Source organism: Macaca fascicularis, chromosome 4 (genome assembly GCF_037993035.2).
Source record: "Macaca fascicularis isolate 582-1 chromosome 4, T2T-MFA8v1.1".
NCBI lineage: Eukaryota > Metazoa > Chordata > Mammalia > Primates > Cercopithecidae > Macaca > Macaca fascicularis.
In genome coordinates, this window is record NC_088378.1 from 20,846,758 (window position 1) to 20,975,168 (window position 128,411).

General features: G+C 36.0%; 1 protein-coding gene across 1 annotated transcript; it reads left to right on the top strand.

The window, feature by feature from the left end:
* The first annotated feature begins 30,305 nt into the window (after positions 1–30,305).
* RFX6 (regulatory factor X6) lies at positions 30,306–86,671 on the top strand. Its single transcript, XM_005551665.5, has 19 exons — positions 30,306–30,534; positions 30,838–30,994; positions 33,746–33,869; positions 35,600–35,661; positions 47,831–47,908; positions 49,032–49,059; positions 65,104–65,211; positions 70,194–70,271; positions 70,386–70,499; positions 72,214–72,263; positions 73,304–73,463; positions 74,672–74,816; positions 76,435–76,544; positions 77,492–77,609; positions 79,049–79,171; positions 79,827–80,033; positions 81,382–81,894; positions 83,124–83,336; positions 85,852–86,671. Exons 1-19 carry the CDS (start codon positions 30,312–30,314, stop codon positions 86,025–86,027), a joined length of 2,787 nt encoding a protein of 928 aa, XP_005551722.3. The 5' UTR covers positions 30,306–30,311; the 3' UTR covers positions 86,028–86,671.
* Positions 86,672–128,411: the final 41,740 nt, after the last annotated feature.

A 128,411-nucleotide genomic window follows, 5' to 3' on the forward strand; every position in this document is an offset into this window, starting at 1 on the left:
TGAGAAATAAAATTTAATGGATGGGTCGAAAGGTAAATGTATGTTTAGCTTTAGTAGAAAGTGCTAATTGGTTTTCAACATAGTTGTATAAATGTTCAGTCTCTCTAGTAATGTATGAGAGCCCCAATTGTTTCTTTTCCTTTTTAGTACTTGGTATCATCATTTTTTTCATTTTAGTCATTTTAGTGGGTGTCTCATAAGTTTAATGTGCATTTTACTGGTGAACAAAGTGTTGAACAACTTTCTAATGCTGATTAGCCATTTGGAAATATTTTTCATGAAGTGCCTTTTCTAAGTGTTTTTACCTTAAAAACAGTTTGTCTCTTTTTCTTACCAACTTAAAGGAGACTTTTGTAATTTTGGATGTAAGTTCTTCATTAGAGACATGTATTAAAAATATTTTCTAGCACTCTGTATCTTGTTTTCTCAGATTCCTCTCCATCGTTATTCCCTAAAACATCAGGGAAAAATAGCATATCTTTAGGTGAGAATGACTTGCCCAAGAGTAAAACTTCACAGATAAGTTAGGAAAACATAGTTCTTTTGTTGCTAAACTGGAAACTTCCATAAATGCTAGCAAAACTTCACAATGAGACTGAAGCTGCATTTGGAGAGGGGTGAGCAAATGCTATAGTTTCGGCACTGAGGATGATATTTGCTAGTTTCACTTAATCCCTAGGCTCCTGAGTTAGAATTGACTCCTAGGACAAAACATACGCTGGCCATCAGTTGGATACCTTAATTCAGGTATGTTTAGCTTTAGTATAAAGTGCTAAACCAGCAATACACATTTTTAAGTTAGTTCCTCCTTGAAAACTTAGAAAATGAATTTTGATATTAGGCAGATAAGCATCAGAACTTGAGTTAGCCAAGGCCGGGCTCAAATTCTGTCTTTATAACTTACTAGTCAAATGAACATAGTCAAGTAACATAACGTGTCAGTTCCCTTATCTGTAAAACATAGTTGATAATGCTGACCTCTTAGAGCTGCTATGAAGATTAAATGAGGCCTAGTATGGAAAGCACCTATTTTAGCACCAGACATCCATCAGCAGTTGTTAATAACTTTATTAATAGTAGGAGAATAAGTAGAATCAGCCTCTCTCTCATACTTGAAGTGTGTGGGTCAGGCACTTCCCCACCATTTATAATCTGTAGTTCACTCTGAAAGCATTGGGTCCAAAGTTTAGATGAGATTTAAAGCCCCCTAAGCAGCTCAGAAGCAAAATGTTGAAGTGTTGACCCTGTGTGGTGAGAGGACCTCTCTCCAAAAGTTCTAGATTTCACATTCTAGGCTGAATCCAATCATTTTTTTCAGTTATTTTGAAACATTAAAAAAGTTATTTATGATATTTGAAAAAATTTTCTATTCAAAAAGAGATTATATAATGGGACAGATGTTTGCTTACAGGCCCACATTTTTTTCTTGTTAGGAACAAGGCTTGTGAAAATCGAGAAAAATATTATTCAACATCCCCACCTACTGGTAACTTGAAATAATATATTCCATTTTCTAGCACTCTGTGCTTCTACATAGCTGCTTGGTGAACCCCTTCACCTTCAGTATTTGCTCAAATGTCACCTTCTCAATGAGGCCTACGCTGATGACCTTCATTAACACTGTTATCCTGGCCTCCCGGCATTCCCACCCCCAAGCACTCTTGATCCCACTTATCCTGTATAATTTTGACTTTATTCCATATTCGTGTCCTTTTAAACTGTTGTATAATTTATTCATTCATAATGTTATCTAATTGTCTTGGCTAAAATATCAGCTCTCCAAAGGCCAGAATTTTTTGTTTTGTTCAATGAATCCCAAGTGCCTGACAGATACTAAGTGCTCAGTAATATTTGTTGAGTATTTGAATAACTGCATTTACCTTGAATTAATAAGGTTGCATTATCACTCCTGAGCAGATATGGGGTCTCGAGAAGTAAGTTTATTTCAGTTTTAGAGAAAAATATGCTCAACCTTAGCTCACCTGAATTCTATAAATGTGAAATTTCTTCTTTGCTGTATTCCTTTGGACCAGACATTCTAATCAAGTCATTGAATCCTGAAAACAAACGAATTTTCTAAACAAAATGCAGTCACCATCATTGTTGTTGTTATTGTCCTTGTCATCAACAACATCATCTTTGTGACTGTTTGTAAACCCAAACTGAAAGGCAAGAATAAACTTCACCAATGCAATTCTTGGAGTGAGACAATAGACAAAGCATTATTTCAGCTTATTTTCATTCATTAATTTTGTAACAGTTTTCCTTTTTGAGGCTGATATAGTTTAAATATTTGTCCCCACCCAAATCTCATGCTTAATTGTAATCCTCAATGCTGGAGGCGAGGTCTGGTGGGAGATGTTTGGATCTTTGGGGTGGATCTCTCATGTCTTGGTGCTGTCTTTGTGATAGTGAGTTCTTGCAAGATCTGGTCATTTAAAAGTGTGTGGCACCTCCCCCTGCTCCACTCTCTCTCCTTGCTTCTGCTTTTGCCGTGTGACATTCCTGCTTCCCCTTTGTCTTCCACCATGATTATAAGCTTCCTGAGGCCTCTTCAGAAGCTGAGCAGATGCCAGTACCATGCTTCCTGTAAAGCCTGCAGAACCTTGAGCCAATGAAACCTCATTTCTGTATAAATTACCCTGTGTCTGGTATTTCTTTATAGCAGTGCAAGAGCAGCCTGACACAGAGCCCAATTAAGTTTCCTTCTTTTTCTAGTCTGCTGAGTGCTTTTACATGAATGGGTGCTGAATTATGTCAAATGCCTTTTCTATGTTTATTGAGGTGCTGATTTTTCTTTATTGTATTAATGTGATACATGATATTGATTAATTTTAGAAAATTGTGGTATTCTTGCTTTCCTGGAATAACCCCCTTTGCATAATGTATTATCCTTTTAATATATTGTTGAGTCCATTTTGTTGAGATTTTTTGCATCTATGCTTATAAGTGATATTCTGTAATTTGCTTTTCTTGTAATGTCTTTGTCAGTTTTTGACAGGTGGGTTATGCTGACTTCATAAAATGAGTTGGAAAGTGATATGGTTTGGCTCTGTGTCCACACCCAAGTCTCATGTCAAATTGTAATCCCCACATGTCATGGAGGAGACCTGATAGGAGGTGATTGGATCTTACAAGAACGAGAGTTCTTACAAGATCTGACGGTTTAAAAGTGTGCAGTAGTTCCCCCCTGCTCTCTCTCTCCTATGCCATTGTAAGATGTGCCTTGCTTCCCCTTTGCCTTTTGCCATGATTGTAAGTTTCCTGAGGCTTAGAAATTTCTCCCAGTCATGCTTCCTGTTAAACCTACAGAACTCTGAGTCAATTAAACCTCTTTTCTTCATAAATTACCTAGACTCAGGTAGTTCTTTATAGCAGTGTGATAATGGACTAATATATAAAATTGGTACTGGAAATGGATCACTGCTATAAAGGCAACTGAAAATGTGGAAGGAGCTCTGGAACTGGGTAATGGGTAGAGCCTGGAATAGTTTGGCGGGCTCAGAAGAATACAGGAAAATGTGGGAAAGTTCAGAAACTTTCTAGAGACTTGTTGAATGGCTTTGACCAAAATGCTGATAGTGATATGGACAAAGAAGTCCAGGATTAGGTGGCCTCAGATAGAGATGAGGAACTTATTGGGAACTGGAGTAAAGGTCACTCTTGCTATGCTTTAGCAAAGAGACTGGTGGCATTTTGCCCCTATACTAGATCTGTGGAATTTTGAACTTGAGAGGGATGATTTAGGGTATCTGACTGTGATGGTTAATATTAAGTGTCAACTTGATTGGATTGAAGGATGCAAAGTATTATTTCTGAATGTGTCTGTGAGGGTGTTGTCAGAGGAGATTAACATTTGGGTTAGTGGACTGGGAGAGGAAGACTCACTCTCAGTGTGGGTGGGCACTATCCAATTGGCTGCCAGCTTGGCTAGAAAAAGCAGGTGGAAGAAGGTGGAATAAGCTGGCTTATTGAGTCTTCCAGTTTTCATCTTTCTCTTGTGCTGGATGTCTCCTGCCTTTGAACATCAGATTCCAGGTTCTTTGGCCTTTGGAGTCTTGGGCTGACACCAGTGGTTTGCCAGGGGCTCTCAGTCTGTGGCTGAAGGCTGCACTGTTGGCTTCCCTACTTTTGAGGCTTTGGGAGTCAGACTGAGCCACTACTGGCTTCCTTGCTCCTCACCTTGCAGACGGCCTATTGTGGGACTTCACTATGTGATCATGTGTGTCAATTCTCCTTAATAAACTCTAGTTCATATATACATACATCCTATTCATTCTCTCCCTCTGGAGAACCCTGACTAATATACTGGTGGAAGAAAATGCTATAAACGGCAAAGCATTCAAGGGTGACCTGGCTGTTTGCAACAGCATACGGTAATATGGGTTTACAAAATGATGGCCTGAAATTGGAACTTATGTTTTAAAGGGAAGCATAAAAGTCTGGAAAATTTGCAGCCTGATCATGTAGTAGAATAGAAAAACTCATTTTCTGGAAATAAATTAAAGCAGCTGGCTGCAGAAATTTGCATAAGTAAAGAAGAACCAAAACTTAATCACCAGGACAGTGGGGAATATGTCTTCAGGACACTTCAGAGATCTTCATGGCACCTCCTCCCCTCACAGACCTGGAGGCCTTAGGAGGAAAAACTGGTTTTGTGGGCCAAGTCCATGACCCTACTGTTCTGTGCAGCCTTGGGACACAGAGCACCATGTCCTAGCTGCTCCAGCTCCAGCTGTGGCTATGAGGGGCCAAGGAACAGCTCAGGCTGTTGCTTCAGAAAGTGCAATCTCCAAGCCTTGGTGACTTTCATATGGTGTTGGGCCTGCAAGTGCAGAAAAAGCAAGAGTTTGGGAGCCTCCACCTAGATTTTAGAAGATGTATGGAAATGCCTGGATGTCCAGGAAGAAGTCTGCTACAGAGGCAGAGCCCTTATGGAGAACCTTTACTAAGGCAATGAGGAGAAGAAATGTGGGGTTGGAGCCCCCACACAGAGTCCCCAATGGGACACTGCCTCCTGTACCTGTGAGAAAAGGGCCACCATCTTCCAGATCCCAGAATGGTAGATCCACCAACAGCTTGCACCATGTGCCTAGAAAAGCTGCAGGCACTCAATGCCAGCCCATGAAAGCAGCTATGAGGGCTGTACCCTGCAGAGCTACAGGGGTGGAGCTGCCCAAGGCATTGGAAGCCCAACCCTTGCATCAACATGCCCTGGATGTGAGACATGCTGTCAAAGCATATTATTTCAGAGCTTTGAGACTTAATGATTGCCCTGCTGGATTTTGGACTTGCATGGAGCCTGTAGCCCCTTTGTTTTGGCCAATTTCTTCCATTTGGAACAGGAACAGGAACATTTAGAGAATTTATCCAATGCCTGTACCCTCATTGTATCTTGGAAGTAACTAACTTGTTTTTGATTTTACAGGCTCATAGGTAGAAGGGACTTCCCTTGTCTCATATGAGACTTTGGACTTGGACTTTTAAGTTAATGCTGGAATGAGTTAAGACTTTGGGAGATTGTTGCAAAGGCATAATTTACTTTGGAACGTGAGAAGGACATGAGATTTGAAAGGGGCCAGGGGCTGAATGATATGGTTCATTCAGCTCTGTGTCCCAACCCAATTCTCATGTCAAATTGTAATCCCCATGTGTTACGAGAGGGACTTAGTGGGAAGTGATTGGATCATGGGGCAGTTTCTTCTATGCTGTTTTTGTGATAGTGGGTGAGATCTCATGAGATATGATGGTTTAAAAGTTTGTGGCAGCTCCCCCCTTGCTCTCTCTTTCCTGCTCCATTGTGGTAAGACATGATTGCTGAAATAAAAAGTTAGCATCATTGTGACAGGAAAAATTCCACACATAACAATACTAACCTTAAATGTAAATGGGCAAAATGCCCCAGTTAAAAGGCACAGAATGGCAAACTGGATAAAGAACCAAGACTCACTAGTATGTTGTCTTCAAGAGATCCATCTCATATGCAAAGACACACATAGGGTCGAAATAAATGGATGGAAGAAAACTTACCAAGCAAATGGAAAACAGCAAAAAACAGGGGTTTCAAGCCTAGTTTCTGACAAAACAGACTTTAAATAAACAAATATCAAAAAAGACAAAGAAGGGCATTACATAATGACAAAGGGTACAATTCAACAAGAAGAGCTAACTATCCTAAATATATATGCACCCAGTACTGGAGCACCCAGATTCATAAAGCAAGTTTGCAGAGACCTTTAAAAAGACTTAGACTCACATGCAAGAATAGCGGGAGACTTTAACACCCCATTGATAATATTAGACAGATCATCAAGACAGAAAACTAACAAAGATATTCAGGACCTGAATTCAGCCCTGGATCAAGTGGACCTGATAGATATCTACAGAATTCTCCATCTCAAAACAACAAAACATAGATTCTTCTCATTGCCATATGGCATTTACTCTAAAACTGACCACATAATCACAAGTGCAACACTCCTCAGCAAATGTGAAAGAACTGAAATCATAACAGTCTCTCAGACAACAGTGCAATCAAATTAGAACTCAAGATTAAGAAGGTTACTAAAAACCATACAACTACATGAAAATTGAACAACCTGCTCCTGAATGACTTGGGTAAATAATAAAATTAAGGCAGAAATCAAGAAATTATTTGAAACTAATGAGAACAAAGATACAACATACCAGAATCTCTGGGATGCACATGAACTAAAAAAAATCTAGAAAAAAAAGGCTAAATTCCTAGACACACACACCCTCCCAAGACTGAACCAGGAAGAAATTGAATCCCTGAATAGATGAATAATGAGTTCTGAAATTGAGGCAGTAATAAATAGCCTATTAAGAAAAAAATGCATAGGACCAAATGGATTCATAGTTGAATTCTACCAGAGGTACAAAGAAAAGCTGGTATAATTTCTACTGAAACAATTATAAAAAACCGACGAGGAGGAATTTCTTCCTAACTCATTCTGAGGCCAGCATCATCCTGATACCAAAACCTAGCAGAGATAAAACAGTAAAATAAAACTTTGGGCCAGTATTGCTGATGGACATTGATGCAAAAATCCTCAATAAAGGATGGGTGTAGTGGCTCACATCTGTAATCCCAGCACTTTCGGAGACCAAAGCATGTGGATTTCTTGAGGTCAGGCGTTCGAGACCAGCTTGGCCAACATAGTGAAACCCCATTTCTACTAAAAATACAAAAATAATTAGCCAGGCATGGTGGGGAGTACCTATTATCCCAGCTACTCAGGAGGCCGAGGCAGAAGAATCACTTGAACCTGGGAGGCAGAGGTTGCAGTGAGCTGAGATCATGCCACTGCACTCCAGCCTGGGTGACAGAGTGAGACTCCATGTCAAAAAAAATCCTCAATAAAATACTAGCAAACCAAATCCAGCAGCACATCAAAAATCTTATCCACCATGATCAAGTAAGCTTTATCCCCTTAGGATGCAAGGTTGGTTCAACATATCAAAATCAATAAATGTGATTCATCCCATAAACAGAACTAAAGACAAAACCGCATGATTATTTCAATAGATGCAGAAAAGTTATTCAATAAAAATCAACATCCCTTATGTTAAAAACTCTCAGTAAGCTAGGTGTTGAAGGAACATACCTCAAAATAATAAGAACCATATATGACAAACCCACAGCCAATAAAAGCTGAAAACTTTCCCCTTGAATACAGGCACAAGACAAGGATTCCCTCTCTCACCACTCCTATTCAACATAGTTTTGGAAGTTCTGGCCAGGGCAATCAGGCAAGAGAACAAAATAAAGGGTATTCAGATAGGAAGAGAGGAAGTCAAACTACGTTTGTTTGCAGATGACATGATCTTATATCTAGAAAACCCCATTGTCTTAGCCCAAAGGCCTCTAAAGCCGATAAACACTTCAGCAAAGTCTCAGGATACAAAATCAATGTGCAAAAATCACTAGCATTCCTATATACAAACAACAGGCGAGCCAAGAGCCAAATTATAAATGAACTCCCATTCACAATTGCTAGAAAGAGAATAAAATAACTAGGAATACAGCTAACAAGAGAAGTGAAGGACCTCTTCAAGGAAAACAACAAACCACTAATCAAGGAAATCAGAGTGGACACAAACAAATGGAAAAACATTCCATGCTCATGGATCAAAAGAATCAATATTGTGAAAATCACCATGCTGCCCAAAGTAATTTGTAGAGTCAATGCTATTCCCATTAAACTACCATTGACATTCTTCACAGGATTAGAAGAAACTATTTTGAATTTCATATGGAACCAAAAAAGAGCCTGAATAACCAAGATAAACCTAAGCCAAAAATAAAAACAAAAACAAAAAAAACCAAAAAACTGGAGGCATCACACTACCCAACTTCAAACTATACTACTAGGCTACAGCAATTAAAACAGCATGGTACTGGTACAAAAACAGACACATAGACCAATAGAACAGAATAGAGAACTTGGAAGAAAGACTGCACACCTACAACCATCTTATTTTCAATACCTGACAAAAAACAAACAATGGGGAAAGGACTCCTTATTTAATAAATGGTGCTGGGAGAACTGGCTAGCCACATACAGAAAATTGAAACTGGACCCTTTCCTTACACACTATGCAAAAATTAACTCGAGATGGATTAAAGACTTAAATGTAAATCCCTAAACTATAAAAACTCTAGAGGAAAATCTAGGTAATACTATTCAGGACACAGTCATGGGCAAAGATTTCATGATGAAAACATCAAAAGCAGTTGCAACAAAAGCCAAAATTGACAAATAGGACCTAATTAAACTAAACAGCTTCTGCACAGCAAAAGAAACTACAATCAGAGTGAACAGACAACCTACAGAATGGGAGAAAGTTTTTACAATCTATCCATCTGACAAAGGTCTAACATCTAGCATCCACAGGTACTTAAACAAATTTACAAGAAAAACACAAACAACCACATTAAAAAGTGGGCAAAGGACATGAACAGACACTTCTCAAAAGAGGACATATGTGGCCATTGAACATATGAAAAAAAGCTCAACACTGCTCATTAGAGAAATGCAAATCAAAATTATAATAAGATATCATCCCACACCAGCTGAATGGCTGTTATTAAAAAGTCAAAAAAACAACAGATGCTAGTGAGGTTGTGGAGAAAAAGGAATACTTTTGCACCATTGGTGAGAATGTAAATTAGTTCACCTATTGTGGAAGAGAGTGTGGTGATTCCTCAAAGACCTAGAGGTAGAAATACCATTTGACCCAGCAATCCCATTACTGGGTATATCCCCAAAGGAATAGAAATTATTCTAACAAAAAGACACATGCATATGTATGTTCATTGCAGCACTATTCACAATAGGAAAGACACGGAATCAACCTAAATGCCCATCAATGATAGACTGGATAAAGGAAATGTAGTACATATATACCATGGAATACTATGCAGACATAAAAAGGAAATGAGATCATGTTCTTTGCAGGGATGCAGATGGAGCTGGAAGTCATTATACCACATGCTCTCACTTATAAGTGGGAGCTGAATGATTAGAACGCATGGACACATGGCAGGAAACAACACACTAGGGCCTGTCAGAGGGTGTGGGGAAGGAGGAGAGCACCAGGAAGAACAACTAATGGATACTGGGCTTAATCCATAGGTGATGGGATGATCTATGCAGCAAACAACCATGGCTCATGTTTACCTATGTAACAAACCTGCGCATTATACACATGTACCCCTGAACTTACCAAAAAAGTTGGAAAAAAAAAAAAAAAAAGACGTACTTGCTTCCCCTTTACTTTCTGCCATGATTGTAAGTTTCCTGAGGTCTCCCAGTCATGTTTCCTGCTAAGCCTGTAGAACTGTGAGTCAGTTAAGCCTTTTCATAAATTACCCAGTCTCAGGTAGTTCTTTATATCAGTATGAGAACAGACTAATATAGAACATATTCCCATGTTCTTTTTCTGAAAATTTGTGTAAGAATGGTATTATTTATTTCTGAAATATTTAATAGAAGTCACTAATGAAACCATTCAGACCTGATGTTTTCTTCGTAGAAAAGTTTTGATTGTGATTTTAATTTTTAAAAATAAAATAAGTCTATTTTTATTTTTGCTTTTTTATCAAATCAGTGTTAATAAGTTATGTTTTGATGAAATTATTCATTTCATCCAGGTTTTTAAATTTATTGGCCAAAAGTTGTTCTAAATTGTCCTTATTCACCCTTTCTTATATCTAGAATCTATAATGACATCCTCCCTTTATAATTGATACTAATAATTTATGTTTTAGCTTACTCATTAAAATAATTCTTGCCTTGCTAGAAGCTTATAAATTTTACTCTTTTCAAAGAACCAACATTTTGACTATTCTTTAATTTTTTATTGAAATGATTTTTTCTCTTCTCTTTATTCTGTTTTTCCTTTCACTTGCTTGGCTTTAATCTGCTATTCTTTTGCTAACTTCTTTTTTTTTTTATTATTGTTATACTTTAAGTTCTGGGGTACAAGTGCAGAACGTGCAGGTTTGTTACATAGGTATACACGTCCCATGGTGATTTGCTGCACCCAACAACCTGTCATCTACATTAGGTATTTCTCCTAATTCTATCCCTCCCTTAGCCCCCAATCCACTGACAGGCCCTGGTGTGTAATGTTCACCTTCCTGTGTCCATGTGTTCACATTGTTCAATTCCCATTTATGAGTGAGAACATGTGGTGGTTTTCTGTTCTAGTGTTTGTGAGAATGATGGTTTCCAGCTCCATCCATGTCCCTGCAAAGGACATGAGCACATCCTTTTCTATGGCTGCATAGTATTCCTGGTTTATATGTGTCACATTTTCTTTATCCAGTCTATCATTGATGGGCATTTTGATTGGTTCCAAGTCTTCGCTATTATGACCAGTGCTGCAATAAGCCACATGTGTACATGTGTCTTTATAGTAGAATAATTTATAATCCTTCGGGTGTATATCCAGTAATGTGATTGTTGGGTCAAATGGTATTTCTAGTTCTAGATCCTTGAGGAATCGCCACACTGTCTTCCACAATGGTTGAACTAATTTACCCTCCCACCAACAGTGTAAAAGCGTTCCTATTTCTCCACATCCTCCCCAGCATCTGTTGTTTCCTGACTTTTTAATGATTGCCATTCTAATTGGTGTGAGATGGTATCTCATTGTGATTTTGACTTGCATTTCTTAATGATCAGTGATGCTGAGCTTTTTTTCATATGTTTGCTGGCTGTGTAAATGTCTTCTTTTGAGAAGTGTCTGTTCACATCCATCACCCACTTTTTGATGGGATTGTTTGTTTTTTCTTATAAATTAGTTTAAATTCTTTGTAGATTCTGGATATTGGCCCTTTGTCAGACAGATAGATTGCAAAAATTTCCTCCCTTTCTATAGGTTGCCTGTTCACTCTGATGATAGTTTCTTTTGCTATGCAGAAGCTCTTTACTTTAATTAGATTCCACTTGTCAATTTTGGCTTTTGTTGCCATTGCTTTTGGTGTTTTAGTCATGAAGTCTTTGCCCATGCCTATATCCTGAATGGTATTGCCTAGGTTTTCTTCTAGGGTTTTTATGGTTTTAGGTCTTACATTTAAGTCTTTAATGCATCTTGAGTTAATTTTTGCTAACTTCTTAAGATGGTAACTTAGATCACTGATTTTAAGCATTTTTTTTTTCTTAACTAGTTTAATTACTTAAAGCTACAAATCTGCTTTCAAGTACTGCTTTAACTGAATACCTCAAATTTGGATCCAAATCAAATTTTAATAGCATATGTTTTTATCATCATTCAGTTCAAAATATTTTTTCTTGCAATTATTTTCCTTTGACCCACATTAGAAGTATATTGTTTAATTATCAAATACATGATAATTTTCATGATAACTTGCTGTTTTCAAATTTAAATTTAATTTCATTGAGAGAACATAATCTGTAGGATTTCAGTCTTTTAAAATATACTGAGATTTGTTTCTTAATAACTCAGCATATTTGATAAATGTTACATATGCACTTGAAAGGAGTGTGTTTGTAGTTGTTGGGTGTAGTGTTTGTAAATATCAGTTAGGTCAAGTTGCCTAATAGTTTTGTTCAGACCACCTATATCTGTAATAACTTTTTGTCTACTTATTCTTCCAACCATAAAGACATGAATGTCAAAATCTCTAACTTTGATGATTGATTTTCTGCTTTTTGCTTTAATTTTCAAAGTTTTTGCTTCATAAAATTTTCTTTTCTTCTTAAAGTTTTCTATTAGATGCATACATATTAAATCTTAAATAATTGACCTTTTTATCAATATGAAATGTCTATCTTTATCTCTCATAATATTGCATCCTAAAGTCGCCTCTGTTTTAATCTAAAGGTCTTCACCGCCTTATGATTTGTGTTTACATGATAAATGTTTTAGTTTTCTTATTTATCCTGAGTTTTATAGCACTTCTTGAATTTGTGGTTTTATATCTTTTATCACTGTTAGAAAGTACTCAAACTTTTTAAGTATTACTTTTGATTTATTTTTTCTCTTTCTTCCTCTTGGACAATAATATTTCTAACTATGTTCCCTAGATCTCTGTGATGGTCAATTTTATATGTCAACTTCACTGGGAGATAGGTCCTTAGATATTTGGTCAAACATTATTTTGGGTGTGTATGAGAGGATGTTTATAGATGAGACTAACATTTGAATTGGTAGACAGAGTAAAGTAGATTGCCCTCCCTAATGTGAGTACCCTTAATCTATTTAGTTGAGGACTTGAGTAAAACAAAGAGGCTTAGCTTTTGAGAATAAGAGGGAACTCTTCCTGTTCGACTTCCTTGAGCTGGAACATTTTTTTTTTTTTTCCTATTTCAGATTCAAACTGAAACAGGGGCTCTTTCTGAGTCTCAAGAATGCTAGCATTTGGTCCGTAACTATACCCTTGGCTTTTCTGGTTCTCAGGCCTTTGGTCTTGGACTGAAATTACAATATAATCTTTCCTGGTTTACCAGCTTGCTGACTGCAGATCTTGAGACTTGTCAGCCTCCACAATTGTGTGAGACTTGTCAGCCTCCATAATTGTGTGGGCCCAGTCCATTTCTTTCTATATTTTTATATATCTCATTTGTACTATCTCTCTGGAGAACACTAAATCAATCTCAGCTTAATTCTTGTGTTTTTGCCTTTTTTTTGGTCTCTCACTGATTCAGAGTGGATATTTTTCTGATTTACCTTCCAGTTTACTAATTCTATCTTCAGCTGTGTCTCTTGTGGTTTACCTTCTAGTTCACTAATTCTATCTTCAGCTGTATTAAATTCTTAATTTCACTGATTGCATTAGTTATTTCTAGAATTTTTACTTATTTCTTTTTTATAGAATAAAAGTTACCAATCTTGTAGTTTACTTATTAAGTATATTAAACATGGTAATTTTAAGTGTCTGATAAGCCTCTTCCTGCATATTCTGTGAATTTGTTTCAGTTGCCTTTGTTCTTGTGGTTTTTAAAATTATACTTTCTTATTTCCTGTGGTATCCAGATTTATTTTGGTGGAATGCCAGTTATTGTATAAGAAAATTTTATTTTAGAAATAATTGAGGCTGAGGGTAATGTTTTCTTCCCCCAGAAGGGATTTAACTTTGTCTTTGGTAGTTGGATAGGAATAAATAGCAGCAATTCAAATAATTCAAATTTATGGCCTGAGAATATCTGAAATTGCCCTTCAGTTTCTTCTGGGGCCAGTCGATTTTCAGTTTACCATTTCTTTAGGGTAAACTAAAGAAATGTTGTGGTTCTACTGTACCACAACAAGCCTCTTGGTCAGGAACTTCTTTCTTCAGTAGGATCTGAACTTTAGTTTTTGTTCACTGAGTTTTGTGATACTGTCAGTACATTATCCAGCTTCTTAGACTGTTAGGCATCTCTTCTTCAACCATTAGACATTCCTGGGGAAGAAGCAGCTCTAAAAGTTGAGCTTTCTTCTCTGGGTTGCTTCTTCCCTTGAATCTTATTCAAATTATCTTCACTATATTGTAAGGTCTCCAATGTATTTAAAGAGATTTTTCTAAAGCTTTAAAAATTTTGTTTTGTCTTGTTTTAGCTTTTCTACTTGTTCTCAGTTGAAAGGTTTATTTGAATTACCTAATTCATCATCCCTGGAATAAGTTCTTCCTATTTGATTTTTTAGTTTTTGGTGTAATTCTGTATTTCCTCACTTTAGTCTGTTGTTATTCCTTTCATGAAGAAAATAGTTGGAAAATTTGATACTAAAGGAAGAATTATAGGACCCTCCCTCCCATTGCCTTACTCCCTGAATTAAGACATTTTCTTGGTATGTACATTCTTATGCAAAAAAAGAAGAAAGAGAACTGTGGCTGTTCTTTGATTTTCCTTCCCCATTTTTCTTATGTTCCTTTCTTCCTTGACAATACATAGTAAACTGAATAATTAATCCCAAGTAAGATAAACAGCTGATTTACCTAGTAAAGTATTAACAAAATACCTAAACTGTAGTCATAAATTAGTTTAACCATAAGGATATGCAAAAGTATTATCAGAACCTTAATATAGTTGATGGGTTATCCTTCTGAAAGTCTTTCAATCTAAAAGCCTGATATCCTGTAGGCCAGATTTATTTTTCTTGCCCTTTCTAAATAAGGAGAATATGCAACAGTTTGTAAAATTAAACCTCTATTAATTATCTCATTAAGGGCTTAGCAGCACCTTTTCTTAAAGCCTACTTTTCTAAAATTAAATTTCCTTACTTTACTGATTTTTTTTTCCATGAGACCTTATAGCCAAGCACTATGGGGGATGCTACACATATTTTCTGTAATTTATTATTCAAATTAGATATTATTTTCATGATCCCCATTTTGTAGAAGAGAAAAATGAGGCTTCGAGAGGTTCAAACATGTGAACAAAGTCACATGCGTACTCAGTGGTAGATTGTGGATTATCATCCAGGTCTACCTGAAAACAAAAACCTTACCCTTAACTTTTATACCATATTGCTTTCACTTCATGGCTTAGAGGAGTGTATACTTCATTTGAGCAGGGCTAAGTAAATTAATTCTGTTGTAATAATAGCAAATACACCTTAGTAGGTACATAGCATTTGGTAAAAACATACTTACTGATAGCTTTACTGACTAATATCATTTATTTTATGATTTTTATTAAGACACTGGACTAATTTTCTTGCTATCAAGAACCTGTCTATCAGAGACTAGTCAGAAAAATGAACCAATGATAGGTAGGTTCAAAGAGGAAATTTAATATAGGGAATGAATTATAAAGATACTGGAAAAGTTAAAAAGCCAAATAGAATGGTAAATTAACTTAGAGATCAGCAACAGCAGGAAGCTGCTATTGTCTCCAGGGGTGGAAGAACCAAGGGGGGAGATAATCTTACAGAGCCTAGAGCCATGCCATTCAGTGGAAACTGGGCCCATGAAGAGAGGGCTGCCTGCCAGGAGCTGAATCCTGGCAGAAAATGTAGAAATGGCAGACACACTCCCTGAGGAAGAAAGGGTGTATACTCTGGCTTCTCTTTTCCCCCCTTGTGTTAGTTTCCCCTTGGTTAATTCTAGACAAGGTTTATCCTGTATTTACATGCCCTTTTTCCTGTTGGTTTTTACATTTTCCATATGAGTATTTTACTCCTGGCTAGTTTCATTATCTTAATCCAAATATCTCCAGTTCCTGAAATTGCCACAGAGCCTAGTTTAAATGTTTAAATTTTACATGCATTTAATGTGTGTAGTTGAATTAATATGTTATTTTTGCTTATATTAGTGAATCTTGTTCAAAGGTTTGAATGAATGGTTTTCATTGGGAGCAATTTGTACCACGATCAGTGATATTTTTGGTTTTCATTATGATTGGGAGGAGAGAGAGATGCTATCAGTATTTAGTGGGTGGGACCAAGATGCTTAACATCCTATAAAGATATTCCACAAATGTATTTTGCATGACTTTTAAATACCCCACTATACATCAGGTAAGTGAAACAGCTGTGTATAATTCTTTAAGCCTAGAAACTATTTTACATACAAACACAAAGACATTTTTGGTATGGTTATAATATATAATAACCTTTTTAGGAATGTGATACAGTTTGGATATTTGTCCCCGCCCAAACCTCATGTGGAATTTAATTCCCAGTGCTGGAGGCGGGGGCCTGATGGGAGATGTTTGGGTCATGAGGGTGGCTCTCTCATAGCTTGGTGCTGTCTTTGTGATAGTAAGTGAGTTCTCATGAGATCTGGCTGTTTAAAAGTGTGTGGCCATTCACTCCCTACTCTCTCTTCCTCCTGTTCTCACCATGTGATGAGCCTGCTCCCCCTTTGCCTTCCACCATAATTGGAAGCTTTCTGAGACCTCCCCAGAAGCAGATGCTGCCATGCTTCCTATACAACCTGCAGAACCATGAGTCAATTAAATCTATTTTCTTATGAATCATTCAGTCTTAGGTATTTCTTCATAGCAGTGCAATAACAGATTAATACAGAATGCAACCACTATTTAAATCAGGAAAGATTATATTTTATTTTGAATGTAACTTTACCAAGATTTGTTTACCATCTCAGAAAATTGTATTACCAATGGCAAGTCTCAAAAAACCCCAAAAAACTTCACCAATATTAATATGCTTGTATAATGTATACATGCCTAAGCATGTATCCATTGAAATACATGTTATTTATTATTAATTTTGTTGCTTATTAGAGTTAGTACATCACATTGCTTAAAAACATACGTATGTCATCTATACATTTCATTTTGGTGTAGTAAAGAGAGTATATGAAATTTATTATAAAAAGGGGTGTGTGGATATGAGTTGATAGGGATGAGAACCACTGGTCCAAGCAAGTAGAAGACAGAGACTTGGCCCTTATATTGGGTGGGAAGTCTAACAAGGTTGGCATTATACTGGATAAGGACAGGAAACTTTAAATCAAGCAAGGTTGGGTTTGGTTTTGGCTCTTTATTTCGTAACCATGGAAAACTGGGCAAGTTACTTAAATTTTTGGAGCATCAGTTTCTTCATCAGTAAAAAGGTCATATCCACATCTACCTCATAGAATCAGTGAGAAAAAAATACTGTAACATATAAAATACTTAACATACTATCTAGCACATAATAAATGTTTCCTATATATTATTAAAACCTAATAGAGTCATTAATTCCTATATTGAATATTGAGCACCAGTTATGAGCAAAGTGTTACATACTATTAATGACATAGAAATTGATAAATGCAAAGCATTTATCCTTTCATTTCTGAAGAACTTATACCTCCATTCTAGCTGTCATAAGATTCAATGTGCTTTTATTCCACCATGTGTTTTTTCCAATTATGCTAAATTAGACTTTTTTCAGTTTGTCTTGGTTATATCCTCTGGGTCTTGAGTTTGGGTTCAAATATATCAGATGCTTAGTTTTTGTTTATTCTATTTGCTTTTCTCTCATTCTCCATATTCTCTTCAGCATTTCTTGTTTTCCTGCTGGAACACAGGACTACACACAGGTAAATATGAGTTTCCAGGTCTCTTTGGATATCATGAAGCCACTGTACTGAAGAGATTGCTTGTTTGGGTGAGACGAGGCAGCCTGCTTCCTCAGCAAGTCTGCATGTGTCCTTTCACTGCAAATGTTAAAGTGTATCCCTGACAGGGAGAGAGAGTTTTACTTCTTCTGGGGTTTTCTACAAAGCTACCCACCCAGGGAGTATGTCATGCCTGCTGCTTACTGAATGAAGCAATGGAGATATCATATCCTTCCATTCCCTGATGGAGTAATCTTGATAAAATATGGGAAGGTCATGAGTTTGAAAAGGATATTTTACAATCATAACTCTAAAACTCAGAATTTTATTATATATGACATGGATTCATATTTCCACAAGCTTTCATGATCAGTAATTACTCTAGCTTAAACCATTTGGATTCATTCACATCAAGGTGGATGAGGAAATTATTGGAATTCTAACATAAGCCTTTTGTTGCAGTACTGACTTACTTTTTATCTTCATAGGCTTGTAATTATCATTACACTGGAACAGGGTCAAAACAGAAATTATCCTTACCATGATCATGACCCTACTAAAATCCTCATTTTTACCTTAATCACTTCCTGCATCAACCATTACAATTTCCTTATTTTGTTATGATTTTCCTGAGTCCTTTTATATCTACTAGTAAGTGAATGTTGAAGGCAGCTGGCAATCCATAGAGTATTTAATGGAAACTCCTCATAGGAGAATTTTCAATTAGTTTAATTTTCCCTATGTGATCAACCAGTAAGTTATATAACCTTGATAATTTATGTATTATTTCTAGAGGGACCAATTGACATATATCTCTCTCATGTGTTCCTTCAAAAGTAACTCATGGTTATAAACAAATAATCAGCCACATATTTTATGTGATTTAAGTAATAAATCAGTAGTGATAATAGATAAGCTTTAAGGATGAAGTGTTTCACCTCATAAAATTGAAGCTTAGTTTTCATTTACTGCAAGTTTGTGAATAGACTTATATGTACTTTGGTTTTACATCTGATTTTATGGTTTCCTATTTATCAGTGATTGAAGTTTCTGGAAATGTGAGTAAATAGAAATTACAAATAGATCAACCCAAAATGTGTAATCAAATGTAATTATTTGCTTCCCATGTTAGTGTAAATGTTATTACAGTTCACTTTTAGCTCTGCGTGCCATTTAATTTTTTTAAAGTTGACATACGGTTTTCAAAGTTATATATTTTCTGATTTGTTTTATAATATTTTGATGCACCCAATTAATACTGAAAGATATATTGCTAAAATAATCATACTTTGAGTTATATATGGAAACCCACATTTTTAGTTCTTCAGAATTTGGGAAAATAATCAAGAAGCCTTTTTATTTGAAATATTAACTACCTGGTGATATGGTTTGGCTGTGTCCTTACCCAAATCTCATCTGGAATTGTAGTTTTCTTAATCCCCACATGTTATGGGAGAGAACAGTGGGAGATAATTGAATCATGGGTAGTTACCCCCATGATGTTCTCATGATAGTGAGTTCTCATGAGATCTTACGGCTTTATAAGGGGCTTTTCCCCCTTTGCTTTACACTTCTCCTTCCTGCTGCCATGTGAAGAAAGATGTGTTTGTTTCGCCTTCCAGCATGATTGTAAGTTTCCTGAGGCTTCTCCAGCTATGCTGAACTGTGAATCAATTAAACCTCTTTTCTTTATAGATTATCCAGTTTTGGGTATGTCTTTATTAGCAGCGTGAAAACGGACTACTACACTTGGTATTTTTAGTGGTTTTGATTTTGTAAAATTTAGTGTCAAAGCCATCTTTTGACTTCTCTAATTGCCATCATCTTTATTTTATTTTTACCTGGAATGCCTGTTTGCTTGTTTTTGTTTCTTTCTCTTTCTTTCCTTTCCCTTTCTCTCTCTCTCTCTCTCTCTCTCTCTCTCTCTCTCTCTCTCTCTCTCTCTCTCTCTCTCTTCCTTTCTTTCTTTGTCAGAGTCTTGCTCTGTCACCCAGGCTGGGGTGCAGTGGCATGATCTCAGCTCACTGCTGCAACCTCCACCTCCGGGGCTCAAGCAATTCTCCTGCCTCAGTCTCCGAGTAGCTGAGATTACAGACGCCCACCACAACACCCGGCTAATTTTTGTATTTTTAATAGAGATAGGTTTTCACCATGTTGCCCAGACTGGTCTTGCACTCCTGAGCTCAAGTGATCTGCCTGCCTAGGCCTCCGAAAGTGCTGGGATTACAGGTGTGAGCCACCTCGCCCAGCCTGCTTGTTTTTTTAAAAAATGTAAACACGATTAGCAAACAATTGTCATCTAAGGATAAATAAAAGTGGATTCTATCTATCACTGTTCTATTTATTTTGCACTTACATTTTTTCTTATTTTATGTGGAGTCATCAAAATTGAAATTTCACTTCACAACATCGTAGATTGTTAACTGAAAAGACAATACAGGTGAATTGCATGTGCTTTCTGATACAAGAATCAAGAAAAAATTCTACATGCAATATCATATTAATTAAATCGTGCTCACTATTTGTCTGTGAAAATGAAAAGAAACTATCTCCTGTTCTTTAAAAGAATCTGGAGAATGACTCAGCAATTTCCTGGTACTAGCCCCTCCACTCTACAAAGTAGAGAAAGTAAAACCCAGGCAATTCTGAAAGCATTTAGTGATAAACACATTCACAGAGTGATGGATGTTGCCTGGTGTAATTTCCCAACAGGTGTCCCCAAGGGGATGGCATTGATCCCCTTAGTCTTTTTCTGGCATAGAAAGTATCTGGTGTACTTACTTGTATTTGTGAACAGACATCTGCTTGTCCCAGTGTGCTGGATATAACATTGTCGTTTTCTACATGTTGTGATCTGAAACACCAGGGAAGTACTGCTGAGACAACAGAGGGATTGTGATTACGGTCTCCTTCTTCAACCTGCTCCTCCTTAGCCAACCCCCCAACTCTCTTCTTTACACTGCCCTTCTGAAGGAACCAATGCTAAATTATAATCTTGCTGAAGTCCAACTTTATCATGCCTCTTAAGATTTTAGACCATGGCTTAGGCTGGGATACATTCTCTTTCCTCACATATTCTAAAGGACAATTTTCCTTGTACAAATGTGAGAAATTTATAAAATATGATACTCTATTGCTAATATTCATTTCACATATTTGATGAACTGCTTCTGAGGTGGGAACATGCATATTTCACAATTATTTCAGGTAATTCTGATGCAAGTGGCTCAGCTTCAAAAAGCACTGCTCTAATCTTTGGGTTGGGTATAGCCAATCATCTCTTCTCTTGACCTAATGTTTACTTACTTATTGTGTTATTCTATTGTTATTTATCCTCTGCAGGCACCCAAAAGTAATGTTATGGAAAGAACAGCATTTACTCAGTTCTTCCATTTGATAAATAGTCCAGCAAAGATGATATATTGGGCTCAAAAGCTTTCAAACAGAGTGAGGAATGAGAAATAAATGCATTGTACACACTGTCTTAGAACCACAGCCTTGAGTTAATAGACATAGTTATCCATTCCACTCAGTGACACAGTACAAAACTAGTAATTTAAACAAAACTAATTTGTTTAGCTTGAGGAAATTACATGAGTTCTGAAAAGAGTTATTGATTTCTATATTGTATTTTTAAAGCAGTGTATTTCATTAAAATTGCTAATGATTAGTAGATACTATTGTGGTATACCAGGAAAGTGATTAAAATCAGCACATGAACATCTAATTTTATAACATGCAAAAAAATTGGAAGGCTAAGAAAAAATAAAAGCTATAATCCTAAATATTAATGGAGGAGAGATTCTAAGTAAAGGAGCCATTTAGAGTGTATTTCACAACTGAGCAATGATGGAGAAGTACATTGAGAAGAAAAACAGGTTTGAAGTCAGCTATTGATTACAAAAAATTCAGGGCAAATTTGTGAAAAATCATGTGTGCTGCCCTAAATTTTAGATAATTTAATTGCTTTTGTGTTGTTCACGACAGTAGATAAAACATGCCTAAAAATTCACTCTATAAGACATTTAATTTTAATTATTTGCCCTGTTATAGGAATATTAGGACTGAAAAGCAGTCTGATTTGGCCCATTCATCTCAAATGAGCACTGATAAGACAATGAGCAGTTAATTTCCTTCATCTTATAGGCTACACATTACGTTTTGAAATTAAATGCTTGATAAAATGTCATACCTTGTCACATAATTTATTTTCTGAAGTAATAGATACTTCAGCCCCAAAACTACTAGGAAAATGTGTGGCAAATAGAATATATTAACTGAAATTTAAAAGTAGAGTTTGCTTAGCCCTCAAACACACTTAATTTATTAAAAGGGTTTAGGGTTCACACTTGGAATATCTTATTCTGTTTACATATGTAGAGTGTGTCTTTTTGTAGACACTTCATTTCAAAGAAGCAGCTGCATAATTTTCTGGATTTGGGGGTAGAAGGAGAGATCTGCTTGCAAAATTACATTCTACCTATGACCAGAAACTTTAGGAAGCTGTTTTAGAGTATAATATGGCACCCAAGTTATTTCTCCCCAAAATAGGACATGTGTATATGTCTGTATGCATGCATCCACTTGTGTGAGTTCTGTAAAAAGTAAACTTGAAAATAAAGTACATATAATTTACATATACACAGACTTACAAAGTAAAAATTATTTTTCATTTGGTATATTTGTGTGTATTAGTGCATTTGATCTTTATATGATCCTTTGAAGTAAGTTTTATTATTCAAAATCTCTCTCACCTTTGAGTTCCTCTGTTCCCCTTTAAAAAAATAAAAAGCACACAAAACGCCCTCAAAAGCAAAAGATGAAAAATCGCTTCACACTTACTCTTCAAACAGCTTCTCTACTAGCTGCTACTTCATCATCTCTAAAGTTCAATTAACTTTTTGCGACATGCAAAGCAAAAGCCAATCTGTTACTGTATCAGTTAGTTTTTGCTTCAAATTTTAGTGGCTTTAAACAATATTTATTAGGACACTATTCTATGGGTCACCAATTTAAGCCAGGTTTGGCCAAGCTGAGCTTCACCAAGGTTCACTCCTGAGGCTGTAGTCAACTGGCAGGTCAGTTAGAAATTGGTTATTTAAAATGGCTTTGTTTACATCACGTACATGTCTGGCAGTGGGGTCTTTCTGGCTAGCAGTATTTAATAGCTAGCCAGACCAACTGGATATCAGCTGAAGTAATGGGCTTAACATGTCTACAGCAAGCTAGCCTGGTCTTAGCCTCCTGGTAATGGTCTCAGAGTATCCAGAATCAGCAACAGAGGTGAAACCTCAATGCATGAGTTCTTTCCAAGCCTCTGCTTGTATGGTTGCTAATAGCTAAGTTCAGAGGCAAGATAGGAGGGTATTACCCAAAAGCATGGATAGAAGATGCATGAATCATTAGGGGCCAATATTATAACAATCTACCACAATCACCCTGTGTATATCCTCAAAATGTTCTTGAATCACTCCTTTCTTTTCTATCTTCACTGTCATAGCCTAATCCAAGTCTTCATTTTATCATTTGGTCTTCCTAACTTTCCTCCCCCACAATCCACTTACTTTTTATGATATTTTTCTTCCTAAACTCCTCAATGATTTGTTATTGTCAGTTATGATAAAGTTGTACACATTTCTTAGCTTGATCAAGCCCTCTCAAGATCTGACCTTAACTCATGGTCTTTCATGTCTCATGATGATCCTCTTCTCCAACTGGACCCAAATACTAACTCCTCCAACCAGCTGTACTTTTTCTTGCCACTGTGCCTCTGTACATTCTATTCCCTTTGTGCAGAATGTATTTTCCCCACAGTTCCACCTGTGAATGCAAACAAATCCTTCAAAGCTGATTAAATGTGACATTTTCTGTGAAGTCTTCTGCCTGCCCTTCATGTACTCTTGTTTCTGTGTTCCTAGAGGACTTTGTACACACCATCATGTTGTACTTAACATGTTGTATTCTAAAATATCAACCTCCTCCATTAGACTGAGCATTGAAAATGAAATAAAATGTCTTATTTATATTTGAATCACCAGGTCATGATATATTATTTTTGGTTGATGAATGTAAGGATGAAGGGTGCCACCAGTTTCCATTCACTTTTGTAACAAATATTTAATAGGTATCCACTATGTGCCAGCTGCTATTTAACACATACATTTAATATTAAATTTGACTTGCAACTTATATTTTTGCCATTTACTATGTGTGCTTATTACAACAGTATGTAAGGAGCAGTTCTTGAATACACATACAGCAATAAATTATTTACTTTTGTACACTGACTAATATAATCTATTTTCTTTCTTCACTATTGCAAACAAACAAGTAGTCTTACATTAATCTAAAAAAGAGCATTAGACTATCTTTTATTGGAAATGGAAAGAAAAGAAAGTTATATAATAACAAAGGTTATTGAAGACACTGGAATTTAAGGCTTAACAAAATAACTTTCAATAAAAAAATAGTAATTTTACATTCATTTAAAGGAGTGAATATTGAAATAGTTTAGATGTATTTTCTCTACACTTTAACAGTAACATTATAATAAACATATATTTTCCAAGCTTTAACATATTTTATGATTAGAATAACTTTTTCTTTCCATGAAAGACCTTCCCATTTGTCACCACGAAATACTGATTCTTTGTTTCTGTCACTCTTCCCATTTCCAACTACATGCCACCTTCCTGACCCTGATCCCTGACCAACAGGAATTCATTTCCTGGATTTCCCCCAAATTAATTTATTTTTTACATTGGTATGCAGTTATGGAAAAATGAATGGTTCTGCCAACACAGAAACTCGACCCATCAACTTGGTCTCCTGAATCATAACCAACTGAACATATTTTATTTATCTTTCTCTCTTTTTAAATTGACTCCCTCAATCCTCTCAGCCTTTTATTGATCCTTCCTTTTCTTCACCTCTCTTCTTCATTTTCCATTTCCCCCATTACTTCTCTATTATTCTACATGCAATAAGGAAAAACATATCGCACAACCAAGATTGCAGGAGGAAGAAATTAAACTTGAGGAAGGAATGTAGACCTAATCTGTTGATGTTTATAGGATAACAGCAAAACTGATAGTTCATATTTTAAGAACAAGCCAGGGAAATTTGTCCAAATTTTATAAATTTCTTCCACAGCAAAGTCTTGGACTAAGTAGTAATTCTTACCTGGCAAGAACATAGCAGATTCTTAATTTTTAAAAATAATCTGGCTGGGTGCAGTGATTCATGACTGTAATCCTAGTACTTTGGGAGGCCGAGGGGGGTGGATCACTTGAGGTTGGGAGGTCAAAACCAGCCTGGCCAAAAGGATGAAACCCCGTCTCTACTAAAAATACTAAATTAGCTGGGTGCAGTGGTGTGTGCCTGTAGTCCCAGCTACTTGGGAGGCTGAAGCAGGAGAATCGCTTGAACCCAGGAAGCAGAGGTTTCAGTGAGCCGAGATGTCACCACTACACTCCAGCTTGGGCAGCAGAGCAAGACTCTGTTGCAAAAAAAAAGTCTGACCTTTCTTATTTTAAAAAAATTACTTTATTGAAACAAAATTCACACAGAAGTCATCATTATAACCATCTTGAAGAGTACAATTCAGTGGCTTTTAGTATAGTCATAATATTGTTCAATCATCATCACTATTCAGAACATTTTTGTCATCCAAAAAAGAAACCTCATACACATTAGGGAGTCACACCTCATTTCCACTACTTCTAACCCCTGGCAAACCCATTAATCTATTCTGTCTCTATGGATTTGCTTATTCTGGACATTACATGTAAATGGATCATACAGTATGTAGCCTTTTATATCTGGCTTATTTCACTTGACATGATGTTTTTAAGGTTCATACATATTGAAGCATGTATCATTGCTTTACTGTTTTGTTTCGTTTTATTTTTTTTGAGACAAGGTCTTGCTCTGTTGCCCAGGCTAGAGTGCAATGGCTGCGATCTCAGCTCAGCCACCTGAGTAGCTGGGATTACAGGCATGCACCACCATGCCCGGCTAATTTTTGTATGTTTCAGTAGAGATGGGGTTTTGACATGTTGCCCAGGCTGGTCTCAAACTCCTGAGCTCAAGCAATCCACCAGCCTCTGATTCACTGTTTTTTAATGACTGCATAATATTCCCTTATATGGATATACCACATTGTGTTTATGTATATAACAGGTGATGAACATTTGGGTTGTGTTAACTTTTTAACTTTTATGCATAATGTTGCTATAAACAGTTTTACACAAGCTTTGTGTATGAGCTTATGTTTCAATTCTCTTGAGTATCTACCTAGGAACAGAGTTACTGGATCACATGTTTAACTTTTTGAGGAACTGTGAAACTATTTTCCACAGTGGTGGTATCATTTTACATTCCTACCAGTAATGTATGAAGGTCCCAATTTCTCCACAACCTCACTATCATTTTAAAAAATTATAGTGGGTGTGAAGTGATATCTTATTGTGGTTCTGATTTGCATTTTCCTAATGAAAATGATATTGAGCATTTTGTGTGCTTATTAGCCATTTATATATCTTATCTGGAGAAATGTCTATTTAAATCTTTTACTTGTCTTTAAATTGGGCTATTGTCTTTTGATTGTTGAGTTGTAAGAGTTATTCATATATTCTGATAGACGATTTTCAAATATTTTTCCACTGTGTGTTGTCTTTTCATTTTCTTGATAGTGTTTTTGATGTTCGCATTTTGGTGGAGTTCAGTTTATCTATGTTTTTTATTGCTTATACTTTTTGTACCACATTCAATAAACCTCTGCCTTATCCCAGGTGAGGAAGACTTACACCAAGGTTTTATTCCAAGAGTTGTACAGTTTTAGCTCTTGTACTTAGGTCTTTGAACCATTTTTATTTTTGCATATAGTGTGAAGTAGGGTTCCAAACTTATTATTTTAGATGTGGTTATCTAACTGAAAAGGCTATATATCCTTTTCCATTGAATGGTGTTAGTACTTCTGCCAAAAAACAGTATTTGTTGCTTCATGTATTTTGGGGCTCTGTTGTTAGGTTCATAACCTCATTTTACTTTTATTTGAAAGAAACAAAATGAAAGTCATTAACAGAAAGCAAAGTACTTGCTGTATTTATAAAATAATTTTGGTGAACAGAAAAACAAATTAGGAGAGACATGAACTTTCACAGAAGAAAATTTCATAGTATATGATTACTCCAGATAATACTATGCCCAGAAATAACCTAGGCAAGGAGAAGGATGTTCCTCAAAATTCTTCTGCAATGAAAGACCAAAAATTTTTTTCATTGCTTATGTGAGCTAAAAAAGATCTAAAGTTTCAGAATAAAAAGATTAGATATGTTTTATTGAAGGCTTACTCTGTTTCAGGCATTGTACTAGGTTCTTATTTATAATGTTTCATTTGATGCTTATATCAACTCTATAATGTGATGTCTTATGTCAGCAGGACCTGAGTCAAGCATTTTTCTACAAAAGCAATTTAAAGAAAGTGTTGCCAGGAGAAACAGGAAAGGGAGTAGGGGTAGCAGGACAGAGGAAGGGAAGAAGCCAAACATGGATGGGATTTTAGGAATGGTCTAGTGGGAGATGGTTTCAGCCCAATCCCATAGAAGAGCTCTGGGTTGTAAGTTGCACCTCAGATTTATCCAACATGAGGTCAAGGTTCCTAACCATCAGTCATTGGCTAAGTGCTCCCCAGGGGCACCTAGGCTGTCTCTGCCTATGGGCAATGGTGGTCTGGTAGCTAAGGGCAGTCCCTCCAAAGAAAAGTCCCAGGAGCTCTCAGGTGTTGGTCTTGGTGCTGGTATTGGAAACCAAAGGAGGCAAAAACAGGGTGAGGAGTGCCCAGAAAATGTGGAAGAAATCCAAGGGCATCTGAGCAGAACACCCACAAAATCTACTATAGATATGTACTATTTTTTCCAATTTTGAGAGAAGGAAATAGGCACAGAAAGGTCAAATGTCCAGAAGCACAAAGAGAATGAGTGCAAACGTACCTGCCTCCAAATTCCTTTTCCTTTCCCCTTTACTCTTGTGCCTCCAGTCATGAAGACACTGTAATTTGAGAACTTCAAAGAATCTTCTCTTTCAGACATCATGTGTGTTTTTTCCCCTTAAAACAGAATAAACTTTTTCAGGTATTTTTTACTTACATTCTGTCAAACTGAAAGCAGAATTTTGTTCATTATTGTATTCACGTGCAGTTTTTCCCCTGGGAGACAGTTGATAGCTTACAAAAATTTTTTAAAGAGTATATAAAACATAAAAATCTTACAAATCACTATTTTAAAAGATCATTCTCCATTTTTATCTATTTTCTTGCCTAGGACTTTATGAGGTGTTTACCACTAATGCTTTTCTAAAACAGTAGTCTCATGAGCTCAGATTTGTTATAATAATTACAAACAGCATATTAGGATATTGACAGCTTTTCCCCATCCTCTGCTTTCACCACATACCATACATTTGAGAAGGATGGCATTGACTCTTCTTTAAACATTTGGTATAGCCGGGCGCGGTGGCTCAAGCCTGTAATCCCAGCACTTTGGGAGGCCGAGACGGGCGGATCACGAGGTCAGGAGATCAAGACCATCCTGGCTAACACGGTGAAATCCCGTCTCTACTAGTCCCAGCTACTCGGGAGGCTGAGGCAGGAGAATGGCGTAAACCCAGGAGGCGGAGCTTGCAGTGAGGCGGAGTTTGCAGTGAGCTGAAATCCGGTCACTGCACTCCAGCCTGGGCGACAGAGCGAGACTCCATCTAAAAAAAAAAAACAAAAAACAAAAAACAACAAAAACAAAAACAAAACAAAACATTTGGTATAAATCACTCATGAAGCTATGTCATCCTGGGCTTTTTTTATGTTGGAAGTTTTTTGATTACTTATTAAATTTATTTACTCGCTATAGGCCTATTTAGACTTCCTATTTTTGAATAGAAGCACAAATAACTTTCACATCATTTTGTTAGGCAAACAGATTTACTTAAAATTAAGGCAAAAAGTTTACTTACTTACTTAAGTGATAATGGTTTTTGTTTCCATTGATCTGTTCAATTGGATAATTGCCAGATTTTCACGTAGTGTCTGTGTGACTTGCACACACACACACACAAACACGTTATCATGTGGTCAGTATTTAAAAAAAAAATTCCAGTAATTTTCCTGAACATTTTTCTTCTTATCATTTCATATAAGTAGACACAGTTAATCACTAGAACTCCCTTTACAGAATGAATCTGAGGGTATCTCTGTAAAGAGGCAATATTCTAAACTTTAGTACTGTACAGTTAAGCCCTCTGGCCTGAGCAGGCTCTGAGGCTTTCAGAGGACTGGGTAGAGAAAACTGGCAAAGTTGTCCTGAGGCAGTGGAGGGGTATATCCTCTTTAGGAGTTTTAGGAGGGTGGAGGGTTGAGTAGCCCCATCCTGGATCTAGCTGCTGGAGGTACCAGGTAAGGTGAAAACCTTTGACAAAGAGTTGCTGCCTTTCCCAACAAGTGGTACTAAAAATGGGGGAGATTCAAATCCACTCATAAGCTTAGCTGCTTTTGCTGTATTACTTAGACTGCATCGCTCCTTCCTATAACTCACCCTTCAGTCACCCACCACCTTGGATCCCATTTTGTTTGTTCTCTGTTAAATTTCAATGTAATGTAATTTAATATTGTCAAAGTCGAAGGTTGATTTCTGTCTCTAGTGCTGCAAGAGAGGACGACAGGCTGTAGGTTGTGATGAAGCAATGTGAGTCAAAGCAGAATCCTTGCTTTTCTCGGAGAGCACTGGGCATATAAAGACTCCGGGCGTATTTGTCAAAAGAACAGAGGGTGGAAGGAAAGGAAGATGATCTGGCAGTCAGGTAACACCAACCCCAAGTCTGCACTGACCGCTCCCACCTAAAGAGAGCACAGATTATAATTTGCCCCCATGAGATTGCCATTTTGGGTTGGAAGATTGTCGCAATTTCATTTTTCACTTAAACAAACTTCTGTTGCCCTACTGCTAGATATGAGATGAGTAATCGTCAGGGACGCGTTTAAATTACAAAATAAAGGTAAACGGGAGAGAAAGAATCTTTCCTCGGGGTTGAGGCCAGATCCTCCAGGGCTGGGAGACCCAGGAGTGCGGGCCACTGTGCGCCCTCAAGCAGAGGGTGCGTGATGAGATGGGATCTGTCCTCAAATGCTGAGAAGAGCCCTCACCAATCCCTCGGAAGGTTTCCGGAATAAAAAGCCCGGCTCCTGCTGTGCAAAGACTGAGCGGTACTCCGGAATACTTTTTCCCTGTTTCGGGGGTGCAGAGTCCAGGCCGCGCGGCCGGGTGCCCCAATAGTGTACCTTGAAAGTAGGGATGGGCCCAGTTACTGCTGGACTTTCCCTGCAGAAGAGAGTGAGCCTTCCCAGGATCTTTCTGCGAGCTCTGAGTGTGAAAACGGTCCTCCGACCAGCCCAGGTTGAGAGAACGGGAGGGAGGGGGAAGCTGTGGGCGTCCAGGGCGTGACCGGCGCAGGTGAAAAAGTGAGTTCGGAGGGAGCATCTGCCCGGACCGCAGACAGGTGGAGAAACGCAGTCCCACCGCGGCCCACCGCGGCCCCCGAGCGGTGTAGGCTGTACCTGTGCGCGGCGTCCCCTCTCCGCTGAGCCAGGGCACTCCTGAGCTTGCGGCCTCCTTCCCCGCCCCTGAGGCCCTCGGTCCCAGCCCCGCCCCGCCCCGCCCCGGGCTGGGGCACCGCTGGGGAACCCGCCGAGCGGCGCGCGCGGAGGTGTCGGGCGGCCAGGAGGATGGCCAAGGTCCCGGAGCTGGAAGACACCTTCCTGCAGGCGCAGCCTGCACCCCAACTGTCCCCGGGGATCCAGGAAGACTGCTGTGTGCAGCTCCTGGGCAAGGGCTTGCTAGTCTATCCGGAAGAAAGAGTGTACCTGGCAGTCGAAGCGCAACCCGGGGACGAGCAGGGCGGCGGGGAGAAAGGCGAAGACCCGGAGCTGCCGGGGGCAGTGAAATCAGGTGAGTGCTCTGCCGCATCCGGAGCTGGGAAGGGGACGAGAACGTATTCTAAGAAGGGCACCCAATAATAATAACGCATCCCAAACATAAGGCAGAGGTAGAATGTTCTGTCCAAATCTTTGTATTTCCTCAGTAAAATGTCAAGTAGAGACTGTCAACTCTAAGAGATTTTGCATAACTCCCCTTTCCTCCCCTCCGCCACCACCCCAGTAGGCTACTGCTTTGAAGTTAAGGTACACTTAGAGGCTACTTAGTTGATTTTATATTCTGTTTTTCTTTATCATCCCTTGAACTGGCAATCAGAAATGCACTTAAACAATGGTAACTTTTCCTCTGAAGAAGAGGATGCCGACAACCACGACAGCAAAACCAAAGCAGCGGATCAATACCTGTCTCAGAAGAAAACCATCACGCAGATTGTGAAGGATAAAAAGAAGCAGACACAGCTCACGCTGCAGTGGTGAGACTCGCCCGCAGGGTACACTGAAGCACCTGTTGACGTTTGAACAGCTAGTGTCTTCAGGATCTTTGTTTTTCACAATTTACTTCTTCCTCAAACTTTTTGGGAAAGTTTAAAAAACCAATTAGAATTTAACCCAGATTTTTTTTTTCACTGAATTTTTAGTATAGAGACTTATACGAGTACTGATGAAGGATTTGTACTACAAATAAAAACCACATTACGTTGTTCCTTATTGACTAAAACCATATTTTCTTCAAATGTAAGCATTAATGAACGTTTTTTATGATTTATTGGCTTAAATGCAATCAGTTCAGTCCTTAGACGTTTGTTATTTGACAGTTTTTGAGTTTATAAAATATGATTCTTAAAAACAACTTAAAACGAGGAAGGATCTTGACACTGCCTTTATTCATAAGAGGACAAATTAAAAATAGTGTATACTCTATAAGATGAAATGTGTTTGAAGTAGAAGACATAGAAAAATCGCTTAAGATATCACTACTAATTTAAATAGATGTTCAACTATTTTTATGGCATCTGTCATATATGATTTATAATAATAAAATATTACAAATTGGTTTTGTGGAAAATATTTTAAAACCAAGAATTTATCAGTAGGATTTCCACATAGAGTGAACATTTTGTAATATCTATCTAAAAGTAAAAACATTATATTAAACTTCCCTACATAGTAGGAAGAAATAGGAGCATACATTTCCTCACAAATTCCATGTAAAAAACAAACTAATAAAAAGGATTACATATTTACTGATTAGTTACATAACCTAATTTTATATGGAGTATGACCTAAGGAGCCTTAGAAAAATACAATATAAAGAACTAGTAAATTTTATTTTTATTATTTAAAGATTAAATTACAATTTACATATAGTAGTTTTTTTGTGATTATATGCTTGAACCCTTTCAAATATTTGAAATATAAGCCAAGTATTCATCTAAAGTTGGAGTTTAACTATTGAAGTTGACGTCGTGTTTACTAGTTATGAATATACTAGAGCAGTTAAGTAATTGAGTTAAATATCAGGGATATTTAGGATACAACTATTTGCAGCAGGATAACTGGGGCAAAAATATTTTGGTTTCAGATATATTATTGAGCTGTTTTGAATGATAACTCTCATTTTTTCCATTTAAATTGAGTGTGTGGAAATATACATGTTTCTTTTATGAATAAATGTATACATAAATATGTATAAGTTAAGATCAAAGAAAAAGTTGTACCCCAGATGAACAACATACTTATGTCTAGGACGATTCAATATTTTGAAGACAAGGACAATGCCTACTACAACAATCTCAAAATAGCAAGATGAAATGTGAACATTGTGTACATGTAATTAAAATATAATTTTTAAATAGGTAAACATTTCTCATAAAAGTTTTCAAAGTTTTGAAATTATCACACATCATTTTTGTTTGAATTTTTCACATTCTGTTCTAAAAATGAATATTATACATTTTTAAAAAGTGAGTTACTCATATTTTGTGAATTTTTTTAAGGTTATAGATTATTTCAGGGCTGTTAAAAACTAGAACTGAAAATCAAAGTGAAAAAGCTGGCTGATTAATTCCAGTTTTCTCTATCAACTAGTATGTCATCTGATTTTATGTACATATATTGATTTCATATTTTGAAACACTAGATCTTAGTTTTTGTTTTTTTTTTTTGTTGTTGTTCTTCATTAAAAAAAATGGGTGACTGATATTTTACCTGTTCAGGGAATCCTTTCTTTAGCCTTTATCTTGTATACATTAGGATATTTTAAATCAAGTCTTTGAAGGGGTTCATCCAATTTTAATCTGCAGACTCTATATTGCATCATTTCTGCATTATAATAAATATTATCTTACTATACATAAAATTGGTATAAGTAAATTTTAGTCAAAATCACCTACTGAACTGTTAGGAAAACTGGGAATGGAATCTAAAAGTTTAATTTGTACATTGCTGTTTAGAAAGTTGTAACACAAATATGTATTTATTACATTTATATAAGTTATGCTTAGTTGCAAATTAAATGGAATTACTCCAAATTTTCAAAGGTTATATAGTTATTTTTATAATATAAAGTTGAAGGTGTATATATTATGTTTGGAGATATCCATAGAGAATTACATTATCTTTTAAGTGTATAAGATGTTTTAGATAATTATAGTACTGATCACAGTAGTAAAAAGTATAGGAATAGAAATATATCAATGTCATTTGAGACTTAAGTAAAATGGTTGATTCTCCTGTGTTTTGCAAGTAAATGCATCATTGTCCTTCCCTAATTATTCAGGGCTCAGAACTAGGTTTTGAATGAAAGTGAGAGAATGTAAGCATTTGCCAGCCTGAAGCTTGGCAGCCCTTTAGTACTAAGAATGTTTTTAAAAATACCCATCATCTTCAATTTCATCATTCATATTTATATGTCACAGAGCAAATATGATGAACCATGAGGTGTATATAGAAGACCTAATATTTGTGATGTGGACCAGGCATGGTTTTATGTTGGCCATGATATTTTAACTGTACTAGCAGATTTTTCACTGGGGTTTTTGTACTTCTAACATTAATCCTTATAATTTGATTTAAAAAAAATCCAGAATAAAAGGAAGTCTACTTATGTCTACTCATTACCTCATTTGTATAGAGTCCATATTCAGAATGGGTAATAAGTCAGTGAGAAATTTGAAGGAAAAAGAAATAAAATATTTGACCTAATTTTTGTTCCTTTTTCTTAGGCTTGAAGAGAATTACATTGTATGTGAAGGAGTTTGCTTACCACGGTGCATTCTTTATGCACACTACTTAGATTTCTGTAGGAAAGAGAAATTAGAGCCAGCCTGTGCGGCCACCTTTGGAAAGGTAAACGACACATATTGGCTATAGTGACTTACAACTAAAGTCATGTCAGGCAGATAGCATGAAAACAAATTCATCTGTGCAAGTTCTCTTAGAGAACATTGAGACATTTGTTTTGCAGGCAGAAACTGTCATAAGGACTCTGTTTGGGATTGCTATATGTTTATAACTTGATTTTGAATATTAGAACCCTAACTATTAGAAGATCTAATATGAATTTAAGTCAAGCTTCGTTTAAGCAGTAGCATTTCCCTTCAAAGAGGGATGCATTAAAGTGTATAGTGGCCTGTGTTAAGAAGCAAAATTAAATGGAAGTGACAAGTCTCTTGCTAATGCAATTAGTGGTTAGTGGTTATCCTTATTTAGCTAGTCCAAATATATGAGTTTTTAAATAGGTTTTAAAATGTATTAAAAGTTCTCCTAATTCTCCATTTCTATATTTACATCCCGAGCCCCAAGATTTTATGATGGGATGGGTTAGAATTCTCTCATTTAAAAATATTTCTTTCTACCCAACCAGTATGGTTAGGATGGGAATCTGTATAACTGACATTACTATGCTTATATATATATATATATATGGGGGGGGGAGAGAGAGAGAGAGAGAGAGAGAGAGAGAGAGAGAGACATCATTTTGAGAATTAATATCAATCTCTTAAGAAAGCCTTGTTCTTTAAGATTCGTGTCATACTGTGTTTGAGAACCTAGGATACCCCAGAAAAACTTTAGGAAGCTTGGGTCTCAAATATTGTCTTTTACAAATTGAAATCCAGATTCTAACCTGTAGAGGGACTCATTGTCCAGAAAATAATGAATACTATGGTTCAGCTTCTCATTTAAAAAAATAATAGTTTATTTTAACCTATCTATTACAGAGCGAGTGTGATATTATACATTGTAATGAGGTAATCTAGGTTCTAGCCTAGACTGGACTAATTTATTGTGAGACCTTCTGAAAAGCGCTTAATCTCTTTAAAATTCTGCTTACTCATTCTATTAAGCGAGGAGTTTGGATAAGACAACTTCTGATATCTGTATTAACATTACCATTTTGTGAGTCCACCTTATGGGAATAATTCATAACTGTTTGGCAGTCATGAAGCACCTTGAAAACCTGGTAAAACTATAGACCCAGACTCCAATAAATTAACACATACATAGTTTGCCATGGAGCTCTCTAAAGTTCATGTATGGATCTTCAAATATTGAGGTCAAAATGGTTTTCTGTAGAAGACTTTTAAACAATTTTTAATCAGATCCTAATTTTAGCAAATTTAGAGAAAGGAACATACAAAACAAAAATTTTATAACATTACAAGGGAGATACAGTAAGGCAGAGAAAGTTTTATATATCCTTTTGGGTTGGGGATAGATTTTAAATTCTGGGTACATCTCTGTATGGAATTATATGAAGAGACCCAAATCTTCTCACTCCATACATAAATAAAGTAATAATTGCTTTGGTAGTACCATCAAGCAAAAGCAGATATTAGTATCATCTGCCTTGGAAATCGAGACAAGGTCAGTAGAGCACTTCAATAAAAAAAGTACCTCCCTGCCTCTGCTGATCTATTGCTTATCAATGTGTGTAAGTTATTACTTTTTCCAGACTAAGTATTCACTCACAGTTCATTCAGAGGTCAACATTTACTTTCCCCAACTAATTGGCTATGAGTGGCTTGCATTAGAACCGTATACTTTCTAAAACCTAAAGTAATCGTTTTTCTTTTTAGACAATTCGCCAGAAGTTTCCCCTCCTAACAACAAGGCGGCTTGGAACAAGAGGCCATTCAAAGTAAGATACTAATGAACATATGTCAGATTCGGCTCTTGTGCATGAAGATTGACATAAATGTAAAATAAGTATTGTCTTTGTCAGTACAAAGAGAACCAGGTATTCTCCTGATGAAACAGAATTTTATCAACTGTGAGAACTAAAAAAAAAAAAAGTAGATTTTAGAATAATGTTTAAAAGGCAAATTTTACATATGAAAATCATAATATATTATTATTTCGGCTGAAATAATTTAAATGAGTCATTTTCATAATTTTTTAAATTTCATTTCTAATTTTATTTTATTTTATTTTTTCCAAATATGAAATAAAATTTTATTTTTATTTATGTATTTATTTATTTGTTATTATTATTATACTTTAAGTTCTAGGGTACATGTGCATAACGTGCAGGTTTGTTACATATGTATACTTGTGCCATGTTGGTGTGCTGCACCCATCAATTCGTCAGCACCCATCAACTCGTCATTTACATCAGGTATAACTCCCAATGCAATCCCTCCCCCCTCCCCCCTCCCCCCTCCCCATGATAGGCCCCGGTGTGTGATGTTCCCCTTCCCGAGTCCAAGTGATCTCATTGTTCAGTTCCCACCTATGAGTGAGAACATGCGGTGTTTGGTTTTCTGTTCTTGCGATAGTTTGCTGAGAATGATGGTTTCCAGCTGCATCCATGTCCCTACAAAGGAGAAGTACCATATGACCCAGCCATCCCATTACTGGGTATATACCCAAAGGATTATAAATCATGCTGCTATAAAGACACATTTTCATAATCTTGAAGTCATTACTGAAGGCACCAGTGTCACGAAGGAGGAATGTATGAGACTAACTATAGTGAACCAAGCAGATTCCACAAGGCTCCCAAACAGCAAGGCCCAAACCAGGGGTTAAAGAGCTTCGAGTAGGAAGGAAGTGCCTTAGCATGCTTTAGGTTCTTCCTCTAGTTTTCTTTCCCAGAAAATAATTTCTTGATATCTCCTTCTTTTCTCTTCAAGACAAATGACATGCACAAATGACCTGTTTGGTCATCTCTTAATGTAAATATAAACATAAAATAAGCTGTCACACATGATCTTTAAATTTTCCTCTGTGTTGTGGCAGTCTCTGGAGAACCCCCAGGTACAGTTTCTTATTCAACAGCTATTTTCTCTGTGTGCTGTGTTTTCAGTTTCTCCTTTCCTTCTGCCTATAAGCATGTCCAGATCTCCTTTATGCTGAGAAAGAAAAAAGTTCCAACCTTCATGATTGCTCTAGTATTTCCCCCTTTGAATTGTTGCTTCCCTTACCACTGATCACATCCCTCTGACCTAGTCCGTTTCTCTACCTGGGCAAAAATCCAATGGCTGGTTTTTACTGTTACCCATCTTCCTTGGCTCCTGCCTAGCATTTGAACCAACTGATAATGCCCTCTTAAAATAAATAAATACAGAAAACTACTTCTATAGCTTCTCTGTCATAATATTATCCAGGCCCTCTTCTGTCTTCTACTGCTCTTTTTCTAGCTTGTCCACTGCCTCCTTCTGCCCTGACATCACATCCAACACTGACAAATGAAAGTATAATGTGGCCACATATTCAATTCAAAAAATTCTGGAAGCCACATTTAAAAAGTAAAAAGGAAAAAGCAAAGTTAATTTTAATGTTTTATGTAATCCAATTTATTCAAAACATTATTATCTCACTATGGAATCAATATAAAAATCATTAATCGGATATTTTACATTCTTCCTTCCGTACTACGTTTTTGAAATCTAGTGTATATTTTACACTTACATCACATCTCACTTTAGACTAGCCACATTTCCTGTGCTTACACCCACATATGGCCAGTGGCTTTATTGCTTTATTGGATAGCTCAGCTTTAGACACTTGCCAAAAAATAGGTCCTACTTTTTGAATTCTTTTGAATATGCCTCTCCTCATTGCTACTTTCATAGCCTGGCCTTGGCTCTGTCTTTCTTGTCCATTCATGCAATTTTTCCAAACTGACCTTTTAAAGTTTAGATTCAATCATATCTCTTCTATGTTCAAAACCTCTGCTGGCTCATAATTTGTATTGTTCATGACAAACTTTCCTCAACTTGACATTCAAGGTCCATCAGGATCTAGTCCAAGTTCATTTTACTATGTCACCTATTTCTCACTTTCTAGCATGTAGCCTATGTACTCACCAAACAATCATCCCAGTAACCTTTGATTCACTCCAGCTGTCAGTCTTTTGTTTAAGTTTATGCTGTCTTCCCCTGGAGAATGTCTTTTCCCCTATATGTGTGTTGAAATTTTACCCATTTGAAAGAATGTCTCTTGAACTTCTTCCTTTAGATCTTTTCTTAGTCCATTGATTTATTGTAGGCTCCTTCTCTGCACCCTATGGCAGTTTGTTGGTACCTATCTTAATGTGAAATTAACTTATCTCCTCCTCTAAACAGATAATACATATTTTGAGGACAGAAACTTTGTCTCATTCACTTTTATATTCTTTCTGTTGGCCAATACATGACAGATTACCAATTAACACTTATTTAACTGATTGCAATTAATGTTAACATTATTGTGGCCTGGAAAGAGGAAATAAAATGCCCGATTCAAAAAGGCAAAATTGAGTCCCTTCCTTCTAACCAAGTCAACTTTATTTCAAAGTTTGATCAGTTTAACTGACTGGTGTCTACTGAATTTGATTCCTACTGAATTGTGTAGGTTGGGGAAAGATCAGATAGTGTTTAAAGTAAATAAGTAGGGGGAAAGAGGCAAAGCAATGAAGAGAAACCCTCTTGACAGGATCTACAAGAGGGTGGGCTGGCAGGCTGCAGGGAAAGTCAATTAATCCTAGAAGGAGCCTTTAGGATTAGGGATGAATCATTAACCCTGTCCTTTGTGTTACAGTGGGGCTCTAGTACTTAGGTTGATGTAACAACATGGGGTGACTTTGGGCAATTTATTCGAATCCAAGAGCCATAGGTGTGCCCAACAGCAAGACATTAACAATTTGAATTTTTTTTCTGCTGGGCTGATATGCCATTTGATTTTTGTGACATGACTTTTTTGATATCTTTATATCATAGAGAAAAATTAATTTTCCATATTTAAACTACATATGGTAAAAAATATAGCAAAATGTAGTTTGTGTATCTTGTAAATAGTAATTTTTTTGATATAATTATTCTTAGCTAGGTATGTTTCTGCCTTTATTTCCAAGAAATATGCTGAGCTTTTATCTTGGAAGATAGAATATCAAAAGGCAGTATAGCCTAATGGTTAGGGACATAGGCTTTAAAGTTGAACAACTTTAAACATGAAGCTGATGCTTCCATGTATAGCTGTGTGAAACCAGCTTTCCAGCTGGTGATTTATTGTAGGATTATTCAGCTTTTCACCAGTAAAGTGGATATGCAATATCTTATCGGATTGTTGTGAGAGTTAAATGAGATAAAGTATAGGAATGAACATAGGAGTGAATATACTTTGAACCCCACTATCCTTAATAATAAAAAATTAATGACTCAATATAAAACAATCTGCAATACAATTAAAAGTTATTATTTATTGAGTACTACACACACACACAGATACATGCACTCATCTCTAATCCTTGCAATAATGATAGAAGGTAGGAATTCCTGTATTACAAATAAGGAAATTGCATTTCAAAAGTTACTGGCTTGCCCAAGGCCACACAGATAATACACAATAACAGTGTTGGCATTTGAATCAAAGTTTACCTGATTCTAAAGTTTATGTTTTATCTACCAGTAAAAGTTGGGAAACCTACTACTTTTTTTCCAATATCAATCGTATCAACAAATAATTGTTTAATTGAATGTTTGATTTCTGACATATAAGTTTTATTAAGTTTTTTTTTTAACAGATCTAACAGTTCTTAAACTTTATTAATACATTAGATTCTTCTTCAGAGAACAAACACTTAACCACGCCACAATCGTAAGGCATTTAATTTAGAGGTGTTTGTGTTTTATCTAACAGCAAATTTGTAGCACAAACACAATTTTATTTTCTGCCTTTTAATGTTAGTTCTAAACATTTCTCTGTTACATATTATCTTTGGAAACATTTCTAATGGCTGTTTATTATTTCATAAACTTACATTTTATAAAAAATATTTTTATGTCTATGGAAACACAAACAATTGAATGAAAGACAGAAATATAAAGTAAGTATACCTTAGAGAATCAGGGAATCATAATTTCTCCAAATTTTACTAGTAATTTTGCAAAATGTATTTTATTGTTATTGTAGTGTTTAATACAGTACTTTTAGCATAGTATTACTAAACATTTATTGAATTATTTAAAAAATATAAATAAATGTGATATTTATTTTAACTTCCTTGGATTGCATACTAACATATACAAACATTGTGAAACTGTTCTGATGATGATGACTTAAAAAATGAGTTTTCAATTTGTGCCAAATTATTATAGGATAGCTAGAGTATGTCCAGTCATCTCACTGGGGACTATCAGACAGAATTTATTTTAGATTATGATTGACTCAAAAGGTTCTCCTGTACTCTGGGCATGAGATAGCACCTCCTTTTCAAAAATTGTTCTTAGATGTCTTTGAGGTTCATGAAGCAATGTCACTCTCCAAATTTTACTGGTCCCTATGTAAAACCCAAAGTTTGGAAAACACTAATCTATGTGACAAAGAGACGATTAGTAGGGCCTAAAAATCATGCATGAAGGTGGTGTCTATTTTCAAGTTCTATTTTCCTAAGTTTTGAAATAACTGGCTATTAATTACAGTAATGTCTTCACAACTCTCACATTTGTGCATGTGCTACTTCTTTCCCTCACTAAAAATGAAAGATGAAAAAGTTTGACTGTATAAAATGAGCCCAAAATTTATTCAATTGAATGGAAGAGATAAAATATTTAAAACAGGTATACTAAAACAAAAAAATAGGCCAGATGTGGTGGCTCACTCCCGTAATCTCAGCACTTTGGGAGCCGAGGCAGGAGGATCATGAAGTCAAGAGATTGATACCAGCCTGGCCAACATGGTGAAACCCTGTCTCTACTAAAAATATAAAAATTAGCTGGGTGTGGTGGTGCGCACCTGTAGTCCCAGCTACTCAGGAAGCTGAGGCAGGAGAATCGCTTGAACCTGAGAGGCGGAGGTTGCAGTGAGCTGAGGTCACACCACTGCACTCCAGCCTGGAGATAGAGAAAGACTCCATGTCAAAACAAAACAAAACAAAAATAAAAAAATAATAAAACAAAAAAATCTAAACACACAGGATCACTATGTAGGCCCAGATTTCATCCACTATCAAAATTAGGAACAATTAAAAATGGAAGAATTTGTTTTCAGTGGCAAGTTCAATGTTCCACATGGGAGGCCGCTGCTCTGATGGTTATGGAAAAAAAATCTCTGAAGATGAACATGAGGGCTCAGGAAGCCTCACTCTAGGGCACCTAACAAGAGTGCTTTAGGGACAAAGCCAGTCAATTTGCAGGCAGATTAGCAGCTCAGCTCTCTATCCAGTTCCTTCACACTTACCATCCCCTGCCAGCCAAGAAAACCAGCAACCCCAACAGTGGACACTCTACATTCCCAATACCAAGATAAAAACTGACTTTACTTTCATGTTTCTTCTTTTCTTCCTTTTAATTTTGCTACCAATCCCAAAAATACATACCTGGTTTTATTATCTGTAATATTTTTAAATTCAGGTTTTAAATAAATAAAAATGAAACAAAGTTCTGTAAGTATAATAAGGAAGAATAATTCATGCATCTTTTATGGTTATGAATGCATTGAGAATAATCAGTCTATTCCTACTGACATTAATGTACAAAGTGTGATACTAAAGAGTTTTTGAGATGCAAAGAATTGTAAAATAGGGTGCCTGCTGGCAAAGAACTTTCACTATTCATCTTAATTGTTTAATAAGCATTTTACTGAGGGTCCCGTTACTAACTAGGCCCTCGGATACAATGATAAGGAAAAACCTTGTATCCTACCCTTGCTCAGAATGGCTTGGCTAAGTAAGGGACAACATAATGGAGCCCACAAATAGATTTTACGCACATGGTAGACTGTTTGATTTTAAGTTACATTTTAATTTTTTGTAGACTTTGATCAGCCAAATCTTGGTTTTCAGACATGATAGACAAAAGCTATTATCTTATTTATTAGTAGTGATTTAGTGGGTTAATAAAACTGATATGGCAGCTGCTCTTATCGTAGCAAGTTATTGCAAGTCCCTGAACAGCTTAATCCCATCATTTCCTTATCAGTTATCATTTGTGTAGTGTAAACTAACATCAGGGCTACTAGCTCAGTGGGAACATATGTTTCAGGAATTCTATATAAAGACTGAAATGGAAAAGAAGAAATATAGATGCAGGTACAAATTGCTCAGCAAATGAAGAAAAGTATTAGGCACGAGGTAAATATTTTAGTAGTAAAAAAGAACAGCAATAATTTCATTTGTCATATTAAAAGTCTGTTATATTTTAATAACATGTTCATATTAAAATGTGGCTACAAGGATTAATTATTCTTCTTTATTCATAAATTTTAAATCAGATCTGTCATTTGACATAAGATTGAGGAAAGTTGTTAATAAATGAACACACTTTTCTTAGATAATCATAGAAGCTGCTTTTGTGACATATTTTCTTGGAAAAATTAGCTAATCATCTCCAGGATTTTTTGAGCATTTATCATATATTTTCTTTAATAGAAATGGATAATAATCATATAGGGAGAAGGAACTGTGAAATGTTTGGGAATCTTTATTCAGAGTAACCTACAGGATAAGCATTAGGTAGTGTTACATAAATTTAAACAACTATTTCTTCCACAGTGAGACAAACCTCACTTTTTGTTTAACATACACCAGCATATCTTCTTGTTATATTACAGTATGCATGGTAAATACTCCCTAGCAAGATTTATTTTAGGGTCGTCTATTAACCACAAAATAATGCTATAAAATATTGCAAGTGAGATGAAAAATTTATGTACACTTTGCATGAACTGTCTCACCCCAGTTTTATGAGGTTTATCTTTAGTGACTAGGAAGACAGAAAGCTGCTCATTTATTATCTCTTCTCTGTTCTCAGAGACACTAAATCACTCGGATGACAACATGTTCCTAGTTAGACTAAAAGGAAGATTAAAGGGAAAAGGTTATTTTGTTGGCTCCAGAAGAAACAGGGTATGAAATGCGCTAAAGCATTACAGTGGTCATTGCAAAATACTGAGATTTGTATTGCTAGCAACAGTCTTTCCACCAAAGTACACCAATTTCATGCCCTTTATATATATTGTTTAGGTATGCAACTTTTGTTCAATCTCAGTGTTTTACTGATGACCTGGAAATGCAGTGTCAGAAGGTGGTTATTGAAAACACTCAACTTTAAGAAAATTTGTTTTATTGGTTTCTAAATTCCTAGAGGAACAGATTGATTTAACCAGTAAATGTGTGAGGATTTTTCTTCATAGTAATTTTTAATGAAGAATACAGTGAAGGGAAAGATAAAATTCTCATCCTCTAAATCTTAGAGTTTAGTATGGGAGGTAAGCCATGTATCATTAGAGATATGCCAATGATACAAGGACAAAGTTGTATAGGGTAAATGACCAAGAGAGGAGTTCAGGGAGTTCAGGAGTTTCCCCTGAGATATCAAGCAAAGCTTCATGTGTTATAAATATGCCTTAAAGTATGATTAAGAAACAAGGACCTGATGGAAGAAGGGCTGTCCCAACGGAGAGTTAAAAAAACCAAAGGCAACACCATGGCTATGTGGCAAGCTATTTATGAAAAGCCAGTCATCCTGATAGTAATGGTCAAGTTTATAATAGTACTTGTGATAGGGTTAAAGGAGTTAGTAGACTTCCTTACATCATGTTAGATAAGAGATTCTTTAATTTCTACCAAATTTTAAATTGTGGTGATATGTTTAAGTATACGATATTGTATGAATTCTCTTAATGGGCAAAATTTTAGGATTTTGTGACACATTGTTATTTTTAATTTTTCAAGTTATTCATTCATTTATCTAACAAATATTTATTAATTTCCTATTGCAGGGAGCTTACATTCTGGGAGTTTACATATGGAATGTCAAATATGAAACATCCAGATCAGTGGTGTGGGTCTTAATAATTCATGTTAGTTATCTATGCTTACATTACTCCTGCCAAACAGGAAAAAAGAGTGTGTGTGTGTGAAGGCAGACATATTTGAACTACATTTCACTAGAACTTTCTAACTGTAAATAAAATTGCAATACAAAAGAGAGCTATCTTTTGCATCTTGAGTGTGGAGGCAATATGGTTTGTGGAATCATGGGTTTAAATTTTGCCTTCAAACCTGTAACATTTTTAAACAAATCACATAATTTTTGAACATCTGTTTTGGATTGGGGATATTGCTCTACTTGCAGGCTGCTGTGAAAATTTGAGATCATGTATACATACAATTCTTTGCATGTAATAGATGTTCAAAAATGGTAACTATTTCTATCATGACTCATTATCACCTGCTTCAATGGTAGCAAATATTAATTTGGTATTACAATTCTCTCTTTGCATTATTTGTTCCCTCACAAGACTGTCAACTCCTCCAGAGACTCTCTTCCACCTCTCTTTGAATCCTCAGCACATAGCACACAGTAAGCACTGAATACATGTAGGAAAAAAAAGAGTGTACTCTTTCACTGGTTCTCTATCTCCTGTCATGTATATAAGATTGTATTGATAGAATATGCTCAGCTACATCAACATATCTAAAATCTAGGGTATTGCTAATAGGAAAAGGACATGCCATTTCTCTCTTGTAGAGCCGAATGTAGCTGACCAAGTCATTTTCTTCAGGTGTCAGTTTGTGTGTGGGTTTATGGTGTTATTTACATTTGACTTATACATAAAATACATATATTAATTAAAAAGCACCTTTTTAACGTATATATAAAATAGTTACTTTTGGAATATAAATATTTTGGATATAGGTAGAGGAAGTAAATATTTCTATTTGTAAAGATATTCTGTCCTAATGACTGGGGACAGAAATAAGGGGGCCAAATCATATAGTCATTTATAACAATAAGAAACAAGTTGCATAATAAAACATTCTAAAAAGTCGTAAGAAAAAAATTACACATCTGTATTAGTTAGAATTTATTTGGTCTTAAAATGTAGCAATTTTTTTAAAATGTGAATATCAGGTGGTTTTAAAAACTGCAAGTAAAATGTGCCTCAGTGCTGGTCAGTGTAGTCACTTTTCCATGACAGCAGGCATCAGGAGGCCATAGACTTGGGAAGAATTTGGAAACATGAATATTCCTGATCAGATTTTCAATGTCTGTTTTGTTCATCATTGTCCTAACAACTAGCACAGTGGTCAGGGCACAGTATCTACTCTGATATTTATTGAACTCATGGTCATCCCTTTGACTTGTCTTGCGATTTTTGTATACCACCTGTGAAGACAGTGTAGTTTGTTCTCAATCTGCATGGCAAACCATTTTACCACACTGAAAACAGGATCAGAGTTGAGAAGCAAGAAAATTGAAGTTATAATAAAAGAAGCTTATGCATTTTTAAGCCAATGTTTAACATGTATTGCTTTAGCAAGTGGCTAAAATGTAATTTAAGCTATAAAGCGTATGAACAAACAGTAAGCTTTGCAAAAAGAACACGAAATTACAACATCTTTCCATTCTAATGGATCTCTGTTTTCAAACATTACTTGATTTATTTCTTCTAATATATAAACATTTCTTTTGGTATCTTAGTTCTAAAATCTAAGAAATGAAATATTAGTAATTATTTCAGATTCTGGCTTATTAACTAATTCTAACTAATTCTACTAATATATGTGACTGTCATCTAAATCTGCTGTTTTTTTTTTTCACAGTTTTAAATATTTCCCTTATCGATATCTATTAATATGGCTCCTTCGGTAAAGTCTTTATGACTTAAGTAAGCTTCTTTCTTTTCATTTTTAATTAGAGACATAACTCAGTTCAATATTTTGAAGTTTCTATTAAGTTTTCTATTTCCTTCATTTCTCCCTTTGTTCCATTATACCTTAGAGGTTCTTTTTTTCCATCTACCATAGGATTTCTTTTTCTGTACCGTAAAAACGAGCAGTTACGAGGCTCCTTTTTTCAGGTTAGCAGACTATAATTATACGTCTACCAAAATTGAGGACTTGAAAACATCTTCCCAGTCTTCCAGAATCATAAAATATCCTCATTTGCCTTGACCACCATATATTATTATTTCCCAAATATAACAACTCTTTCTGAAAACATTTGTTATAATATTTGTTGCTGCTGTTGTTGTTTTGATGTTTAAAAATCCTTTTTCCTTCATCTCCAATGACCTTGAATCCATAGAGGCAAGTTTGCTGCCGCAGTCCTGCCCTTAGAACCTGAGAAGAGAGAAGCCATCTCTGGGCTTCCTACTTTGGAGGGCTCATTCTGGCTGTCCTCCAGCTGCTGTCCTCACATGAAGCAGGAGTCCAAAGCCTGAGGGAATGTGTCCATCCAAAAACCACATCCCACTTTTGGGTCCCTGGGGCCCTGGAATTCCCTGTCCAAACTGCCCCAGGCCCACTTCTTGGGCCTGTATTGGGCATGTCCCAAGTCCATCCTCAGAAGGCCACACTGCTCCACTAGTGTTCATAACCCTAGACTGAGGTGTGGCCAAAGGTTAGCTGTTAGTGGGTGATGCAGATGCAGCTGTATCTTGGATGTGCAGTCCAGTTCCCTCACAGTGAACAAAGGAGCCAGAGCTGAAAAATGGGGTGAAGGTGTGGGTCTTCCCCCACCACCATGTTCCCATATGGAACTCCTGGAGTCTAAGAATGCAAAATTCATATTTACCTACCAGATCATTATGGAGGTAAATTGTCAATGTAAGAGGACAGGAATATTTTTGTTAGGAGTTCATTAGCTCGATTTATAGTTTTCAAATAGCTATTCATATGGCATGTAGGCTTCCATTTGTACTCCTGTCCTGGATCCTGAAAATGTTTAGGAGTGGAACTTCTTGGCCAATAGTTCTTTACTGCTGAGGCCAGAGATGGGGACCTTGATGGATGAACTGAGGATTCATCCATTCAACCAGATGGATGAACTGTGGATTCAGATGGTGGATCCTCAGTTTAAAGGATCCACTTTAAACTCAGATGGTGATGCTCAGAAACAATGTTTTAAAATATAATTAGGCTGAAGTCCACTGGAAAGCCCCTCATTCTCTTTTTTTCATTCCTTTCCTGATCTTAGATGAATGCAAATTGAAGGAGTTGGTAAACAGTAGGTAGTTATGGGGGACGGATGGCAGAGAGTGGGGACTGACCACAGAAAGCAGATGCTACAGGATTCTGGCTATCCTCACTAAATGTCCACTATTCCACTAGCATGTGTATAATATTTGTAGTGTTTATATATGGATGCGTAATATGTCAAGAGTTTGTGGCTTAGGAGAATGAGCTATAATTTGAGAATCAGTGAGCTGCTATACTTGTATTGTGACTCATGATCCATTGGCATACTTATAACAAATTATCTATGGTACTGTTACTTTCCACATGTCATTTTCATTGATTTACAACATAGCCTTCTCCCCATTGTTGCACGAAAGTTTGAAGTGAAAATAGTGAATTGGACTTTTGAGTCCTCATGAGGAAAATAATGTGTAAAGGGTCACATGCTTCATACATATTCCCATGCATAAGATTGGTCTTCCCCACACATAATGTCATACTCTTTTTTCCATTCAATAGATATGGTAAAGAAAATCATAGCATTTTCTTGTCCAGTTGACTAAATTCATGCTGAATCACTCAATTTGTAAATACACACAGTACATATACTTAGAGCCAATGCCTACATTTATACATTCTTGGGATTTGGAACCTAATGTTTTGGGGGACGTAAAAGGATTGTCAGTAGGTAATTCTCCTATCCTTTTCAAACCTAGAGTCAGAAATAACAACAATAAGTAGGAGTAGTGGCTATCAAAGAGGGATATAGCACATTAAGATGCTACCTACCTGAAAAATGTCAGAAAAGAAAGGTCATCAGGGTTTGCAGTTCTTATTCATGGTTACTTCAGTTACACCTTAGTCTCTTTTTCCTCTTCAAAAATCTCCTTCATTAACACAGAGCTGGGTCCTGTCTTTGCTCTAGGTATCATTACTATGGGATTGGCATCAAAGAGAGCAGTGCATATTACCACTCCGTTTATTCTGGAAAAGGCTTGACAAGGTAGAGTTACACCATCTTCAAGACAAATTCTCTGTGTTTCTTTAAATATGCATGATACCTATTGAATAAAATGACTTCTTAATTTTCCTTATCAAAATGTTTCCATTTAAGCATCGGACCTTAATGTCCACTTTGTAAGGATGATTATATAATCTAGATTCCTGGGCAAATTATATAACTTGTCATAATTAGTGAGAAATTAATTGTGTACTAGGTGTTCCAGAGAGATGAAGAGGAGAAATCAAGTAAGCAGAACTGTTTTTAAATTAGTATTTACTAATAAAGCAAAGTCTATTTTCAGGTTGGATTCAATAAAATAAAGGCAGTAAATGTAAATATACTTTTTTTTCTGAGACAACCTGTTTTAAAGATCTATGGGCTTCACTAACACCTTACCAAGATAGAAAGTTTATTGTAAGAATCTCTAATCACATATACTTTGACCATGATCTTACCTTACGAAGGTGAAACTACTGACCTGTTTGGGTTTCTATGAAAGGTAAAACATGAATGAAAATAAGCAGCACATTGCTCTAAGCCACTGTTAACTATCATGGGGATATTAGTAAGTGAGGTTACATCTAATGAAGCCAATGATAACACATCATTCGTTTTTTAAACTGAAACTCAGAATAACTAGATCTGTATCCGAGATTGCCTTGTGGTATAATTTACCAGTAACTGCTCTTAGCTCTTAAAAGAAGAAATTATTTTTAAAAGTAAAGTATCTTGTGGAAAAAAAATGTTTAGTCACTGAGTCATACTAAGATAAATTTAGATATTACAAGGAACATAAGGCTGCTTACTAGCCACCACCCCACTATAAAATGTAAATATAGTCTGGAACACACACACATGTTTAATAGCGAGTGTCCTTTACTTGTCTCAAATCTCACCTGACTTTTAAAAGTATTATTCATTTTACTTTTTTTCTAAAGAACTTATTTTGTTTTAGTAAGTTGAGAAAGCTGCTTGAGTTCTTTTAAAAAATCAAATTTCTCCAGCTTATTTCCCTAATCATGGTATGAAATTACTGCTTCTTTAGGTTGTCTACATATCACTGAATGCTATAGCTGTAATTTTGTTTGAACTGAACTAATGGAAAATGTTCTAATTATTTAAGGTTTTCTGGAAGCAAGCTAAAGAATGAGGTAAGAATTCTTTTCATCTCGATTTTACATCTGCTATAATATGTCTCACAAGCTGAGCAATACATGTTAATTATTCTCTTTGGCAAATGTAGAAATAAATGTTATTTATTAGGAATCCCTTGACAAAGGACTTCAGATACAGCTCAGTTAGATTTGTGACAACAAATGAATCTTTGCCTGGATCTACCAAACAACTTTCAGTTAACCTAGGAGAGATACATTTTTAATTATCTTTACCTAATATCAGATACTTACAAGACTGTAAAAAAAAAAAGACTATCATTTATCCAGAAAGTTTTCACTTAAATATAAACAAAAAGCTTAAGCTGAGGATATGGAAAGAATTGGTCTTTGGACTCTACCCATTTAGACAAAACATTTATTAGTTATCAAGGAGCCGAAATGCTATGCTACACTATGGTTTGTTTTACTACCTTGTGTACACACACATACACACACACACGCACACACACGTACACACGTGTATACAATCTTTCTCCCTAGGCTTCCTCTCCACCCCCTCCTTCAAGAACAGACTTTATCTAAATGAGTTAGACTACCATCAGGGACTGCATGGCTAATTAGACACATGATAAGGCCTTCATTATCCTCAAGTTAACTAATCATTAAGAAGAGATGCTGCCAAGCTAAGGGCACATGACCATGTGTTGTGTAGTAAATCTGGACCTGAGGTAAAGTGTAACTCCATTAGTTTGGTGAAATGATGCAAGCATATTTTAAGAAATAATATGAGGCCCCCAACCCACTAAATGGCCAATTTCTTTCCACCAGTGCTTTTAATACAGTTAATGGCTAATTACATAATAAAAATCCTCCAGATTGCTCTTTTTATCAATGAAATAATAGCTCTTTATTAGATAAACAATTGTGAAACTGCAAAAATATTGACTTAGAGATACACTTTGGTTGAGTAAAGTTTATGTCAATAGGGAATTTAAATAATTTCTCTCAGGTGTTCTTTCTACTAGTTTGATGAGGTTGGTGTTATTAGCAAGCCCTCATCTGATAAATGGCAAGCCTTGTTTCATGGAACAAAAGAAAAATATTTCTCAGGTCTACTTTTTCCTTCTTAGAAGAGGATGCTACAAATGCTGTTGTAGATTTTATTACTAAAATTAAAATAAAATATTCTGATTAAACTCTATAGCCTAACCATTTTCTGTGGATACCTGAAGGCAATAATAGTGTACCATTACTTTGATGATTATAGAAATTAACACAACTAAGAGCTTTCTAAAGGCTCAGAACTACTCTAAATATGTTTAAAATGATAATAAAATATTTTCATAACACAATTGAAATTTTTTAAAAATTATTTTCTTTGGGAGGCCGAGGTGGGTAGATCACTTGAGCCCAGGAGTTCAAGACCAGCCGGGCCAAAATAGTAAAATTCTGTCTCTACTAAAAATACAAAAAATTAGTTGGGCATGGTGGTACACGCCTGTAATCCCAGCTACTCAGGAGACTGAGGCAGCAGAATCGCTTGAGCCCAAGAGGTGGGGAGGTTGCAGTGAGCCATGATTGTGCCACTGTACTCTAGCCTAGGCAACAGTGTGAGACCCTGTCTCAAAAAAAAAAATTGTATTTAGGGTGACCAACCATCATTGGTGTGCTCAGACACAAGATTTTCAGTGCAAATCTTCATATACATCAGTTCATTTGAACATTCATAACTGTGAGGTATGGTGTCAGCATATTTACAGCTAAGAAAAATGAGGCTGAGAGATGTATTTGCTTTTCTAAGAGGTCAGAAAAAGATCCTATTTTTTTAAACCCATGGTGAAGATATTAATTAACAGATATATGATATTACAGGTACTAGGGGACAAAATGGTGAATGAAGAGATTTGGTCCTGCCCTTCCAGAGCTTTACAGTATAGCAGGAAAGTATATCTTGAACAAGTAATTATAAGAAATTCTAAAGGGTGTCATGGGAGTAACTAGGTTTAGGGAGTTAAGGACATTCTTCACAGGAAGTGATATTAAGGAAATAACTGAGAATATAGTGGTAGTTTGGAGGAGGAGTGGAGTAGGGGAAGAGGGAAGAAGAGTGGTTAAGACAGATGGAATAGCATAGTCCAGGGTTTCTCAGCCTCCATACTATGGAAATTGTGGTTCACATAATAATATTTATGGAATATATCAAGTATATTGTAGAATGCTTAGTAGTATCACAGCATCTCTGGCCTCTACCCATTACATTCCAGTAGCAGGCCCCCACCCCCTTGTCATGACAACCAAAATGTCTCTGACATTGCCAAATGTCAACCACTGGCATATGTGAAGGCAAGCAGAGGTGCATCACATTGTAGAAAAAATAAAAAAAAATTATGCATACCATAGTATAGAATGAGGTAGAGAGTAAAATAATAGGTAGAGGCTGGATTGTGTGTAGTCTCATTAGGTTAAGAATTCTGTAATGGGAAGCCACTAAAGGAGAGTTACGCCATCAGACTTGTGTTTTACAAAACTCATTCTGACCATGACATGGAGAATACATTAGAAGAGTGTAAGGCAGGAATCCAGTAGATCCATTGGAGGCTATCTGGATAGTCTGTGTAAGAGAAGATCTGGACTAGAATAGTAACCCTAGGGATGGAGAGAAGTAACAGATTTTAGTTGGGAAATATTGAAGGAGAAGCAGGTAGAAAGAGTAAAAAGATAATGGGTTTAATTTGGGACTTGTCATATTTGATGTGTTTGTGAAACATTTAACACAAATTTTAAGTGGGCAGTTGGATATATGTGATTGGAAAAGAGGACTTCGAGATTTAGTTTGATGGTGATTGAAGCCATGGTAATGGATAAAAACACTTAGGGAAAAAAATGAATGAGAAGACAAGAGGTTACCAAAAAACAGTTGTGAAAAATGAGAGGAAGAGCGTCAGCGAGATAGTAGAGGAGAGTCTAGAGTGGTAAGAAAAGAAGGAGGAGAATACAGTGTCGCAGGAGTCAGGAGAAAAAAATGCTCCCTACGGAAAGGAATGCTCAGATGGTGCTGAAAAGTCATCAAGATAAGGAGTGGAAAGGATCCATGGAATTAGTTAAGTGGAGATAACTAATGATTTCAGGGAGAGCCTTTTCAGTGGTGAGCTGGGGTTTGGTTTGTGAAATGAGTGGGAAGTAGCATTGAATGTAGAACATTTAGTCAAGTTCAGGGTGATAACTGGAAAAGGACTTGGGATTTGGGATTTTTCTGGTTTTGTTTTTGAGACAGAGTCTCTCACTCTGTCACCCAGGCTGGTGTGCAGTGGCACAATCTTGACTCACCGCAGCCTTAACCTTCTGGGCTCAAGTGATCCTCCCACCTCAGCTTCCCAAGTAGCTGGGACTACAGGCACACACCACCACACCCAGCTAATTTTTTGGAATTTAGTTTTGAAAGATGATTAGACTAATGTCTAATGCTAATAAAACAGATACAGTAAAGAGTGAAGACTGAAAATATTAAAGAAAGGAAAGTTGAGAGCACAAGGTCACTGAGGAGGTCAGATTAGAGGAATTGGCACTAGAGAGGAGGAGCAGTGCTTCCATGAAAACTAGAAAGAGAAAGGGGAAGTTCGGATGCAAGCAGATTTGTAGATTTTTTTGGCAGAAAGTTGTGGTAGCTTCTGTTTGGTAGTTTTGCATTTCTCTCAGGAATGGTAGTGTAGGTCATGTGCTGTGGCAAAAGTCAGGGAAAGAAAGTAGGAGTTTGAGGAACTTAAAAGAAAGTCCTAGCTATTCTTAAGCAGGTTTCCTAGAGAGAATGTAGCCCTAATGCCCTAAGACACCCACTGAATATAAGGAATAAACTCTTTTATGCATGAGTGTTTAGAATGGTATTGATTAAGCACCATCCTTGAGAGAATTGACAAAATGGTTGTTCAAATCATTTTCTGTAGGACTTAATTTTCTCACAGATTTATTGAGATAGGTAGCAACAGTCTTTGTGGAAGACAAGAAAGGTAGAAGATTGTAAAATTCTGGTATGAGCCAGAAGAAATACAAAATATTCAGGAGCAGTTATAATAAGAGAAGCACACCGCCTTTTTGGAAAAAAAAGTACAGGTGTAAAAGAAAACTACAAATGAAATGACATACCATGTGCCTGGATAGGAATGCTAGATTATAAATACTCCAATTCTTCCTAAATTAATTTAGACATTTTATATTCTAATGAAAATTTGAGTGGGTGATTAATTTTTGGAGATGAATATGGTTACGAGCTTAATCTAGAAGAATATACAGGAAGTAATAGTTAAGAGAAATGTAAACAAGAAGAGTGAAAAGGGAATTTGTCTGCCACATATCAAAATATTATGACATTATGAGACTGAGTCAACTGTAGATGGAACAAATCTGCAGCAGAGATAGGGTGCCTGACAAAAGACCCTAGTATTTATAAGGTTTTAGCATATGACCAAGGAGAAATTACAACAAATGAAGAAAGAAAATATTTCTCCGTGTCCTTTTTGGAGAAAGGTGGAGTACTATATAAATAAAATTATTCAGGGGATAATGTTAGAAAAATTGACTATTTTGCAAAAATATTTCTATACCTCACAACTTAACAACTTATGTGAATTTCATATAAACAATTAAATATAAAAATAATACTTATGAGGAAATATATATATCTATCCCACGTCTGGAAGGAGTTATTCACTTTCTAAGTATAAAAGCAGTTTAAGAAATTTCATAGGAAAAAGAAAAACATAGAGTTGGAAACTTCTTCATATCAAAAGCATCATATACAAAATTTGAAGTCAAAGGAAAAACTGGGGGAAATACCTTCAACAAATACGACAATAAAATTATATCTGTAGTACATAAAAATCCTATAAAAATATGAAGAGCACAATAAGTAGTAGAAGATGTGAATAGATGATTCACAGGAGAAAGAAAAAGCTGATAAATGCATGAAGAAAGGATTACCAAATAAACAAAAATTAAGATAACATTTTACAATATGAAACTATCAAATATTTAAAAATTATTGTGAAGTTGGCGAAGGCAGAATGAGGTAACTCTTTCATATCTTGCTGAAGGCAGAATGAATTTTTGGAAAATGTTTGGAAGATCTTCACCAAGAGTCTTTAAAGTATTTATATCCTTTTCCTACTAATTCTACTTTTGTGTGGATTTTGTATCAATTTTTTTTTTTTTTTTTGAGATGGAGTCTCGCTCTGTCACCCAGGTTGGAGTACAGTGGCATGATCTCGGCTCATTACAACCTTTGTTTCCAGTGTTCAAGTGATTCTCCTACCTCAGCTTCCCGAGTAGCTGGGATTACAGGCGTGTGCTGCCACGCCTGGCTAATTTTTGTATTTTTAGTAGAGACGGGGTTTTGCCATGTTGGCCAGGTTGGACTCGAACTCCTGACCTCAGGTGATCTGCCCATCTTGGCCTTCCAAAGTGTTGGGATTACAGGTGTGAGCCACCACGCATCCCAAAAATAGGAAATGAAGACAGAAAATTATGCACAAAATTTTTATTGATTACAGTGAAAAACTATATGTAACCTAAATGACTAATATCAAAGAAATGGTTACATAATTTATTGTACTTTTGTGTGGCTAAATATTATTTATTAAAAGCCTCTTTTAATGATATAGAGAAATGTTAATTATGAAAAACGGACACAAAAGCAAATATATGTAAAATATATAAAACATAACTGGATATTTATAAATTATATACAGTTGGTCCTTGGCTTAAAATGGTTTGACTTACAATTTTTTGACTTTGTGATGGTGTGAAAGGGGTATGCATTCAGTAGAAAATGTACTTCAAGTACCCATACAACCATTCCGCTTCTCACTTTCAATATAGTATTTAATAAATTACATGAGTTATTTAACACTTCATTGTAAAATAAGCTTTGTGTTAGATGATTTTGCCCTACTGTAACCTAATGTAAATGTTCCAAGCACATTTAAGGTAGGCTAGGCTAAGTTATAATGTTCAGTAAGTTGGGTATATTAAATGCATTTTTGACTTACAATATTTTCCAATTGTAATGGTTTTATTGGGATGTAACCCCATTGTAAATTGAGAAGCACTGAATGACAGATAATTAATATCTATTACTATGTTGTAAAATATGGTAGCTGCTAGCCACATGTGACTATTAATTAAGTAAAGTAAAAAATTTAGTTTATCAGTCACATTAGCTACATTTCAAGTGCCTAAGAGTTATATGTGGCTAGTGGTTAGTGTATTGGACAGGAAAGATACAGAACATTTCCATCATAACAGAAAGCTGTACTGGACAGCACGGTTCTAGAATATGTATAGAATTCAAGTCAATATGAAAAGACAACCCAACAGAAATATAGCAAAGTATATGAAGAAGCAATTAATTCAGGGTAAACAAAGAATGACTAACAGTGCTAGTTGGCATTCTGGTTGACTAGTGTCCATAACATATGTTGAATACCACCCCTTGCCAATAAAAAAATGCTCAATCTAAATATTAATTAGGGAAATGAAAATTAAAACCCTAATGTGTGATTGTCTCACAAATACTACATTAACAACAATTAAAATGTCTAAAGACACACTGTTGACAGGAATATTGACCAAAGGAACTCTCATATAGAGTGGAAGGGACAATACCTAGTGAAGTTGAAGATTTACACACTTTATGACTGCATTCCTAAAGAAACCTTCACATTGTGCACAAGGAGGTGTGTATGAGGATGTTCACTGCGACATGGTTTATAATTGCAGAATACTCGAAAATAATCTAAATGTTCATTATGATATAATGGGAAATAAGTTTTTATACATTTATACAATGGAGTGCTATACTGCTTTGGGTATGAGCGAATGAATGATGGTTATAATAATCAAATTAGGGTCGTCTCAAAAACCTAAAGTTGAGTGAAAAAAACATATTGAAAGTACAAGGATACATACAGTATGGTACCAATTTTAAAGAACACTATAATATTAAGAACATTTACATACTAGGTAAATTTTTTAATGTTTGAGTAGAAATGATCTAAACCAAGCCCAGAACATTATTTCTTGTGGGGGAAGAAAGGAATGAGATTAGGCAAGGCTGCTTTAGTATTGGAAATGTCTCATGTCTTAATCAGGATGGTAAATGGGTATTTATTATTTTTTTCTCTGTATCTTTTAAAAAGTTTTAAATAGTTCAAAATATAAAAGCAAACAAAAACAACAACAGCAAAAAACAACAAAAACAAAATAAAAAACAGGAAAAAGATGTTAAGAGCAGTTACTACTCAGTATTAATAATTGTTATTGTTTTAAATTTTTTATTCATAAATGGAGTGGTTTAAATTTCAGAAATGTCTTAGAGATTGTCTCAGAATCTGTTAATTCACAGGAATGAAACAAATGAACAAAACTTAATTATAATATTTTCTTCCCATCAAAGAAAGCTTTTCTTTTCCTGTGAGTCTTCTAGTGTGGGCCAAATTTTTGCTTCAAGCAGCTACTGAAGTTGACATTATTTCTTAGGGAATGGGTCCATTGATTTCATACACTTCTACCAGGAAGTTTCCTTGATAGCCTGAGTTTTCTTCTCTTTAACATCAACCATTCACAGCCAGTTGAACAACCTTGTACCAAGATAAATATCAAATCCTCTCTCCTTGGTATATGCTTTTCAAATATTTGTAGACTGTTATCATACTCTCCTTTGTCATCACTTAGCCAAGCTGTGCAGCTTAAGTCCTTTAATCTTTCCTCATAAATCAGACCCTCTTGCATTCTAGTCATATTTGTTTCTTTTCTGTAGGGTCCTTCTTGTTTTCTTTTAGAAATACAATTCTTAATAGTTCACCCAAGAGTACCAAAATTATCAGTTGAGAAAAAAAAAAAAAAAAAAAAAAAAAAACCCAGACCTCTGTAGCTGGCCTATGATCTGGCACCTCTTTTAGTACGATTGTAATAGCAAGCATATTAGTGAAATTAAAATGAGCGTATTTTACTATTTTAAAGATAATCACTCCTCCCTTTCTTTTTGTGTTACACTTAAACTGGATATTATTTGATTTATGCAATTTACATCATCTTTGTATCCAGTTGTTAACATATCCAAAACAAAATTAATTTTAAGGTTTTTTGGGGCCCTTTTGCCCCTTGTTGATGTTGCACATATTGCTAGCTTTGATTACACAAAACCATTATTTACCAATATGAGAGTTTTTAAAAGTATTAGAATTAAAGTTACATACTTTATTTCTTAATATGTGTTTCTTTAGCATGCTAACATTTTTTATTGGGAAATGTATTATTCGCAACACCCATACTCACCCAAATACACAAACACATGCATAGAATCTTAAAAATAATCATAATTTGAAAACTCAAGCCCTTTCTCATAACTGAAAAGAGAGAAGTCCTCTGTGCACCCACTTCAATCACTTTTTCATTCCTACTTATCAGAAGTTACCACTCTCCAGAATACGGTGTTACTGTTTGTTTTTCTATAAAGTTTGCCACTTACAAATAGATCTCTCAACAACATATTGTTTATTATTTGCCCAGTTATATCCTACATAAAAAGAGTTTCCTTGTTTTCCCTGTGACTTTCTGCTTTCATTCAATGCTAGGTTTTGTGATTCTTTAATGCCAGTATATGAAGTTCTAATTTATTTGTACTCCTGTATAATATTCCATTGTAGGAAACTATCCCAATGCATTTATTCATTCCATTGTGGATGGGGCTTTTTTTTTTTTTTGCCTGAAAAACAATGGTGACACAAGCAGTTCTCCAGGTACACATCTATAGGAGTGGAATTCCAGGTCCTAAGATATACTCATCTTTAACTTTACTAGTAAAGCTGAAATTATTTTCCAGAGTGGTTGTATCAACTCCTGTCTCTCCAGCTGTGTGTGATCATTACTTTTGTACCTATTCTTACACTTAGTATTAAATGACATTTTAGTTTTTGCCAGTCTTGTAGGTGTAAAATCGTGTCTGTGTTTTTTATTTGGAAATTGTTTTTAACAACTGATGAGCTAGAATGTATTTTTGGATTTTTATTGGCCAATTCTCTTCTGTGAAATGTTTGCTCAAATCATATCATTTTTTATTTTCAATTTTTAATCCTTAAGAGTTCTTTATATGTTCTGGATACTAATATCCTGTAAGTTATGTGTTGTAAATAACTTCTTCCTGTTAGTGACATGAATCAATACTCTATTGTATCTTTTGATGAAGATTTTTTTTTATTTTATGGTTAGTGCTTTTTATATCTTGTTTTTTAAAAAGTTATGTGTATTCCAAGATTATAATAATATTCTCTATAAACTTGAAAGCATAAAGTTGCTCTGAACATTTAAGTTATTTCATTTGTAATTGGTTTTTGTTCATATTTTTTATTGTGGTAAACTACATGTAAAATATACTATCTCAGCCATTTTTGAGTTTACAGTTTTGTGGTATTAAGTACATTGGTATCATTGTGTAACCATCACCACCAACCACCTTCAGAACTCTTTCATCTTGCAAGACTGAAACTCTCTACTCATTGAACAAAACTCCCATCTTCCCTCTACCATGTGCCTGGCCACTACCATTCTACTTTCTGTCTCTGTGATTTCTACTACTCTAGAATCCTCTTTAAGTAGAATCATACAGTATTTGTCTTCTGGTGACTGACTTATTTCACTTACCATAATGTACTCAAGGTTCATCCATGTTGTAGCATATGTCAGAACATCATTCCCTTTTAAGGCTGAATGATATTCCATTGTATGTATATACAGTACCACATTTTGCTAATCCATTCATCTGTCGATGGACATGTGGCTTGCTTCCACGTTTAAGCTATACTGACTAATGCTGCTATGAATGTGGTTGTACAAATATCTCTTTGAGATCCTGCTATAATTTTTTTGGCTATATACCCAGAAGTAGAATTACTGGGTCATATAGTAATTCTATTTTTAATTTTGATTAAATTTTTTGATTAAATTTAATTATTAAAATTAAAATGTAATTTAATTAAAATTTTTAATTTAATTTTGCTATGTAAAACCAAACTGTTTAGATTAGCTCTACTAGATTACATTCTCACCAACAATGCACAAGGATTCCAATTTTTTCACATCCTTGACAACATTTGTTATTTTTGCTGTGTGTATTTATGTGTGTTTTTGTGTTTATAGTAGCCATCCCAGTGGGTGTGATGTGGTATCTCATTTAGGGTTTGATCTGCATTTCCCTAATAATGGTAACACTGAGCATATTTTAATGCATTTGCTAGTCATTCATATATCTTCTCTGGAGAAGTGTATATCAAGTCCTTTGCCCAGTATGAATCCTTTTGTTTACTTTTATGTTGTTAAGTTTTAGGAGTTCTCAATATATTCTGTATATTAATCCCTTATGAAACATGATTTGCAAATATTTTCTCTCATTCCATACATTGCCTTTCTATTCTGATCATAGTGTCATGTACAGTTACATGCATAACTTTTATGAACAAAAGTGTTTCTTTTTTCTGGGGGGGGGCAGAGTCTCACTCTGTCACCAGGCTGGAGTGCAGTGGTATAGTCTCGGCTCACTACAACCTCTGCCTCCCAGGTTCAAGCGATTCTCCTGCCTCAGCCTCTCAAGTAGCTGGGACTACAGGTGCGTGCCACCATGCCCAGCTAATTTTTGTATTTTTAGTAGAGATGGGGTTTCATCATGTTGGCCAGGATGGTCTCGATCTCTTGACCTCATGATCTGTCCACCTCAGCCTCCCAAAGTGCTGGCATTATAGGCACGAGCCTTTTTTATGAAGTACAATTTGTCTATTTTTTGTTGTTGCCTGTGTTTTAGTGTCATATACAAAATTTTTTTTCCAAATCACATGTCATGAATCTTTTACTCTATGTTTCCTTCTAAAATTTTTATAGTTTTAGCTCCTACATTTAGATATTTGATTCATTTTTGGTTAATTTTTGTATATGGTGTTAGGTAAAGGTCTGACTTTATTCCTTTGAATGTGGACATCCAGTTTTCCCAGCACCCTGTGTTAATAGGACTGTTCTTTCCCCATTGAATGGTTTGGCACCCCTATCAAAAATTATTTTACCATATCTATGAGAGTTTGTTACTGGCCTCTCTATTCTATTCCATTGGTCTCTGTGTCTGTCTTCATGACAGTACCATATTGTTTTGATTACTGTAACTTTATAGTACGTTTTGAAATCAGGAAGTCTTCTCTGACTTTGCTCTTCGTTTTCAAGATTGTTTGGCTACCCAGGGTCCCTTGAGATTCCACAGATATTTTTAGGATGGATTTTTCTTTTTCTGAAAAAACTGTCACTAGAATTGCATTGAATCTATATCTCACTCTAGGCAGTATTGCTATCTTTTTTTTTTTTTTTTTCTTTTGAGACGGAGTCTCGCTCTGTTGCCCAGGCTGGAGTGCAGTGGCCAGATCTCAGCTCACTGCAAGCTCCGCTTCCCGGGTTTACACCATTCTCCTGCCTCAGCCTCCCGAGTAGCTGGGACTACAGGCGCCCGCCACCTCGCCCGGCTAGTTTTTTGTATTTTTTTCAGTAGAGACGGGGTTTCACCATGTTAGCCAGGATGGTCTTGATCTCCTGACCTCGTGATCCGCCTGTCTTGGCCTCCCAAAGTGCTGGGATTACAGGCTTGAGCCACCGCACCCGGCCTAGTATTGCTATCTTAAATATTAATTCTTCTAATCCATGAGAATAGAATGTTTGTTTATTTATTTATGTCTTCTTTAATTTCTTTCAGCTCTTTTATGTAGTTTTTATTGTACAAGTCTTTCACTTCCTTGGTCAAATTAGTTTTAAAGTATTTTATTCTTTATGATGCTATTGTAGATGAAATTGTTTTCTTAATTTTCTTTTCAGGCTGTTCACTATTAGTGAATAGAAATGCAACTAGTTTTTGCATGCTGACTTTGAATCCTGCTACTTTGTTGAATCCATTTATTAGTTTTGTGTGTGTGTGTGTATGTGTCATTTTTAGGGTTTTCTACATATAAAATTATATCATCTGTGAATAGAGATTTTTTACTTCTTCCTTTTCAATTTGGATGCCTTGTTTTTTTAATTTTAATTTTCTGTTTGCCTAACTACTCTAGCTAAGACTTCTAGTACCATGTTGAGTAGAAGTGATGAAAGCAGACTTGCTTTGTTCCTGATCTTAGAGGAAAAGCTTTTGGTTTTTCACCATTAAGTATGATGTTTTCTATAGACTTTTCATAAATAACTTTTATTATATTGAGGTGGTTTTTCTATATGGCTGGTTTGTTGAGTATTATTATCATGAAAGGATATGGAATTTTTTCAAATACTTTTTCTGTACCTAATGAGATTATCATTTTTTTATTCCATTAATGTGATGTAATACATTTATTGATTTTTATATATTGAACCATCCTTGCATTCCAGAAATAAATCTCACTTATTTATGGTGTATAATCCTATTAATATGCTGTGGAATTTGGATTACTAATATTTTGTGGAGAGTTTTTGCATCAAAGTTCATAAGGGATATTGGTCTGCAGTTTTCTTGCCTTGCAATATCTTTGTCAGACTTTGGTATCAGGGCAATATTGGCCTCACAGAGTAAGTTACAAGGTACTCCTTCCTCTTCAATTCCTGGGAAAACTTTGAGATGTATTGGTATTAGTTCCTCTTTAAATGTTTGGTGCAATTCACTGCTGAAGCCAACTCTGGAGCTTTTCTTTGAGTATGTTGGTTAATTACCACAAATTTGTAAAATTTCCAGTTTTTTTGCTATTATTTATTTCCAAGTTCATCCCATGTTGATTGAAGAAGATACATTGTATGACATCTATCTTTTCAAATTCACTAAGACTTAGTTTGTGGCCTAACATATGGTGTATCCTGGAAGATGTCCATGTGTCCTTGAAAAGAATGTGTATTCTGTTGTTGTTGGGTAGATTATTCTGTATACGTTTGTTCAATCTAGTTGGTTTATTGTGCCGCCACATCCTCTATATTCTTACTTAACTTCTGTCTGGTTGTTCTGTCCATTATTGAGAATGAGGTGTTAAAGTCTCCAACTATTATTGTAAAACAGTTCATTTCTCCCTTTAATTTTGTCAATTTTTATTCATATATTTTGATTATCTGTTATTGTCTGTTATCTGTACATACCTATTATTAGGTACATAAAGGGTTATGATTGTTAGACCTTTTTTGCTTTGTCAAAATTTTGTTAATATATAATATCCTTGTCTCTTGCACACCTTTTAAAATTTAGAGTCTATTTTGTCTAACTCCATTCTGCCAATATCTGTCCTCTAATTGGAGAGATTGATTCATTTACATTTAATGTAATTACCATTAATCAACTCCTCATTATCCTCCATTACCCACTACACTTCCTAGCATCTTGTAACCACTATTCTATTTTCTAACTTCATGTGATCAAATTTTTTATCTCCCATATATGAGTGAGAACATGTGATATTTGTCTTTCTGTGCCTGGCTTATTTCACTTGCCACAGTATTTTCTAGTTTCATCCATGTTGTTGCAATTGACTTTTAAATTGATCTTGGATTCAGCAACTTTGCTAAAAAAAATTTTATTGTTAACCATAATTTTTGTGTAATTTGTTTTAGTTTTTCAGTGAAATCAGTTACATCAGCAGCAAATAATGCTAATATTGTCTCTTCCTTTTTGGTACTTAATCTGTCATTACTTTTTTGAGTTCATTATTATTCTAGCTATAAACTCTGGTATAGTGTTGAGTAAAAAAGGTGAGAGCAGGCAACTTTATCTTGTTTGTGATTTTCCAGAGAATTTTTATAGTATTTTGCCACTAAGTAAGACATTTGCTGTGGGCTTCTGATAGATAGTCTTTGTATAATAATTAAGTTTTCCTCTGTTTCTAGCACACACACACACACACGGTGGGGGGGGGGGTGGGGAGAGAGAAAGAAAGAAAGAGAAAGAGAGAGAGAGGTTAATGAATGGTAGTGGATTTTAAACAAACTCTTTTTCCTGCATCAGTTGAGATGATTGTATAATATACAGCATTCTCCTGTTTGTTGTTAATATGATGAATTTAAACCTAACTTGAGTATGATCGTACTTATACACTACTTAATTTTGTTTGTTAATATTTTGTTTAATATTGTCTTAAGTGTAGTAATAAGTGAGATTGAAATATGATTTTTCTTTTTCTGTTCTTGTCTAGTTTTGACATATATGTTTTCAAGTGAATTGGGAAGTTATCCTTTTTTTCTGTTGTCAGAAAAAAATCTGTTAAGCTTGAAATTGTCTGTTTCCTGAATGCTTGATAAAAGGTCACCTGTTAAAATCTTTTGAGTCTATTTTTTTCTTTGTAAAAATATTTTTGATTACTAATTATATTTCTTTAATGGAAATAAGAGTATTCTTTTATTCCTACTTTAATTTAGTATCATACTGTGTATTGTCATTTTTGGGGTTTATATTTCTCTGTTTCTCTTTTCCTATATCACAAAATCACATATTGAGATGAAAAAACTCGACTTTCCACACAAGAGAAAAAATATATGAAAAGTGCAAACTTTTCTAAAATTAAGATTTAGGTAAATTTTTGTTATGCTTATCCAACAAATGTTAGTTTTCTATTTTGTCATATAACTTCCTTCCTTTAAGGATTAAATTATTTATTTTCTTGTTTTCTATATTATTTTTCCTATTTTTATTGACAGTAACATTCCTTGACAGCGCAATGATAATTGGTGCTCATAACTGGAAAACCAAAGCATTGAAAGTTTTTGAAGCATTTCTTAAATTAAGATAGATTAGTAAATAGAGTGGATTGGGATTAACTGTGCTATTATATCAGTTTATGATAATTATTAAATAAGTTATTAATTAAAAATTAATAACTATACTTGAAAAGAGATAAATAAAGCTAAAAATTTAAACCTCATTTTTAAAAATGAATTTCTACTTTATTTTCAATATAAAGCTTATTTAAATCTTATATCAAATAAGTCAACAAGAAATCAGGGCTTCTAAAATATCTGGGGTTAAAGGACTCAAAAATGTTCCCAGTTCCTTTGACTCTACCAATATAAGTTCTAGAAAGACAGGATGGGAACCCAATCTGTCTATGACAGTAATTAAGTTTTTGTCTACTAAGCATCCTCAATATGACGGAGATAAAGGCATACAGTCTAGAAATAAATGTGAGAAAATTATGAGAAAGAACCAAATTTTGTCCTTGCCAGGGACACTTTATGTCCTTTATTATATTCATAATTTCATTATTTCCCCAAACTTTTGATTACAATCTGGTTTGTTAAAATTTTGTTTGGGGAGGAGGAACAATCAGTTATGGCCTGGGAGACTGATTTGCTGAGGCTCCGGTTCTGTCATGAATATACATTTGTTCTTTCTGTCTGGATTTCTTGTAAGTATACCAGCACAGTAGCATTGTAAGTTATTTGTCACTTTTCTAATTTTCTGAAAATGGCTTGAGTATGCTTTCCCCAAGAGATGTGAAAGAACAATACATGCCTGAATTTAGGGTAGAAGAAACTTTTTGTGGGACAGTCCAGTGCACTAGCTTGAGAATCGAAAGTTAGACTCCAATAAAAATTTTAGTAGTACTTACCTCTGAGACTGAATAAATTAATTTATGCTCAATTATCTCATTTACTTAATTTGTAAAAAGGGAGGTTGGATTTGACAATTCCTGATCCTCTTATAGTTAAAATAATTTCAATAGTTCCAAAGGCAGATCTTCCTAAACTTATGCCATTAGCAAATGTGTACTTAAATTTCTAAAAGTTGTGAAAACTGACAAATATTCAAAGCTAAAATTTGAAGTGATAGGAAAAATATTCTAACTATGAAACTATTTATTGAAGGTTTGAAAACCATTTGGCTGACATGTCTCATTTATTCAGTTACACAATCGAAACAGTTTACTCAAATCTCATAAGTTCTCATGGTTTGCAAGATAAAGAAGAATTTAATTTTATGGATTTGTATTTTACTAGAATAGTACTTTGGAAGCATATAGTTGATAATGATGTATTTGTTTTCATTTTTCTAAATTATAGGGTGGCTTCACTCGTAAATATTCGCTTAGCTCAAAAACTGGAACACTTCTTCCAGAATTCCCCAGCGCTCAACACCTTGTATACCAAGGATGCATTTCTAAGGACAAGGTATCAATTACAGATACTTCTCTATTGATTTCCTGATATGTTGGCTCCATATGTCAATTTGCTGGGAATTTCATGGCACTGCAGGAAGCAATCAGAAATCTTCATAATCAAACATAATTGACTGATTTATAGGAGAGGCAAACTTTTGTTAACATTGATTAACACTTCCAATTAATTATTTACCATCTCCATGATAGTGTGTAATCAGAAGGTGGTAAAATAAACCTTAAAAACTAAACATTATTTTTTATTTAAAGCTCTATTGAGGAAGAAAATACTAGAATGTGTCTGTCACATACACTTTCTTCAATGAAAAGTTTTATGTTTTCAATTATCTCCATTTTATTTCAGTAAATGGTAATCAAGCATTTCTCTATGACAGAATCTGTCCCTAGCACTGAGGGACATGCTAGATGAATGCAAGGACTATGCTAGATGAGCAGGAACTTTCCTTACTTCTAAAATTGTGTGTTCTCTTATATTTGCATTATTTTTAAAGTTAAGAAAGAATCATTTTCATTGGGATTCAGTTTATAAATAATTCTTAATATGACTTTTCAATGTTTATGTAATAGAGTGTAAACTAAATCTTCTATTTCTATACTTCTAAAGTCATTTGTCGGGGATCTGTTGGCTGTTTAGTAGCAGAGACCATTATTAAATTAGAGCATAATTATTTCTACATTTTTGTTTCAGCCAAAGTACACATTTCATTAGCATTTGAAGAAGACATCTCTTATAGTATATTGAGTCAGTTCATATTTCTGAGATGCAAAGATAGAGGAATGTGATTAATGTCCAGATGCTTTACTTTAGTGATGGGCTTTTTGTAGAAATGAAGTAAAGATAGCGCGTTGATTTAAAAAAATGTTTATTGGCATATAAGTAGAGATGCATAGTAACTTACAGGGTTCATTTTTATGACAGCCATACTCTGTTAGTTAAGGATAGACAAAATATTCTTTAAAAAAAATGAAAACATGTCTTTTGCAGCAACATGGATGCAGCTGGAGGCCATTAACATAAGCAAATTAATGCAGGAGAAGAAAACTAAATACTACATGTTCTCACTTATAAGTGAGAGCTAAGCACTGGGTATTCCTAGTCATAAAATGGCGACAGTAGACACTGGGGACTACTGCTGGGGAAGGGGGAAGAGGGAAATGGGTTGAAAAACTAACTGTTGGATACTAGGCTCAATATCTGGGTAATTGGATCATTCGTATTCCAAACCTCAGCGTCTCTTGGTATACTTATGTAACAAACATGCGTGTGTACCCTGTAAGTCTAAAATAAAAGTCGGAAAAAAAAAATAAAGTAAAATATACCCTTAAAAAAAGAATAGGCAAAGTATTGAAGATAATTCTCAAATGCCAAATCCAAGGAAGTCTCTCAAACTATGTTCACTTCTGACTGTTCTCTCCCATTACATTGCTCAAGTTTATCACATACTTTTTACCTTATAGATGTAATGTGTGATATGATGACTTCATATTTGAAAATCCCCCAGCGAATGTTAACATGTGGCCGTTTGTGAGGATTCCTGTGGAAATCAGGGGGATCTCAGTCTTCTGAGGGAGGGTTTTATTGAGTTACTTTTGTGGAGAGGATTGCTTCCAGGCAGACTTATCGTGAAGATGTTTATGGTGTAAATATACCTGGTGAGAAAGAGAGGGGGACCAAAAAGGCAAGCAACAAAGAAGAAAGGAGAGGTGAGAAAGAGGCTCCAATAGTTTACCGGGAATTTCATGTTTCTCTGCTGGCCTCTAAGGAAGTTCATACCTGCCAATTTGAAAGACTAGTCTGTAGATCATTTCTCAGGTATCAAGGTGCTTTTATAACCCTTGGTTTCTACGTTCATTCCCAGTGGACTCCATCATAAAAGCCAGGGACTGACACTCTTTTTTGAGGACAATTTAGCTCTGTCACCTTCTTTGCCATTAGCCAGGCTCCTCAGGTAACTTATCAGTTCCTAGAAAGTGTGGTGGGGCTAAAATCAAGCACTTAAGGCACCTGCTTCTTTTTCTTTTTCCTTTTGAGACAATGTCTTGCTCTGTTGCCCAGGCTGGAGTGCAGTGGCGCGATCTCGGCTCACGGCAACCTTTGCTTCCCGGGTTCAGGGATTCTCCTGCCCCAGCTTCTGTAGGTGGGATTACAAGTGCCTGCCACCATGCCTGTCTAACTTTTGTGTTTTTAGTAGAGACGGGATTTCCCTATGTTGGCCAGGCTCCTCTCGAACTCCTGACCTCAAGTAATCCACCTGCCTCAGCCTCCCAAAGTATTGAGATTACAGGCGTGAGCCACCGCGCCAAGCCAGCACCTGCTTCTTTAAGGCCGAAAGAATGGAGACTGCCCAGTGAAAAGCTGACCCCAGTGAGGGTACTGACTGAAGCCGGGGGCCTGCTGCTCATAGTGTCTCTCGAGGCAGTTGTCTCCCCCACCATGTGCTCACTGTCTTTAGTGGAGCTAAGCCTTGCCTCTGCTCCTGCTCACTCTAATACAATGTCTATTCTCAGAAAATTGACTAAGATTATGTTTACAAAGGATACAAAGTACACTGGAATTAAAATTTATTGCCCTAAGACTATGTAAGTATTAAATAAACAAATTAAGTATTATACTAACAGTAAGTTTTAAAAATTTTGATGATTTGTATATAAAGCAATAAATTTTATAACAAATAGAAATACTTGTGAAGATAAAGGCTTACTTGTACTTTAATAGGTTTCAGGGCTCAAATGATTAATTTTAAAAGAATTTATTGATACAGAATAGATGTACATATTTTGGGGGCACATGTGATAATTTAATATGCTCATATAATTTATACAGATAAATCAGTGTAATTTGGGTTATTGATCACCTTAAATATTTATCTTCTCTTTGTGCTAGAAACATTTGTTCTCTTCTAGCTACTTTGAATATACAACAGATTATTATAAGCTATAATCACCCTACAGATCTGTCAAACACCAGATCTTATTTCTTCTATCAAACTGTGTATTTGTACCCATTAATCAACTTCTCATTATTTTCCTCTCCCCATCCTCTTTCCGACCTCTGGTAACCACCAGTCTACTCTTTACCTTCATGAGATCCACTTGTTTAGGTCCCACATATGAGTGAGAGCGTGTGACATTTGTCTTTCTCTGCTTGGCTTATTTTACTTAACATAATGCCCTCCAGTTCTATCCATGTTGCTGCAAATGACAGGGTTTTATTTTTTATGGATGAATTATATTCCCTTGTGTATATACCACATTTTCTTTATCCATTCATCCATTGATGAGCACTTAGGTTGATTCCATATGTTGGCTATTGTGAATAGTGCTGCCATAAACATGGGAGAGCGGATATCTCTCTTTGATATATTCATTTCCTTTTTTTGGATATATACAGAAAGGGTTAATTTTTGACAACAGTTATGATTTCCCTTCCATCTTTCATGTCTTACTCATCCTCATTTTAAACATATGACTTGGAATAATCTGAAAATATAATAGCATTGCCTGAAATATAGAGCAAGTCTCACTTGCATTGATGGTGACATATCCTGCTAGAGGTATTCTATAATCAGCACAGCTCCTTCAAATGGATCAATAATGTTCATGTCATGGTTATACTGCTCTGAGCTAAACCACAGAGATATGTGTTTTGGGTTGTGGGAATAAAGGGAAATGCAAAGGGTTAGGATAGGACACCTCCATCACCACCACTACTCTAGATGCTATTGGAATCAAAATAGCTGACATCCATCAGTTTCTTAATATGTACTATGGATTATTCCAAACACTTTATATTTGTTAATTCATTTAGTCTTCCTAGCAACCCTATTTTATAGCTACGGTTATTATCATGTCAATTTTAGATATGAGGAAATTAAAGCACATAAATATCAAGTAGTGTGCCTAATGTTACGTAACTAGTAATAACTAGTAAGTGGCAAATTAGAGCTGAGATTGAAATCCAGGTAATCTGAAGGCAAAGCTCACACATTCAACCTCTAAACATTGCTTTTTTTCACATAGAGTTCATAACTGGCAACAGGTAGGGAAATTTCTAACATGTAAAATAAAAGTTTTAGTTTGAATGTTATTAAGTTGCCAGAATATTATCTAGTTTTAGCCTATTGCAAATTTTAGAATATATTTAAAACTTTTTAAACTATGCCATGCAAATATCCATGGTAACTTGAAAATAGAGACTTTTCATAATAGACATTCAATGTTTGAAACTTTTTTTTGAAAATGCGTCATTTGGTATTATTACTAATTCCAGATAATGTTTAGTAAGGTCTTACTGGGTGCCAGGCACTGTTCCATATGTATCACATCCTATTTTATTTGATTTTCTTAATACCATGTAAGTAATATGTTATTATTACCTACTTAAAAAGCTTGGGGGCTCAGAGACAAAACCACTTTTGCAGTCATACCTGGTAAGTAGTGCAGTGAAGGTGGGCACCCAAGTTGAGCTGACTCCAGAGCCAAAATTTGAAACCGTTATGCCATACTGCTGCAAGCATCCACTTCATAAAACTGTGTGAAGATTTGATGTATTTTACTACTTTATGTTTATTTACCCAAATCTTTGTTACTAGTTTTACTACTTTATGTTTGTTTACTACTTTATGTTTATTTACCCAAAAATTAATTTTAAAAAATTTAAATTTAAATTAAAAATTAAATTTTAAAATTTAATATTTTAGTAGGCATAAAACTAGGATGTTACTTTGGTCCATAGTACTCTGAAAAATTACCTTTTTCATACTATACTGTAGTTGTCCATTTGTTTGCTTTTCTCCCTTCACAAGGCACTAAGATCCTTGAAATAAGAATTTTGCCTTAATTTTTGAGTCCTCAACATTGAGCATACTGCTTGGTACATAATAGAATTTTTTAAAAAATGTGTGTTGAACAAATTAACAAGTAAAGGCAGTGTTAAAAGGATGCTTTGGTTAAGCTTTTTCTTCCTTGAAATAGGTTGATACGCTCATAATGATGTACAAAACTCACTGCCAGTGTATCCTGGACAATGCAATTAATGGAAACTTTGAAGAGGTAAGAATGACAAAGAATGCTTTATTGACCCTATTATATATACTTTCATGTTCTGTTCTTAATGAGTTCATGTTAAAGAAAAAAGTCTTAACATACTTTTTACTCTGCAACTAGATCCAGCATTTTTTATTACACTTTTGGCAAGGAATGCCTGACCATCTTCTTCCCTTACTTGAAAATCCTGTTATCATTGACATTTTCTGTGTTTGTGACTCAATTCTTTATAAGGTAAGCACTCTGATATGTCTTAAACATGAGCCATTTATTTCTTTACATAGCATTCTATCTAAATTCTTGCAATATATTTTCAGTAAATGTATTATTTATGGCTGGAGATACACTATCATTTTTTTTTCTGATGAGAAAGCAAGCAATTTAATAGTGCACATTTAATAGTATATGTGTTTTAATTGAAGTTTACATTAAGTAAAACAAACTCAATTTGTTTTTACAGCTAATAATGAATCTATATGTGGCACACTTACTAATATGTGGAAAATTAGTTGAATTTTATTAACTCTCTAGGTGTTTTCAGATTAAAATAACACAATGGATTTTTTTTCACAATGCCAGTGTTTTGGCAGAAAGCAGAATTAGGCACCCTCATGAGATTAATAACTTGAAAATCTCAAAAACCTCTAACTTTAATGCACTGATGTCTAATTCTCTTCTCAAACCAAATCAGAGTTCCTAAGTGTCTACAGAAGGATCTCGAAGACATCCTAAATAAGGACAAACTGATTGTCCTTCTAGCCAAACATTTAATGGGAGATGGAAAGAAGCTAATTCCTGACAGTCTCTTCCCTGGTGGCTACAGGCTCTAAGCTGACGGAGAAAACTATATTGCATTGTGGGTACTTTAAAGTGAGTTTGCCTACATTTGCCTGCTAACTTATCATAAGGAAAAACAAAAGCTTTCCTTTTAAAAAATAATCTGAGTTGGCAAGAAAACCCAAGCTGGACGCTGTTAACGTTTAGGAAATAAAATCCTTCTAAGTTAGTTGCCACTATCAGATTCTCAGCTTTGCAGAAAAGTAAAACAAAAGCTATTTATAGATAAGCTATTTATAGATAAGTCCAGAAGCCCCTATGCAGACCAAGAACTAATGAGACAGCTTGCGTAAGACAGCTCATATTTTTGTCCTCTATCCAGTACTTACTCATCCTAGGAGAAAGGAGGAATAAAGTACAATATATTTTCTGCCTTTAGTTCAAGTTAAAGTTGAAAAAATTTCAAAGAAGAGTAAGGATTGTCTTTTTTTTTTCTGGATTGAATATGAATGCCATTCTTTAGAGAAAAACAGTTTAATTTGCATTAATTGTAATACTTAACACTTGAAAAGGCTCCCAAAAGGAGAGAGGAGGCAGCTCCATGAGTGAGTGTAAGAAAAGACCTGGGGCTCGTCCACACGCATTTCCATCAGAGCAAAGCTTTTTGGACTGTCATTCAGTTTGTCCAGGAAATACTTTTAAAACATATTTTTCCCTTTAAATGATCTATTTTTTTAGTCTGGTATAAAAATCCTGACTTTAAATATCTTTAAATGAACCCAGTTTCTCCCCCTCATGATGGACCCAGGCAGGCACAGTGAGCTCTGTAAGTAGAACGATGTAAGATGAGTTTCTAAAAAATCTTCCTCCCACCTCTAGAAAGTGGTCAGCTTTTCATCATAAAACAGTATATGATTACCACGGACCAATCCATTGGTAATTAACATACTGAGCATATACGTATACAGTGCTATCTCTTGTTTTTATTGTCATACATGCTCACACACAACTCATACATACATTCATGTTAGAGATAAAATTATAACTTTCAGAAAGGAGTTAACATGTTATTCTCTAGGAAGCTAGGAATAAAAAGTAGTTGGCCAATAATATGTCTTTCTATAGAAATACTACGTGAAGATTTGTATTAACCTCTTTTGCTATGATTAAGGTTCTTACAGATGTACTAATTCCTGCAACAATGCAAGAAATGCCTGAAAGGTATGTTCAGTTAATAAAACATGAGCATTCCTAGTATAGGATTTAACTTTATACATTATATTAGAAGAAAACATTAGGTAGTAATTTATTCATTTATCAAGAAGACTATTTTCTACTTGTGTCCCTTTGTATTTGCTGGAAGCGATGTGTCTTATAGTTGGGCCTCAATAAACAAAATGGGTGAAACAATCCTTCAATCCCTTTAATTTGAGAGTGGCTAAAGTGAAAAATAGATTTAAGCACTGTTGACCTTCGAGAAGTTTTTCAATGGAAACTAGCTGAAGTATGATAAAAAAGATAATTAATGGAAAATAACCACAAGAATAAAAACTATAGGATAAATTATTATATTTTATTATTAACTTTTGTCTTAATTACAAAAGCAGAAAGTGGCATGATGAAATCACTGCCTTCTTTTAACAAAGGAATAAAATCTCAAATAGTTTATTGAAACAATACCAGAAGATTTTTCAAAAAACTTTTCAATATAAGAACAATAGAATTCTGAAAAAAACCCCAACTTTTTCTCTGAAAACAAAATCTAATGAAATGATAAAATTTATTTTAGTACTTTGGGGGTACAAATTCATATAGGACTGGACATAGTTGGTGCTCCAAAAATAGATGTTGCTTGATAAAACAAATTTTACTTTTTATTTACCTTTTCCTCTAGATTATTTCATCTATATGATAGTTGGTATTAGCCTGACCAATAATGTCTTTTAATTATCAATTGTAGTCTTTAAATATCTATTCTGTACTCTGAATTGGGTACTTGAAGTGGAGTTTGAAGAGCTTGAGTGTTTTGACCAAGATGATAACAAAACATCTCATGTACCCCATAAATATATACACCTACTATGCATCCACAAACATTTAAAAAATATATCATAGAAAAGATGATAAATGGCAGACCTAGGCTGTCTGACTTCAAAAGTACTGCTCATGAAATCATAGAATAATAATATACCTCAATTAAAATATAACTGTTTAATGCATTTTTTAACAATGAAGCATTTAACACATAGCCTTCTTTGTAGCTTATTAGCAGACATAAGAAATTTTGCTAAAAATTGGGAACAGTGGGTTGTTTCATCCTTGGAAAACTTGCCAGAAGCCCTAACTGATAAGAAAATACCTATTGTGCGAAGATTTGTTTCTTCTCTGAAACGACAAACATCTTTCTTACATCTTGCTCAGGTATGTTGATTGCTAAGCTGAGAGCATTTGAATTACCATATAAAAAATGAATCTTCTGGCCCGGCGCGGTGGCTCAAGCCTGTAATCCCAGCACTTTGGGAGGCCGAGACGGGCGGATCACGAGGTCAGGAGATCGAGACCATCGTGGCTAACACGGTGAAACCCCGTCTCTACTAAAAAACACAGAAAAAACTAGCCAGGCGAGGTGGCGGGCGCCTGTAGTCCCAGCTACTCGGGAGGCTGAGGCAGGAGAATGGCGTAAACCCGGGAGGCGGAGCTTGCAGTGAGCTGAGATCCAGCCACTGCACTCCAGCCTGGGCGACAGAGTGAGACTGCGTCTCAAAAAAAAAAAAAAAAAAAAAAGAATCTTCTGCTAAGGACAGATTGAGGAACTTTCACAGATTGAAGGGAGCTAAGTAGACAACAACTAAATGCAACATGAGACCCAAAAATGAATGCTATGATAAAAAAAGCACATTAGTGGGAAAGCTGGTGAAATTCGAATTATGTCTGTAGTTAATAGTATTGTACCATTGTTAATTTCCTGATTTGGGTAACATACAATAGTTACAGAAGATGATAAGAAGCTGGATGGAGAGTATATGGAAATACTCTGCACTACCTTTGCAACCTTTCTGTGATTTGAAATTTAAAAAACTTGAATGCAATTTAACATTTATTTGCCATGTGAATCTAATTGCTACAAATAAGGTTGTGAGAAATTAGCCTATGTGACACTTAATATTGTGAAACCACAAACTTAACACATTTTAAACTGCCGACTAATCGTAGCTCTTTTAAGTAGGGAGAACAAAATTCATTCATAAATTAAGAATTACACATTATATAGTGTTAAAATTGACTTCTCTTTCCCCAAAATGATTATTTGCTTTATGAAGATTTCTTGCCTTCTAAATTTTAAAAGACAAGCTTGAGATAATTTCAGATAGGAAATGTAACATTTAAAAATTCTTATTTTATGATCATGGACAAAGAAAATCCATTTATATTTTCTAAGTTAAAAATAATTTTCAAACTTTTAACAGAGATGATCATGAGTCTCAGCTGCTGTTTTTATCTTTAGAACAAGAAAAAAGTTATTTATGATACTTTTATCTCAAGGAACTATTTTTCTGATAGCTAAAAATTTCTTCTAGATACATTAGAAATGATAATAGTGTAGTGTCTTCTTTACTTTCTCTATGCAGATTGCCAGACCAGCTCTCTTTGACCAGCATGTCGTTAATTCTATGGTATCTGATATTGAAAGGGTTGATTTGAACAGCATTGCCTCTCAAGCCCTTCTTACCATTTCAGGCAGCACAGACACTGAATCTGGTATCTACACTGAACGTAAGTCCATTCTCTTTGTTTAGAACAAGGTTTCCCAAGCTCAGGAAATTGACATCTTGAGCTGGGTAACTCTGTTGGAGGAGCCTGTCCAGTGTGTTGTAGGATGTTTAGCAGCATCCCTGACCTCTACCCATTAGATGACAGTAGCAGCCTCCCCCAAGCTGAGACAACCAAACATGTTTCCCCACATCGTCAAAGGTGTTCTGGGCTGAAAAATCACATCTGATTTTTTTTAAAAAACCTGGTTTATAAAAATATTTTTAATTTAAAAAATTATCTTCTAATAAAAAATAGTTATAATTACTGTGAAAATACAGAAAATATTGAGGAAAATAAAAGTCATCTATAGTTTCATTACCTAGAAATAAATGAAATGGAAATAATCTGAAAATAATCAAAATGGTTTTGAGTTTTGTAAGTTTTCTTTCAGTTTTACATTACATGTGTACAAATTTGCATGTGTTTTATAGTCTTGTCATCCTGTGTTGTATGATACATATCAAAATGGTATCTCAGCACAATACTGCTTTTCAAAGCAGACTCTCTACTCAGGTTTAGACCATCTGACAGAGACTACCAAGCCAATATGTGTGGCTAGACAACTAGTCTTGAATTCCAAGGGATAACAGCCACTATTTTTTCCTCCCACTGTCTTTGAAAAGACAAAGCCTGCAGCCTCCCATACACTGGTGCACAAACTATGGACTGCTCTCTGGGGCCCAATGTCAACTACAATTTTTATTTCCTAACGTAAAATAGTATTACCTTTTGAGATTCAGTAAACCTTAAACCCTTTAATAGAAGGATAGTCTTAAACTGTCCTTTTAAATATTACATGATAAAACGTTATTCGGGTAAATGGCTCAGTTCTGCAGTGAAGAACTTAACTTTTACTAAAGATAAAGGATATTTTGGAAAGCAGGAAATCACCAAGCTTAGATTCATTCATTAGCTTTTAACTAATCTGTTCCATTTAATGAAACCATTAGACTCAAAATGAATATTTAACTACATAACCAACTTAATCTTCCCTAGTATATGCATACACATATATATAATATTGAAATCTATATTTCAATATATACCAAGATATATACACTTATTAAAATTTTGGGCACACTTCTAGAGGCTGAGGTGGGAAGATTGTTTGATCCCAAGAGTTCAAGACCAGCCTGGGCAACATAGCAAGAACTTTCTCTACATTTTTTTTTTTTTCAATTTAGCCAGGCTTGTTGGTGCATGCTTGGAGTCCAAGCTGCTTGGGAGGCTGAGGCAGGAGGATCACTTGAGCCCAGGAGTCTGAGGCTGCAGTAAGCCATGATCATGTCATTGCACTCCAGCCTGGGCAACAAAGCAAGATCCTCTCTCTCTCTCTCTCTCTCTCTCTCACACACACACACACACACACACACACACCATTGAAGAGTACAGTACTAAGGATTTTTTTGTTACTGTTTTCAATATATGATATTAATTCTTTTCACCATTTATCTGTCTTTCCCTTTCATGCTATCAAAGTATTGATGATTCCTAGTTTTAGGTTTTCTCTTGGATTCCAAGTAGAGTGCAATATTCTGTTTTCTTTTCTTTCTTTCTTCTTTTTTTTTTTCCTGGGTAGATGACTCTATCACTGTGTTCCAAGAACTGAAGGATCTCCTTAAGAAGAATGCCACCGTGGAGGCTTTTATTGAATGGTTGGATACTGTGGTAGAGCAGAGAGTTATTAAGGTACTTTTTAATGACAGATTCAGAAAATAAGTTTCTTGTTAAGAGTAAATGCTAAACTGGCTATAATTTTTTGACTGGGGGGAGAGGGGTGGAAGGCGGTGTGTGTGAAGGCTTTGAAAAGCTTTTGATGCTCTACGAATAAGGCAGGCCAAATATTGAGATTAGGAGTATGTCAAGATTTGAGAGCACTGGGCATGGATTTCAGTATATTTCTCCTTTCTCGCCCAAAGACTACAAGATGCTCTGCCTTCCCTATCAGTCAATAACATTACAGCTGATAACATCAGTAGAGAAAGATAAACCTAGAAACTGGAATGATCTGGCCCGTTTCTAAAAAGCAAGATTTCATAAATGCTGATGGAAAACATGGTTCTAAGCATTTGCATTTCTGAATTCCAAAAGCTCAGTATTTTGTATTTTCTCTGTGGTTTCTTAATTTTCTTCAGTTAACCTAGTCATCCATCATGAAACAAGCAATAAGAACAAATATATCCATCACTAGTTGGTGTTAGCTATTCCATATCAAGGAAAGTAGTTATAGTTCGGAGACTTTTTTCCTTCTGGAAGGAAAATAGCTTACCATTCAGTACCAAAGAAGCCAATCATTCACAAAAATATATAGCCCTTCCTTCACACCTCACTTTCTGTTCTTTTTAAAGCTCTGTCAAAGAAAAATTAAAAATAAAAATATTTTGAAAATTATTTCATTTTGCTGTCTAATTCTGTTAGGAAACAGAGCCATATTGAATACAGACTTATTACCCTTAGAACATCAGCAAAGACAGGCTAACATTAAATTCCCAGGACAGATAGTTTTATTTGATGAAATAAATGCCATGCCATCTGTCCATTTGTTAGACAGTATATTTACCTCTTGATCTAACATAGGATTAATGTAGTACTGAGAGGACAGATTTTATAGTTTCATTTTGTTCCTTTACTTTTAGACCAGCAAACAAAATGGAAGGTCATTAAAGAAGAGAGCTCAAGACTTTCTGTTAAAGTGGAGTTTTTTTGGTGCTCGAGTAATGCATAATCTCACCTTGAACAATGCATCCAGTTTTGGTAACATATGTGCATTATAAAACTGTTCTTACATGAATTATATCATTTGTTCCCCAGTCACATCTCCTGTCAATTTTTAAACATGTTACATTGTCACCTCTTAAACTGTATCTAAATATGGAGCTATGCGAAAATGGTAGTTATGAACCTGGGTTTTGGAGTCAGACCATAAGCAGGATTAAATCCTAACAATGATCCTCTCTGGCTGTGGGCCAATCTGCTCACTGAAGAAGGGGAAGACTATTCTCTTCAAAGGGTTATGTAGGTACTTTGGTGAGATGATGTATATAAAAACAAATTGCCTAGCACTCAGGAAATGCTTAATGCATAGCAGCTATTATCATTACATTCCATCAGTGCTTGGATAAATTTTCTTTGTTAAACGATAATTAAGACATTATTTTACAAAATTATTATTCATTGCAATATGGCAAATTTCTGCATCTTTTCTGAGCACCCATATAGCTGCACTCCAGGAATCAATAAACAGCTTAGAAGACACACTCTCATGTCTCTGACCCATCTTTCCTGTTCTATATGACTTGGGAGACACAGAGGGTTAAGTTAGCTTTTTATAAAATTGAATACCTTCTTTTTCCTTAAAATTCCTGAGACTCCTGTTTTATAGTTATAATGTTAAACTCATGGGTAGGAACTCTGCATTTGGTAGCTGCATTTCAGGAAATCTTCACATTATGAAAGAGATTACAATTAACTAAATTGTTTGTATTTAATGTTCTGTAGAATTAAATAAAATCAGTGAATTTGTATTGAAGAATAAACAAAATGCATTGTCTATTATTTGAAATAGACTTCCCATATTTAAAGTTTTATAAAATATACAGCATTGAAGTCTGGTCTTACTACGAAAAATACTTTTGTTGGAAAATCTATTGAATAGTTAAAAGAAGTTTTAGTTTTCCAGAACATATTTCACTTGAAATTTACTCTTTTAGTTTTTGCCAAATCTAAGAATATTTTGTTTCAGGCTAGAAAGATAACTCTTTACTTGCTTTTTTCAGACCATGTTCGCCATTGTCTAATTATTTAGTACAAAGTAAACAGAAATAGAGCAGAGTAGAGTCATTCTCCCCAAGTTAAAGCTTATCACACTCCAATGTGTGCCCTCTTAAAGCATAAAGCATGTCTCACTTTCATCCGTATTTTCCTTTGATGTAATTAGTGGCCAAAGAGCTGGCAGGACAGTACACACAGAGAGCAGGGCAGGCAATACACAGAAAGATCAGAGATCCAAGTTAAGCATGTTGGTCTTAGCAGGTCATTTAAAGTCCAACAAGTATTTGTTTATTTCAGTTGCTCCTTGTAAAGTGTTGCGAGATGGTCACAAAGATAACTGACTTCTCTTTCCCTTTCCTTCTCTTTCTCTCCCCTTTTCACATTTCACACTGTCCTCTCATCATTCTCCATCCATAAACAAGGTTCTTTTCATTTGATTCGAATGCTTCTTGATGAATACATTCTCCTGGCCATGGAGACCCAGTTTAATAATGACAAAGAGCAGGAGTTACAGAATTTATTGGACAAGTATATGAAGAATTCAGGTAACTTAAAATAACTGTTTTGTTTTGCATATTTCTTTGTTTAAATCTGAAGTTCAAGAATTTGTAAGTGCAAATATTAAGTGGGTTTATCATAATCTCAGAGTTTTTCTCCAAACTAATTCTCACCGTATAGTCACACTATTGGAGCACTATTTTTCTTTCATTCATTGATATGTACAGTAGTCAAAAGTACTTTACTGGAAACTCTGAAGTATACAAAATTGGTGATCTTAATTTCTGGGAATTAAGGTGAAGTTGGAGAAGTGACTATAATACAAAAAATAACTGTAATTCAAGACACATATGGTATACTACATAGGTAAGTGGTGTAAAAATAGGTTCTGTAGGAGTTTAGAGAAGGAAGGAAACACATCTGTTTGGGATGGGGCAACTTGCATTTTGAAGACTTCACTCCAAAGTGGATTATTTAGTGCTCCTCATCTACATCCACATCCACAAATATGCAGCTAAAAAAACCCTAGCATCACTGCCAAGAGCAAAGGTCTGCCAGCCTCACTTCCCATGGGAAACATTGCTTAGTAGTTTCCAGATTCAATATTCAACAATGAAACATTTTCATTTTCTTTTACTTGGGTGTATCTACTAGGAATATGAGAAAAAATCTCAAATTTCCCATTTTAAAAACTCTTTACAGATGCGAGTAAAGCTGCTTTCACTGCTTCTCCGAGTTCATGCTTTCTGGCCAACCGTAATAAAGGGAGCATGGTTTCCAGCGACTCTGTGAAGAATGAAAGCCATGTGGAGACAACCTATCTCCCTCTGCCATCCAGTCAATCTGGAGGCCTAGGCCCTGCTCTGCACCCGTTCCCTGCTGGGAATACAGACAACATGCCGCTCACAGGTACGCTAAAGAGAACTGCTTAGGTTCCAGCGCATCTCAGAGAAGCCTGTTCCTTCGTTTTTCTTAAAACTCGTAACCTCTACTCCAGGAATTCCAACAATAAAAAAGGATGATCTTAACTGAGTTTTAATAAAGGTTTATAATATTTTTGTGATTTTCAGCAATGGTAATAATACTGTTATTAACACAGGTTTCATGTTTTAACACACTTCATAAATTATATTAGAAGTATGAATAATTAATTTAGTGGAAGAAATAATTAGATGAGGTATACATAAAATTCTTAAGATGCTTTGAAGATAAAAAAATGGGTTGCTTATTTTTGGATTTTGAGAAGACTTTATTTCTCCTTCCCTAAAAAGTAGATTCGGCCTCGGTGCAGTGGCTCATGCCTGTAATCCCAGCATTTTGGGAGAACGAGGCGAACGGATCACCTGAGGTCAGGAGTTCGAGAGCAGCCTGCCCAACATGGCGAAACCCCATCTCTACTAAACATACAAAAAATTAGCCGGGCGTGGTGGCAGGCGCATGTAATCTCTCTTGAACCCGGGAGTAGGAGCTTGCAGTGAGCTGAGATCAGGCCACTGCACTCCAGCCTGGGCGACAAGAGTGAAACTCCGTATCAAAGAAAAAAAAAACTGGATTCTGCTATTTTAGGTTAATTGTTACAATAATTCTCCCTTTTGATCTAAGGTTCTTTTTGTGTCAAAATGAATATTTGGTGGCTTGATCTAGCTACTCGGCAGTATTTTAAATCTGCTTATTGCCTTGTGTCTTTTTTGAAATCTTTTTTATATATTACTTCTTTTGATATACAGAATTTTAAACCTAGAAAAGCCTTATAATTCAGGGGTCCAGTTCTACCAGTGGAACATCGGAGGCCCAGAGAGTTGGTCGCATTCATAAATCACATTACTTATCAGAAGTGTTTGCATGACATTTTGAATTGACTGCTTTGAAGCCATGGCCATTTTGACATTAGAGACTTTTTCTTTTTACCCTAAAAGTCAAACAGTTTAACAATCAGCTTATTTTTTAATTATGGGGAAATATGAGCAGCAGACACCCATGCCCTCCCCATGCTACCTGTGGAGAGACCACGAAGCCCATCCCAGACTTTCCTCTATAGTCACCAAATCCGTCTCCGCTGTTGTGACACATACATGTGTTGTGATTATATTTTTTAAATTCTGGATTTTTGGTGCTTTTCAGTTTAGTTATTTTTGGAGGGCAGGAATGAAGCAAGTTGGAAAACAATACATTAATAAATCTTTTGAATATTTTTTAAAGATGTGAGCTCATCTACTTTAATATGACACTAAAGGAATGTTCTGGTAATTTTTTGCAGGTCAAATGGAGCTTTCACAGAATGCTGGTCATATGATGACACCACCCATTTCTCCAGCCATGGCAAGCCGAGGAAGTGTCATTAACCAAGGACCAATGGCAGGGAGACCCCCAAGTGTGGGCCCAATACTGTCAGCTCCATCACACTGCTCCACATACCCAGAGCCCATTTATCCTACTCTCCCTCAAGCCAACCATGACATTTACAGCACCAGCTCTAACTACCAGACTGTGTTTAGGGCACAGCCCCACCCCACATCAGGACTCTATCCTCATCACACCGAGCATGGTCGATGCATGGCTTGGACTGAACAGCAGCTTTCAAGAGACTTCTTCAGTGGTAGCTGTGCGGGGTCTCCATATAACTCCCGGCCACCATCCAGCTATGGCCCATCCCTGCAAGCCCAGGATTCACACAATATGCAGTTTTTAAACACAGGAAGCTTCAATTTCTTGAGCAACACAGGAGCTGCCAGCTGCCAAGGAGCAACACTGCCTCCTAATTCACCAAATGGTATTGATATGTAAAAGAATTTTTCTTGGTGTTTGAGATGGCAATGAGGCAGAATCAGACATTGCGTTCCACCTCTGCTGACCAGCATGTCCTTTCACTTAAGGCTTCCAAAGATCATGGAACTTAGACATTTGGAGCTGATTTCTGTCACATACACATATATTTCCTAATTTTTGTGGCTTTCCTAAAGTTGCCCTTCTTCCTTCTTTTTTTTTTTTTTGAGACAGGGTCTTGCGCTGTAGCCCAGGCTGGAGTGCATTGGCAGGATCGTGATTCACTGCAGCCTCAAACCCCTGAGCTCAAGCAATCCTCCTATCTCAGCTTCCCAAGTAGCTGGGATTACAGGCATGCATCACCATCCCTGTCTAAATTTTAAATTTTTTCTGAAGTTGAAGTCTTGCTATGTTTGCCCAGGCTGATCTCAAACTACCAACTTTAAGCAGTCCTCTCTCCTTGGCTTCCCAAAATGCTGAGGTGCCTCCCAAAGGTGTGAGCCACCACCCCTGGCCTGAAGTTGTCCTCCTAAATACCACACATGTTACAAAAAAAAAAAAGAAAAAAGAAAGATAGGTAATATCATATGTTTGAGATCTACCTTAACAGCCCCAAGGAGGAAGGTTCTGTCTTTTGAAAACATTTTTAGTGGATAATATTTCTTCCAGATAACTAAAAGCAGATTTTAAAGATTGGGTCCAAAACGGGCCAATAAAAATTGGAAGTTAAGGGAACTGGAGAGACCTGTGACCTTGAGTCACCAAAATAGGCTTTGTGTGTAGACATCTTTGGTGTCTTTCTCCTAAGGGTAGGCCAGTCTTTGTCTCCCCTACATATGCATCTATACATGAAAGTAGTATTTTTGTGACAGGTGATAGTGCTTTTTTCTTTCTTAGTAGGTAGCTCTTGTTAATTTAGATAAGGGAAATCTGACAGAGGTGTAATCTGGTCTTAAAGTTAATACAATTATTATGTATTATGTATTATGCTATAATTATTATATTAAATTATGTATGATGCTACAATTCTTACGTATTAAAAACAAAAAAACAGCACAGTAAACCTTATCTGTATACAAGCGCAAATCCAGTTCTGTAGCATATATAGATAGATACACATGTAATACTTGCAGTCTGATATCTTTAGCACATCACCTGATTACTTTGTCACCTTTTTGCTTTCTGAAAGTTCTTTGTAGTAAGTCAACAGCAAATTCTCAACATTTTCTGTTACAGGATACTATGGAAGCAACATAAACTACCCAGAGTCTCATAGGCTGGGATCAATGGTGAATCAGCACGTTTCCGTCATCAGCAGTGTTCGCTCACTGCCCCCCTACAGTGACATCCACGATCCACTTAACATTTTAGATGACAGTGGTAGAAAACAGACCAGCTCGTTTTACACAGACACATCATCTCCAGCTGCATGTCGAACTCCAGTCCTAGGTAAATTATTTTAGTAGTTCTTGGAAACATTTTAAGAAGTCGTTGACCTCAGGTATGCAGCATTACTTGAGGGAGATATGCTGAGGTGAATTGAGCAAGCATGTTCCCACGGTTGATTTATTATTATTACTTTGGATCTAAAGTTATATTTTTTGTATCTGACTACACAGTAACAGGTTTTCATTTCTTATTGTGTATATCTCTATTATGCAACCTACTGCTAGATCTGTTATGTTTTACCAAAAAATAGCTGGTATCTATTAAGGAGGCAAAAAATTAATATGACCTGTCAAATGCAGTCTAAAACTGTAAGTTTTAAAAGGGCAGTAATAATATCTTTTTCTCACTCTTGATTAGTGTTGGACCCAGTTGTAGTGGCAAGAGGTATCTTTAGGTCTCATGATCTCCATAAGTATCCAAAAATCACTCCAAGATTTAAAAGAACTGGTGTCCTGTGATGGGTGCTACTAGCATTCTCTCATTCTTATTTAAAATGTGATTCAACACCTCGAGAAAATGTTGCTATTTTTATTGCTCTCTGACATATCATGTGAGTAAAAATAAGAAAAACAGTGTGCTTGCCATGAAGCCTCCTGGAATCTTCTTCCAACCAGGTTACCTTTCTTAATCCTTGTCTATGAAGAAATTCTGCAACTGGTACTAGTTGCATCACCAGCACCTAACAAAATGTCTGCCACATAGTAGAAACTCAATAAGTGAGTGAGTGAAAAAAGGAATAAAAACTATATATATATATATATATATATATATATATATATATATATATGTATAGTCTATAAATAATTAGTATAATTAGTATGTTATTAGTAATAACATAGATTTAGTCACTATAGATTTAGCTTCTAAAATTACTAATAAGATTTCACAGGGCAAATATATATTCACTAAGTATCAAGGCAGAGTGTTAATATTTATATGAGATGGTTAAAATCTTCCAATGAAATTGATTTCAGACTAGCATAAGTAAAGGGCATTGACACACAACTAGAGCATAAGGGAAAATGGAATCAATTTCATCTCTCCTCACTCAGTGTACCTTTCCAATAATTCAATAGGAAGTACTCCTTCTCTTCCTGTCACTGTCACACATGCTCCCTGAGCAGAATCTAGCAGCTCATCTCCTGCTATCTGCAAATGGTCATTGCTTCTAGGTTACTCTAATGAAGCAGAAAATTCCACTTCAGGAAGTTTTCTCACCATGAGACTAAAATGTACTGTGTTGCTATTGTTACTATTAGTTCTGTTTACTTGAAGAGATAGTGGAAGCTTTGACGAAACATAGGTTTAAGAGTAGGGTGGAGTCTAAGCTTTAGTTGATCAGAGCTGGCTTACAAGTAGATTGCAAAGTGTGATGCAGGGTAAAATGAGGGGATAGAATAAGTGGATAGGTAGTGCAAGCAGAATTGAGTTCAACTGTTTCTTAATTATAAAGCCTGGTTCTTAGACAGAGAGCATGCCATGTCAGCAATAAGAAAGCAGCAACCATATATGAGGGAAATACAGAGTTAGTGAGCCAGTTAGTGAATTTTATTGAGAACCTACTAGGAGCCAGACTCCATTCTAGATGTGAGGATATGGTGGTGATCAGGCCATAGTTCTTGCCTGTAAGAAGTTTACATTATAGTAGAGGGACAGTAAGGCAATAAATATATGAGCAAATGCATTAAAAAGATAATGCCAAGTACTCTGAACTTGATTAAATAGGGTAAAATGACAGATAGTAAAGGAGGAGCTGCTTTCTGTAGGACAGCTGAGAAAGGAATCCTGAGGCAGAAACATTTGAATTGAAAGCTGAGTGATGAGAAGGAGGCAAAGATGTGAAGATCTGAGGGAGGAGTTCCAGGCAGAAGAAGCAGTGAATACAGAACCGCTGAAATCACAATAAATTTGAAAACAATCAACGGGCAGAGAGCAGGCCAGTGTGTCTTAAGCATGTTGAATGAAGGAGAGAGTAGAGCAAAATAAAACAAAAAGCAGGGGCGCATCTACATAGGGTAAGATGCTTGGATCATGTTCCATGGGTATGGGAAGCCACTGTGGCATTTGAAATGAGTGAAAGTTTGATCTGCTCTTCAGCAATATCATTCTGGCTGCTCTCAGGAGGGTGAGTGGGTGAGACAAAGGTGGAGATCATGGGACCAGTCAGGAGGCTGCTGTGTTGGTACAGGAGAGAAAAGATGGTGGTTTGAACTACAACCACAAAAGTGCAGATGGAAAGAGAAGGTAGATTGGGGGATGTAGTTTGGTGATAGCACTTAAGTTGAAATTGAGTTTTCTTTGTGAAATATGTAGAGGAAATAATTTCTGGGAGACTAGCAAGTGGGAAAAAAATGGAAGAAAAGATGATAGATCTGGTAAACCATACAGACTCAAATTTAGAATAGGTATGTGTGCTAAGTGCAAAAATAAATACAGGGAATTAAAATGAGTGGCATTTGCAGAGAAAAGAAAATGTCGATCAATTTTCAATTGCTGATTATATTTTCCCTTACAGCTTCCAGTTTGCAAACCCCAATTCCTTCTTCCTCATCCCAGTGTATGTATGGAACTTCCAACCAGTATCCAGCTCAAGAAACCCTGGACTCCCATGGAACAAGCAGTAGAGAAATGGTGTCCTGTTTACCACCTATCAACACTGTGTTCATGGGAACAGCAGCTGGAGGCACTTAAACCACCAATGTGGGAGGGGGTGCTAAAACTTAAAAAACAATCTCTACTGTGCAAATATCATTATTCACTCAGACTTCCATAAGAGTAAAGAAAAATGAATATGCAGTGGCTGACATTGTTTTTAAGTCACTGGTACTATGGACAACTCCATAGTGAATGGAGTTACTTGTAGAGTTTGCCCTGCACACTAAGAGTTTAAAATGTGAGCTCATTATTAATCATAGTTTCAAAAATTATCAAATAAAACCAGTGAAGATTTGAAGATGCAAACATTTCAGCTATGAAGATTTACATTTCACTTTCTAATTTATTAAACATCTGTGTGCCCTTTTATCTTTGGTTTCTTTTAAAAGTATATTTAATGCCTTTACAATACCTTTAATTTATTGGGATCTCAGAATCATTGTTTACTATCCCTTATTTGACAAAAAGTCAAATGTGTATGTTCTACCTCCAATGGAAATGTTTACAAGGGTCAAGACTTAATTCAATTCAGCCAATACCAAAGTTGCTTGACTTTCAATTCCTGTGCATTAGTGTGATGATTTCTGTCACATAGCAGCATTCCGATTCTATGTAACTGAATGGAGATGATAAGTGCTTTCCCCTCTTTATTTAAAAAAGATTAAAAGGAATAAAAGAAATAATGTATGGAAATATTTTTAAAGGTGTGGTGCTCTTGGGGCTGGTACTGTTTCTGAAGAATACTGGGGATTTACTCTTTAATCTCAGCTCCTTTGGATATGAGATTAAGGAGTAAAGTTGTTTGGTTAAACACTATAATTTTAAAACATTTGCATATCATATCCTTGCCTATAAATATAAAGAAATTGTGAATTATAGACTATTTGAAACTTTGCAGATTTAGAAGCAGTCTTTTACCAAGTACTTTCTTATACATTGAAAGTAAATGAGTGTTCAGGGATTAGCTTGATGCAAAGCCTAATTCAGAAGTGAAGGAATCATTACATATAAATTAATCCAATTTGATAACACTATCTTTCTAGCTCTGTTTCTTTTTCTTTTCCATATGCTTCACTGAAAGGTCTATTGTAGCATTCATGGCATGTGGTAGGAGACTTCCATTAACTTTACAGGCTTCTCCTATAGTCTTATAACAAGCCTCATATTATTTGTTTTAAGGATTAGGTTATACTATAAACCCCAGGTACATCATAAAAGGATCTATAAGCCCCAGATACTCATTATACATCATGATGGAATTTGGTAAAACAAACTGTAGAATTTTTTTCAGCAAGCAACAAACAATTATCTGTGGACCTGTCAGAGTAAGGCTACCATTTACTTAGTTATATGTTCAACGGTATGCAGTTTATAATCTAATTAATTGAACAGAAAAAGATTGCAACAGTAACAAATCGTGAAGAATAGCAAATTAAATGTTCTATTCTTTGTTCTAGAAATATTGTAGAAACACAGAGGAGAAAAGTAATAAAGACTTGGAATTAAGTAGTAAACAAAACGGCTTTAAAAAGCTTTTGGCCATAAGTCTTGAAAATTAACCAAAATTTTAACGTATACTAATTAAATATATGTTCAGCATCTATGTGTCAGACACTTCATTATATAACAACATGGAAGATACAAAGATGGGAAAGACACTGTCATACCTTATACATTTTTGTGTAACAATGAGGGAGTAATGTGATAGAAAATAGAAGCTCCCAGAGGATTTTTGAGTAGAAAGGCAACGTGGGGAAAGTGATGTTTAGGGAATAGCTAACACTAGTTGGAGAGAGGGACTGAATCGGATAGGGGAGAAATTAGCCTGAAAAGCGGGCTATTTGGAGGTTGTTTCTCTGATCTAGATGTCCAGTGGATAAACACAGAGAATACTTGGAAGCAGAGGGAATGAGATCAGGGAGACAGAAAGAAGCATTTCAAAAGAATGTATTTAAGGATTTTCTCTAACCCTGTTTGCAAAGGATTTCCCTACCCTATTTGTAAAGCATTGCAGTGTAAATAATTTGCCATATATTGATACCCTCTTTGTAAATGAGAGAAAATGACCCGGAGCAGGGAGACGCTTACAAGACAAGTGAACAGCATCTCTGGGTCTCATTTGCACCTGGCTGATAACGAGGTGCTCAATCTTGACGCCAAGAGACAGATGACTAACTTGCTGTTTTTGTCAGGCAGTGGGATTTGAGTTTATCTCTGTTAAATGCGTAACAGTGTTTCTCCGTGCAGGCACTATTGGCTTTCAGGCAGGACAGTTCTTTTACCTCACTCTTCTGCATATTGGACAAGATTTATATCCCGGGCTCTCAAACACTAAATCTCAATAGAACTCCCTTTCCCAGTCATTGTGACAACCAAAAACACCTCACAGTTTTTCAAATGCCTCTGGAGAGGCAGTGCTAGTTCTGCATGAATTAAAGGTGGCAGCGTCTTTAATTTTGCCTAGAAGGAGCATGAGACAACGTAATACCTCTCTGCCCTTCAGTTACACTCATCATTTAAAAATGATTTCCTTCATGGATCTAAGCCTGGGTGCTCAAGGCATTTTTCTGACATTCTTGTTAATTTTAATAGGTTAAAGGATCTTGCCTAGCATTTTAGTGTTTCTGTTTCCAAAAGTAAGTATATTATTCCTCAAGTAGTTTTTAGAAGTTGTGAAGTATCAATTATAAAGTGGCCTGTTTCTGCTAATGCTTGTGTGAAATGTGAAATTCAGGTTAGAAATCAGAATTCAAAAAATGCTTGGTTTATAATCCCGTTCTTTTATTTTCTTTTTCAATTTTTTAACTTTTTGTAGAGATGGGGGTCTCTCTATGTTACCCAGATGGGTCCTGATCTCCTGGGCTCAAGTGATCCTCCCGCCTCACAAAGTGCTGAAGCCACCGTACCAGACCTCTAACTCAATCCTTGAGTAGTATTTTTCAAACCTTATGTTATGGTGTGGTGGCTGCTGTAGATAAAAGACCTAACGACAAATGAATGCTCCAATTAACTCAGTAGATTTTTCTTTTCTTTTTTTCTTTTTTTAGACGGGGTCTCACTGTCGCCCAGCTCTAGTGCAGTGTGCAATCACAGCTCACTGTAAGCTAGACTTCCTAGGCTCGGGTGACCCTCCCAAAACTCCTGAGCTCAAGTGACCCCCCTTCCTCAGCCTCCTGAAGTTCTGGGATTACAGGAATGAACCACTTCAATCCTGGCTTCAGTAAATTCTTAATAGAATTTAGAGACCAAGAATCTGTTTTACAACAACTTAAAACCCAGCTATATCATTCACATAGAATCCCATATCACAATGGACCTGGTTTATTTTCCTCTCTGCAGGTAGTGTTGCACTAATAAAAATTAGAGCTCTCATCAGTTATATGCTCCCAAGTATGCTTTCAGGTCAGAATGTTTAAACAAAAATTTACGCTAAGTTCCCGTTATAGTTGTGGATGTAAAAGCCTTTCTCTTTGTTCCCCTTTCAAAGAAGAATCCAGGAGACCCTCAAGGTCTAACATGCCCAGAGCCTATTTTGGAAATGGAGAGGGGATTATTATCACAATACCTACACAGGGAAGGCACACTGGCATTTAGTGCCAAGACCATCCATGTCAATGTCCTACAATGTGTGGGTCAGATTTGCACAATAGGAATTGTCCTTCCAATAACACTTCTATAAGGAAATGAAGGCCAACCAGTACGCTATGAGGTGGTTTCCACAAAACTTTGCCCAATAATGACACTTCATATTATCTAACTAATCCAATCAGATAATCTCAGATGCTGGTGAGGTTACAGAGAAATAGCAACACTTTTATACTGTTGGGAAATTAGTTCGTCCATTGTGGAAGACAGTGTGGTGATTCCTCAGAGACTTAGAACCAGAAACACCATTTGACCCAGCAATCCTCTTACTGCATATATACCCAAAGGAATATAAATCATTTTATTATAAAGATACATGCATATGTTCCTTGCAGCACTATTCACAATAGCAAAGACATGGAATCAACCCAAATGCCCATCAGTGATAGATTGGATAAAGAAAATGTGCATATACACCATGGAATACTATGCAGCCATAAAAAGGAATGAGATCATGTCCTTTGCAGGGACATGGATGAACCTGGAAACTATTATACTTGGCAAACTAAAGCAGGAAGAGAAAACCAAACACTGCATGTTATTATGTATAAGTGGGTGTTGAACAATGAGAACACATGGACATAGGGAGGGGAACATCACTTTCTGGGGCCTGTTGGGTGGGGGGCAAGGAGGGGAGCATTAGGGAGAGCATTAGGGAAAAGAGCTAATGCATACGGGGCTTAATACTTAGGTGATGGGTTGATAGGCGCAGCAAACCACCATGGCACACGTTTACCTGTGTAACAAAACTGCACGTCCTGCAAATGTACCCAGGAACTTAAAAAAATAATATTATTTAAAAAATCTCCTCAGGAACGGCGACTGCAAAACTCACACACACACAGTCTAGAGAAAAAAACAGGCAGAAGAGTTAGGCTGGGAGAGGGAGACAGAGAGAAGCAGAGGGAGAGAGAAGCTGAGTTGTGAGTAGGGCCCTGGGCAGCAATGGTTGGCTGCCTCTAATGGGACACTGAAATGACAGCTTCCCAGACCTGCAGTAGAAACCAGAGCTGCAGCTATGCCATCTTGACCAGTGATAAACAATGCCCAGTTCTCTTCTGCCCACTTACTTGCGTTTGCCCTTGGAAACTTAAATGGACTTGGTCTTCGTATAGTCACTCCAAGTACAGCCGCTTTAACTATACTACTAGGTATACTACAGTATGTTTCCTCTTCTGCAGAAAATCTTGATAAATAATACATTAGTGGTTCACTGATTTTATTTTTCAACAAATAAATCTCTTCTCGTACAAATGCAGTCCATTAAAATATGACAAAAATACTGCCAATTCTTGAAAGTCAGCCTAGGTAATGCATTTTCCTTCCTTACCTCTCCAAAAAGGATACAAGAGGAGGAGGAGGAGGAGGAGGAGAGACAGAGAGAGAGAGAGAGGAGGCAAGAGAAGGAGCGGAGGGGAATGAAAAGGAGGGGAGTGGAGAGAAGCCGGAGGGGAGGAAAACCTTTGAGATACATCTTGTGAAACCCAAACCCAAAGTTCCAACTATTTTATAAAGCAGGAGGCAAATGAGAGTGATATGTCTGAACTCTCTGGAAAGGGATATCACAGGGACTTCAGTTTCTTTATAACGGGGAGTGGAATTAATTGCCGTAGAAATGTTACAATAGCAGCTATGAGCTCTTGTAAGGCCTGGAGTAGTAAACTGTTCACGCTGTATTTTGAGGACGGATTTACAATCCAGGGTGAGATATAGAAATTTATACAAAACCTTCCAGAAAAGTAAACAGTAGTGATTATGGCATACAGGACATTTTGTTCTTTGGGAAAGATAAGAAATGATGAATTTATATAAAAGGTTATTATACCATCTCATTCAATTATTGAATTTTAAATTAAATCCTTGAGTTGAGTTTGTAAATGGCAGAGAACACAACCTGTCTGTTCCAAAAGCACACTGATTAAATGAAAAGAAAATAAATTGTAGTTATTCCTTGATTATAGGCATTAGCAATGACTGGAAAAGACTGGTAGTTGTAAGCAGACTCTGAGGAATGATCTATTCACTAATTTTGAGACATTTAATCACAAAATAAGGTCTCTCTGTTCTTACTGATAAAAGGTTTTAATTAGTTCTCTAATATCCAAACCCTATAAATAGAGTTTGCTTTTTACTGATCTTGGCTATATAATACCATCATATAAATGTTTTCTATTATAAAAACAATTTATTTTCCAGAACAAGCAAAATCGGTTTTTATTTAGTTTTTTAAAGAATCTAATCCAGTTGGAGAGATCTCTGATTTTTCCCAAATATCTTTAAAAAAATCTATATTTTCAAAAATATTCATATGAAGTTTATGAGGATAAAATTGACCCCTTGTTAGTTTGACCCTTTTACTTGTCATAAGATGAGGTTGTAGTAGAAGACTCTCTGTCCATCCAATGGCATGGGAAGCTTTGGACATATAAATGTAAAATAAATCTAGATTCTTGTTCCTGTTAAAAACATTATCTCACCTTTACATATATTTCATTTGATATCAATATTTAAAGTCTATCAGTTGCTTGAGTATTATTTTCTTTCTTTTTAAAAAACTGAATTAGGCTGGACACAGCAGCTCACACCTGTAATCCTATCATATTGTGAGGCTGAGGCAGGAGGATTGCTTGAGGCCAGGAGTTTGAGACCAGCCTGGGCAATATAGTGAGACCTTGTCTCTACAAAAAAATAAAAAAAGTCAGCCATATGCATACCTGTAGTTGAGCTACTCAGGAGGATGAGTCAGGATGATCACTTGAGCCCAGGAGGTCAAGGCTGCAGTGAGCCAACATTATGCCACTGCACTCCAGCCTGGGTGACACAGCAAGACCCCTTCTCAAAATTCAATAAATAGCCAGGTGCAGTGGTTCACACGTGTAATCCCAGCACTTTGGGAGGCTGAAGCAGGTGAACCACATGAGGTTAGGAGTTCAAGACTAGCCTGGCAAACATGGTGAAACATGGTCCCTACTAAAAATATAAAAATTATCCGGCCCCAGTGGCACCTGTAATCCTAGCTACTTGGGAGGCTGAGGTGGGAGGATCACTTGAGCCCAGGAGGCAGAGGTTGCAGTGAGCCGGGATTGTGCCACTTCACTCCAGCCTGGGCTTCAGAGTGAGGCTGTCTCAAGAAATAAGAAATAAATAACAGAATTAGAAAAGGCAATGCATGAGTATTGTAATGAGATAACATTGCAGTGATCTCAGGCTTGGTTAAGTTTTGTTAAGAAATTAACGTGTTGAACGTTCCAAGAAATAGGCTCTTTCATCCCACATTTTAATGAACATGTCTGCTCATACTGGTGATAACAAGAATAGACAAGATTTCTTCCCTCATGAAGCTAATAGTTATGAGGAAGGGCAGACAATAAACTCAACATTTACACAACTGATTACAATTAAGAAATAATTAATTGAAAGTGTGAAAAGTGAAGGCTGCTCAGAGAAATGATAACAAGAGTTAGGCTCACGGAGGTGTGTGCAGGGCAAGGTATAGGGCGGGGATAGCTGGTCAGGGAAGCTCCTTGGAAGAAGCAATGTCCAATCTGAGACCTGAAGCATGAGTAGGAAGTGGGTGGTGATGGGGAGAAACTTTTTGGTGGAGAGAGAGTGGTGGTGAGCAGCAGAACCACTTGTTCAGGACAAGAATCCAACATATGAGGAACTAAAGACTGGTCATCAAAGTTGAAAAGATGTGGCAGATCACAGAGAGCTAGGAAGAGCTGCCAGAACAAGTCGGGAGAGCAACTACAGAGGCTTTCAAACTTTAACGGTGATCTTAGTGATTTATTGTTAAATGTGAGAAACTTGTGTGATTGTGAAGATCTATAAAGAATTAGAAGAGGCTGGTAAGAATGCCTAACTGAGATTTTTATAAACTCTGAAATGCTGAAACATTTTCATGATGAGAACAGCCTTGCTCTCCTAGATTTCACAGTTAACAATTATTTAATAGGCTGCAAGTTCCTTATATGTGTCCAAAGACAACACATAATCAAGAAAATTAATCTCATGAGTTTTTTTGTGGAGGTTCCAAATTGGATCTCTTTTTAAAATGATTTCAGCCAATATAAAGTTTTAGTAGAATTTTCTATTCTTTCCCCCAACAAACCTAATCCCAGACATCCTTTCTTGAAAAACACACTTAGATAACAAGAAAAGGAAAAAGCATGTGAATTCTTTTAAATGGTGTTTTCCTGTATTTCTGGCATGATTGATTTCAACCCTAAAATTGAGGAGAACTAAAGGTGAAGAGGTCAAAACCAAGATTTTTCAGTGTGATGTGGTGACTTGACCTCCTGTCTCAAAATAGATGTCATAGAGCTTCCAAGTAAGATTCGGGTGAGAAACACATTTGCAAAAGTGAAAAATTAACTACCCAATATGATACCTGCTCTAAAGTAAAGAGAAACCATTGTTTTTATTAGTTAAAAACAAGGGTGGAGTTCTTACCAATCAATAGTCAGAATGAGGGTCAGAGATTTACAGCCTGCAAGCATCTTTAAACACACCGAAGCAAATATGAGCTTTGTGGGCAGTTTGTTAATCAAGCTTTGTCATTTGGCTTTGTGTACTTTAGCTTATTAATGCTTTACACATGGCCTCTATGAAAAAATAAAACTTTTCATGTTTTTTGCTATAATATTTTTACATTAAAAACGGCAACATTTCTTGCCTGTGAATTTCAGGGGTAATATATTTGTACTATCTGTTACCCCCCCTGCCACACACACACTGTTTTCCACTTGTTTCTTATTGTCTGGACCCCTGTACAATGTACTGTGCCCATTTTGACTTTCTACTCCCCAAAGGAAGATTCACCTAGAATATGTGCCTGAAAGTGATACCTGATGTCACCATTTTTACAGGAAGTGGGGTTTTCAGTTGGCTGGGGAATTACAGACACTTGGACATCATGCCAGCAGAACGAAGCCCACCGGGGGAACATTGAACCTCGGAGGAAAGATAACCCCTTAGCATATCCGTGGTTCTCTTACATTCTGATGTTCCCCAGGGAGTAAAAGGGAACAGTGGCCAAGAACTAACTAATTAATCCTAGAAACTAGAAAGAATTGCTTGTCTTTGGCACATGCTCCAGTGCTAGATGGCTTGACCTAGTGAAAGTCTAGTATAGCTTTTCTTGGGTTCCTTGATTTGAGAGTCAGATGGGGGTGCAGCAGGCACTAAGATGTGTCAGGATGATGTAGGCAAGTCTCAAGCTTTCCCAGGAAAGACATCTCTCCAAAATTCCCATACTCATCTCTGTGTCATAGCTTTGAAGTGGATATTGAAGTTTCTTTTAAAATATAAAGACAGAATTAGCTAAAATATGATTTTAAAGTAGAGACCAAATATGTATCATTTTAAAACTCTTACCACAGAGTCAGATGGATCTGTTTGACACATTATTTGTGGGACCATTTAGAAAACTTCTCAGAGAACCATTTTTCTCATCTGTAAAATGGGTTTAATAATAGTATTTATCAAAGAAGGTTTTTGTGAGAATTAATTAAGCCATATAGCGTGATGGTTTTTGACACATTGTACAGGCTCAATAAATAGCAATGGTTGCTAACTATCATCATTACTATCCAAATCCCATGAAATCAGTAGCAGTGGTAAAAGCAATGCGGACTGTTCTTTTATGTCTTTATGTGTAACATGAACTGCTCTATTGCTAGAGTTGTCTAGTAAGATAACGTAGGCCGGTGCCAATTAAATAAGAATTCATTATGCAAAAGTAAAGGGAAAAAACCAAAATGTAGTAAATCATTAACTACTCCAATGTGGTTTCATAGAGGTGATACTCATGGGGTAACAATATGGTCTGAATTGTTAGATATGAAAACAAGATTACGTGCAATATTTTAAAACAATTTATTTTTATACATATATTTTTACTGGTTTCATACAATCATCCGAATTCTCTCTCTATTAATCAGTAATTCTAGAAGGAGAATTGTCAATGTTTATTTCAGTCTAATTGTGTTTGTTTTCACAGACCTGCAATAAAGTCATAAAAATATGAAATTTGTCTGTGAAAATTTCTATTATAAAAAATATTTTTCATGGATTAATTTTTCTTCCTTAAAAGCCATTTAAATCCATAGTTCTATAAGCATATGTGATTAAATTTATAATAAAAAATTTTAATGAATTGGACATTTCTAATACCTTCATAACTGCTTAGGGACAAGATGCTATCTTATCTCTTCCTTATTATTATAAGGAAAATGTTTACCCTAGTCAAAAGGCCAGTCTCCCAAGCCACTAAGCTGTACATCCAACTGTCAATTGAAAATCTCCCCCAAAATGTCCCCCCGGCCCATGAAGCTCAGTGTGTTCAGACTTGGAGTCATTTGCTTCATTCTTGTTGCATTCTGACCATGTATTTCTCTCCTTGTTAAGTGCTACAAAAGCCATAAACCTGGAAATTATCTTAAACGCTTCCTCACTGCCCCTTCTTCTGGTCAGTCTTTTCCTTCTAATTATCTTCCTGAGCCCTCTCACTCTCTTTATCTTCATGTACAACCCAGTGCAAACTCTTCTTGTTAGGACTGTGATATTAGCCCAATTCAGTCAGTTTCTCCGTCATATCTGGAGAGATCTTTCTTAAATACAAACTACACCTCTGCTCAAGATTGCTCACCTGCTCCTCTTTGACCTCGAAACAAGGCCCACTCTCGTCTGTATGAGTCTAAGGGTTTTCACTTTTCCTGCCTGGAGCTAGTATTAATCATTATAATGTATATGCTTTTGAGGACTTCATCTGCAACTGGAAGGCTTACAGAATTTTTAGATGGCAAAAATAATCACTGTAGGTACTGGGATTTCCTTCATGTTTTGTGGTCAGAGTGGAAAGTGTAGGAATATAATGATAAAGGATCAATAGAGATGAAATTGCTTATAAAAATCAATAGCTTTAATGGCTTTAAATATTTCAGGACATTAGCATTTGACACGAACAACGTTGAAAGAAACCTTATTTAATGGGCATTTTTGGCTCAATTCTCAGTCTCTTAAATGTGTGACAAAGTGATATTGAAAAGCTGAGGAAATACCCTGATAGACCCCCATGACATAAAGGCATATCGAGATCTAATTGAGGCAAAGGCTGAGATAAGAAAATTAATACACAGGAATTTAATAAACTTTCTCTTCTGCCCCTCTTGTGCTTGGCTGATTTTTTAATCTTCTGGTATCTGTGTCTTGTTCTCAAAGAAGCCTCTCCTGAAACTCTAAAGTCCAGGTTAGTGTTCCTCCCATAAGCTCCCATTAGGTCCTTCCCCAACATGGCACTTATGATATTTTTCTGTATCCTGAACTAGACCATACGCTCTGGGATGGCTGAGGCAATTTTCATGTTTATTGATATAATCCCACAATAAATACACGATTAATTAAAATTGCAAATAAACACCTTTAAACTCAGAATAAGAGTAGTCGCCTTTGGGTTCATCACTCAAGATGCTGTGCACCAAATAACATCTTGAGGCCAGAGGCAATCTGGACAACAATCATTGTCATCTAACAGGACCAGAATTGCGTGAAGTATAGAAACTTACGGAGGCTAGACTTGCCATGGCATAATTACCACTCTAACACTTTTCTTGGTGAAGAAAGTTGTGTTATATATGCACATAAATTTTTGTTTACCTATGTTTTGTCTTTAGATTTGATTTTATTTTGAATCAAGGGCAAGGTTGAAACACAAGGGGGTTCTAAGAACTAATGTCTAGTTATTTATTTTCATAGACTAGGCTCTCAGAAAATACTGATTAATGCACTAATTGATTGATTGGGGAGGTCTGGAAGATGTCTTTGTAAGTCACCAAACCCAGGTGTACATCCTAAATAAGTGATTGTACTTTTGCTCAAGGAGACAGATGATAGGATGGTCATTGTAGCATTATTTCTCATAGCAAAAAATTAGAACATCTTAAATAACCATCAATGGATGGATTTTCAAAATGGGTAAGTATTCATACAATGGAATACTATACTTGAGGCAAAATTAATGAAATCTCTACATATTAGGAATAAATTTTGAAAAGTTCGTGTTGAGTGGAAGTCAAGTTCAAAAGATTAAAGTCCAGTATTTATATAAATTTAAAAATAAAACCATAAAATAAAACTATTGTTTATAAATATACATATGTGGTGAAACCAAGTCAGTATATGATTACCTTTGGGAAAGGAGGCAGGGGGATGAGATTTGTATGTGAAAGACTTGGTTTCATTTTTAAAAAGATACAAAGATACAAACATATAATAAAATGTTACATATTTGTTCAAGTACAGTGATGGATACATCGATGTCTATTATATTTTTCTGTGTACTTTTGGTAACAAAATATTTCATAATTATTTATTAAGATAAAATAAAAATAAGCTGTAAGAAAAGAGATCCTATTCAGTTTCAAAAATTCAAACGTAATTTACCCATTGATATTAGTTGAGCAGGACAGCAGTAAATGGAGTAAAATATATGCTATTGAGACTTAAGGGGTTATTTAAGTCTCATTAGCAAATGTTTATACCTCCAGGGAGGCTGATTAAGCAGTAATAAATGTTTCGTTAGAGAAGATGGAGAAAACTGTTTTTCCTTTGACAAAATAAATATTTTTTCTAACTATATTACAAAAGCAAAAGATGCTCAGAAATGCATAAACTGACCTCTCATAAGTAAAGACTATAAAACATAATTTTACATACATACACATATAAGCTTATGTGCACATATGATTTAACAACATAATTCTATGCATATTGGTTTACATTTATGTATTGAATGTGAACCTTTTTTTCTATATTAACTAGCTTCCTTTGACAGAAAATTTTGGTAGCTGTGTAGAGTTTCTAAATATGGATATTTATAACCTACTTAACCAATTCCCTACTGTTGGATATTTAAGTGATTTCTAGACTTAAAAATATATAAATGTAGTGATTTCCTGGTTCATTGGAGATAATATGGTCTAGAAGATCCTTCAATCCCTGCATTTTATTTATTGAGCCCCAACATATAAATACACAGAATTGATTTTTTTTAACATAATATCCAGGTGATGAGCTAAATTTTTCATGTATTTTCAGCATGTCTTATGTCCAGGAGACAAAACCACTATAACACCCCGGCCACCTATTGGCATGTCTGGAAGTTGGCATCCCTAGGGTAAGACTACATTCCCACAGTGATTTTTATCTGCCTACTTTGGAGGTAGGGAAAAGGGTTGCCACACTAAAACTGTTCCAAGTGAAATTCTTAGGGGAATGATTAAATTGTTTAAATATTCTTAAATGGGAATTCTTTCCAAAATAATAATATTGATCAATGGATGTATTCTTTTAGTCTTCACAACAACTCTATTAATATATTTCTATTCACGATGAATGTCAGGAGAACCTGCTTTGTGATAGTTTTAGGGTAGATATAGCAAAATAACCTTGTTGGCCTAAATTCCAAAAAAAAGAGACCTTTTGAAAGATGACATTCATTTGCACTCAAATTAACTATGGGCATATCTTTGGAGACAGGGGGATGCATGAGAATATGGCAACAGTCTAGGTAAGAGAAGATGAACACAATGCACAATGGAGAACATGAGCAAGTAAAATTTAAGTTAGGGGAAATACCATTAAGCAATCATGCTTAGTGAAATTCAGACACTAGGAGGTCATGATTTGATCCACTATCAAGGGCAATGTCATACAATTCATTCTTTCAAGTTCAGTTAATATTGATGAGGTATAAACACATGGCTTCCTCCCTTGAAATTATTTCTCCATGTAAACACACCTCTCAATAGCCTAGCAACTCATCTGCCTTCTGCTTTCAAAGCTAGATTTATCATGCATTCCCTTAGATAAAAGGAATGGTTCAGACACATCTTCAACATCCCTTCCCAAGGTATAAAATCCAAATTTCTGCTCACGGTCAGCGCAAATAAGCTCCAACAAGCAAATACTTTTTAAAGTTATATTAAGGAGAAAACCTACAGAAAAACCTACTTGAACTGGTTTTTCTGAGGCAGGTTCTTGTGTTTGTGTTTCTGCTGAAGTACAAATAACTCATGGGAGGAAACCCTATGTGACACATAAAATCTGTGTGTATTGCCTGGAATCCCTTGGGCTATAATAATTTTTATAATCAGTAAAGATGATACTGCAATACTGCAGGTAAAAGATGGTTAAGGCTTCAACTCTTGTGATGAATTTGATAGGTTTAAAACACTTACTAATTGAATGCTGGGGAGAGAAATGGTAGTAAGAGAGATGGGAGCAAAAAGGACTGATCTGGAGAAAAGGTATGTGGTGAGGCCGATAATTGAGTAAGAAGTATAGGAAGTGTAGCCCTTATGTCGAAGACATTCTGGTGAAGAGTGACAAGAGACATAATGATTTCACACAGTTTTGTGGTTTCTTTGAGGTCATGCCTGGACTGGCTTATTTCCAGTCTGAAACTCAGGGGAACTCTAAAGGTTGAAAGTATGCACTTGATGGTCATTAAGATAAGGTGTTAGTTAAAACTATAAGGGGTAAAGTTCTTTGCCTAGGGAGAGTACATAGACTGGCCAGAGCAGTGAACAAAAAGAAGATCCCTGAGAAACTTTCCTCTTTAAAGAGTAGAAACAGAGAAGGCATCCTTATAGAGACTGAGGGTTGGAACTGGGAGAGGAAAAAGAGGACAGTTGTAACTTAAAGTCAAGGACGTGGAGAGTTTCAAAAATATGTGCTGGTCAATAGTGGTAAACAAAGCATAGATACTCCATTAAAGGTTTGAAAAATATCTATTGGGCTTGGCAATATAATGATTGATGGGCTTTGCGAGGGCAGTTTTAGCAAAAGCCAGTTTGTATGAGTTTGGATTACTTAACCCAAATGTATGCAAATTTAAATGTAAATAGGAAGTGAGAAAAGGTAGACAAATGAGTATAGAACACTCGTTAAAAACTTCTTCTGAACTTCTTGCACTTGAGAACATGGGGCTACAGGGTTAAGAGAGGGATGCTTTATTTTGTTTTTTGACTGGAAGAAATTTAAGCATGCTTATGAACTACAGAGAAACAACCGGCAGAGGAAGGCATTGAAGGTATAAGAGAGACAGGTAGTGGATGGAGTGACAGACGGGAAGCAGTATCCTTGGTTGCATCAGCAGGACTTGCTAATATTTTTCTTCTCACTGCCTTCCCATGGCACTCTCTATCCACATGCTATTCAACATCTATTCCATCAGATTCCTTGGCAGCATCTGCCACATTACTTATCCATTTATGAGTCTTATTCTTCCAAGCCCTCCCTGAAAATCCTTGAAGAAGAAAAATGGGATAGCCTTGGTGATTGGTGAGTGAAAGCAGAATCTACACCAGAAGTATTTCTCTATTTGGTTGTGTGCTTCTTAATTGCTGTATCAGCAATCAAATGACCTAAACAGTTATGTATCCCTCTTATGATTTAGTATTCCTTGTCCAAAAGCAAGCCCCATCAAGGTGACACAATCACAAAAAATATTTATAAGGTGGGGATTTCTACAAAATTCAAGTTATGCACACATCTCATAAAATTTTCTGACTGCCTGCATTGAATTAGGGTAGGTTTAATGCCACTGTACTATACACACATACACAGAGAACACACAAAGATATACTACTCTTCTGGTGAAGCAGGAAGTTCTGATATAGCAATAAGGCACATAAACATTTAGGCTAGTCTAAAAGTAGATCTTACATTTTTAACTTTTTAATTACCTAGTGAAATGTACAGTAGATACACTTCCTCCATTGCTAACCCACAGCCCACCTCTCAGATTCACTCCTATACCCCCAGGAGTGACCTGGAGGATGGAGTGAGGTTTAGAAATGCATGAAGGTGTCCTGATATTACATGATTGTTTTTGTAAGCTGAAAGTTTAATGCTTCGTTATTTTAATTTCATTAGTGTACGTGAAACTTAAAATGGTCACAATGTGAAAATTGCATGAAATCAGCCTTGTCAGAAGGACACGAGACTTCCTCAGATTACTCTGTTCTAGCTTTTCCTCATTCTTCAAATAATCACACTTTCTATCAACGACCATCTCCTTTTTTTTGCTTTTCCCATCTTTCCCTCTTGAAGTTTATGGCTGATATGACAATTCTTTATCCTCTGCCCCCACCCCATGGCCAACTATCACTACCTTTCAACAGTGGTTCTAGAAGCCTTTTCTGAAATGATCCATCAAAATGCCAACCAACAAGTATTGTTAAGCACAAGGGACCATTATTCTGAGGGGTGGGAACATATTTTCTAGAGCCAACAGTCACTGGCAGGTTTGCTTCATTTAATTTTCTGGGACTTTTCTGTACAGAGAACACTACTAACATTTAAAATCTGAGTCCTGAGCCTCAGAAACAGTGCAAAGAATGAGATGTGGGCAAGAAAGGTGCTTGTAGCATCAAAATGACCTGGAAGTTCATTGTTGTTTATAGTTTTTCACATCAGAAACTTGGATCTGATGTATTAACATCATTTGAATGACTTGTATTTGAAAAATAGGATTCATAAAGACTCTAAGACACTGTAAAAATTTTCTTCAAGTGCAAAAAGAAAGATAGTAGTAGAGCAAACACCTACGGAACCCTGAAATGAATTTCCTCTCTTGTCATTTTTCTTCACAAATAAAGAACCTTTGTCCTGGAAACTATGATTAGCATATATCTACTGCAAAGTATATATGCATGTTTTGGAGTTTCTTGGCATAAAATTGAGATTTGTGTCCTCTCTTAAAATTTAAAGAAGAAAAAAAGAGAAATAAAACAACAAAAATACAGTAGTAGGACAAGAAAAAAAAAAAAGAAAACAAACAGCAAAAAGACAAGCTATGGCTCTTTAGATGAAAAGAAATCAGCTAAGCACACATTTCCATTCACAGAATGGCAGTTACTACGCATGCATATTCAAAGCAACTTTAAATGTTCAGTTCCTATTGTAGCTAGTCCCTTTATTTCTGTAGATTTTTTTTTCTTGATGGTGGCACAGATGGACTCACAATTGGAGAGAATGTAAAAAGATTCTATTTAGCAGGTGAACTAGGAAAGCTGACCTACCTTCCTCTAGCTTGGTTGATCATTACCTTTGATCAAATAAAAGACCACATGTTCCAGATGCCCTTATGCCCTGCTTACTGCAGTGAGAGAAAGAAGGGAGAGAAAGACAGAAAAATAGAAAGAAGACTTAGACAAGATAGATATTATGTAAATTTGCATATCACCTGAATGCGTGCATGTTTCATGTGTCCACATTCTTCATTAAAGAAACACTTAGATGAGTTGAAAACAGCTCACAATAAATTTGTTTACTCTTACTGTAGAGTAAATGATAATCTCTTGCAACAAATTCAAACTTCTAACATTAACAATGTCATGCAGTATGTTCATAGAAAAAAAATTTGGACGCAAAGATAGGCATGAGAAAGAAAAGAGTGAGGGGTGAAAAGAATGGATGTAGAAAGAGAGCCAGAGAACAATTATTCTTCATGACTTCATATTGAAACTTTGAGGATTCAGATATGCAGAGATCCATATAACCACCTCAGCCGTCTGGTCATGTGTAGTAATGATAGAATTTGTGGATTTCTTGACGTACTTTGAGACTTTGGAAAATGCTATGCTTTAAGGAGCATTAGATACTCAACAATATCTTCTTGTTTTCCGTTTGAGCTTACTACAATTGGTAGATATTTGGATTCACACAAGATATTACTAAAAGCAAACATTCAAAAAATGAGTTTTTTGTTTTCCCAAAATGAATTTTAGAACTTAGTTCTCTTCTGAAACACATAGAAAGATATCTAAGTGTAATAGAATATGAGACAGATAACAAATTAGAATACATATCACATTTTTCTTAAAAATACTGTATGTAGTTTTTTTCTGGTTATAAGTGTAAGTAAGAATATGTTGAGAGGGTGATTTGGTATCAAACTATTGATAATGATTTTCCAGGGTGGGAAAATTACAGGGAACTTTCTGTGTAATGATTTCCTGTAATCATTAAATTTTGTTGACTACCATTGTAATTAGAAAAAAAATCTAAAACATTTTGTCTTACAAGTTGTATTAGGAGTTGGTAATTAAAGCATAATAACAGTGGCTATCCTAATAAATGTTGGATAATTTGCTAGTGACTAGAGGCTAATCAGCGTTTTCTGGAGAATTTTGCTACTGAGTAGGCCCTCAGTAGCAGACCTACTGAACTTGATGGCCCATTTGAACTTGATGAATCACATTTGAGAACAGATTTAACCCAAATACTTGCCTTGTTTTTAAGGAACTTCTTTGAATTACCCCAATTTATTGGTTTTAAATCAAGCAGGAAATGATAGGCCTATATTGAATGGTGACAGATATGCACTCAGTAAATTCAAGAGTTATGGTTGTAATTGGCCAAAGCAAGATGAAAGTCAAAATATAGCAGACTATTCGTACTTTTCCAAACCAGAATTAAAACCATAGCTGTTTAATTTGGACAAGAAAAGGGTTTCGGAGACTGTGTCTAATGGAGGTAAATAAATAAACTTGGAATGTGGGAAGCTCTCAAGTCTGAATGACAAGAAGAGTGTTTGGAATGATGAAAGGTCATGAGAAGCCTGAAGACAGCCCAAGAATGATTTCACTCTGAGTATGAGATTGTCTGGGTCTCAAAGATAAGTATATCTTCTTTCAGTTTTTAAAGGAAAGTAAAGCTGAGTAAGAGATTTCATTTTATTCATTAACTTTAAGAGACAAAGACCAAGATTTTCAAGTCTAAGCCTGAAAAAAAATGTGACTGGATAGCAATGTCATTTTATTTGATGTTTCCAGGGCTGCCGAGACAGAAGGACTTGACCAGTGTGCAGTGTCCCGACAGAAACATGAGGATAAAACTCAAAGTCTATTCTTCTGACATCAATAAAGTCATTTGCTGAATTCTGATAGTATAATTTCAAATTGTAAAGAGAAGAACTTTGTACCTTATGATAACCTGAAACCATATATATCTAGTAGTAAAGATTACTTTAAGCTCAATTTGTTAAAATGGCATTTAATAGCCATAGGTATTCACCAAAGTGAAATCAGAATCTCTTTCTTAAGTCACAGGGATAACAAAGATCAAGATGTGTTTTTAAGATTTGCATCGCATCCTTGAAGGTTAACAATGTGATTATATTATTGCTGCTCACCTTCAAAAGCTGAAAATGTTCTGGGGCAAAGTGGAGCATATTTGGCTGCTGCAATGCATCATTAGTCTCTGCAGCTACACCTAAAAAATGAATCAATAAGACTTTCACATCATATACAATTGTTACTTAGCTGTTGCTAATAAATTTTGTCTTTCTCAGGGAGATTTTGTAACTTGGATAAATAGATGCCTTTCATTCATTCATTCCACAGTTGCCTCATTTCTGTGACTTCCTGAAAGAAGCATATCCCATGTATACACTGAGATAGCTTTCAGTGTGTACATGGCTAGACGATAGCATTTCTTTAGCATGTATTGTCTGTAATCTCCTGTCTCCAGGAAGAGCATCTGCAACTGGCTTTGTCAAACAGTCAGACTGACATCAAAGCCGGGGCCTTTGTGAGTCGGCAGACTGGCAAGATGAGCACAGCCAGAGGAGAACAATCGGTGGCTGAGGCACAGATGATGGGTTCCCGTGCTTTCTCTCACATCTGATTTACTTCATCTTATCAGTGCTGATAAGAGCAAGACAACTATCTGAACTGGACAAAGGCTAATAATACAATATTATTAACGAATTCATATAACATCTAAAAGAATACTTAGAACTTTCTGAGCAGTATCAGGTTGATCTTCTAACTATGAATTGTGTTGGCCACGGTTTTTCCTCCTGAAGGATTTTAAGACTTTTCCACCTCCCATGTCACTGATTATGGAATGTGAAGTAGGAGTTTTAAAATTATTACTTCAGTGGAGTCGGGGTCTTACTACGTTGCTCAAGCTGGTCTTGAACTCCTGGACTCAAACAACCTTCTTGCCTTAGCCTTCCCAGTAGCTAGGATTACAGGTGAGAGCCACAGCACCCAGCAAAATTCTTTGTTGTGTAGAATGCATAAGCAGTGAATAGGAATACCTGCATTGCCAAAATAATTTTCATTTCTTTGGAATTCTTTTTCTCATGTTAGCTTTAGTTCCTTTTCAAATCTACATATTTTACATTTTTCATTGATTTTCTATAAATTTTCTACCAATTAGGATAGTTATATATCCTAATTTGCCCCAATCTGTGAGTTTATATGATGCTTTTTAAACATAATTTTTATAAACACGTATAAACTCGTTGTATTAAAAATAAAATTATACATATATATATGTATAAAACTATATATATATATATATATAGTTTTCCTAAATATAAACAGGACAAAATTTTATGAAGTTTTTATTTGTCTTTTCATATTAATTTAATCAGAACCACCGCATATGTATTCTGTCACATCCATGATTTCAAGGTAACATACATCACTGAGGCAACTCAATTGCATGCATACTTTTTTAGTAATTTGTATGTGCCCAGCAGTGTGCTTTTTTTTTTTTTGAGATGGAGTCTCCCTCTGTCGCCCTGACTGGAGTACTGTGGTAGGATTTCGGCTCACTGCAACCTCTGCTTCCCAGGTTCAAGTGATTCTCCAGCCTTAGCCTCCCTAGTAGCTGGGACTACAAGTGCATGCCACCATGCCTGGCTAATTTTTGTATTTTTAGTAGGGACGAGGTTTCACCATGTTGCTCAGGCTGGTCTCGAACTCCTGACCTCAGGTGATCTGCCCACCCTGGCCTCCCAAAGTACTGGAATTACAGGCATGAGCCATCACGCCTGGCCCCTGTTAACTATTTCTGTACCTTCATAGCATCAATTAGCAACTCTCCTCTCTTGAATTCCAATATACAATAAGCAGTCATCACATATTAATTATAGCACTCTTTTAATAAATAATACATCTACATGTGTCTGCTATGTGCCAGGCACTGTGCTAAGTGTGATATACACATGACTTGCGTAAACCTTCCCATCGGCCTTATGAGGTAAGGTGCCATTGCTATCTCCATTTTACAGATGATGAAATTGTGTATGGAAGACAGGCAGGTTTCCCCAGGCTCCCTAGCGAGTAGGTGGTGGAAGCTAAAAGTTAAAGCTAGGCACCTTGAATAAAGGTTACATTCTGAGCTATGACAATTCTGCCTTAGATGGACACTGTGGTCTCTCTACTCCTCACTCCTATCACATCCCTATTCAAGTTTTATGGTCAGTTATTGTTGGCTTGGCATGAGCTATTTCAGATGTATCTCTGAATTTCACCTTTTGCTCAAAGTCTTCAAATTATTTTTTAAAAAGGGAAGGAAAGAAGGAAGAAGGAAAAGAGAGAGAAAGAAAGAAAGAGAAAGGAAGAGAGGAAAAGTCTTAACTAATAATGAATTTTGTGATAGTTAGCAATTATTTCCCAGTTTTTTGTCCTCTCCCTGAATAGACGTAATATATAATATGACAGACGTCAGCCAAAGAGAACTAGGAAGTTGATTTAAGTCCACTATTAAACCACATATTCAGTTATTTTTTATTGATGAACTATATTGGATTTAAAGGTAAAATGCCTCAAGAATTTGTTTTCAGATAGAGCAACTGATTGTGATAGAAGTAAAAATTTTATTATACTTCTTAACTGTACCAGGTACTTTAATACATTATCTCATAAAGACCACACACAACCCTGTTACGGAAGTAATTTTATTTTCACTACCTTATAGATGACGGGACCTCAGCTTATGAAGATTAAGTGACTCCCCCAAGTCCATGAACTAAAAAGTGTCAGGGCCATGACTTGCACCCTGGTATGACTCCAAAGTTTATATTATCGAACTCTTTTTGCTGCATCTCCCAAATTGCAAAAGGTGCAATTTATGGTAGTTCAGACATTCTCATGTCCACAGCGTGGGGATGGGTGATGGGACTGATTCTATGCCCTTTAAGAAGGTTTAACAGGTGCAAATTTGGCCACTCTTCTGCCTCTTCTTTCTGGGATGAAAGGCAGGGCCTACAGTCTTTACATCAATGCAAGTCAATATATTTCATAAGCCACTTATTTTAAAAATATTTTACCTTTCCCCAAACATTCTACTTGTGCTCCATGAGCCCTCTCTATGATACGCACTATAGTACTCTTAGATTCCTGACAGTATCATGACAAGTTAGCAAGAAAAGTCTCCAATACTCTGGTTCATATTAAAACTTGTCTTCTTAAAAAATAAATTCTAAAAATTGTGGGTACATACTAGGTATATATATTTACAGAGAACATAAGATATTTTGATACAGACATGCAATGCATAATAATCACATTATGGAATGGAGTATCCACCCCCTCAAGCATTTATCCTTCATGTTATAAACCATCCGATTATACTCTTTTAGTTATTTTAAAATGTACAGTTAAACTATCTTGACTATAATCTCTCTGTTGTACTATCAAATACTGGGTCTTATTAATTCTTTCAAACTATTGTTTTTGTACCCATTAACCATCTCCACCTCCCCTTCACCCCTCCCCACTACCCTTCCCAGCCTCTGGTAACCCTCTTTCTACTCTCTATCTCCATGAGTTCAGTTGTGTAGTAAAAACCCATCTTTACCCAGTGCTGACTAAAGAGACCTCTGCTAGGCAGTGTCTGGGAAATAATGTTGTTTTTAAAAAGAGATGGGTGAAGAGAGGACCTATCCTCCCCTTCCTTCCTGCTTGGTATGTTTGATGTCAGGACACACCACCTGGGACTGCTGCAGCTATTTTGGGACCATGAAGAAGAGGCCAAGAGAATTCTAGAGAAGGCAATCCAGTTATCTAGCTGCATTGAGCTTCTGAACCGGCCTGGGGATGCACATTTCCAACCTTCCTGTTATCTAAGCAATAAAATATCCGTTTTGACCAAAACACACACACAAAAACCAAAACTTGCCTTTAACATCACATTCATTCTCTAATCAATTAATAATAACTCTGCACGTACGAGAAGAAACAAAACACCTTTGAAAAACAGCAGCAGGTAAGAAGGTACTTTCACTTCCATTTATTTTGAATTCTATGACAGTCTTCCTTTTCCATCTCTCAGATAAATTTTTTCCTTTTTTTTTTTTTTTTACTGATATGTTAAGCAAATCAAAGCCCTAAAATCAGAACTCTGATGTTTAAGAAAAAAAAAGCCACTGTAGATTTTTTTTCTGTACTTTGAAGGGAAAAATAGTTTACCTTCTCACTACAACAGATGGTTTTAAATGCAGTGATTACAAAATTCTGAAGGTAAAATGGTTTAATTACAAAGTCAATACTGCCTCTAACCTGGGCTGAGTCTTTAGCGTAAAAACAACAGACGGAGCAGTGCAAACGCTTGGACAATGTTTAACCAGAACTTTGCATAGCTACTGCAGTAGGGCTTTCCATGGGGCTTTAGTAAACCACAGAACTCACGATTCTGGGTTTCTATTCATTGAATTATCTCAAGGTGAAGAATCATATACACGTGTATATATTTCACTGTGCAATATACGCATGCACACACACAAGTCTGATGGGGTCTATTCCTGGAACCTGAACCCCAATAGTATGAGATAGGGTTCAATTTCAGCAAAAATGAGGGATAAGAAAAAATTAAGGATACACAAAAAAGGAGTTTGTCACAGGGATAAATTTTCGGTTCATTTAAAAAGGACATTATTCTGAAATCATATGTTACTAAACCTGATTTCTAAATGTTAAATTGTCAGTTTTTGCTTAAAATCCAAAGGAAAATTAATGACATAGTAGAAAATGATTCAATTGCTAGATGTTTGTAAAGATGTTTTAAAAACACACAAGAAGAAAACAAAAGCTAAGTTTGCTTTTTTCATAAAAAATTATCTTTCTCCAAATAGAAAGATGGGTGGTTACAAAAATTATTCAAGGATTAAACCCTAATTCATATTAAACTTGTAATACTGAAAAATCACTTTGAGTGCCTCTTGAAAACTTCCCTACATGCTTAACTGCAGTATACTTTTATATCAAATGACCCGGTTAGTGATTTTTTTTCATTTTATACATTTAATAGAATGAGAACCATTCATGAAAACTGATGTAAGAGAAAAGTGCAAACATTCTCCCTAAGGTGGCATATTCTTGCCTCACATCCACTAAACATTTAATACAGGCAATTACAAGATAGTTTGGGTCATTGGACTAAGCAGATGTGGGAGGTACTAAATAGTTAAGTAAAATAAACATTTCTGATGGTCTTATCTCTGAGTCTTCTGATCTTAATAAATGTCACCAGAATAATCTAAAACAACTCTTTAGCAACTCTGCAGGGAATTAAAATCAGAAACATTTTGCAATTTCTAATCTGTTTAGGTTGCTCTGAAAGGAAAAATGCCTCATTTCAGCAGGAAGTGTATGGAATTATATTCAACAAAACTTGGAAAGTTTGGTGTTGAGGTTAAAATGTGGAGAAAAGTAAAAAGAAATAAATAGTATGTTCTGAAAACAAAATAAAAATGGCTTAAAAGTGCAATTTTTAAAACATTACATTAAGACAAAGTAAGTAAACTGAATCATAATGACCACACCTTAATATCTCTTTTGGAGAAGTGTTAAAATTTAATTGCCCAAATTCTTAGTGACAGGACATAGCTAACTGCTTGCCTAATTTCATCCTCTGCTACATGTTTTCTAAAAAGTCCTGAAGCAAAGGATGAACTATCCTAGTTTTTAAAACTCACTTAGAATTAAGAAATTCTTTGTAATTCCTCAGTGAGAAATTCTTGAAAACCATTCATTTGAAATTCATTTACTCACTCTTTCGTTTCCCACTCTCATGCCCCACTTAATAGGCAACCATTCTAATGTATGTAATGTACAGCTTTTTAAATTTTGCACTGAATTAGAAATAGGTATACACCTAGAATTAAGGCATAGAATTCACTGAGTATATACCTAGGATAAGTAGGTATTCGTGAAAATTCACTGAGTGTATACCTAGGATAAGTAGGCATACTGTGCAACTAGTTCCAAAATCAAGAGACAGACATTGCCAACACCCCACAAGCTTTTTGTGTGTCCCTTTCAAGTCACTGTCAGCTCAGAGAAACCACTATCCTGACTTTTGGCAGAGGAGATTGACTTTACTTATTTGGTACATTATATCAACAGGACCATACCATTTGCACACTTGTATGTCTGACTTCCTTAGCTCAACATTGTCTTTTTAAGATACATCCATGTTTTTGTGTTCAGCTGAAGATTGTTCATTCTTACTGCTATAATATCTCATTTTGTGAATATACCACTATTTATTTCCCTTATTTTTGATAAACACACGACCATATTTCTGTCAGGCGTGTGCCTGGGAATGGCGAACTTAAGTTATAATGTATATAATATGTTCACCCTTAGTTAATACGGCCAAAACTGGAAGACAAACTGAATGTTTTGCTGAGCCCTTTGTTTCTATGTTCTTATACAACATGAATTCTCATTTGGTATCCACACAACTTTACATTTATTAATGGTTTTATGTTATTCATCTCATTCTGCTTTTCATGTTTTTTTCATTCAGGATTATAGATTTAAGATCCATGCGTGTGGCTATGTGAACATCAAGTCTGTGACTTCTAACTGCACATCATTATATAATGAATAGTGACATTTTTAAAATAATGTATAACGACAGAGGAATGGTTTCATTCAACAACAAATTACTAAAGGCCCATTTAACACAAGTTTTAAAAGGCTTTATGAAAATAATATTTTGGAAAAAGAAGAACATAAAACTGTTTACAAAGTATAATCTAAATTTTATTTTAAATGTATATATCTGGAAGGGAATATACCAAATATAAGTAATATGTATTATAGTATAAAATTTGTGGTGCTTTTTTCTTCTTTATGTTTTTGATATTTTCCAAGGATATTATGATCATGAAAAGCTCAACAGCAAAAAATGTAACCTATGAAATACAAAACAGAGTACTGTCTTTACATGAGCTAATATGTGTTATAAAACATTCTTTTAAATATTGTTATTATGTGTTTTCCTACTGTTTCACATCACTTTTTTCATAGTCATTATTTGCACTTTGTGTTAAGTCATTAGTTTTGTCTCTCAAATACAACCTTGTTTTAATGTGTTCACCTTTCTTCTCACTTTAGTTTCTTCGATTTTGCCTCCTTATTCATTAGAGAGGCCTGCTAGAAGTCAGCACATCCCTCTCTTCTCAATGGAGCAGCTCTCTCCCCTCAAAGCTAACAGTTGATATTTTTCATACTGTTGAGTGTTACGGAAAACCCACATCCTGTAATCGTGTGTTAAGATGCCTTTCCTCGTCTCAAGTTCATTTCTTAATTACCTAAATTATTATATCTAACCCACATTGATCATACTATAAGTGGTAATTGTTAACATTACTAAATAGAAATAGGGTCTCACATTAAATAGAGATTTTAATCTTTGTTTTTTTTTTTTTTTTGAGATGGAGTCTTGCTCTGTCGCCCAGACTGGAGTGCAGTGGCCGGATCTCAGCTCACTGCAAGCTCCGCCTCCCAGGTTTACGCCATTCTCCTGCCTCAGCCTCCCGAGTAGCTGGGACTACAGGCGCCCACAACCGCGCCCGGCTAATTTTTTGTATTTTTTAGTAGAGACGGGGTTTCACCGTGTTAGCCAAGATGGTCTCGATCTCCTGACCTCGTGATCCGCCCGTCTCGGCCTCCCAAAGTGCTGGGATTACAGGCTTAAGCCACCGCGCCCGGCCGATTTTAATCTTTGTTAGGGCAAAAATGTTTGTTCCTCAATTTTGCTTCTACTTTAACCTGTTCTTTGTCCTTGGCTACAAACAGAAACGGAAGTGGGCATTTCCCCCAAGCAAGAACCAAACCCAACCCTTCGAACGAGAGCACGATTTTTTACAGTTTAGAAAGGAAAGTAGAAAGGAGAGATCATCTCATTCTAATGATGAAGGCTGAGTGACCTTTCCAACCTTGCATAACTGGATAAAGCCTCATCAGAAATAAACTGGAGGTGGTAGCTTGACTTCTTTTCCAATGCTTTTCAACCACCATATACTCTTCCATCTCAATCTAACCTTAGAGATGAAACTATTCTTTCTTTGGTTGTTGTTGACATCTAACTTAAAATGTGTTGTTATAGAAGATCCACATGCTATTCTTATGTTTATTTCTCAATTAACCGAATTATAATATGTAACCCACAATGAGAATACCTTCAATCATAGAACAGATTAAGATTTGTCAAATGGGAATGCATAAGCGGGGCTGCATCATGACTTTCACCGGCCCCAGGCACTTTTCTCTGTATGGGTTCCTTCCTCCATATAAAAATATTAAAGTTTTACAATTTAATAAGTGGAGAAAAGCAATAAAGAAAATGAAATGGGGAGGGTGATAAGAACTATGACAAGAATAATCTGGTCAGGTAGCTGGCTGGGTAGGAAGCTCCTCTCCTGGCTGGTCCACATTTATTCACTACCTCCCTTGTTTCATCCCCTTGGAGTTGTTCTAGAGAGCCCTTAGAAGACCACTACCACCACGCTCCCAAACTATCCTGCCCGCTTACCCTTCTCTCTCACACAACATTTTCTGTCATGCAGCTTGTCCCCTCAGTCCCCTATTCTCTGTTATGTAGCAACCCAGAGGGTGGATCATCATATAAATAAATGTCCCAATGTGTTAACTGGAGAACGTGCTGCTCCAAGTGGGAGTCACCTCTTCCTTCTTCTCCCATTATAGGGGAAAACATGCCCTGATGTTTACTGGTGGCCTGATGTTTACAAGGTGGTCATCTGACTTGATGAACTGACCTGCAGAATTAGAAACTCTGGACAGAAAGCAGGGTCTCTTACTGGCAGGCCAGCACCCTTTTCACAGCCAGCCTCCTCTGCATCCAAGCCTAAAACATCACTGCATAGCATCTCTGTATTCTTGTTCTATGGAAAAATAATTTCAAAGCAGTGTGCAATCCAAGGGTAAATAAAGGAGAAAATCCATACATTTTTAAGCCTTTTCTTGGTTAACGACTTTTACTAATGATGGCAACAAAATTATTGAAGCCTGCAATAAGCCATCCAGTGGTCAAATAGGTCACCTATGACCAGTATTAAGATTTAAATATCCTTTAAAATTAAACACTTTGGGGTTATTAATGTTTCCTTTCCTCTCAAAATTTTTGTGTTGAGAGGAGGTATGGGAGGAAATGTATTAGCAACAGTAGGATGTGGAGAATAACTCTAAGTACATTAAACATCTGTTGATGGAGCCATTAGCACAGGTTGTAGATACTGCCACCTGGCCCTTATTCCATTTTGCTCGAACTTTAGTACCTGAAAATATACTGTAGTAATTTCGTTCCACTTCTTTTAAATCTTTTACTACTGCATTAAGTGGAACATAAGCACTAATTAGTTCTCACTGAGACAAAAAGACCTGCTTATGGCAAAAATCAAATGCCAATGAGAAAGTGGCAAGGATTAAAACATCACTTAGCATCTCAAGCTGGTAGTGTTCCTGCATGTATGAGAGGAAGTCCTTAAAACAGCAAATGGAGGTGAAGGCAGCTAGAGTTTATATAATCATGTTATTCAGTGAGAGAATTTCAGCTCCTTCCTCTATCATTTCTATGGGTTATTTTCCAGTGTAAGATTAGACTTTTCATGGTCAGGGCATTAAATAAAATAGGATCTTTAAAAAATAAGTCTCCATATTCCCCAAATGCTAAGCCTAAACTGTTTTTTTTTTTTTCTTAGAAAAGTCATGTGAATAAGTGCTTGTCTGAATTTTCATCAGATTTACAAAGTTCAAGTAAAGGCATTAAGCTTTCTCCTGAAAGGATGATTGACTTTCTCGATTTATAGCCCATTCATTCATAGTCTTCTATAAAACATGGTCCCCAAGCTACAGAAGCACTGTGTCTGACTCAATCACAAAATCAGGCTACCCTGTGTGCTGGCGCATGGGCTCCTTCTATGCTAACATTTTCTTCACATACAAAGAAACCCTACTGAAGAGATTCATCACGTTTTGCAGAGATGCTCTAAGAGAACTAAGCAATCAGAGTTTCATCTTTCAGCTCCTCTATGAAGTGTCCCCATTTCAAGCTTGGCCATTTGAGATTTGAGGCTTCAATCTATTAATGTAAATATCATGAATGGATGGGTTCCATAGTTCCACACACCACAGATCTGCAGTGTTCCTTGAAATTGTTCTTAGCTCTAACTAATGTCATCTCTCTGTCTTTATGTAGATACACTATATTATCCATTAGATGTCATGGAACTCTGTGGCTGGACATCAGTACCAATATCATGGCTAAAAAGATGTATCTTGGACCTAAGTTTGATGTAGTTGCACTGGGTTACCAATTATAATTATATCAAAGGCATCTGTTTTCCACTCTTACCACAAATTGATGGAGTGAGTTCTGGTAACATTTAAGTTTCATGTATTCTTTGACAATTCAATCTAGTTACTGTATTTACTTCCATACAATTTGTATTGAATAACTTGTATTGAATAACTTGTGCTTTAGTTTCCTTCTCTTCAAAATGATGAAAATGATTCCTGGGCTATGCATTTAATGGATTACAGGTATAAAACGAAAACACACATGTATTTTGAAGCACGGATGTAAAGAATAGCTATTGATAGCATACCATTGTTTCCAACTTTTTCTCCTCCTTCCCATCCCCAGTGTCACTCTTCTAGTTTGGAAACTTTGTATGCCTTACCTATTACTTCAGTGTAGTCATTCTGGAAAAAAAACAACTTTTTTTCTTCTGGCTGAAATACTACTGATTCCTCAAGACTCAAATGACCTACTTTTTTCTCCCTAGAGATTTTCCAGTTCTCTCAGGCCTTTTCTCACAGAATTAATTGCCTACTTACCATGTCTTATGTAACATTGTTGTTGTTGTTGTTGTTGTTGTTGTTGTTGTTGTTGTTGTTTTGAGACAGGGTCCACTCTGTCACCCAGGCTGGAATGTGCAGTGGAAATCATAGCTCACTGTGGCCTCGAATTCCTGGGCTCACACAAACCTCCCACCTCAACCTCCCAAGTAGCTGGGACTGTAGATGCACGACCACGCCTGGGTAATTTTTTAAAATAACATTTGGTAGAGATGGAGTATCACTATGTTGCCTGGGCTGGTCTTGAACTTTTAGCCTCAAGCAGTCCTCTTACCTCGGCCTCCCAAATTGCTGGGATTACAGGTGTGAGTCACCGCATATGGCCCATTGTTAGTTTTTGTTCAGTCTATTTCTTCAATTAAGTTGTAAGTTCTTTGAGGGAAGAAATCCTGGTTCGGTCACATTTTCATCCCCTAAAGTACCCAGCACAGTGTCTTAAGACTTCTTGAATTGAATGGAATTGAATTGAATAAGGCTAACGAAGAAACCTGGCAATGAACTTTCTATTAATACCAAATTAAAATTATTGATCTATTGCCAAGTTCAGTGACCAGTTTTTTTAATCTTCATATTTAGAACATCTTGCAGCATTTGACACAGCAGATCACTTTTCCTTTTTGAAGCACTTTTCCTGTAGGTTTTTGAGACCTGACACTCTCCTTTTTTCCCTCCCATTTTACTGACTACTCTTTAATCTTATATTCTGACTCCACTTCCTCTGCTTACCTGCAAATGCTAAAATATCCCAGGCCTCTGTCTTTAACCCCCAACCCATTGATATAGTTTGGATGTTTGTCGCCTCCAAATCTGATGTTACAATGTAATCCAACACTTCAATATCAATGTTGAAGGTGGGGCCCAGTGGGGAGGTGATTGGGTCATGGGGGCAGATCCTTCATAAGTGGCTTGGTACCCTTCCCTTTGTGATGAGTGGGTTCTTGCTTGGTTAGTTCATAGGAGCGCTGGTTGTTTAAAAGAAGCTGGCATCTCTCTTTCTCCCTCTCTCACCATGTGACTCCCTACTCCCCCTTCACCATTTTCCACGAGTAAAACCTTCCTGAGGCCTCACAAGAAGTCAAGCAGATGTTGGTGCCATGCTTGTGCAGCCTGCAGAACCATAAGCCAAACAAACCTCTCTTCTTAATTCATTCCCCAGCCTCAAGTTTTCCTCTATAGTAAGACAAAATAAATTAACACACCCAACGACTAACTCTTCCTAAATAATATCATCTTGTCTGCAGGCATTAAATACCACTGATAAGCCACCAATCCCATGTTTATATCTCCAGCTCAAAGTGCTCCACTGAATTCTAGGCTCATATATCCATTTGCCTTATAGATTTCCACCAATATCTCCATTTACCTTTCAGGGTGACCAGCTTTCATCTCGAATTTATCATGTCTAATGTAAAATTCTAGATTTCCTTCTATTCCTTCCCAAATCTGGATACTCTCCCAATTTTCTCAGCAAATTGGTAAAGTCAAATACCTAGAAGTCATTTTCCGTTTCTCCCAATCCCTTGTATTCTAAACTCTGCCTGAAAAATGCATCTCACATCTGACCTCTTCTCTTCATCTCCACTACTATAATGCTAGTCAAAGCTGCCATCGCTTATGGCTTAGACTGGAATCTTTGAGATTCCAGCCTTTCTCCCACAGCCTTTTCTCCACACTGCTATCAAACTAAATTACTGAAGAGTATAAGTCCAATAATGTCAATTAAACTCTTCCAAAGGCTTCCCATTGGATTAGAATATAATCTAAATTTTCTTCCCATATCCTGCAAGGCTCTGGGTTCTGCCTGAGTCTCCCAGTTTGTCTCCTGCATATTCTTTCTCATACATTCCACCCCTGCAGGGCACTCTCAAGGGCTTCTCCCTTTGCTGCCTAAATACTCTTCCCTTCTCATCATTTAGGTCTCAGCTCAATGTCCCTCATCAAGAGGGCCTTCCCTTACTGCTCCAGCTATGGTAGTCTTGCCTCTTACCCTATGACCCTCTATCCCATTATTTTATTTTATTATTTGAAATTATAGCTATCAGAAAGTATTCATTTATTTTTACATTTAGTGTCTGCCTCCTCCAACCCCTCTTTAAATCAGATACTTTTCACATTCATTGTCTGTGACTGTCATTTAGGACAATCCCTGGACAATAGTAGGCACTCACAAATATCTATTGAATGAATTGATTTTCTACTTTATTCATTTAACAATCATTGAGAATGATTTACATATAGGCTCTGTATATGTGCTTATTATATAACCTGATAAAATATGGTTTCTACTTTCAGGGCATTCACGACGTAGTAGAGGAGACAGCAAAATAAACAGAAGTAGACACAGTGGGCTGTCGTTGTTGAGGAGCATGCAGGAGCTATGGCAGCATGTAGCTGGGACATGAAACATAGACCTGGGTTGGTTATAGGAAATTTGGGAAAAGGGTTTCTGAAAGATAGTGTCTATTAATGCCAAAACAAATTGCTACAAATTAAGCACCTTAAAACAACATCCATTTGTTATCTCATAGGTCTGCTGGTCAGAACTCTTTCCGGGCTCAGCTGATTCTCAGCTTAGAGTCTCATGGGTCAAAATCAAGATATCAGCAGCGGTGTTCCTTTCTGGGCTCTGGGTTTGAATTGCATTTAAGCTCATTCAGAGTGTTGGTGGAATTCAGTTTCTTGCCGTTGTAGGACTGAGGTCCTCATTCCTTGCTGGCTGTCATCCAGAGGCTGATCTTTATTGCTAGAGATTACTCACATTTTTTTTTTTCCCCAGCTTTCCATGTAGCTTTCCAGGAATGCGGGATAAAGTCTCTCTCATGCTTCAAGTTTCTGCAGCTTCCTCTTCTGCCTCATCTCTCTTCTGCCTCTGGTCAGAGAAACTTCTCTGCTTTTAAGAGTCCATGCAGTTTACATTGGGCCCACCTGGAAAATCTGGGATTATTTTCCCATCGTATGGTCTACAATGTAAATTGTATCTGTAAAGTCCCTTTTATCAAGTAACGTATAAGATACTCACAGGTTCCAGGGATTAGAATATGGACATTTCGAGAGAATGTTATTCTACCTACCATAGAAAAGATGCTTAACCTAAGTCTTTCAGATTAATTAGGAGTTATCTAGGCAAGAAGTGTGAAAAAGAATACTCCAGGAAATGGGAAAAAACAGAGAATCATAAAATCCTTGCCAGTCATTTCACATGGATGTCTGTGTATGTGGAAAGGGTGTGGGGCCAGGTCTAAGGGTCATAGATGAACAGAAGCCAGATGCTGAAGGACCTTGTGCACCACAGGGAGGAGTTTGGAATTCATTATGAAGCCAACTGAGAGTCATCCCATAGGCTGGGAGCTCATGATAGGATTGTGGAGAATAGCAACCCAGGTAGGGCAGGGTTTGCTGCAAGAGCAGAGGAACTTGTACCTAGGACTGTCGGAATACTTCTGTGATCCAACAAGTGAAAACTCGAAGCAGCAGATTGTGCAAAAACCTGCGTAAGATGCTCCAGATAGGCTGGGAAGACTCAGGTGCCATGATTTCCTACTTCCTACTAGGACCACGAAAGGATCCCCAACACCAAATTATCTCACTTGCTGATGTCTGAAGATCTTAATTTAGTTTTAATATTCAAAATTGTCCCAGATAGAGATGAGTGTTCACTAAACGCATCCTTCTTTTCTAAAAAATATGCTCTCCCTCCCATCATGGTTCAGCTTATTAAATTGGTAATTCATTCAACAAAAAATACATTGAAGGCTGGGCACGGTGGCTCACACCTGTAATCCCAGCACTTTGGGAGGCCGAGGCAGGCGGATCACAAGGTCAGGAGATCGAGACCATCCTGGCTAACACGGTGAAACCCCATCCCTACTAAAAATACAAAAAATTAGCCGGGTGTGGTGGTGGGCGCCTGTAGTCTCAGCTACTCGGGGTGCTGAGGCAGGAGAATGGCATGGGCCCGGGAGGCGGAGCTTGCAGTGAGCCGAGATGGCACCACTGCACTCCAGCCTGGGCGACAGAGCGAGACTCCGTCTCAAATAAAATTAAAAAAAAAAAAAAAAAATTGAAGGACTAGTTTAAGTAGTCTGGAGCGTCCATTCACACATATGAATTAGTATTACCACATTTATATCTTCAAGGTCTTCATTTTTCTACCCTCTCTAAGGACAAATAAAGCTTTGTCGGTTTTGATCTTGTTCTTAAGACTGGCTTTTATAAATCACCCACTGACTAATACCTTTCAGTGTTTTATATTGCTGGTTTTTTCAAACTTGTAATTTCAGACGTGGTTTCAAGTTTCAGCAAGTTTTTTATTTCATATATATATATATAAATACATTTGTACATAAAATATTTATATATGCAGATACATAAAAATAGGTAATTATACATATATGTAAGTATACATATACGTATGTACTATAATGACACATATTTTTTATAAATATCTTTGAAAGATAATAGAAAATTATTCTAAAACCTGTCCACTTTCTAATCAAGACTGTCTGATTCAGCTTTCTTCCTTCCTTTCTTTCTTTCTTTTTTTTTTTTTTGAGACAGAGTCTCGCTCTGTCTCCCACGTTGGAGTTCAGTGGCGCGATCTCGGTTCACTGCAAGCTCGGCCTCCTGGGTTCACGCCATTCTCCTGCCTCACGCTCCCGAGTAGCTGTGACTACAGGCGCCCGCCACCACGGAGGGCTAATTTTTTGTATTTTTTAGTAGAGATGGGGTTTCACCGTGTTAGCCAGGATGGTCTTGATCTCCTGACCTCGTGATCTGCCCGCCTTGGCCTCCCAAAGTGCTGGGATTACAGGTGTGAGTCACAGCACCTGGTCGTCTGATTCAATTTTCTTAAATGTTGATTACATTCAGTGTGAGGACATGTCCCACTCGAGAACCCACACCCCAGCAGTCACCATCACTGCATGTTTCTAATAGACACTTGGTTTTAGCAAAACAAAACCATCTGTCACGTTAAATTAAATGTTAATATGAATAGTATTGGTTTTTTAGTTTTGTTTAGACATAATTTGAAATTTCATTTTTGTTTAATAAGGTTTGTAACTAGTTTTGTGGCCCTATGTATATAAGTAACATATTTTAAGATCAAGTTCATACTGGGGGGAAGTTCTTGACAATATTTTTTATTCCTAATTTAAGTTTCAGAAACACAACTTTATTGTTTTAATTATTTGCTTGCTACCCTTCACAAGACAGGTGATTATATTCCAGTGATATGATTGAGAGGAAGATGGGGGAAAAGTGAGGTTACTTAGAGAACTATAGTATCAAAACATCTCCGAATTTGAAGGAAAGAGAGATTACGTAGTTTCACAGGGACTCTATTCTGCAAAATTCTATACTACAAGCATGCGTATTTCTTTTTGTTGCATTATACATTAATTGCATTCTATATAGAAATTAAGGTGCATTCTAATAATTTTTCGTTACAATGAAAAATCAATACCTAATTTTCTGTTGAAGTTCTTGTGTAAAGTAGAACTTTAAGAGTAAAAAAAGAAACCTGTTAAATCCAACTCCATCACACATACATCTATATTTACGGATTTAAAACGACAACAACAAAGCCTGGAGAACTTGAACGGCTTGTCCTACAACTTGTTGGTAGCTTAATCAGAACTGATTTTTTCTATATGTTAGACCCAGACTGAGACAGGCCTGCTTATGACCTGTGCCTACGGCACTTTACATGTCTCCTTCATCAACTCAGAGTCACTAAAATGACCAGTACTTGCCTTTCCCTACTGGATTCAGAGCTCTGTCAAGACAGGAACCCCTTATGCCTGATTCATGATGTAGCCCAGTGTTGAGCACATATTTGGTGAGACAGAGAGTGGGTACAGGGAAGGGCAAAGAAATGAAATGAATACAAGGAAGGAAGGAAGGGAGGGAGGAGGGAAAAGAGAAGGAGGGAAGGAAGGGAAGAAACAAGGGAGAGATAGGTCAGGTCTCTAAACCTTCAATTTACTCTTTCTACTATAGCATGCTCCATGCAAAACCTTAAATCTACTGTGTTTTTCTGGATTTTCACTTGAGATTATAATGCTGTCACACCAAAAGGGCCATAAGAATTGAAGCTAGTTTACTATGATGCCATAACTGAAGAAAACTTTATGAAGGTAAGACTATGCATATTTCACTAAAATTATATTTTTAAGCCAAGCACAATGCCTAGCATGTAGTATGTGCTCAAAATATACTTATTGGATAAGTGTATACAGGCGTTTTGAGAAGATGAGGGAAAAGTGTCACAGCCCACTCATACAAATCTGTGACGTCTTCAGCCAAGCAATTCATTTGTTTAGAAAATGAATCACAAGAAAACCAAACACATCCTCAGCAAATGGATTACAGGAAAACGGTCTTTAATCCAATATTGCAAGATTAAAAGTTACATTTATAAAGGATAGGACAAATACAGGGAAATAGAACGTGAATAAAATAAAATTAAATGCCTTAGTAAAACGCTACAGAAAGAAATCCTGTTTCCTCTAAAATAAAGATTGGACAGTTGGTAAACTCAAAAGGTACAATGATCTCTCCCAACTGAGACCTTAGGGCAGAGAAAGTGCCCTAAGAATGAATGACCACTCTTAACCACCTGTATTGCAGAAGATCATATGCAGGTGTTGCAAACTAAGGAAGGACAATGAAAAAAAATCAGTGGGAAGAGCAAACAATGGGTGAGTCTGGGGAAGCAGTCAGGGAATGTTGTGGTGGGTTAGTGGTAGGATGAAAGATCTCAGTATGGTAGCATGGAGTGGCAAAGAGAGAGTCCAGGCTTTGCAGTTGAATAGATTTGGATGGAACACTTCCCAGCTATGTGACTTTGGATAACTTATCTTCTTTGAGCTTTAGATTTTTTTATACATAAAATGAGGACTATGATATTTGCATTAGAGTTATTATGTAAATAGTTGCTGACATGCAATAAGCACTCAACAGATTTTTTATTATTATTTTACTATTACTATTTCACTATTATTTTTATAATTATTTTACTATTATGATTATGATTATAATTGCCCCAGCATCAGGGATCTTTGAACATAAAGGGGAAAAATGGTAGCACTATTTCACTTTGATCTTTCTAGCAAGCTCCTAGGTGATGCTGATGGGGCTAATCCATGGACCACACGTTGAAAAGCCAGGTTGAACCCTTTTGGAATCTCTGGCCCTCCTCCATAACCACAGTTCAACAAGATCTCCAAGTGAGTTCTATGTAAACCAAAGTGTAAGAAGCACTAATGTAGAGTACAGATCTTCTGATGCAAGGATTCTTTCTACAAGAGAGACTGTGAGGACAAATTTACTTTGTGCTAAACAATAACAATTATGTTAATGGGGGTACATCATCTTGAGTTTTCTTCTCCTTGTGTCCTGCAGGAAGAAGGATCAGTTGAGGAGGCAGCTGATGCTACAGAGGAGCTGACCCTCACTCACTCTCACTGAGGCAGCTAAGCTGGAGCTTGACTCCCTTGTTTTTTATAGAATGAGGACTTGCAAACAGCTGGGCTGTTGTGTTCTTAGAGTGTTACTAGCTAGGCCAAAATGGATCAGCTATTACTAGGGTCCATTTAAGCCTTTCTTGTTGTGGCTTGGTTCATTTTCAAAGGCAGAAAGTAGAAAAGGTGCCCTAGTGCCTCTCCCTGTCCAATGCAGCTAATTGCCCCTCAGTTCTGAGCAAAAGGCATCCCTTGTGCTTTGGTGCCTGAATGTATGATAAGGTGCAACTGGTTTACTTGTCTGGGGCTTCTCTGGGAGAGATTTGTGGCCCCAAATTTATCACTGGGGCATGTAAAGGGACACGGGTTGGAAACAGCAGAGACTATTTTCCTGTCTGAATCTCTGTCCTTAATCGAAAGTAGAATGGCTTCTACTTCACTATTGGTCAGGCTTCGAGGAAACAGAAATGGAGAAGGGGGAAAAGGTATGGGATAATTGAATAAGGGGAGAAAATTAAAAGGAATTTTCTAACTCTGAAGAGAAATTCGGACCACAAAAAGGAGAATCTTGGATTCATGTCCCCTGGCTCCATATTACCAGAATAAACTTTGTATTACAGTGGAGTAAGAATGAAACAGGTCTGCTATGGATACTCACTTATCAATGAGGAGCCAGAGTCTGTACAATAGAGGTGAAGTAAGAAACAGGTTCATAAGAGAACATTGTATCTACAATCTATCTGCTTCAAATAGCCTCATCCTCTTTTGAGAAGCCACATCTACGCTCACTACTCCCCCTGCTGGATCTACAAGAGTAGATTCCCAGATTCATAAACTCCAAATCATTCATTTAATCTGCTCTCTATGAATTAAGCACTTGCACTGACGTACACAATGACATTTTGATGGAATGGGGAGAACAAGGCCAACTCTTATATTTCTGACAGTTTATATTGCTGGATAAAAAAGGAAAATCCAGCATAACTTATTTTCCATAGGAAAAAAAAATAAAAGCAAAAGGCCCCAGATGTAGACACATTCTTGATAGCATTGATATGTAAGTATTCCTAGAAATAATGACTAAGTATTCTGCATGTACTACAGCATCAAGACTTGCACAACTTCTCCTCTCCTATCTCTTTCTGTAAATCTCACAGCAAGGACAGTAAGTGCTTCATTCTTTCTCATTGTAAATGGAAATGCTCTTGGCATGCTGGCTTCAATGGCAAGTATTGCATTATTTTAAAAACTTCCAGAGAAAAACAGTAAGAATGATTGAACAGCTCACCATGGGCAAGTAAAATCTATTAAAAGCATTTTCCTCTTCTTATTCTTTATTTCTAAAATAGTTTGTCATAAACATCCTTCCTTAATTCCTCTTTCCATCTTACTGAGGAAGCTTTTATCATGGGATCGTTTAAAAAATTTTATTGTGGATAATTTCAAACCTATACAAAAGTGAAAAAGATAGTACCACCCTCCACACACTTATCCACCCAGATTCAACAATTATTGACACAAGTCCAATCCTCGGTGACTAACTTCCCCCTGTAGCATTATTTTCAAGTATATATCACACATATTATTTCATTTATAAATGTTCTAGTATGTATTCTAAAACATAATAGAATATTATTCATTATTATACATAGATTAATATATATTTATATATACTGTTATTATATATTAATATATATTATCAATTAATATATAATGTATATTATATAAAAATTATATATCATTCATTATATAGAATGAACATAACTATATTATTACTGTACCTAAAATTAACATTTCTTAATATAGAATATCCAGTAAGTGTTCAAATTCTAAATGCCCTATAAATCATTAACTTTTCATAATTTGTTTGAATCAATTTCAAAGTAAGGTTCACAAATTGTGCCTCATCGATATGTATTTTAAGACATTTTAATCTACACATTTCTTCTCCAACTCTCTTTTCTGTTGCAATTCATTTTTGATGAAGCCAGATTGTTTGTCCCACAGAATTTCCTTCTGGATTTTACTGATTGCACCTCTGTGTATTTTAGTGAGGTTTTTTGTTTGTCCTCTGTATATTGGTATTTGAGCTTAGAGGCTTGTCAGATAGGTTCAGTTTTTTAAGCAAAATTACTTTATAGGTAGTGATGTGTTCGTCTACCAAGAAGTATCAAGAGTCTGATGATTCCTCCTCTGTCCTGTTAGCAGCTGTTGATGCTCAATGCTAAACAATTCATTCATTCATTGTGGCTTGGAAGGTAATGACAGTAATGATATTCTAATTCAATAATTTCTTGTTTACTTAATAACTGGACTATTTCTATAGAAAAATACTGATATTTGGTTACCCAGTGATAGAGTTTGTGTAGGAAAGACAGGTTGAGTTACTAATTTTTACCTTTTATTTACTAGTTATCAAAATAATGAGGTTGTTCCCTAAAACCCTCCAAAAGTGACTAATTTATTTTGTTTCTAATCACGTGTCTTTAAATGACCTTTAAGGTCAGTCTTGGAGTAGTTGGGTTTTGACACAATTCACAGGTTTCTACCGATTAATTATAAATTTGCTTTTCCATTATTCTTTTTCTATTTTTTCCCCTTTTTTACAGTGATACGTATTTTCAACCTTTCATTTGGATAGATAGGTCTCTTTTTTCCTTCAGTGTGAAGTTACTTGTTCCTTCTCCTAAAGCCTTGAATATTTATTTCTATTTTCTCTCTCTGTCACCCAGTCTCAAACATAAACCTACTCATTCATGCATTCATTCATTTATTTGTTCATCCATTAAACAATGCCTATTGAGTGCTAACTATGTGCCAGGCATTGTCCTAAAACAGACAAAAATTCCTTTATTCTTAAAATTATATTGCAATGGGGAGGACAGGAAACATACACAAGATCAAAAAGACCTCCTACTCCTGTTTTTAATGCCATCCTCCCGTTTTTGTTCCCCTTTCTTCCCAACAGTGTTGTCTTCAGTTTTAAAGCCTTCTGAATTATAATAATGAATGAAGCTATTTTTTTTTTTGTATGGAAGTTGGCAAGAAGTTGAGATGCAGGGGAACTGGAAGGAAGAGGTTTTTTCTTTTTTCTTTTTTCCTGCAGTTGTGAATGTATATGTGTTTCTGTATGTCAGTATGTTTATATCTAGTTGTGCCTATGTAATAACTTGGCCAGTGGCCAATCAGGGAGTTTAAGGGTCAGAAGTCAGGTCCCTGAAAATGGTATTGCAGAAGAGAAAGAGACCAGTGATCACTGGTGTGCTAAATACTTTGGGGACTGGGATACAATTTTTTTGGTATTGTTAATACTTTGTTTCTCTGCCTAAACTAGCATTTCTTAAAATGATGCATGTTTGAATTTCCAAGAAAGCATATAAGAACTACTAATGCCCAGGACATAGATGAACATGTCAGAATTTCTGGGGAATGAGAATGGAGACTATTCTAAAAGGTCTCCAGGTGATTCTAATGTGCAACCAGGAATGAGAATATGAGGTTAAACTTTTTGCTAAGTAATGACCAAAAAAAAAGCAAGTTCTTCAATACTATCATTAGAGGGCAGCACTGCCCCAAAAATTCAAAAATTTGACCCGTACTCGATGTCTCATTGCACTAGTTTGATAGACTTTTTTCTGCATTTTATATTAAATATCCTACTTTCATAAAACTGCGCTTGGGTTCCAGAATTATCTAAGCTTTAACTGCATTTTATAATTCTATAAATTTTAAACTAATAAAAAATTTAAACTTTTAAAGTAGATTCTGATTATAACAGCAATTTCAACAAATCAAGGTCATTTCAAACTACATTAAAATTTATTTCAGTATTTATTTATTTTAATTGATTCATATTTTTGCACAGTATGATGTTTTGATACATGTATATATTGTGTAATGGTCAAATCAGGATTTTCAGTATACTCATATATTTATCATTTTTGTGTGGTTAGAATATTTGAATTCATCTCTTATAGCTATTTTGAAATACAAAATATTTAACTACATTATTTTAAGCCAACATTATTTGAAACTACGGATGAACAACTCAAAAAAAGTTGCCATAAAAAATAACATTTCATTTTTGATGAAAATTGGGAGAAATATTTCAAGATTTGGCAAATTGTATTAATTTTTTAAAAAATAACATGAGTTGTCAGCATGATTGATTTCCAATCCTTGTAGCTCAAAGTGTACAAAGTTGGACAAGATCAGGAAATAATGGAAGGAAATGTATTTTATAAACTTGTGTCAGTGTCCGCGAATAATTTGAAAATGCTTGCTGTACTGATTAGATTCGGCAGATGGGAGAATTCTTGAGTCAGTAACCCAGCCTGATTTTATACAAACATTCTCACTTCCTGAAAACTATAATGAAAGGACATTATATATTTTTAACGGCTTTACCTCCAGTCTGCATTATATATGAGTGGGGTCCTATCATAAGATGGCAGAGAATGTAGTTGATCTAACAAAGATTAGGTTGAAAAAATGATTATTCCCTAAATCTTTTCAGGGTGGAGGGAGTATGGGTGTCAACTTGGTGGAGTGCTGTTCGAAAAGCAGCATTAGGCTTACTTAAACATGGATTTTATGGCACCATACGGATCAGATCTTTCTTCCCTCTACTTTCACTTGTTGTCAGTACATACGTTTAAAAAGTAAGATCTCATCTAAGAACTGAAAAGTCCCACAACAGAAGTCTGTTTATCAAGGGCCTCATTTTACAATGAAACTTATCTGTCTCATTGTTGTGAGTACTGTATAAATCTAGTTATTTAAAGAATTAATGCAGCAAACCCAGAAATACTAACACTTTTTTATATTCATATATTTATAGTCATTTGAATGTAGAAACCAATTTTATACACACACTTAAGCATACACACATACCCTCACACACGGACTCTGGGCTTTAATAACATTATGTTTCTATTAAAATTTAAGTTCCACTCACACACTATGCCAAAAAGTCTCATTAATGCAAAAATCATCATTCAACAATATAGCCTCAAAATTCACAAACATTGCAGCTTTTTACTCCAGAGGTCCTTACATACACAGGCAAGACTTCTCTTCATTGCAGATATTCCACTGCATCCTTGTAAGACTTGAACTAGACAGATATAAGATTATAAACTAGTTATACCCACATTTATGTAGAAGAAATTTCTTTAAAGCACAGTGAGAAAGGCAGCAAAGATCAAAGACACCTCCCCTCTTATGAATCATATTTCTCTTCTTAGGCAAAACAGATGTGTACCCGATCTTTCTAGCGAAAATACTTTTCATCTCTGAAGATGCCAAACTGCCTCCCTGTGTTGTGCTCATTCCTCAGC

Bases quoted from the DNA above. Each gene is read 5' to 3' on its own strand.
- RFX6 (XM_005551665.5), top strand. From the start codon at position 30,312: ATGGCCAAGGTCCCGGAGCTGGAAGACACCTTCCTGCAGGCGCAGCCT. The intron at 35,662-47,830 runs GTAAGATACTAA...TCTTTGCTCTAG, and splicing joins GGAACAAGAGGCCATTCAAA to GTATCATTACTATGGGATTG. The intron at 49,060-65,103 runs GTAAGAATTCTT...TCTAAATTATAG, and splicing joins GAAGCAAGCTAAAGAATGAG to GGTGGCTTCACTCGTAAATA.